Raw genomic sequence first — 144,179 nt, forward strand, 5'->3', positions numbered from 1 at the left:
TCCTTGTCAGCCCACGTAATTTGATATATATATATATTTTTGCGCAAAATGCCTATATCGGCCTTTCATACATTTCTCACCGAGATAGTGAGAAGATAAAGCCTTCAGAAAATCAGGCTTGGTCTCCAGTTAAGGAATCTTGCTCGTCATCGTTATACAGCCAGTATGTTAAAGTTGTTTGTTGCTTTGCTGGCATTCGTTTGTGCTGTGGTGGGTGAGTGAAGATTTTCTGGTATCTTAACTGTGTTAAACTATGGAGTTAAAATCACTTGGCTAAAATGTGTAATGTGTAATGTTTCGTGCATGTCGTCAGCAAACTCTCTGCTGGAACGGCGAAATTATGGCTCTGTTTTCATATATTTTATCTGGGCATACACACTGCTGATGTGACATGAATTTTACATACATGATATGACCTGAGAATGTGGTGGGGCCACATGTAATGTTTGTTTTTCAGCCGTTGAATGGTGACACTCGGCCCCAGTCATTCTCTATCCTGGGGTTACGCATATTGTTGAAGTGTGAGACTATTTATTACTTAGTGTTTTATCCGTTAGACAAGTTGCCGCTGGCATTTTGCCATGTATCGTAGAAAACTTTGACACAAAACAAGCGTTAGTTTGATTGGAACCAGCTACCTCATTGACCAACGCTTAAGGAACATTCACCAAAAAAAAAAAAAAAAAAAAAAGAACAGCACTATCCTCGGTCACGTCTTAGTCGTATATTGAAATCAGATTTTTGCCATACCGAAGACACCAAACTCGACGCTCCATTCAGTCGCCTACTTGATCCTATTCATCCTATGTTGATTGACATGCGACGGCGTGCCAAAACTACCACGGTACTGAAATCCTAGGTATGACTTGATTCGGTATTGAACCCCGGATCTACGGTTTACTAATCAAACCAGTGTAGGTATACACGTACACATTCTTCTGTTATTGATTTCAGGTGATCAGTGCACCACATATCACCACCCTAAGTACGGCAGTGTTGGGAAATGCATGCAGAAATCATGCTGTGCCTATGGTACCTACATATCAAACCTATGTCCCGGCGACAGCAACGTCAAATGTTGTTTTTCCCACAGCACGTGTGGGGAGGGGTCGGTAGGTATGTATCCTTAAGGAAGCCAAGAATTATCATACAACAGTGATTTACCTTAAACTTTAATCCTTTTTTTTCTCATTCACGTATAACAGAATTTCTAAGATGTACCGAGACACATGCCGAGACATTTGTACATTTCTGTGTTGAAATCACTAAATATCTGGGTTAAACCACGGAAATGTTGGCCCCTTTTCAGGTACAGGAGGTTCTGGCTGTAGCGGAAGTCGTCATTACAGTGCACGAGGGACGGCTTATTATCCCGATCCCAGTCCTTTAGAAGGGGGATACAATGATAGACATGGTGTTAAGCTGAGGACGCTCCAGGTAAGGAACTCTCCCAATTTCGTTGACACTTTATTCATAGTTCTTAAATACTGTTTGAATATGCCGGTACTCCTTATTCATTGCAAGTCATTCGCTTGGCATGTTTACCGATTTAATAGATTTAAAAGAGCCTAGCAATAATAATAATAATAATAATAATAATAATACATGCCTATGATGACTGCACGTTGCAATCATTGTACTTTTTCGACCTGATTTTCCAGGATTTTCTCGAGGGCTCTGCTAGCTACGTCAGCGTGGCAATGGATCAATACCTGAACTTACCCTACGGTACTATCCTCTGCATTCCGGAACTGGATCGCAAATATGGCAAGCACATCATTTTTAAGGTACCTCTTCCTGTACATGTAGATTGCAAACGGTAGATCCCGAGTTTAAATCCAAAATCGAGTCATACTTAAGACTTTAACATTGGTAATCATGGCACTGCATGTATCTTGCTTAGGGCTCAGGAAAATGAATTAGGCAAAGTTTTGGTCGGCCCAGTGTTAGTAGACTGTAACTTGCTCGGGCATCGTGTTTGGTGTCTTCTGCATGACTTTTTAGTGACACAGCACTATACGTGTGTTGTGTCACTGGATATGTGAAAGACTACAGCATACTTGTATACAAAAGAATAAATAAAAGCAGCGACGATTGGTGAGTCCTGATCAGACTTTACTGATATGATCCAAAAAGTGTTCGAAGCGACGTTACATGATTTTCAGGACCATGCACATTGAGTTGACTTTCAGTAACGAGGAAGAGGATTATTGATCTTTCTGTTTGCTTGAGTTTATCTAACGACAGGTGGAGGTTTATGGTAATCGATAATTTGGACATGACATAGCAGATTTAAACTGTTTCACTTCACCGATGAACACACTTTATAAAGGTAAACGACCGTTGAAAATAACTTTTACTGAATAGACATTTGTCACATTTAAATCCTCTTATAATAATTTTATGATAATTAATCGTGAAACAAACTTTGACTGAATAAAGACTGCTGGCATTCGTATCCATCACGACTGAACTTGCTATACATCTCTGACGCGCTAGAATACAGAGTGAGCGTGAGAGAAAGCGTCTGTACAATGCCCGAAGTGGCAAGGTCAACCATCACGGAAGCAAAAGCAAACGATGGCTGTGAGTTAATGCGGAGATACGTTCGCGCGAGAAATAATTTGCATATTTGCGTTTGCTTTACTCAGTTGCGATAATCTTGAAACTTCAGGTATACATAGAAGACAAAGATTGGTTATTTCAATTAGTGTACTATTTCTAAACTAGGCAAGTTACCTTTTGTTCCCTGAGTAATTCTGCTACTTTCGTTGAATATATTTATCCAGGTTGTGGACACCGGAAGTGCTTTTAACCACAAAGGTTACAGTCGAATTGACATCTGTGTTCGAGATCAGCAGCATTCCTATGACGCGGCCATCAACAATCATATCACGCTCGTCTTCAAGTAAATAAACATCACCTGGCGATACCAAGAATTCGTTAAAGAAATCGTCTTTTGCTCTTTTAAATAGAATTTAGACAGTCTATTTTTCCGTCCTGAGCTCAGTTCGACAAAGACCATCCAGGCGAAATAGATTGCTGTAAGGCCATTCACTCATGTTGGTTTCCTCTGCAGTCGTACGTGAGGAGGTTTGTCAGCAATTTGTCTATTGTTGTGGGTTTTCCGTGGGGCGTACCCGGTTTCTTCAAACCATATTGCTAGCCACCATAAATATCCTGTATCTATGGGTCGAAACAGACATTCGTACACCAGCCGTCAACCAATAAGGACCTTCCATGTCAATAATCACAAAACCAATTCCTGAAACGACGTTTATCACAAACCACCAATGAACTAAGAAAGTACATAAAGTACAAAATTAGGACGGAATCATGCAAAGACAAGCGGTCAACACTTTTGAATGATGTTAGAAAGGCGCAAGGTTTTTCCTAGGCGCAATGAGTGAATGAGTATTCAAATAGTATACCATGCTAGTATAAGAGATGTCGATAGTAAAATATGTGTCTTAGTTGCCATTTGATTGCAACAGTTCCTGTATCCGACGTAGCGATCTAGTTCAACACGATGAATATACATTCTCTGGCCAGGGACGCTTGACACTGTGTCCACATTTATCAACTTATGTCGTTGATTGAAATCATCATATCACAAGGGATTTAGCAAATGGTACAAGGCGAGATATGTAATGTACAGTCATGTATTGGTGTTCAAGTAAGGATATTTTACAAGGTCAAAACTGAAACCATCTCTCTTGTTTTGACTTTGTACAGATATAGGTCCAGATAAGATGTACAATTTGGAGAGTCTGAGGTTTCCTTTAAATACGGCGAAGGTAAATATATATCTCTACAACCTTTGCGGGGTCCTCCGTGGCTGAAGGGTTCATCACGCCAGCCCGCCGCAATGACCCAGGTGCCCCTCACCAGCTCATGCTGGCTTCTTCTTCGGCCGTAGGTTTCCACCGGGCTTTGCTCTGCTTCCTCCCACCATAATACTAGCCGCCGCCCCATAAGTGACATATCCTTGAGTGCGGCGTAAAACACCAATCGAATAAATAAATAAATAAATAGATTCACAGCTTTCGCTATATATGGATTGTTTAGAGCTAGCAGATAATCAAAATACCGTTTTCGGAATGAGAAAGTACGGGCCTGATGAGGATTACTCCTTGATAGTTACTGCATATACTGCGTCGTTATCTGTATGAAAACTGATCATGAACGATATCTTTTTATCTACGTTAATGTCGTTTGGACCCATGAAAGTGATGATGTAGTACGCATAATTTGTATTCTACAACATGAAAAGAGAATTTCTCGAGTTTAGACAAGAACCGGATTTAACTTTGTGGTAGTGAGTTTTTTTGGAATAAAAAATTCGAGCTCAAATTCCAGTAACTTCGACATGCCACAAGAAATCCATGTTGCCTTCTGTACTCTGTAAGTGACTGGCCCATGTTGAGGTATAGAATGCCAAAAGCTTTACCCACCAACCATCAGGCAGAGAAACAGTGGCACAGTCAGTACAATTTTAGAGCAACTTGTAGCAAGTGATATCCAAGACTCATTGGCAATATGGCAGACAACTGGTTCAGAAGATATGCACCGGTAAGGTACGATTAGCCTTGACGTTGTTTCCATCAACAAAATGCTGAAAAGAACGGAAAACCAAGGATCATGGGAAGTAACTGTAGAGTGACTGGATCGAAAATACGGATCGATATCCATCGGCGGAAACTCGTGAGGAGGTTAATTTCGACTTGATTGCTCAATGACGCGATCATGATATGGTGATTTGACCGGACAACGGCCTCTAGGCATTCATGAGTTCTCACCACAGAATGGTGCTGGCAGGTCATCTTCTCCCATGCATTACGGATGCGGTCAACGTGATCTTATCAGTTACGGCCCTTGTCTCTTGGATGAAAACTGTCTTCTTATCCAATAAGATGTACTAAATGACAAGGTAATCAAAGGCGTAGTATATCATCATCACATCACCCGTAATTCCAGGGTGCTGCCAGCGTGACAATCATACTACATCAGCATTACTAAGCACTAGATGTTCTGAAATTTAAATGAAAACTTTCTACTTTACCCGCATCAATATACTATATTGTCTGGCCTACCAAATGCGTTATACATCATTATCACCGTAAGCTTGTCAAAGGCGTTACTCAATATTATCATCTTAAGTCAATTGTCATCTTAATACAGAGAGTATTTCAGGTTGCGGTCAGAATGACTATTGACCATAGACATCCTTGGTGTGGATGCCTACTGTATATCTATACGGTGTAGTACATTGGCAAGCTTGTCAAAGGCGTTTCTCAATATTATCATTTTAAGCCATAATTCAGTGAGCGTGATTTATAAGCTGTCGGTAGTAGCTTGCAGTATTCATCTATTTCATGCGATGGCATACGATGGCAAGCTTATCAAATATAAAAGGACACCAGCATAGAGCGTGAAAGCAGAGCAGTGACAACAGTGTGAGGTAGCTGGCAAATAGTAACACGTGCTACGAGTGAAATCTGGGCTGTTGTCAGTTTGCGGCAGACAGGCTTTGCCCGGTTTCCTTCCACCGTAATGGTGGCCGCCGTCGTATAAGTGAAATATGACAGCGTAAAGCACCAATCAGACAAATAAATAAATTATCAATGACGATACACTGTACTGTTCATCTAGTCTATATAAATTCCTCGCTTGGCGTTCACCATGCGGGTTAGGCGTCTCAGTGAAGCAGTACTAGATGAAAGAGCGGTGGAAATCCGTCCTACCACAAGGAGGCACATTACATTACATGCACTCTAAGGGTTCCTTCGCCGTCAAATGACTGAAAAATTGTTAAGTACGATTTTATCTAAGTATATATACATATATGATACTACCTATGTTATTCAGTTTAATGGAATGTCCGGTTTTCTTCTCAAGTAGGGCTATTCCCTCAGTAATGACGATGCAAATGGAATAGAAAGCAAAACTAATGTTATTTCTGATCTCATTTCACACGTCTGGTAAGATTGTGTATACAGAAGAAAATTTCTGTAGAATATAAATGTAACAAAATTGTTGCTGAAACATTCATTGTGCACTCAGAGGCTGTACATACACAGCGCCAGGGCTTTCATATAAATGTTCAAGACATCATGGCGACACAAGACATGCCGTCAGTTTCTATCTATCAACAAAGTCAACATGAATGCAATAAAAGGATAATTTAACATGAATTGTATTGCTGACACAAATCCTGTTTACTCAGATACCTCTGGTGACTTAATTTACACAATTTCATAATTCAAAATGTAATTACTGATTGTTCTTCGGCCCTTGAACATATTTTCCTTCTCTCTCATTCATGTTGATTACCGTCTTTGTGTTCCCGATGATATTTCAGGTTTCCAGTTTTATAATTATTGGCATAAGATCTCATTTCTTAAGTGTAGGTCTCATTAGTTTGATATTCTTGAATAGCGAGGCTAATTTCGCAAATGCGTTTGAATATTTTATTTACAACTGAATCGACAAAGAAATACATAAAGCATATCGCATGAGGCCTTTGAAACAAAGGGCCTTAAGCTACTTGTACAGTTTACAGATACAATTATTATTGCTTTTTCTTTCGTTAAAGAAGCACAGGAGCTATGTCAATGAAGATGCAATAGTACTGCCAGTTAAATAACAACTGATCAGTCCTGTTTTTTTTTATAAGAACGCTTTAGCCTGAAAACATTTGATAACGATACCAAAGTATGTATTTAGTCGACTCGTTAAATATTTTTCTTTTTAAACAGTGATAATGTGTGAATTCTGAGCGAAAGGAAAATGCTGTTCTGACGCTGTAACGAGTCTGTGTGAGGTGGACTGAAATGTGATATGGTTGTGTAGATAAGATCTATACGTGGAAATGTCACGGTGTCGAACATGCGCTGACATTAGAAATCCGATTATTACTCAGTTACAAATTTAACACTGATGTATGTTAGATAGCGGTGGGAGTGAACATCAACAAAACAAGATCGCCTTCACCATGCGACTGTGCCTTATCCATTAACATTGTTTACACAAGTATGTACTACAAATACGACAAAAATGAATCTCCTAAGGGTAATAAAAATGTCAATCAGCTTTAATCTCTTCGAATCGGTTTTCTCATTAAAGGCCTGAATGTAACGCAGTCTGACAATATTTCTCGAAATTTCCTTATCCACACCGCGTGCGCGTGATGTCCAGATTTCGATATTTCATGGTGTACAGTGTACATTATAACCAGAGTTAAGAAAACCGAGGCCATCTGTCTTTTGATATCAGAGCTGTACATACATGTGTATGTCGCATTGCTGAGAGCTGGAAGGCAAACCCGAGTGAGGTAAATAAATAACACATAGTGAGGTTGATGTCACGCACACGTTACTAATTCTCGCAATCAGTTGTGGTTATGTTCAAGCAAATAACTATTGACTGTAGGAGGCTTGTTGGGCGGGATTACCGGAGAGTCTGGCTAATCAATGATATGGTTCAATAATCATCACCTAATTCTGCCGTGTTTTGCGGAGCTTCTATTGAGAAGACCTTGGGTGGAGCCCATGTACACGGTCCACTCTTCAGTCTACCAGCCCTGTTATTCCCCTGCGCATACAGGCCATCGATTTTTCCGGCCGTTGAAACACCTGTTACTCTACGCATCAACACATAGCGAAGTTGTGCGCACGCGCACTCAACAATGTTGCTTGCCATCAGCAGTTACACACAGCGTCCTCAGTCATTTGTTGACTGTGAGTTCCTGGGAGTTCTGTCAGTGTGAGAGGTCTGCCGTATAAACTACAGCCTATACAACTCCTTATCTTTCTGTTTTACTTCGGATAAAACTCTCGTGAACAACCCTTTTCAACCAACCTTTACACTCCGATCAGTTCTAATCTTGAAAGGTGCTATGGCAACCAAAGAGCCCGGGAAGAACTTTTTGCGTCAGTTTCGGGACAAAAGTACCCGTGATTTCAAGGAGCTAACAGCAGCCCAATTTATGGATGTTTGGAATCATTACGACGAAGACGGTAAGTGTTAGTAACACAACACAGCTGTAAATTTCTATTGTGATATCTCACTAAATCACAGCTGATTCTGTCGGTAACGCATACGCCTTCATGCGATGTTTAAACGGCTTTTGAAATACATGCACCTCGTTTAAATTCTAGCCTTCATGTTAAGGATATCATAATTAAAAGCAATCGCTGCAGCAAATGTCCTGTTCATTGGATGTAATAGTAATACAATGCGCCTGTATATTTGATAATGCTACGGATGTCGTTTAATGATGGTGACAGGCTAGTCGATGAAGCTCAGCGGGACGCTGTTCTGCATTTGGGCACAGGCAGCATAACGTTGTCTGAACAAAGCCTTTGTAAAGGCTGCCGGAGATTTGTACTGGGGAAGGTGGCGTATAGAGTCGCACCACACCAAATGTATACATATCTGACCACAATGCATAGAGACATTGATTTGCCGGCGGTCGTAGCTCAAGACTGGAACCGTTTAACTGGGATTGATCAGAGGAAGTTTCACGTAACTCGACTCTCCTTTGTGAGTCGAGTTTGTATTATTTGTGTCTCAGCGTCTGGCTCTTCTGTCAATGGTTAGCGGTTCTTTCTTTCGCTTAGGTATTGATTGGAGATCTTTGTATTTTTCGTATCAAGTAACCATTCCAGCATAAATGCATATCGTAACGTCCATTGTAGCATGTGGACCTGCAGTAACATCTTTTCCAGCATAAGCGTCTAAAGGTAACATCTATTTCAGCATGTGCGCATGGCGTAACTTCCATTGTAGCATATGAGCCTGCCGTAACGTCCATTACATCATAAGCGCCTGCGTAACGTACATTGCCGCATAAGCGCCTATCGATATGATACCTTACTTGGTAATCCTGAAGACAAGTAGTCTTTTATGAACGATAGCGAGCTAACGTTTGGCGCCGAGCGCCTGTTCCCACCAAAGTCCCACAAACTGGAAGGGCAAGGGGCATGGCGGGATGAGGGTGTTGGACTTGGAATAGGCCCCAGTTACTGTCGTGTTATATGGATATGAGACAGTAGCGAATACGATTTTCTAACATACATGTAGGTTACAGAAGACGCTTTGAATTTTTTTCAACAAATTCAATTTCAGAAAGTAATGCAAGACTGCATCTGCATGTATCACTTTGCCTGCATTTATTGTAATTTATTCTAGAACCGTGATGAAAAGAAATTTGAATACGTGTTCAATAATGGCATTCAGTCATGCCATAAAACTTTAATTGTTAGGAATGATAAATCTGGATGTAGAGTAGATGTGTAGCGTGTTATGCGCACAATTCTAAATTTAAATGAGGTAACCTCTGTATACATATGCGAGTGGGTTTCAAGTATAGTCTGTGCATGGGTACATACATGAACAGACGCGCATTTAGTCGCGGAAAGTTGCAAATAAGAATATGCTTAGAGTAGGGCAAAGCTGGTTGCCTTCGTATAAGTGAAATTTTCTGAAGTTCGGTGTTAATAAATCAAATAGATCTAGGCGTCGTAACTCACATTCGTAGACCAATCATCAACCAGTATTATCAACCAATAATTCTCCAAAACAGCGTAGACGCAACAAACCACCAGTTACATGAGTGCTTAAACTACGAAATTATGACGGATCTAGGTGTCAAAACAGATGTCTGTATACCTGCCGTCATCCAAAAAGGACGTTCTATGTCAAAATCACAAGGCCAATTCAACAAAACAAGTATGTAAAGTGCGAAGCTAAGGCAGATAAGTCAAACAAACAGAAGCAGTGAACAGTTTTTACGACGAAAGGAATTTTCTAGGCGAATATTTGGAATCAATATCCAAATTATGTACCACTGTGTCACGCATAGTGAAAAAATGAGTGATTTTTAAAGATATTTTTAATATAATCAGTATCCAAATCTTGTATGGCCTGCTGTTTTATAAGGTGTCGGTGAACAAAAATTTATGTCATGCTGCGTTTGTCATTGCGTTGTCATTTCAACAGTTTGTCATCTGTTGAAGACATCTGCTATGACAATTTTACGTAGATTTCATGCAAAATAATATAAAATACTTTGCTTTCGGGGCCTTGCTAATGAAATTAAAGACTAATAGTACAGAGAGCCAAGCCAGAGCTTTGACGACAGTGTGCTGGCTGGCCAGTATGCTTTATTTCAATTTTAAACTTATCGGGTTCGTGTTATCCAAAATATGTGTGCAAACCATGTTGAATATAGACAGCGAATCCAACCAAATGTTTTATTCAGACAGATACGTTCAATAAAAACCTCTACTGAAATCTATCCATAATATAACATAGTTTAACAAAAAGTTATATCATCGTGAATCCGGTTGGAAAGGATATCTAACGAAGAAAGAGAAATTCGCATCTTTTGAATCTAGACAATATTTCTAAACCATCTTTTCGTACTTCGACCTTTGCGTAGTCAGTAACATGGCATATGCTTATACCACGCGACATGCGTTGCTATAGAGGCATGTGAGTTTCTTAAGGTTTCAAAAGTTCGAAGAACATCAAATTCTCTTGTGTCTATAGAAACTTGGCCAACGTTTCCGGAAATCGAAGACTGCTCAGCCTTAATCAGCCAAAGTGGCACCAGTTCATTGACCCAATATGTAATGTTAGCTAACAGTTTCTTAATTACATTATATAATCTCTAACATGCAACACACAACATCCATTTATGACCTATCGCGGCTGTATTAGTTAATACAACTAATTAGTCTCAGCGGCACTGTGTAGAGATAGCAAATACAGTTCCTCGGTTACGTTTATACATTGCTTCTGGAAAGGTATGTTCTACGCGTACAACAATACATACAGACGCTCTCAGCACCTGCGCATCTGGAATGAAACATACTGCATAAAAATATTTCCAGGCTAATTAGGTGTGGCAATATGAAGCCTTTGATGAAGGCTATTATCCGAAATGTGGTAGTAGAGCTTTTATATTTTCTCGTTTTTCAATCTTTCAGTTCATTTACCTCACACATATTGAGGATATTTAGCTTTTTCTGTGTTGTCACGTACCTCATATACAAGACAGTCTCGATCTGAGCTAGGCGGTAAATGTATTATGCTGTAGTGCTTACATGTAGCTGGTTAGTTTCATCATTCATTATGATGAGGGGTAGAGAGGTTTGCCTGTCTACGGAGAGAATAACACCAGCTTCTGGTCCTTACGATTAGCATTTACTCAAACGTAAAGAAACCGCACCTTCAATGGGGAAATACGCGTACATGTAAAAATGTGACAATTATGCTTAAGCCATGGTACTAAGATGCATGTAATCTCCTGCAATACAGGCATTCACATGAACAATCAAAATAAAACTCTAACTAGAGTAAATTGACAAGAGACTGTATTTCATCCGTTGTGTGCCATTTATCACACATTCGTCGCTGCTCTAGCTTCACACTTTATGTTGTAAGTGTTTTATTACAGCTATGACGTAGAAAGTGTCCATATAGAGATATCTAATAAGTTGCTGTTCATATCACTGCTCTTTGCAATTTCACTGGTGCTAATTAAGTTGCTAATTTTTAAGGATTTACAGATAACAGTTAAAAAGGTAAATTAAGTAAACTGACAAGATATAATTGAAGACGTACAGCATAGAGAGCAAAACCAAATCAACGACGACAGTGTGACAGGTGGCCAATGGCCACATGCAATCGGTGAAACACGGTCTCTTTTCAGTTTACCTGTCAAGGTTTTATTCTAACTATGTAAACCCATGAATAGTAGCAATTTACATGCACCCCTCCCCCCCCCCCCCCCTCCCGCCAACTCCATGGCTTACGCAGATTTAGGTAAATTACAAAATACAAATTTAGGTTATTAGACGTTACATGTCTAGAATTACTCAAAATGCTGTGTTGTCATAACATTTAACATAGCATCACATTAAAACAATTACAAGAGGCCGGATTTCCCAGGTTACACATGACTGTTTACCAACTATCTCACGATGGTATAACCGCTGCTGTTTTTCTTTCCATTTCTTTTGGAACTGAATGTCACCACTCTGTTCTGCTGAAGGCATGATGTTAAGATGCATGTAAATTACTGTGCTATTTACTCACTTGCATAGGTTAACCTGTTGAAATAAAACCTGAGGTAAATGGGCGAGAGGCCGGTTTTGAACATTAAACGTAGTGACCATTTTCCAGCTACTATACTGCCGTCGCAACTCCAGTTTTACATTTCATGCGGTCGTTCTTCATCACTGCAATTTTTCACCTAGTTTTATTTGAGTCAGGTTGCCAGGATGCCTGTAAGTCACTACTATGTAAGCAACTAAATCCTCATCGGTTCACTGGCTACGCTTTGCACGTGTGACAGTTTCTTAGCTACGTCGTCGCTAATAAATTGCAATTAAAATCACTACAACTTCTTTTTCTGTCTTTTTACCAAATTGTGCTTAAGCCATGGTGCTAGGGGTCGTGTAAATTGCTACTGTTTTTTATGCATTTACATGAACAGTTAGAATAAAACTCTGGCTGAGCTAAACCGACAAGAGGTCGTATTTCACTGGGTAGGTGTCACCATTTGCCAGCTATCACACTGTCGTCGCGGCTTTGGCTTTAGTTTCTATGCTGTACGTCTTCATAGTCAGACGATGTGCATCGACAGACTGTTTAATCGATAAAATAGCGCGGCGTAATGACCCAGAAGCCTCTCGCCAATGCGGTTGCTGTGAATTCAAGTCCAGCTCATGCTGGCTTCCTCTGCTGCCGTGGGTGGGAAGGTCTTCAGCAACCTGCCGATGGTCGTGGGTTTCACCCGGCCTCTGCCCGGTTTCCTTCCACCGAAATGGTGGCCGCCGTCGTATAAGTGAAATACTCTTGAATACAGCGTAAAGCACAAATCAGACAAATAAATAAATTATCAATAACGATACACTATACTGTTCATCTAGTCTGTGTAACTTCCTCGCTTGGTGTGGCCGCCGTCGTATAAGTAAAATATTCTTGAGTACGGCGTAAAACACCAATCAAATAAATAAATAAATAATCGATAAAAGCTCACAGGGCAGGTTGCTCTGTGATATGGATTTCATGAATGGAATATCCACTGTTTGCAGGGCATCACTGAAAACTAATGACCGCTTCTCTCTTGTGTGTTACCGGCTTTATTTCCTATTTGTATAATTTCTTACATACCTTTGTCTTTGGGAGCTAGTGTTAAAAGTTGTTTTGGAAATGAATCTTGCAATTACCGGTTCGGAACTTATATCTTATATTTGGCAGGAATTTTCCTTGATGCGACGACTTCTTTTTTGTGATTCCAACTGAATATTTATATATCGTCATTTATAGCCTCAGGCAGATGATACTGGAATTCACGGTTCATTGACAATTCCATTCCGAGCTAGTCAGTAATACTTGTTTCCATCTTTGTTGAAATGATTGTTTATATTTCAGGTTGCTCCTACATTTGTCTTGTTCATTGGACATAAAATATACATTACACCTGGCAGTGATCAAAGAGGATGAAAATTCAGTGTTGATAAATGAGTTTCGGAAGAAATATACATGTATGCTTGCACGCAATCGATTCACTTCGCTCTACATGAATGCAGACAGAGGCAGGCTCTGTAGTTTCAAATCAGCTCACGAAAAGCTTCAGTAAAAATCTTCGAAAAGCTTACATATTGAAAGATCGGACCAAAGTGTCATACCCTGTGTTTTCATCGCTATCATAACTACATGAAGATTTGAGTTTTTGGCTGTTGGTTGTCTATTTCATTGATTTTTACACCTTACTCAGCAATATTTTATTTACAGGTTTAATGGGTTAAGGGAATGGAAGTGGGAGTAACATTGTACATATTGCGAGAGGCATATTATGAGTTAATATGGAAGGGATGCCCAGAATTTAATTGTGGCAAATGCCGCTTAACTTGAGACTGTAGGGTATGTATATGCATCGTGGTGAAAACGGTCGCCTTGTTGAATATGTGAACAATTTAATCAAAAGTTGATTACGACATGCATGACGCACGACTTGATGCTCATTAATTATTCTCCCTTTACGACATCTCATCCAGCATCATTAAAAACTGTTGACTGCTTTTCCTTTCATGAAACCACTCTGATTTCTTTGGTTTTATACTTTTTTAGTTCTGTGATGATTTGTGTTATAAACGTGGTTTTGGAACATGTCACATTGAGCATCATGTCAGTAAGTATGGACAGAATACCCTATTTTTTTTTAGCTTTAGGCTATACGCATCGCCTTGTATAAAATGGTCACCTTGGATGCACGCAGGGTTGCAATGAAAGCGCAACGGAGATACTGATCTTTGATTAACGACAGCTTACGAGCAAGGTACAAGACTGTTGCTCGTGAAATTTACACTTCCAGAATATTCCTTAGGCCACTCTACCTAGCATCATTTAAGGCTGTCAACTGTTTCTTTTTGCATAAATCCATCCTAATTTCTTACATTAAATATATTTTCTTAGTTCCTTGGTGGTTTGTGCTGAACGTACAATTGGATATTGGCGATGCGATTATTGGCCTAGCACTTCCTTTATGTTTGACAGTTGGCGTACGAATGTCTGTTACAACGTTATAAACAGAATTGAGTGCTCTCATGACGATCATTGTAAGCCGATCTTCCTCGCTGGCTCAGTGCACTGATGTGTCACTCTCCCTAAACCAAGCCTTAGAGTGACGACGTCATTAGTCATATTTTATCTGGTTTAATAATGTGCTAAGACTGAATTTCACTAGTTCAAATGCATTGTTTAAATGTCTTTGTGTGTAACGTTTTGAATAATTGTAGACCATTGGTATCAAATAAAGTGTTTGTGTTGCTCCTTTTAAGCATATACACGAACCACTAGAATAAATCCCTAACCCAGCTAAATTGGGAAGAGCTGTTATGGGTTTCATTCTACATGTTATAATCCTTTAGATTGTATTCCTGCATAAACAAGGATTCTGCAGATACAGGCCTGGTCCATATACATTGTTTTCATGTGATGCTTTATTAAGTGTTATGAAAACACAGCGTATTTCGAGTATTTCTATACTAGAGATCAAATAAATTGTAATTAACGCACTGCGTTCTGCTTAATCGCCTTGGCGGCAGGCGGTGTTTAAGTTGCTTCGTTTAGAATAAAACCGTCACTGAGATAATGAATAAATGCTTAGTTTGATTATTTGATCGAGTAAAGCTTCAGAATGTTTTGTATTTTGACTTCAAATCAGGATGTTTGTCAGGTACCCGGAGATGTTGTATACACCAGTTTCATCTACAGTCTTGCGCATAGTGTTTATAAATTTGTATATTTGTATATTTAAGCAGCCCCAAAAAAAAATAAATAAATAAACCGGGACAAAGAACGGAATGCCAAGCTAACGTCTTTCATCCGCTATGTCTCACTGGATTCCAATTATCACACTGTAATCGCTGTTTTATTTCACCTGGAGAAGTCATTCGTTTTTCAATACTCACATTTACATATGTGTTAGTGCCAGAACTACCAATGTGAACTGACAGCGAATAAATAATGAAATTCCCATGTGAGATGTGTTGAGAGTCCAAAGATCGGGGTTTGGTGACAACGGCATAAAGAAATACATCACCTGTTTCACGCTTTCTTCTTTTACTGCTCGCCTAATGTCCCAAAACACTTTTTGTCATGCGCTATAAACCTGCGTAAGCCTTTTAACCTTTTTGATACGTCGTAATGTTCCTGGCTAGTTGCCTTTCAGCAGTCGTAAAATGCAGACGTATGTGTTGGTTCCAAACGTATGTCCCAGCGCCTAGCTAATGGTGTGAGTAACAGTAAGCTATTAAGCCGTCTAATAATATTCTCTGTAAATCCTCTTTACTTGTGCTTATATAGCTCGCCTACTGATTAAAGTCCAATCGACCATTATCTATTAACGAACATCGTTACTCACCTTCTCTTTCTCACCTTGTAAAAACGTTGAACTGCCCACTTATACCAATGTATACATATGTATCATATTTGTTACTGTTGTTTAGGAAATGGGTACATCGAAGGTGTTGAACTGGAGCAATTCCTGGCAGAACTTATTACCAGCGCGTGTCCAGCTTCTTCTAGTCGAGAGGTAAGTTATACATCTCCTTCTTACTTAGCACTACGAGAACATATATTATTGTGGGCTCTTACAAAAATGACGTCCAATGAAAAAAAAGACGAATTCGCTGTTCAACGCTTTATTATAAGATGCTACAACAAGGCCGTTTTTTCTTCTGTGCCCTTCATTGTGTCATTTTCAGCATACACTTTAACAGAAACATAACGTTTTTTTAGCCGTATCAACAAGAAGCCCTCTATGCACCGAGGTCACGTGTAGCGTGAATACTTAATTTGGTATAATCATAAGAAAAACTTGAGAATGGGCACAAGAGGAAGGCGAACATTTGCATGTAAATCTTCCCCAGCTAATACCACGTTCGGTGCACGCACCTGTTATTAGACACTGAATTGAGATAACGGTAGATTTTTATTAACCCAGGTGTATTAATCTATTAACCAATCAATGATCACTTCACTTTTTCTTTTATATATGTTCTTCATCATAATCGGCCGCTGTCAAATTCCATTCTTCAAGGGTAAACCTCACACGAGTACACAACTGTTGTTAGAATGTTTTATAATAACATAAAATACCTCTCTATGGCCGTGTAAGTTGTAACTATTAAGCATTTACATGAACAGTATATATATATATATATATATATATATATATATATATATATATATATATATATATATATATATATATATATATACGTATTTTTATCCCCGTTTATAAGTAAATGAAACACGCTAGTTATCTACCCAGACGTCTTATGCTGTATTAAATTATATTTTATTCGTACTAAATTTTTAACAATCCTTTGTGTTAATTATTCATTTGATTGGTTTTTTACGCTGTACTCAAGAGTATTTCACTTGTACAACGGAGGCCTGCATTATGATGGGAGGAACCCGGGCAGAGCCCGGGTGAAACCCACGAACATCCGCAGGTTGTTGTAAGACCTTTCCAAGAAAGGTTGGAGAGGAAGCCAGCATGAGCTGGACGTGAACGCACAGCGACTGCGTTGGTGGGAGGCTCCTGGGTCATTACGCCGAGTGCTAACTCCCTCGGCCACGGAGGCCTCCAGCAGCCTTTGGAGGCCTCCAGCAGTCCTTGGAGAAATGAAGCCAATTCATAACCTGGAGTATTCCTCTGACTGACAAGCGTCATTATTTATCCTTATTGACTGATTTAACCCACTACTGTGTTCACTCGGACAGATTATACGCTCTACAGACATCTTTTATGTCTAACTTAATAAGTTCCACTGCCTTCTTGATATTAATCTAGCTACATGCATAAGGGAAGAATTCTCTGGCTGTCTTTCGATTTTGTCCATAGAGCTTATTCGGTCAAATTCACACTTGGTATATTACTGGGGACTGAGATCAGTGTTTTATTTGATTTGATTGGAGTTTTACGCCGTTCTCAGTAATATTTCACTTATACGACCTCGGCCAGGATTATAGTGGGAGGAAAATAGGGCGATACCCGCGGGAAACCCACGACCAGCTCAAGGTTGCTGTCAGATCTTCCCACGTAGGACGGTAGTGGAAGGAAGTGCAGTGTCGTGTATTGTGTATTGCTGATGCCAATTCAATGTCATAAATCTTTCGCTTTTACATTTATGAATACTTTCCCTGGCTGTAAAATGAATACTATACAACGTAAGGGCTTAACATGTGCATTGTGTGACAAATAATAAATATTTTCAACGGTCACTGCAGTGTAAGTTCTATATATGTGAAAATGGCTATGTTTTAGTGATGACGGTCCTCAATATGGTAGACCTAACCATCCGGCACTTGATTCTGGAAATTAAGAAGCACATAAACAATTAAATTGCGTTCCAAGTCTAGAATGAGGTTCAGGAATGACGGTTTGTCAAATAAGTTGAAAGCCTGTTGTATAGCCGAAAATGAGAAATAATAATCAATGTTGACGGTACATTTGCACCGAGATAGGGTCTGGTATAAAACTATGAATTTTGGCCACTCCGTCCATTACGCTTTACCGTCGCCCTTCAACGGGAATATTCACATTGCCATGTATTTATGCAGATGCGTCTGCCAATGCAGTCTTAATGCTAGTATTTATCTCCATTGTTTCTCCAATGAGTATACTGCGTTGTGATTTTATTTGATAAGCATCAACTGCTCGAATATATTAACGTTAACTTTCGGTATGCAATTGGTCTTGGAATACCTTCTAGACAATTGAGATTGAGAATACCCGGTTGCTCATGACTTCCAAACAAATACCCCCAACCCCCCCTAGGGTCTTAGCTGACCACAACAGACGGACACAGCCGGACGCGGGGAAATCATTAACTAAGGCTCAGTGAATATATACATAATGTTGAATCGGTACCGTTATTCTGATATCTTCGGTTAACCGCTGTAAACGCAAAATAACGTGGTTATCTGTGTCCCTGAAGCTTAAGGCTGTCTTGACTGACAAATCTGTCTGTAACCCCCATGCAGTTATTTAGACACTGGTATCAGTAACATATGTAACATGGGAATCATTTATATTTCTCTCGTCAGCGAACGGGACGGATATTATTACGAACCCGTCCTATTGTTTGTCATCCGTCCGTGACGCTTTGTTTTTTCTTTGCAATAACTGCTCTGATTGTTGCCCGATTTTAATAATAATGTTTGTGTACAGGTTTTGTCTGAAGAATCGTACACCACGTCCGTAAACCATACATTCAATAGGGTTTTGTTTCCATGTAAAACTGCTTCGAATATTGAAAAACTTCAATAAAATTTAGTGCGCCGTTTTTGGTCCTTTTTTGTGGTCCTTTAGATCAAGTTCGAAAACCAAGTTGATTAATGTTTTTTTGCATGCTAATGCAGATATAGTGTCGAATATAAACTCTCTCAGTCATATTTTTTTTTCTGATTTCGTTGGTATTTAGGTTCATATTCAAGAAAATATCACCTGTAAAAGTGAAGGAAGCAGGACTTAGCCCAGAAAAAACAAATATCAATCTAACAATACTAACATATCTTCCAATCAGCCCTTTTATAAATACTCATAAAATGATATAAGAAAATGCTATAGTATCCAAGGTAAATTTGTTTCTTCATCTGGGGCTTAAGACCCTTGTGCAGGTTTATTTCAGTTATACGGTTAATATCTAACGAATTTCATGTAAGACTACACGGTTTCCTTCCACCATAATGCTGGTCGCCGTCGTACAAGTGAAATATTCTTGAGTACGGCGTAAAACACTAATCAAATAAATAAATAAAAAATTCATGTAAGACTACATAATTGGCAACGTGATGGCTGCATGGGAAGGATATTGTTACGTACAGAAAAGAAGTTACAACAAGGTGATGCCTATGTTCTATGTTTAGAACATTAGCTGCGGAGTGGGGAAACTTTCCTTCGTGCAAAGCAGTTGTGAGGGTTACGGAGAGAAACAGTAACAAATGTGACATCCTGGAAATGAACCAAACTGTTTTCAGGTTGGCCTAACTAAAAACGATCAAGACGATCAAACAAATTCACCAAAAAATCCCCATACATTTTCAGAATCTATCCTACTCGATCTGGTTGTTTTAGTCACGTGATGGATGTGGCCATTGCAAAGGTCATTCAAAGGTGTTTAATTGCTTGATTCGTCTCCACCATATCATGGCACAGGTTCGGAAAATGGGATGATGTTTCATGAACAGGTGTGATTGCCATCGATCCGTTTTGGTTCGTTTTGTCTCAAAACAAGTTAGTTAATTACATTCACCACTCAGCTGACATCGATTTATGTTAGCGAAGTTTTCATGTGCGTATGAACAGCGGTAAACGTTCCTTCATGTAAATCCGACACATTTGTGGCTATTTGTCGGATGAAAGTTACCACACTCAGCGAGTACTCGAACACCCGTCTGGTCACCCCAAGAGCCTTAATCAGTTACGCTTCGATACTCGCCACATGGCTATATCTATTCTAACACACTCGTATTTCATTAAAATGTTATCAAATTGATTCATCTCCAAAACCACAGAGCAAGCCTTCTTCCCGACACACTCAGAGGAGGCAAACTTTCAGCTAATGAGAATGTTTCACTTGAGTATCGGAAATGCACTTATCAGGTGTATTTGACATGGACCTGATCCATTTGGACCGGATTTTTGAAGTTTTTTTTCGATTGATTTGATTTGTTTCGTTGGTATTTTACGCCGTGCTCAGAAATATTTCACTGATACGACGGCGGCCAGCATTATGGTGAGAGGAAACCGGGCAGAGTTCGGTAGGAAACCCACGATCATCCTCAGGTTGCTGTCAGACCTTCTCCCATATGGCCGTAGAGGAAGCCAGCATAGGCGGGACTTGAACTCACAGCGACAACATTGATGAGAGGCTCCTGGATCATCGCGCCCCACTGGCGTGTTAACCCCTTTGGTTATAGAGGCCCCTGTTTCGATGGAAATGTACTACAGTTACATGTATTACCGCAACCTATCCACGCTGCATTAGGAGGAGCTGCAATGGATAAGCCATCACGGGGGGAAGTCATGACAACATACCAATATCTATATAATGACACACTGAATGGTGCCTGTTCAACCTAGTAGTATATACTTCCCTAGGCTTCAAGAGCTTTGTTAGAATTTGAACTTGATGGTCTCAGTACTCTTTGGAACTAATTATTTTGATAAAATGAAAATAAAACACATCTGACACACTGCCTAGTAATAATTTTAGTAATACCAATGACGTCAGGTATTGAAGTGGGAATACATGCATGTGACGAAGATTAAACGGCCGGCCTTATAGAAGTCGTGTGCTGACTCAGAGAGAGGCCTACTGCATTACAGCATTAGACACATTGTATAACGAACAAGTCTGGTGACCGGTTTACAAACCCGCGGCGATGATCTGCATTCAGGGTTCAAAGGACTAATTTTAACTCTGATCTACAGTCTAAGATATTCCCGCTGAGGATTTTAATTCCACAAAAGGTCAGACCTATATCGGGTACACCGGGATTTCTTTACAAATGGATTTCATGCCATCACGATGCCGTGATTTGCTCATTGCCTGAAATATCGAATCTTAGACAGCTTTCTGACCCCAAAGCAATGGCTTCTGATATGTTTAAATCCCTTTTGAACCTTTTCTGCACATATTACATGGAAGCGATAAGCTCTTTGTTTATGACTTCCTGTGTGTGTGTAGCAGAAATGACAAAGGTTGCTTAATCTTGAAAAGGTCTTAAAGGCGGGAATGTCTCTAGTCACTCATAAAGAACGTGATGTGCACAAGACCATCAATTTTGCTTTTCTAAATCAGTTGTTTTAGAAATGATTAACGCCACTGAGCATGAGTAGACTGATGGATGACTTAAGTAGACACATTGTGCTGTCAACACTTTCTGAGATTATGCTGGCATAATCTCCCACTTCAAACAGCATGCTTTTATTTAGGAGAATATCTCACCTATCTTTCCAACTCACGAGATTCCCCCCAAAGCATGGTCGTTTTGTTTTTTAATTCTTTTGCCAGACACACACTCAGTCTTATTTTTTCATTTCGCCGTTTTAACGCGCATTGCATCATTGATGAATTGTGCATTTTGAGCCTATCAAATAATCGAATTTGTGATTTCCAGCTCAGCGCCTCCCAGAGGACTATAAGTAACCTTTTTAGTGTCATGGCCGCGTATGGTAAAATATAACGGATGACCATTGTGTTGAAGTCTACAGTGGTTTTTTGAGGCAGTTCTGAGTGGTAAAAAGGACAATGGATCTGGCAAAAAGGCGAAGGAGTGGACGAAACCGCCTTTTTTAAGAACTTCGTATGGTTGAAAGACAGATGACGGAGTCTGGGGAAAAAATCAGGCTGGTTTTAAAAGTCTGCTTTAGAGCCTGTGTTATTGAACAGGCCAGCATAACATGGCAGAAAGTTGACGGCACACAATATCTACTTGAACATTGCATTAGTCTCCTCTTGCTCACCTGCCTTAACCGTGCTACTAGAGGTAAACATCAAACACCTAAAACAGCTGATATTCGATGTCAGCAAGGTAGTGAGATTCCAGACAACTTTAGGTCATCTCAGAACACTGCTGAAATCCTGTGAGAACATACTGTGTAGCATTCTTTAATCAAGAACACGAATAAATTTATGGTATTTGCTTTGCTGTCTTGTCAGAAAGTGGAAAACTAACAATGTGATAAGACGGACAAATCCTAGCAAATCGTTTTGCTTCCTATGCCTCACCCAGTTACTCAGACTTAACTTCATCTTGAGATTCAATTTGATTTCTCTAAGAGCACGCGACGACTGCCGATAATCACCGAGGAATGCCTACTCGCTCAACGAAACATCAGTTGCGACAATCCCTGCGCGCGCTCACGTCATGAGACGTGCGTGTACCTGCTACTGAGGCGGGTCAATACGACAGTGAGGCTAACCAGATCTGCAAGTCGATAAATCCCACCTACGTAACGACGACTGCAAGACAAGAAAATCGATTAGCAAAGTAAGGACTAGCATAACTCCAGGAACACTGTGCATGTTTGACATTTCATCTCACTCATTTACCAGAGATTGTTTCTCTTTCAGATCATGTTCTCGTCTACTGTTGACTTTCGAGTAATGCACGTTGTGTACCCTTTGCTAGTGTTTGTGTACAACGCAAGCATATCTATCATCTATCTCGAAGGTGGACTGCTTGATATAACTGTCAATATTCATATAGATACGACCGATCGATATATCGGCATTCAATATTCATGCGGGTATGACTGATTGATATATCGGCATTCAATATTCATGCGGTTATGACTGATTGATATATCGGAATTCAATATTTATGCGGTTATGACTGATTGATATATCGGCATTTAATATTCATGCAGTTATGACTGATTGATACATGGGCATTCAATATTCATGCGGTTATGACTGATTGATATATCGGCATTTAATATCCATGCGGTTATGACTGATTGATATATCGGCATTCAATATTCATGCGGGTATGACTGATTGATATATGGGCATTCAATATTCATGCGGTTATGACTGATTGATATATCGGAATTCAATATTTATGCGGTTATGACTGATTGATATATCGGCATTTAATATTCATGCGGTTATGACTGATTGATATATCGGCATTTAATATCCATGCGGTTATGACTGATTGATATATCGGCATTTAATATCCATGCGGTTATGACTGATTGATATATCGGCATTCAATATCCATGCGGTTATGACTGATTGATATATCGGCATTCAATATTCATGCGGTTATGACTGATTGATATATAGGCATTTAATATTCATGCGGTTATGACTAATTGATATATCGGCATTCAATATTCATACTCTAACCACCATGCCCGCGGAGGCCTCTTCGTATAAGTGATGTAGTAATTTCCTACTCCCCAGTACACATCTGTACGAATATTTTAAATTATGTTGAATAGATATGAAAGCTGGAAATCAAACCACCTGCTTCACATTTGTCAAGTTCTGTAATTCGGCGATAGGGTTTATTTGTTAGAATTCATAGAGGTTCAGTGATTAATGAATATGTTTTACATGTGTAAATGTTTACCTTTTACAGTAAACACTTCTTATTTATAAAATGTATTTTTATTTGGAAATGAACTAAGGTATTTTTACTTGGAGCCCTTAACACTACGATAGTAATAGTCAGCAAAACATGAACCTGTTCAGTTAGGGGTATATCCCATTCTCCACCCAAATAGCGCTTACATTTGGCCATGCAAGATGTTTGTGTTTTTTTAATTTATGTATATTAAATCGATCACTACTTTCCTTAAGCAAATGGGCATATAGGCATCTTTTTGAATCAATTTTGCAGTAAAGGTTTACTTATGACCGGTAAAAGTTTAACATGATAAATGTTAATCTTAATTAAAAAAGTAAACGTTTATCTTTCGGTGAAGTGAAACTTAAGTGAAACTGAATCAGATGCAGTAAACATTAACTTGAAAATTTTAACAGTGCAAAAGTTACAATGATGTCACCAGTATCAGGTGATTTCGAACAAAGTGGGCTTTCCTTACAAAGTAAACGCGTCTCAGTGCTCTCACCGGAACCAGACTCTTATCGTCTAAACGCTTAGACAAGACTAATCGATCTCTCTTTCATCAGCTTTTAATTCCCATCGAGTGGTCTTGAGTAGAGTGGATGGTACACATCCTTAGCCTGGCCAGTAATGAGCCCGATGTTTGTGTTAAACGGCCGCTTTTATTGCTCGACCAGTAGAAGACTGTGACTGAAAATACTATTAGCAAACTATCACGGGGTGAGGATAGCATCAGAACAGTTGGACTGCTTCGGTTCGAGCTGTTAGCAGACCGGAAGTACCCAGAAGTGAATAGGACGTCATGTGAATGGTTGTCTGGTTCCGTTAGGTACGCCATGGAAAAATGTGTGGGTTATATCTGGAACCATACACAGGGGGCTATATTGAATATTATGGGTTTGACACGTACCTAGCATCTTAATCTGCATTTTCATTTCGTGGATTGTGGACACGCGTACGTTCCTAAGCTACTTCCGCTCTGGTCGCAAGACTGGAAACTGGGCTGCAGTAGCTGCACATTGTATTATTACCAGACGAAGGTGATGTGGCGTGACTTATAAGCCCTGTTCAACTGACTACGTATAATCCCTAAAATTGAACTGCCGGATGGATATCTCAGTTTTAGACGACACAACGGGCAACTAATATTTTTACAGTTGAACGGGCGACTGGTAGTGAATAATGTAAAATAATAGTGAATGATATTTACGTCGAGGTGTAACCGTTTCAATCTTCGTACATCATTTTTTTTCGTAACTTTTTTATATGTCGGCTGACATTGGCAAGGTCATATCTGAAGACAGTTACATGTACGAGAAACTGCTCCTTCAAAGTTTGCAAAATGGAATCCGGGGACCCAAGAACCAAAATTGAATTTCATGACATCGCTGTGCGAAATTCACTTATAAATGATTAGCGGTGATATTCGACCAGACTACATTACTATATTCTTTGTATGTCCTTCACAAAATATTTCTTTCTTAGTAGAATTTAGACTTTTCATTCGCCTGGTAATGTTTTTGCCGCTGTTGTATCAGGGCTGTAAGAGTTGTTTTATATTATCACCTTTTATATAATCCCTCCAACAATGCTCCCAAGTGGAGATTATTCACAAGTGATTATTTGAACCTAGCCTAGCCTGGAAATCTTTTTCTCTTGTGTAATTTATGTTTAAATCTTCTGTGTGGATATCTTTTCGCTAAAGGATCCAAGATAGGAAAAGGGTGTATAGACACTGGCATCTGCGTGTTGCGGCATTTTTCTGTGTTGATTTTAACTCTGCTGAACATAACAATTAACATTGTTTTTGTGTTCCCAATCTGACCATTACTGTAATAATGTAATGGCGTAATAACTACAACGTTAACCAACCATCAAACATAACAACTTGCTGTATTAAACTCATACATGGGCGGAGCAAACTCTGACAAGTTCGTTCTGGTTTTAGCCTTTTGCAATGTTTCATTACTTAAAAGACAGACTTGGGTCTTCCTTTATTTCCTCTGAAGCACGCAAAGAGCCCTGCAGATGAACGTGAACGTCGTACAACTCGTACAGCTTTATTTCAGGAGACTATTTAGGGCTTTGCTGGGTTTATCGACAGTTTTCGCGGAGGACTTTGAAATCCCCACGAATTTGCTTTTGACATTACTGAAAAATACTATTGCACAAAGATATTGATTTGTCTTCAAAAAGGCGATCATGGAAGAGCTCGTTGGCAATTAAAATTATCGCTGCAGCTAAACTGTTATTTCCTGAAAAGCGTCAGCTAGTGACGGGAGACAATCGACCGTCTCTGTGTGAGGCCGATTTATTAAAGTCTGTTGGTAAAAAAATTACTGGTTTACATGTAAATGCTATGAATTTTCCACTGAACTGTATGTGGCATCTAATCTTTCTCCAATATCCTCTCAGCCATCTTAATTTACGTCTCCTCCTTGTAAAACAGTAGTACAGGTACTTTAGTTAGAATGTCCCAAAACCTTCTACGTGTTAGCGTTTGAGTGTCAGTGTTTGACGCTACTTGTGATCCGCCACCTAAATCTGCCAGTCTGTCGCACCTATGTGAACATGACAACTTAAACGCTTTTCAACCAGTCAAACACTTTACTTCAGCAGCGGTTAGAGATCAGCAAATGAACGGTGGAAATTCTTTGCATTATGTACATAGCCCGCTGTTGTGAAAACATTTTCAAGAATACATGAGGATAAGTTCTCAGGTACTGGATGATCAAGTTATCCAGTGATATACACACACATATCTATTGATCATCCTATTGTGAGTTCATTTTGTTCAAAACACCCCAAAATGCCTGTCGGCTTTATGAACGACATTTTGTCAACAAAATATATTGTGTATTGGGCAGAATTCGAGTCCAGGTAAGGCTGGGAGCATTACCTTGGGCATGTATATGATGACCAAATATATCCCATATGATTGATCGGCCGCGGTGGGGTATCGTAATCGATAGATTCGAATTTGAATCCCGAGTTATGCCCGTAGAAAATTTAGCGTTGGTAATCTTCGCCATTGTGTGTACCATAAGCGGAACAGACTGGTTGGTTTCCTGAGAGTACAATATAACTGAGATGGACGTGGTATCTGGTGTCTTCTTCATGGCGTTGCAGTGAGGCACCAGGATAATTGGCAACGGGTTCGGCCTATTACATGGACACACGACCATGATATCCCACCCAAGTAATGTTAAAACGATGTTAAATCCTACTCAAGTTAGCAAGCATAAATATGTGAACGTTGAGCTTTCCTTTCTTGGCCGATTTAAAATATTTTTTACTAAAAATAAATTATAATATAATTATAATTATTAATTAAATTGTTATCAGGTTAAGTCCTTATACTAGTAAACGTTTCCTTTCAACAAGCGAACGACTCTTTCGTTCAGTGCAATTGTAGCATATATATTACTTTGAGAACAAATGTTAACAAACGTTACGCCTGACTGGTCACCAAGATGGACTAAAATTCGCAGTCACTTATTGGTGTTTCTGCATTACAAAGAAAAACCAAGCAAATCCAAGTCTGACATGAAAAAAAATGTGAGTTTAGTACACGGGTCTCTTACCGGAAAACCAGCAAGTTTTGTTTATTGAACGTGATTGTTGTTAACACAGCACTCAAAGTGTGTCGATATTGACGGTAAGATAAACATTACACTGTGTCCGCGTGTGTAACGCTATCGTACCGGGACGCCGATATCAGATAGTCCATTTCAACTAAAAAAAGCTGTACTTGTCAAATAAAGATCTGTGTAAATATGATCATTTTTGCTTTTTGGTTCTTATTCCAGTGGAAATAGAACATGTCACACACGCGTTCTTCTGACATTGAATTCCTGTGCGTTTCTTTTAGCTGCGGCGAACGTCTCCATGAGACGAAATCGTTGTTGTTGAACTTAATGTTTGGGACGTTCTTTTTGTTCTTGGTCGTAGGGTGCTTAATCCAATCACGCTAATGCGTGTAACGACATTTAGCAGTCAAACCATGGAACATAATTTTGGGAGTTACAAGGTTTGACAACGTCCAAACATTATTTCTGTCGTTTTTAGTTGAGCCCAGACGGTCAGATTATTCAGGTCTTTGCTGTGCGACATGCTCATGATCGAAAAGTAGGGTCAACTAAACATCGTGTAAGAGACTACACATTTGGAGAAAGGATGCTGATCTTTCATTTTTCACCTCTTCGTAAAGATTTCAAGTGAATATAAACAGCCTGTTGTTGATTTAACTGTGTGTTTTCCTCGTTGCATCATTTAACATCGATGCAATGTGTTACAACCATACTCTTTTGTCACTCGTCACTGACAGTGATCTAAGTGAAAATTTCTAAGCTAACATCCAAAGAAGTAAAGAAATATATCCGTTCACGGTACAGGTTTAATAAGCTGTTGAGAAACAGCCCGCACAACTAGCAAACAATAATGCTCCTTGGCATGCAATGAAAAACACCACCACTCATCATAGCAGATAACCTGTCTCTTGTCATGAGTGTCAGGCTTATGTGTACAAATGGATAAAAAAAAACAACAGTACAACAGAACAAGTACATTAGCAAAAAGCTTTTCTAACTCAGCGGAGAGTAACAAATGTTGTATGTGGTACAGAGTACAAGATAAAGGAAAATTTGATTTACCTTTGTTGTACGTGGTTTTTTCTCTGTTGTTTTTTTTCGAAGTACAGAATAAATTTTACTAGTGCAGTGGTTTATTCATAACTGCCATACGGTGTGAAGACTCGTGATGTCATCTTTGTCTTATTTGCCTGTAAAGAGGACACAGTGTTTCACCTACTCCAGCCTGCACCCCCTTTGGGCTCTCTGCAATACAAGGGAAAAGAGTGAAGCTGATTGGATAAAGGTTTTAGAAGAAAAAGAGATTCCTTTCTTTATAGTTAAATATGACTGCATGCAGCATTTATTATTATTCATAAGCAGCCTTACGAATAAATCTGTAGACGATATGACTTTTATCAGATTGATAAGGTAAAGTCTTACGCATGCGTATCGTGACATCGTGAAGATGCCTACCTATATCTGTTGACAGGTGCCTCAGTACACCGGAAGTCTGCGTACATGTAGTCTTTGCTAAAACAGGCTGTCTCAGTATATACTCGTCAGGTTTGCGACACAGTATGTTACGATTCGCACAAATTTATTTCCAGAACTCCTATGACAGATAAGAATCCTCCTTGCGTTGTGAAATCCATTATACAAGTCTAGTTATACGAATAGAAATGTGAATAGGCGTTGATCAAGTGGATCAAGCCATAGATCAGTCTGATACCTTCATTTGCCATCGCACTCAAAGACTCTCTCACAGTAAATTATCTCAAATAACACATTCGGTCCTAGCATTTTTTATCTTGCCTTTTCACTGAACATACTGACTATACGTTTAGGGAAGCCTTCGGTAGCCTGGTGGTTAGTGTTCGCCTCAAGTGAGGAGATCTGGGATTCAACTCGCTGTCACGTGATACCAAAGATGTACGTGAACAATGGCCCTTGTTGTTGCCTATCTTGATGCTCAACACTGATAGATCACAGCAAGGACACAGGACATGTTGACCCGGTGTCAGTATAATGTGAGTGTATGGGGTCATGTTTAGTGTCTTCGGCATGATAATTCAGTGCCGGCCGCGCTCTGCCAAAAGAAGATACTGTATATGGACACACACCTAATTACTCCTCGTTGCAATATGTCTTAAGTTATTAGGTACGACATAAACTCTCCTCTACTCCCCGCCAATCACGCATACGTAGGTTTACGTGGTACATATGTTATGCAACTGTGTCAATAGTTCAGACGTGGCGTTAAGCTGTATTTATTCATTTGACAGTTCACACGGGAATCCTTACTGCGTTTGAAAAAGTTTAATCTAATTTCAGACCTTATCTTGCCCCCCCCCCCCCCGAAATAATCCATTTATTTTGCATTCGTTAAGCCGAACAATGTTAAAGCCATTAACAAACATGGTCAAACCACCATTGACCAACAAGTCTAATAATTATGCCAAACCAACAAGCTTCCATCATTAGCTGTCTGGTTTCTTTTGGCCTTGTACTGTATAGAGGCTATTAACTTTTTTTATCCTGAACGGTAATCTCTTCAATGCTAATGCCTTAACTGGAAAGTCGCTAGCCAGAGCCAGATGATTGGGTCCCTTAATGTAATCTGTGTTGAAGCTCCTCTCGGCTACGAAGTTTAACATCGGTTTAAATTTAACGAGAGCTCTTTTACAGGGAATCCCTTTTATCCTGACAGAATAAGGTCGGATCGATACTGCCGACAGTGCAGTCCCGGAAGCCAAGCAAGAAGTCCTCGAGTCAAGGCGAGGTTGATTTGATTGAAAGCCTTTTTCTTTTTTTGGATTTTCCCCTTCTACCTTTTCTGAGTGTGTTTTAAATGCATTGCGCTTTGTGATGTGACCAAACTATTACCCTCAAGGTACAGACACTTGAACATCCGAAGTTGAAGGTTTCACCAACTGAAAGTCAGATCTTAATGAAAAAAGAAAATTGTTTTTGTTGCGAACATGCAGCAGGTTCAGTAATGAAGGTCGTCTTTTTCATTGAAAGGTCTATTTAAAGAACGACTTCTCAAGCTGGCTTGTGAGGCATGAACTAAATCTACTTTGTTTCAAACATGGCGATTAACTATTGGAAAGAAGACACTATATTGAGCTCTTTTAGTACATTTGTGGCAAAAGAAATTTATATGATTGATAGGTGTTTTACGCCGTACTCAAGAATATTTCACTCATACGATGGCGGCCAGTATTATGGTGGGCGGAAACTGAACGGCAAAAGTAAGGTTGCATCAATTGCACAAAGCCATTTACAGCACACAATAATGTATCTTTATATTTAAACAACAACTTGTGTTGTCGCCAAGCCCCGGAAAGCTGATTTACTGTATACTGTGACTTAACGGAACAATAGCACAATGAACAATCTTGGATTTGTTCAGTACAAAGGGGTAGGTCAAGTGTTGATCAGCCTTGTTTTAGTTCAGTCTTACTGAATGTTGTGTCATATCTGGTGTCCTCGGCATTTTAGATTTAGTGAGGCAACATGTCTTTTAAAACGCGATATGGCACGGTAATGTCTCCTTGTAACGGTCCTGTTCCTGGATGCTTCCTCACTGGAAAGCAATCTGAAAGCACAGTTGATAACGTTCTATTACTGGCTCACACCACACTTATAATACACGTCTAGAGATGAAAGAATCCGCTCACGAAAAGTAGAACGGTCCTCCAAGCTACTAGCAAGCAGGAAAAACCCTTCAAGAGCCGTTGGTGTAAAAATTTCGTTTTGTACCCTCATATTTGCATGCTGTAACATTCGTAATTAATTCTCTATTCAGTGATGGTATCTCCAAAACATAGCCTTTCCGTCTATTTAACACTAATATATAATAATCCCTTACACTGCCCATCATGATTAACAAAACAGATATAATTATGTGTTGCCTGAGTAAATAAACGGTGATGTATAGAAGCCCGTTCAAGGCCATTATCGTACCATCGTCCTACTGTTCCCATAAAGTCACTTGAACCCCTTAAGTTTACGGCCTATGGTACGCAACTAAAATGAATACAACAGATGTTACCCCTCTTGTCTGCGTAGTTGAGAGAAAAATTCGATGAAGAGAATTTAGCAGGTTTGCAGTATTGCATTTCGTTTCACTAAGTAACAGCTCAGGATGGGGTACTTTGTCTCGTAATGATTGTACATAGTAGGATATGTAGAATAATGGTTTATAGATTAATTCGTAAGACGAGTATAGGGTGCGCTTCTGGTGTGTGTGTGTGTGGGGGGGGGGGGGGGGGGGCGGTAGGGGGTCAATGCGCTTCAATTCGAGTTTTATTATTGTTGCTGTTGATTTATTGAATTTTCCAAATATAACGGCATGAATGTAAATGTACGAATAACATTACATGTATCTCTTGACTCGTATAGTTCAGTTTTGTATAGAGACATACTTACAAGCTTACGCACCAAGCCTTAAGTGACACAACTTCTGTTGTCGTAGCCTTAGTCCAAGTGAGTTTGCCAGGCCAGTCCGTTTGATGATTACTCCATGGTAGTCTGTTGTGAATCTTTTGTTACAGTCCGTTGTATTGAACTTGCTGCCTATATTCATTTATCTGTAAAATCACTCATAGTCATTACTAAAATTGCTTTTCGTCAGTAACAGGTAGGCCTAACACCACATGCTGTCTATATCGATGTACAATCAAAACTTGATTGGCACGGTTGGTGCTAAAACATGCAAAACATGCTTTAATGAACTGCTGATAAATAATGAGGACAGCACATGTCACGGTGACCTGACATGGCATTGCAAAACAATTCGCATCAAGCTTCCTATGGAAAGTTTTATCTGAAACGATCGACTTCCGAATTTACGCCTTTTCCAAGGTATCCGTGTGCGTTATAGAAACTCGATTTAATACCAAGGATTTTCAAAACCAATTTCCAGCATATCCATTATTTAACACCCTCTGAATAAAAAATATGTAAAAATGAATGTATGTGTAATTTCAACATTCCTGGAATGGAATCCGTATCGACTCAAAATTTCAGTTCTGTTTAATATTACTATTCACGTGAAAACCGAAATGTAACTTCCAACTGCTGAGAAGACGGTTCTGTTCATATCCGGTAAAAATAGGTGATTTATGATAAACTGTACAAACCTTGGACCTTGGGTTAAATGGATTATCTATCACCAGCTGGTTCTTCAATAATGCAATGATCTTCAATGATATCGACTGAAATATTATTAACATCCATCAACTTTACATGACTTATTGAGAGCTTTTAATGTTAGACGTATCGAATAGAAGGGAAACAAACCTCCTCAAAACTATCCGTTTTAATTCAAGAGAAGTGATAGATTTTCGAATAGCGGATTCGATCTTAATAGGCTTCGAGAGAAAATTGGTTGCAGACCCGTAGAGAATTTGCGCTGTGCCGTTTTCTGTGAAAATAAAACCTCCCGTGTACTTCTTTGTCTACACTCATCGAAGCCACCATTCTTATAAATCCTTAGGGCAAGATTTGATAAGTTTATTCATTCGTCAAAGTTTCATGTAAACAGGCCTACTTTTTCATCCTTCGGGGAACTACCAAGTCTGGAACCGGCCAGTGGACTAAAACGGGAAGTTATTTCCTGGAAGGTTCGAACCAATTGATGCTGGCGGCATAATTTAAAGACATTTCCAAAGCGACGTCTCTAATGAAGCGAAGTAAGGGGGGAGGCCTGTCATCGGGTGAATTGTTAAACTGGAGATTCTTGGGGAATCGATGAGTTGATGAACGGTAAAACTGCTGTTCCATTAACCCGCCGATAGATCAATCACGTGAGATCCAAGCCGTGAACCGTTCAAGGCCGCTTGAATGAAGTATTACCGTCAAACGTATATCCATGCTCGCTGTATTCTAGCAGCGTGCATCTTTCTTTGAAGAAACGCGAATGCGGACCTATTGTCGCGGAGCGCTTCGAAAATTGATGCGTATGTCAGTCTTTGTGCCTTGACTGACAAATCCGGTTATTTGTCCGTCTTTGAACTGCTGAACTCACATCGGTCTTCAGCTCCTCAGGAATCTTAACTCGGCTTTCAAGGTCTTTGATATTTTCACTAATATAAGGCACTGACGGGTTAGCTGTGACCAGCAAGGCCGCACGAAGGATCGGCCCAAACCATCTGGAACTGATCCAAGGTTTCCGATCATCTTGACGCTCACAAGATAAATCTTCTCGGCTAATCGCCTCCGAGAGAGGTATTAGACAAAAGCAAGAAATGATAGCGTTGAATACCTTAATCAAATGTCATACGTTGGCTTGCATAGAGCTTATTTATTATGGGGAGGGGCGCATTTTCACCCTAGTATGTGCCCTCTAACCAAAAATGCTCTGCAGGCAATTGCGACTTGTCGGGTAGTGACGCAACTACTATCCACGTTTGAAAGTCAATCCCTATTTTGTGGTCAAATGTCCATTTTACAATGCTATTTGTTTACTATTTTATTTGACTGGTGTTTTACGTCGTACTCAAGAATATTTCACTTATACGGCGACGGCCAGTATTATGGTGAAAGGAAACCGGGCAGAGGCAGGGGGGAACCCATGACCATCCGCAGGTTGGTAGCAGACCTCGTATAGTTAAGACAGGCGTCACTATAGTGTATGCCCAAGACTTAACTTTGCGAGCTCTTTTTTGACATAAAGAGACTACAGAAGATAGAGTAAATCCAGAGGAGGGACGACATTATGGTATTTGGCAAATGGTCACACTAACCGGTGAAATCCGGCCTGTCGTCAGCTAACCTCGATAAAGGTTTTATTCTAACTGTTCGTGTAACCATATAAATACCAGTAACTTACACATCCTCTAGCAAAATGTTTTAGTCAAAATTAGGCCACAGTGAAACACAATATTATATGGAATTAACATTAGCATATACTATACTATAGTAAGAGTGCTTGATATCTTTAAAAATGTTACACAGGCTCCACTGTACATAATTATCATAATATTTTATTGTAATATACAAGTAACTGATGAAATATCGATATCTTTCTCTTAGTGTTAAAGTTCAGTCATTCGCTTGTAATCTGTCTCATTTGTCTTAATAACACTCCCGAATGCTGGCATCTGGCTTTTGTGTACAGCAAGCTGGTGACAGTAAGCCATTACATCGCCAGTCGATATTTGCCTTCAACACAACCTTTCATCTTCTCGCCTATCTTTTCAGTCTTTAATGCCTTTAATCGGAGATACTGGGCCTTTTATAATGATTTATTTCATTCTCCTCGAATATTCCTTGCTTTTTTTTTTTCGTCAGTAGTGAAAGCCGTTCACTGCTTCTCTTTCCCTGAATCCGTCCTAAAACATTTTTGCATTTCTTTGTTTTGCAGTTAAACGTTGTTTTGGAACGTCAGTTATGGATGACTACTGTTAAACGAATTTCTGTTTCGATGCTCAGATATTTATCAGTTAATAGTGATAATGAATCCGGTATAATGCAATAGTTTGTGGTTACAGGGCCTTATATAGATTCAGTGTTTTAATATGATTGTGTATTAAATGTGACAACACAGCATTTTGAGTAATTCTGGACCAGTGATGTTTGATGAATTGCTATCAACATCACTGCGTCCCTGCCCCTAATTTTGCTTAAGCCAAAGTGCTGGTGATAGGTGGTGGTGGCCGGGGGTGGGGGGGTGGCTGTGGATGTAATTTGTTACTCCCGGGACATGGACTGGTAAGCCCTAAACCCTAACTGATGTAAATTCACAAGAGGCCGTACTTCACAAGTTATGAGGGATTATTTACCAACTCTCACACTGTCATCGCTGCTTTTGTTTTACTCTCTATATGCTGCAACTCTTTTATATTTTGATTCAAAACCAGTTTTGTCATTCTCACAAAGATGCCCAAACTACAGAGTTGCAGTATAATACTTAAAGGTAGGTCTGAGAGAAGATTCGTTATATGGACGTACATTCAAGGTCTCCTAGAGTATGTAAATGCAAGTTTATTAGGTTATAAAGCCATCGTAGTTTTCTAGAGTCATAACTGCTCCATTGGACATCTCTTGTGTCCAAAGCTAATGCCACTCTCTTTCCCTATTCGTCGACCTCGTCTGACCCGATCCGGTATAACCAGACCTTGATAATCCTCCAATCCATCTAGCCCAGGCTGACGGTACCAAGTCAGTGTCTCATAAATATGCCACTGTGCACAGATCCAGCTACTTAGTGCTGCATTCAGCAGCCGACTGATAAATCTATATGTTCTTCTATTCTCTGTACAGTGCTTGTAATGCGTGTAGCGGAGTAAGACCGGATTGGCCTCGATCCGTTCCTTTATTTCGACGCATTCCATAAACAGCTGTGCCCTAATTGTTAATGCTTTGTAACGGCTGTGGGGAAATCATATCACGGGATCCTTATAATTGGCCTCCATAAAACCCTACAGCACACTTGTGGACTAACACGGGTTAAAATATTTGATACACGTATGATATACGTGCGTATGTTCTGTACGATCTGGTAAACACGCTGCATTGTTTATATCCCGCGTACATCTGTCGGCAAATGCGCATTACTCACTTTGTACACATTGACTGTATCTGATGCAGACATAAATATTGTCATTGTGCACATCGTATGTTTGATATGCATACACATATAAGCATTGACTTGAACAATCCATTAAGTGAGAAAATATATCACTGGCTAATTAAAATGTGGGAAGTTGATAAGCATAAGTGATCGGCGTTTGTTTATACAGGTGTGCTGATGTTCACGATAGTTCTTTTTGCCATTAACCTATTAACTGTTCTTTCGTGATGAATATTTGATATATGCTTTTGTTCTGGCTGTTTTTGGCTTAAAAGGCAAAACGAACGTGCTCCTGTTTCAGGATTGCATGTTTGGGTAAGACTATCAGTAACCTGCAACTGTGCGCCATTTCATTGCGCTGTTAATGGTATTGCGTGCATACACACTCATGTGAATCGTTGTTAACATAAAAGCAAATACTTGTCAACATCAATACCTCGGTTTTGTTGCGCTTATTAAACTCCAGCTGTAATCAGGACTGATTGATGACAACTTTTTTTTTTACATAAATGTATACCTGTACATATTACATGTATAGCGAAAAGTGCAGAATTTCTTCCCCACCTGAGTACGGAGTGTAGCTTGGCTGATTTGGGATGGCATATTATATTATTCAGTCAATGACTGATTTATATGCCACATCGTCGTATACAACAACTTTTACTGTGCGTTTACCAAGCATACCTGTTCCCTATTTTCTATAATTTGTGCGATCGGACGGAACAAGGAAGAGCTGCATGTAATATGGGATGAATAATGACACGACGCTTGCCTTTCAATCGATGGGACATATCAGATGGCGTTCATCCCAGGCCTTAGACAGGAAATTTGCACATTACCTCGCTTTCACTGTTCCTGGGGTCTTAGTTGAATACACCCATGATGCCTGTTGTAACACACGTTAAACACCAAACAAATTAATAAAAACTAAATATAAATGCGGTATTACATGTACATGTAGCTTAGGCTTTATCCGCATGAGGGTTATATTTCATCCAGCTTTATGTCACTGCAATCTTCAGTTCAATAGGCGTTCAGCATGAAGAGGGCAGCGCAACGACTAGTTGACCCGTATCAGTATAATGGCTTGGGCGGGGCTGCTTACTTGCCTTCGGTAAGGCGTCTCAGTGAAGCAGCACTAGATAAAAGAGCGGTGGAAATCCGTCCTGCAACAAGGAGGTACATCACATACACCCTAAGGATTGTTGAGCACGACGTTAAACCCCAAACACTCACTCACTCACTCACTCAGTTTAATAGTTGTGCAACGGTATACTGGGTGTAAGGATATATGGGTTTTCCTTCAGCATAAAGGTTTAATGCAATGGGCCTTAGGTATATGCAAAGGAAAAAAATCAGCGAAAAAAGGGAAATTGATCTTTCATGGATTATGTCCATAAATACATACGATGTGTTGCATGTGTCATTCATTTTTTGTTGCTGTCACGTTTTCGTCCAATTTCATGTGGGCTTTGAAACTCCAGATCTAACATATTCTTGGAACCGGAATAGACAACAGAATACATCTGTCTCTAATCCCTAAGCTCTAACAGCACACAAAGGAGCCTTGCGGCCGATATAACTCGAGGAAAACGGCTAATATATACGCATCCCCGGGGGAAAACCTCATATCAATAATCTAGAAGCTAATAATTCACAAGCATTTTGATTGCGGCGACCTTAACTCTCAAAGGATGTAGTCCTCCGCAAGCTCAATTAGTCCGGCCAATATTTATCCGCGGGCTTTCTGTCGCGATATTTGCCACTGAACTATTACCACTGTAAACTCACATGGCTTTGAACAAAGCTGACTTACAGTACAGTCCGTGATAGACAGAACGACCGAAGAGCACGACATCACCTCAGCCCGACACGCAATTCCGGTGTACTGGCGGTGACAGATAACTGAGGCGTGTACACAGAGACTATAGCGATTGCAAAAGCAATTGCCCGCGAAGCCGTTTTCATAACCACCGCATTTACATCTAGAGCCAATTTACCCCCAAGGAAGTGACAATTTATTCAGAGCGGCATAAAAAAAATCGAGAATTTTTTAAATGTTGGCAAGCCATAGATGATTGCTTGAGAATGAACTGTAGTGTCGGAAAAGATATAACTTTTATAGATGTAATATACTCTGACGGATAAAAAGTTATAGGTCATGTGAGTTGATGCCAAAATTGTCTCGGAAGAAGAAATTAGCTTTGAGATTTTTTCAGTGGTTAGACAAAGCGAACATTTACACATTTTTTTTCATCAAATTTGACCGTATTGGGAACAGCTATTACAGAAAAACCAGCGGCCAATGAGAATCAAGGGGCTTGTTAAATATGCAAAATTCATGAACGAATCGGGTTGGTTTTCAAACTTAATCTGAGGGTCGACACATTTTTTATTAAATATCGGACAATATTTGAAGTAGTTATTCCAAGGAAACCAAAACGTAGGACTATGGATTGGAACCTTTCACTAGTGACGTGTGGCTATTTTTGTGGCTGCTCTGGTTTTGTTCTCCATGCTGTAGTCCTTCATATTGTAAACCTCCATAAACCGCGGTCTCACCTCTCTGCATTATTTTCATTTTTGTGTTTTTACATCACAACATTTTGAGTCTAACTCTAGACCAGTAACACCTAGCAAATTGTTATTAATATCATTACGGTTTTATTTATTATTTATTTATCTGATTGGTGTTTTACGCCGTCCTCAAGAATGTTTCATTTATACGACGGCGACAAGCATTAAGGCAGGAGGAAATCGGGCAGAAACCCAGGACCATCAGCAGAGCCTCAGGTACGGCCTTTCAGTTTTGAAATCCAGTGACGTCTAATAGATTGATAATGATAATACGATATATTGTACCTAATTGTGCTTCAGTTATGTTGAGGATAAGTGTAGTATAAGGCTGCAATTTTAGCATTTACATGAGCAGTTAGAATAAAACCCAGCTGTGCCAAACTGACATGAGGCAGGATATCTGTGGTTATGTTTGACCGGCCTTACACAAGTTACGGGTCAGCTTTCGCACGTATGACATTCAATGAGCGCTAGCACGCAAGCGTCGTCGACCGCTTGTTGTCACCAAGATCCCATAAACAAAGAAAGCGACGGAATATACACTCGTTGGTCAGTAGGCGAAATAAGCGTGAATGCTTAATGGTACAAGGCCTGACCTCCTACCTCTGTCATTGTCCATATGCATGCACCATTCTTCGTAATGGCTTCAGTAGGGGTAATTCTGGGCCCTGTAAAGCCCAGTCCACCGAAGATCCATATGCCAATCATTGTCTTTAAGACGTGGTGATCCTCTGGATGACGACCCTCTGTCACGAACGCCCTCCATAGCACTGCTTTATTCTCCATGAAATATTGATGACGGCCTACAGTAAAAGGGTTTCATGACCAGCAAACCACCAACACTCACGCGAGGATGCCTTGCCTCTACAAGCTAGTGTTTTATATCATAGTGTTCCTAAACAGAATTAGCGTACTCTTTCATAAATATGTTGTTTTGCTCATCAGTTGAAGTCCAGAAAGCATGCCTAACAGAATTTGGTTTCCCTTGTTTGCTATCAGTGGTGGACTTCACATTCTATGATTTCCAAAGAAGGATCGTCAGATAACTGGAAATCTCGCGGTGCAGGATTTCATGGTATTTGAACGCGATGGTTGTTTTCAGTTTTGTAACATATGTCTTATTTGATAATTCATCTGGTATTTGGTTGCAAAACAGATTAAATGATTTGAACAGTGAGACCATGAACTGGAAGAGCAGCATTAAGTTGTTCTCTTTGACTTGCAAATCAAATTTAAGCTAAACGCCATATGGCTGCGCAGCGTTATTAATTTGATTCCATTGGTTATAGTCAGACTGATCATGTCTGGTAGATGAATGGGTATATGGGCTGGCAGGTGGATGGATGTGAGTGGTTAGTTTGTCTTCAGGAACCATCAGTACGTAATGACCTTTCTTCGTCTGATTTCATTTCCCCAAAGCCCTTCAATGGCGGAGTAATTTTATGGTCTCATGCTGGAGTTGTCTTTCCGTGACAAACGAGCTTATCAACCTCAGTCCAGATTCTGGGTGTGGCATCGGCATGGTGTCTTTAGGAGCAGCTGCGCTGCTCAAAGCGCAGCGGAGATACTTACATTTGTATTCGACCTGGAAATTATTGTCAGCAGTGATTTGTACGTCTAGTCTACATTATTAATTGTCTTCTCTGCATTACTGAAAACTGAGTGCTGTACGAATGTCGGACTTGAGTGAGTGAGTGAGTGCTTGGGGTTTGAAGTCGTACTTAACAATTTTTCAATCATGATGACGATGTCGGACTTAACGCTCAGATTGTTAATGTTTTATTTGTCAACATTGCTACTGCTATCTAACATATGAGTAAAAATGTTCGTGGTGCATTGATATATTAAAATGAGACTGTGCTGTTGTAAGGCGAATATATTTCTTACTCGTGTTCTGTACAGTGAAAAGCACCAACCAAACTGGTTATGTGAACAAACACAAAATAGGAGGAAAACAGATTTACGTGTTGATCCACAAATTACTTAATATCTAAAATTCCATAGACTGTTACTTATTTAGGCTTCCTTTGGATGGAATCATTGAAGAAACGAGTTTCAATATGTCCGACAAATAGGAAACATAACTACTTTTCATTGTCTTTTAGCGTGTTTCAAACTCATCTTTCTAAAACAAAGTATTAAGTGTTGTCATTTTCTTTCGAATCGAATTTTTATCGAAATTCAGCATTTTGGAGCGGCAGTAAATGTTGGAAATACATGTATATTGTATTTACATTTCTCCAAGGACCTGGACTGTAGACTGCAATGATGGATAATATACGAGTAGAATGTCATAACTCTGAAACGAAAGCCCGCAAGGATTCAAAGAGTTGCGTTTTATCTCTCAAAACGACACCAAACAAAACGGCCTGTGACAGAATTCCTGAGAGACGTATTCTGGACATTTGAGTTGTGTTGGCTGTACGCTTGAAGTGCTGACCTCGTTCGTGTAAGAAAGCTGTGCGGTATTATGGGATATTGAGCCTCGTGGTTGTATATTCATGCGAGCATGCTGGGTGTGGGCCATTAATCGATAACACGGGACTGAGTATATACATGTACAGCAATTAAACTGCCTGTCTCTAGACAAAAAGCCACAGTAAAATTATACCTATATATCGCTTGGCGGCGTGCGGAAATGCAAGATCACGGTCAACAGTTCTACAACGGTTCTTGAATTGCTTTGGTCTGGTGCACAAAGAGCAAACACAACTGACCGACATCAAACGCCATTTACCCCTGTTTTATAGCGTTGATAACCCCTGATTAATTGGTCTTCGAACTCCTCGCATAAGCGGCTGATGTTATTCCCACGAACAATCTTCGTGTCCATTGGCACGTTTTTGTTCAGACTCGTTCGTTGCCGAAACGGGTGCCGCGTGACCTTGAGTTGTTGATAAGCAATTAGCCCTAAGGAAAATTCCGTTCATGTTTAGCTGGCTTGGAGAGTCAAGTATGTTCCGAGAATGTCAAACAGACATATCTCAATGACTCAGTTTAGAATTCCCGTGGAAAAATCATCCTATGACCTAAGCTGAAATTGGAACATCTGCTGATAGTAGAAATGGTAATTAGAAAATTTATGTATGTTTTTAACACTGCTTACGCCCTTTTGGTTCACGTCCACTTATTTGCATTTTGAGACTTTAATAAACAACATGCTTTGTACATATTTGTTATTGTGCTGTGATCAGACTCGCTTTAGCACAGTAGACAATAATAATAATTCTGTATCCACGCCTTGCTAGCTCAGTTGCTTAAAGCGCTGACCTCAGTTGGTTAGCGCGCTAGCGTAGCGTAATGACTCAGGAGCCTCTCACCAATGCGGTCGCTGTGAGTTCAAGTCCAGCTCCATGCTGGCTTCCTCTCCGGCCGTACGTGGGAAGGTCTGACAGCAACCTGCGGATGGTCGTGGGTTTCCCCGCTCTACCCGGTTTTGTCCCACCATAATGCTGGCCGCCGTCGTATAAGTGAAATATTCCTGAGTACGGCGTAAATCACCAATCAAATAAATAAATAGATAAATAAATAAATAAAGCGCTGGCTTCTTTCAGGCCCTTTAGCAATGAGGCTGGATCTTAGAATCCATGGCCCTTTTCTTTATTAGGCAACTTACGGGTTTAAATTGCAAGTGCTTAAAAAGCAGAACTCCAGACACGTAGCGTCTCATATTATGGTTGGTGCATTGCCCTGCACGAAAGAATCGGTGTAAAATTGTAAACATCATGGAGCACAATATTTCTTTTATTGTAGATGTCTTTGAATTTTTGAATTAAGCAATGACGTTTGATAAATATAGACCAAGCTGTTGTTGTATTGACTACTGCTTTTAGTTCCTGACTCTCGCGAATCTCCGATCATCACAGTTAAGCTGAAATATTACCGAAGTGGTGTTAAGCCATAGTAATTCATAAATTCCTAATCTCCAAAATAAATTTCCTTTGATTTTGACAAAATTCTGATGTCGGCTATACAATGATAGAGAAGCAATCACCATACACTTGTTTTAACAGTTGCTTCTCACATGTCATAAACAATAATACAGGTTGTAGAGAATAACTAAACATCATTAAATTTCTTGCGTAGTCAAAAATATTTATCTGATTCCGTTGTAAAATTAGAAGAGTACATTTAGTAGCAAAAAAGTCGGCTATGTCAAGTCAGTTTACAAGAAGTATTGGGCTCAAGACTTAGATATTAGCAGTACAGCTTTCTGAATCTGAGTACTTCATACCCGACAGTTCTCTTCATGCCTATATCTCGGGTAGACGATCTAGAGTTATAAATATAGATACACAGATACAACTCCCTGAACACTGTACTCCGCATGTTCGCATTAAAAGGGTTTGACACCGCGTGGAACTAAGGTGTCGTTTAGCTGATATATATTTTTCCCGCGATCAATTTGACATTGAATATTTTCGGCTCCGGAAATTGCCCTGTCTTTACATATGAAGCATCTGGCATTAAACGGGACCAGGTTAGCGTTACTGTGACGCGTTTTATCATGTATTGCCTACGGATGGGTATGGTTTTAATGATAGCTTGATTGGGTTGTGCTGCCGTATAGTCACTTACAACATTCCATCTGAGTGGCAGTTTGTGGTTTTGCCAGTACAGAACACAGTCCATCCCTTTACCAATATCTGTGTATGTGAACAGCAATTTGATAAAGAGTAAACACATTTTGATTCTAAACAAATATTACGAACATATGGAAATATGGACTAAATGATGGCGATTCAATGGTTTTGTACCTTACCTTGGTAGTCAGTGTGTTAGATTTAAATTCATATTTACATGTATATACATTTATACACAAGAACTAAAGTGCTATTTATTTTGTATGAGGTTAAGACTAATATTATTTATTTATTTGACTGGTGTTTTACGGCGTACTCAAGAATATTTCACATATACGACGGAAGTCAGCATTGTGGTGGCAGGAAACCGGACAGAGCCCAGGGAAACCCACGACCATCTGCATGTTGCTGGCAGATCTTCCCACGTACGGCCGGAGAGGAAGCCAGCATAAGCTGAACTTATACTCACAGCAACCGCACTGGTGAGAGGCTCCCGGGTCATCGCGCCGTACTGGCCACGGAGGTCCTCGAGACTAATATTAAGATGTAATCCTAGCTTAAGTTTAATACACTTTTCCTCAATTGCTCCCAGTTCTTTATTGGAAAATACAACACATGATAGCAGTTCTTTGTAAAACCTAAGTTTAAAAGCCTTGGTCGAGTGTTTAAATTTCTGTTTAAGCGTTTGTAACCCTGAATAAATCTGCTGATGGACTAAGCATCCCCGAGGCCTGTTCCCTGCTGGTGGACTAAGCATCCCCGAGACATGGTGGACTAAACATCCCCGAGGCCTGGTCCCTGCTGGTGGGTTGAGCATCCCCGAGGACTGGTCCCTGCTGATGAACTAAGCATTCCGGAGGCCTGGTCCCTGCATGTGATCTAGGCATCCCCGAAGCCTGGTTCCTGCTGATGCACTAAATATTCCCGAGGCCTAGTCCCTGCTGGTGAACTAAGTGTCCGCAAGGCCTGGCCTCTGCTGAGGGACTAAGCATCCTTGAAGCCTAGTCCCTGCTGATAAACTAAGCATCCTTAAGGCCTGGCCCCTGCGGATGAACTAAGCATTCCCGAGGCCTGGTCCCTACTGGTGAACTAAGCATCCCCGAAGCCTGGTTCCTGCTGAGGGACTAAGCATCCCCGAGGCCTGGTCCTTGCTGGTGAACTAAGCATCCCCGAGGCCTGGTTGCTGCTGATGGACTTAATATCCCCGAGACCTGGTCCCTGTTGATGGGCTAAGCATCCCCGAGGCTTGGTCCCTGCTGAAGGACTAAGCATCCCCAAGGCCTGGTCCCTGCTGGTGAACTAAGCATTCCCAAGGCCTGGTCCCTGCTGATGAACTAAGCATCCTTGAGGCCTGGTCCCTGCTGAAGGACTAAGCATCCCCAAGGCCTGGTCCCTGCTGGTGAACTAAGCATCCTTGAAGCCTGGTCCCTGCTGATGAACTAAGCATCCTTGAAGCCTGGTCCCTGCTGATGAACTAAGCATCCTTGAAGCCTGGTCCCTGCTGATGACTAAGCATCCTTGAAGCCTGGTCCCTGCTGATGAACTAAGCATCCTTGAGGCCTGGTCCCTGCTGATGAACTAAGCATCTCAGAGGCCTGGTCCCTACTGGTGAACTAAGCATCCCCGAGGCCTGATTCCTGCTGAGGAACTAAGCATCCTTGAGGATGCTCAATCCCTTAGCCTGATGGATAGCATCTCCGAGCCCTGGTTCTTGCCGATTGACTAAGCATCCCAGAGGCCTGGTCTCTGCTGGTGAACTAGGCATACCCGAGGCCTGGTCCCTACTGGTGGACTAAGCATCCCAGAGACCTGGTCCCTGCTGGTGGAGTAAGCATCCCCAAGGCCTGGTCCTGTCGATGGACTAAGCATTCCCAATGCCTGGTCCCTGCTGATAGACTAAGCATCCCGAGGCCTGGTCCCTGCTGGTGAGCTAAGCATCCCCGAGGTCTGGTCCCTGATTATGGACTAAGCACCCCCCGAGCCCTGGTCCATTCCGATGGACTAAGCATCCCAGGGGCCTGGTCCGTGCCGAAGCACTAAGCTTCCCCGAATCCTGGCCTCTGCTGGTGAACTAAGCATCCCCAAGGCCTGGTCCCTGCTGAAGGACTAAGCATCACAGAGGCCTGGTCCCTGCCGCTGGACTAAGCATCCCAGAGGCCTGGTTCCTGCCGAAACACTAAGCATCCCCGAACCCTGGTCTCTGCTGGTGAACTAAGCATCCCCGAGGCCTGGCCCCTGCTGGTGGACTAAGCATCCCAGAGGCCTGGTCCCTGCCGAAGCACTAAGCATCCCCGAACCCTGGTCTCTGCTGGTGGACTAAACATCACAGAGGCCTGGTTCCTGCCGATGAACTGAGCATCCCAGAGGCCTGTCCCTGCTGAAGGACTAAGCATCACAGAGGCCTGGTTTCTGCCGATGAACTGAGCATCCCAGAGGCCTGTCCCTGCTGGAGGACTAAGCATCTCCAAGCCCTGGTCTCTGCTGATGGACTAAGCATCCCCAAGGCCTGGTCCCTGCTGATGGACTAAGCATCCCCGAGGCCTGGTCGCTTGACATTATTTTAATATGATTGTGTAGTAAATGTGATGGCAACGCACCAGTAGTTTGAGTAATTCTAGACAAGTGGCACGTAACAAATTGCAACTAATAACATTGCATTTTTACCTAATTATGATTAAAGCCATTTTGCTACTTTGCTGCTTTTTAATCATAAAGAACGCTCGTTGTAACAATGTTAGTTTTCGTTAATGGAAGATGAAATTTTGACGCATTTGTCTTACGACAACAAAGATGAGATGGTGAAAATTTTAATTTACCCCGCTTAAAAAAAGCTCCAAAATCATATTTCTAATTGTTGACTTTAGTCGAAACTAGATTTCTAGAATCGGCCCCTGATCTACCTTTCAACTTGTGTTACATCTGTGTGAAATTCTGTCAAAATTACAGATCACCTTGAGTATGTCATAGAATTATATATATCACACGCGTAGACCATAAAGGCGTTTTCCAAGACAATAATCTTATGGCCCTTTCCAAAAGCACATTCACCTTTTAGACCAGTTGCGAATCTATAATTTATGAAAATAGCAAAAACACAAGAAAGAATACCTGTCAGATAATGGCCATTTGGAGTAAATCATACGTTGTTGACACACTGTTCTTCTTTTTTTTATTGACTCTGTCTGAAGTGAGGTATGCATCACAACCGAAGACAAGAAATTGGTTGTACAATATGGCGTTCCTAAATTTCCCTCATAATTATATGTAGCTCTTCTAGTCTGTGATAATAGGCAGGTATTTAGATACCCATAATGACCGGTTATGTGTGTTCAAAGCCAACAGAACTGGAAACCCACTCGATGGAAACCCTGCTTTCTGAAGCGAACTTTTCCGTCAGTCGTCACGAGCTTACCAGTCATCCTAATATCGATGGAGAAATTCCCTGAGAAGAAAGATTCCTCCTGTGACAAGGGGGGACTTTTAGAGCTAAGCTAATACCGTTTATTTTGGAATAGCTTGACAGAATTGATCCCTTAGGAGCCGAAGTCTGCAATTATCTCAACTACTGGCAAAGGACAAAACCTGAGATTCGGCATGATATAGATTGAGCTCTTCGACCAGCCGACTATTAAACAGATCAGTCTTGCATTTCCTCCTGATCACTTTCAGAAGGGCGCATATTTATTATTTGAACGACCTTTCTTTCCTTGCCACCACCTGTAGATAACGACTTAGACCACGGTCGTTCTCACAAGCCTCAGCATAATTCAGTTTGATGAATCACATTCGACTGACTTAAGCATATCAGAAATGGTAGATAATGATTTAAGCTCCATCACCGTAATAGTCGAGGTCAATGGACAATTTATTGGTCGGTAAATTTCCGATCAAGCTCAGTGACGCTTAGAGAGTCACTACTTAAGTACTTGTAAATTCATCATCCACTGGATCTTCGCTTGTATAGAAGGTAGGATACAAACAGAACTGCTTTGATTTCTCACACATACTGTTGCCCTGCAGTTCTGTATTTATGTTGCTGTTCTTCTTGTTCCTCGGATAGGGCTCTGTTTGTTCTTGATCGTTGATTACATTTTCGAAAAGCGCTTGCGTTGGAGCTTGTGGCCTGACGTCGGCCGATTTTTCTTGTTTTATAAAATTAAGAATAAAGTTCGCTTTGAAGTCTTAGTTGGTACGTGTGTACCTGAGTGCACACTACCATTGAGTTATGTGGAGGGTAGTTCACATTCAACATTAAATGGCACTTTGTTAATATTTAACTATTCGACTAAAGGTCTAACGCCCTACTGTTATCATAGAATATTTCGCTTAGCTTATAGTATTTTATAGCCAAACACCACGAGCTATAAATTTTGGTCGCATCCATAACTGTAGTAACTTACCCTTCGCTTTGAATGATATATTGATTTGTCATAATGTAATTGTACTTAAGATTCGGGAACGACGAGCGTATCATTTGGCCGTCAAAACCCTTCGACAGCCGGCTCAACCTGATAGCACTGCATTATTAAGGAGCCTGTCACATCTGGCCTGAATATAGGAGTAGCCTGAGATAACCAACTTCACCTTCGTGGGTGAATACGTAATTATCCGCCATGTGAATACATTTAAGACTATTTGTATTCAAAGTAAGGTTTTATTTGATTTGTTTTTGTGATTGGTATTTTACGCCGTACTCAAGAATATTACTTTTCTACGACCGTGGCCAGCATAATAGTGGAAGGAAACCGAGGGAAAATCATGACCGTCCGCAGGTTGTTGACAGACCTTCCCGCGTACGGCCGGAGGGCTGGACCTGAACTCAGCACCTTGCTGGCGTGCTAACCTTCTCGGCCACGGAGGCCCCACTGATGAATATGGCAATTAAACCATTAAACCTGCAATCAAGTGTTTACATTGATAGTCCACAATAATATTAACAAAAACAAACCACTGAGTGTAAATCTACACACAGCCACATATTGCTTTGGACAACAACAGAACATAAAAGAACATGTCAACAGTACATCGAATGGATTGTCAAATCATGAAATACATAACCACGTCAATAAGCAGCCATTTTTCTTTTAATCCAACAATTTGTCATGGACAAGCAGGTGACAGGACAATGTAGAAAGGCCCTTTTTATCTTATGATGGAATGGGGCCAACATTGGGCTTGACGCCTACAGGCTTTCCAAGCCTCAGCATTCCACGATAAAAAGGAATGGACAGAAAATATTTTTCCACATTGACATTTATCTTTCAATAAAGCAACGCAAAATTGACGCGGAACTTGTTGCGATAATGCGTAGTTTTAGTTGCATTACGCTAATTTTCTCCTGGGTATTCATAACGACGTATATTTAAGTTAATGGCACCATTTAGAAAAAGTCATACAGCTGAAAGCCATAATCAATACTGCGACCAGTCCATGTCTATGTGGTGTGTTAAGTGTTCCGGACAGCACTGAGAGGTGTGATTCATGTTTCAGGCACTATCAGAGCTCGACGTCATTCAACATCATTTTGTACATGCGGGAATTGGAATGGGTGCTAAAATGAAACATGAAAAATCGTTGTGTCTCATAGACGTTGCACAATAGCATTACGGGTGGATGAAGACTGTCAACGACACCAATAAAGGCCAAAATTCATCGTCATGTACATTAACGATTCGTTAATAATGTTATTTTTCGGTATTACACATAAATTAATAATGTACAATTTGAAAGCTGACAGTGCAGGCCTCCGTGTTTTATTCTCTATGTAGCTAACAACGAGAATTATAAAGTTTTAAACCCGACAACACGGGTCTCCGAGTTTTACTCTCTGGTTAGCTGACAACGACAATGATATCATTTTAAACCCGTTGTAAAGTATGATCTGGACACGGTATCACGTGAACAAAACATTTACATTAGAAAAGACTACCGCACAGAGAGCGTGATATATAGTTGTCACGTGAACTGTGAAATGCCCTCTATCCCTCTAATTTACCTCCATTAGGGTTTTAATCTAAATAACCATACAAATGCTTACACAGTAGCAGCTTACACTCCCTTGCCACAAAGCCTTAAGAAGAACTAGGTAAAAAAAAACATGTTAAATGCAATTTTTATTTAGAGTTTACTGGTCTAGAATTACTTAAAATGCCGTGTTGTCATCAGATTTAATAAGCATTTGTATGAACTATATTTTTGTGATAACGGACTGCATGTTTTAATTAAGATTACTTAACTCAAATTAGATGTTGGTAATATGAAACCAGATGTTAAGGTAACCGGTTTTGCCCTCCAATGTGTTTAAGATTAGCATTGCCTTATTGCGCTCTGTAACGAGATTTTTTTCTCCGCTCAGGTATTGTCCGCAGTAGGATTCAGCGAGCTCAAAGCTGCGGTAATGGAGGCATTTGATTGCAACAAAGATGGCAGAATCGAAATTGGAGAGGTAGGCAAAGCTTTTCTTCCAGTAAGCCCTGTAACCATGGTAACTGGAATTATTCCTTTGCTAATTGAGTCGATGTGGTAATATTGTATGCTAAGTAGACCGCGCTTCTCGTGTAGATACGAGAACGTATAGAAAAAAACAGTCATTTGGTGGAATTACGTTCATGGTCTGTTCAACCTGTACAATATTAATTAATTAAAAACCTCATAACATTAATTCTATTTACATGGTTGTTGTTTAACGCAATCTGCAAGGAATGAGTTTATGGACGGATGAAACCAACAACCTTAGGTACCTGGGTGACCGTCATAACCACGTGTTACGCTCACAACTGCACGCCATACTTATGCATGTATATAGCCAATATTAACATTTCTATACATCAACAGATGTTAAACATATTACAGATGATACATACAGCACAGGATACCAATATGCAACATGTCAGTCAATGTTAAACGACATAAACTTATTAACCCATCGATCAAGGTTCTAGTTGCTACAGGTTCTTGCCTTTCATATGTTGAGGCTCGTGTGGTTGTTTGCACGTGGGATAGTTTGTCAGTGGCTTTTCAGATATCGGTACATGTAGATTTCACCCAACACCCTGGTTTCCTCCACCCATAAAACTCATCGCCGTCGTGTAAGTGAAGAAGTCTACAGGATGACGTTCAAAAAGAATAAATCAAATCAACCAATTCATCGACCAAAACCGCCTATTAAAGAATAAAGTGAGAAAATCTATGGTTCGCCGAAGCCAGTGTGTACTTCTGATGAGATTGCATTTGTATGAACAGTTGCAGACTAGAAAATATAAATAAAGGGTTATTCTTCATTTATTTACTTATTATCTATGTATTTATTTATACGTTGCTTAAGGTCATTTTCAGGAATTGTTCACTTATACAATGGCTTTTAGTTTTATAGGTAGATGGAACTCTACCCAGCGTCCGACGTAAGCTCCGACCTGCATATGCCACCTTATGTCAAAAATTTTTGAAAATTGATTTCCGATATACACACCAATGAATGTCTTTCCTACAAAGCCAAAAGTTACCCACCATTTTGTTTAAGTTGTTATTGCGACATTGGTGGCGATACGACGTATGTCGTAGATGGGAAAACTAATCTAAAACTAAGTTGCCAAAGGTCTTTTGTTTAATCAAGCAAACTTCTACCAAATTCTACCAAAAAAGAAAAAAAAAGAAAAAAAATTGGCCATCATGTAAGTGAAATTTTACATTTTTGAGTATGGCGTTAAAGTATAATCAGACTGATGGATATCAAATTATTACAAACTTTCTATGGTTTTTATTCACAGCTTGCCGAAATTTTGCCAATGGAGGAAAACTTTCTTTTGTTGTTTCGTCGGGATAATCCCTTGGATTCTAGTGTCGAATTCATGAAGGTACGTCTACATTGTTGGATTTCACCAAAAAAAAAGAAGACATGACACATATGAGGAGGTGGTGGCAGCGCTGAAACAAAATGTCGCGTATGCTACCATTGTCACCTTACCGAAGAACAACATTCACAGTTTTCCATTTCACTGTACTGTATTCTTAGTATCTGTATTAACAGAATGGTTTGTCTGGATAATACGAATTGTTGTCTAACTAATGTAATAGTGCAACACCAAACATGAATAGTTTAGCTGAATAATACAGTATTTTATCTGAAGAATAGAATATTTCGTCTGAATAATATAGTAATTTGTCAGAAATTCTTGAATTAATGGAATGTCCTGATTAATTAGAGAAACGTGGATATATTGAATGAATAATGAAAAAGTTTGTCTGCATAATAAAATTGTTTGTCTGAATGTTGAAAAATATTTAAATGTTTTTGGTCAAACATCAGTATGTTCTGCCGTCAAACATAATTTTTCGGCCTAATAATTGCAAGATCAATTTCCAATGCAACGTTGAGCGCAAACCACTGAAGGCGGAAATTATTGTGTACCATGCTAGTTCATAAGTCATCGTTAATCAAAATATATATCTCTGTTGTGCAAGTTGAATATATAGTCTCTAACCCCGGTTTACTTATCTACAAAAGAACTGTTGCCATTGTCAAATTTAAGAAAATTAAAGTTAAGACGTCTGATGGAATAGCACACTAGTTTTTCCAGTTATAACTTGTGACGTTGATTGAAATCTTCACACATTTTACAAACTCTAAGAAATTGTTCCATGTGGCGAGAAATATATGCCATATACCGGATCATTCGCTATATCAGTGTCCAAGCAAGGATAATTTACTTTTCCGGCTGCGGTATTTGAGAAATCTGGTCCAAATAGGTATCATGTTCTACTGCTGCCTGGCAAACTTCCTGGTCAAAGTTACCTGACAAACTCTCTGGCCTAAAGCCGCACGTACCTGACAAACCTACTGATCTAAAGCAACCTTCCATACTTTCTGGTCTAGGGCTGGAGTCTATCCAAAGGAGCCAGTTGAAGGCTAACTCAGAAATTTAAGACGTAGTTTGCATTGGTGTATTTGTATGATCAATGCTAGATCCTTGCCAACTCTAGCCATTTATACATGAGATGAAACAATTGCTTAGTGGTCTATTCATGTGTAGCATATATGCATATCGGAGCTGAGAGGAATGAATAAAAAAAAATCTGCATTTCTGTCGTAGATATGGAGAGAGTTTGACTCCGACAACAGTGGCTACATTGAAGCGGACGAGTTAAAGGTAAGGTTAACAAAATTTGAATAATCGTCATTCTCTCAGATTTGTGGTTACTCGAGAACTTAGGCAACAATCAACCTCAGCTCCGAGCAACAGTTGATGTTAAGGAGATGAGTGGCAAAATGACCGGGACTACGAAACCTAGAACAACAATAATAACACCAGTCATTTATGCCGCTCAAATAGTTATTCGCTCTTTTTTCCCAAAGTGCAACCATGCCTTGAAGCCAACATGTAAAATATCAGTTTAGTGGGCTTAATAAAGCGCATATTTAACAAATGACGTTGTGGAGATAACCTTCATATATATATATCGCATTCATTATCATGTGACCAAACAGACTAAATGAACTCGCGTGGTCTAGTCTTTGACACAGCTTGACCACACTTTGACATTTATTTTGGCATACAGTACTAGTGAGAACCGTTCAGTTTATGTCCAATACATACGGTATGTATTGTGCAAAAAGAAACAAAGACAAAGCCTTCGCTCAGAAAGCAATCTAAAGAAAGGCAATTTGGATGGTTCTGAGGACCACAGTCTCACGTGCTTACACTTGCACGTCATTCCCTGTGTAGGATTATACTCTGTTGATATAATTAAAGACGCATAGCATGGAGACAAAAACCATAGCAGCGATGACAGTGTGATAGCTGGCAAATGGTCACATGTAACCGATGAAACACGGTTACTCTTGTTAGTTTACGTCTGCTGGGGTTTTATTCTAACTGTTCGTGTAAATGCATAAATGTTAGCAAATTACACGCCCTATAACACCATGGCTGAAGCAGAATTAGGTAAAAAATTGCAGTGAGGTTAACTGCAATTTGTTAGACGTCAGTGGACTAGATTTACTCAAAACGCTGCGTTATCCTCACATTTAACAAAACATTGTAGGCTGTAAAAATGGCTACAGTTTATTCCTGCGACGACAATGGTTAAATATAATAAAATTTAATTAGCTTACTACACTTACATTTAAACTTTGATTGTTACAATGAATTTCTTACATGTACAGCCGTCAATCTTATATTCCTTGAAGCATGTGATGATGATCAAAAGGTTCAACCAAAATAGCTCGTAAGAATTTACACTTTGTGGGTCCCATCAAGAATTGAACTCGGATCTCTACAGCCGAAGCCCAGCATTCTATCAGCTGGACTATAAAGGATAAATTTCCTCTAGCTTCTGTTGGTATAAGCCGTGAAAATTTCCACCTTCTTATCAGCTGTCTGAGCCACTAGTATTCTAATTTCTTTTCTTTTTTTTTACTGGTCTGTACCACCTTTCTTGGATGTCTAGTGTTTGCTACTGTCCGAATATAAGACACGCTCTGGTCACGTCTTGCACGTCAAATCCTCATTGAATAGCTCAGCATCAGTCCGCAGCCATCAATGGGAGCTCGTAATGAATAAAACAAGAGTCAGACTGGGAGAACAACACCTTTCCCATTGATCGTAGCGAGCTGGTTTGAGGAAGCGGAACTAACGTCCGCTAAGGACTTTGGGTGATTACGCCTCGCGATTTCCTTTATTAAATCGGAAAGTGTAAATCACTCTCCGTAGCACACTTGGAATATTATTAACGTTTTATTTACTGACGGTACACTTGGTTCTGGCATATGCATTATGACAAAGCGAAATACGAGAGCCTGTGGATCTCACCGAACTACAAGCGTCGTTTTAATAAAAGACAAATGGCTCTGTGATTTTCGTTTTATTACTGGGATTAGACATGGCATTTAGTGGGGTGATCTCGGCCACTGGTGATTTATAGCAGATCGGTCTGTTTAAAGAGGGGAGGATTACTGGGTGTTAGCACTCAATAATATTAATCGCTACGTTACTCGGTCTTTTTATATGGTGATTTATTTATTTAAGATACATAATTTGGCTATAATGTCACTCAGTAATGTTCATCATTTCGTCACTCGGTGTCATATTATGATTTATTTATATTTTTATTTATTTATTTATTTATTTATTTATTTTAAGACACAGAGCTTGGGCTTAATGGTTTAAGAAGATACACAAGTTACGTTTTAATTCCTGCTCCCTTATGTTGTAGTAGCATCGTCAATAGAGATGGACGCTTTATTTGTGAGATTCGCCCGTCTAGTAAATTATTGATCTAGTCGTACAACAGGTAATTTGCTGAGAGCAGACGATGTGACTATCCATCTTGGGGGGCTGTTATGGCTGGAATAGGGTGGACTTGGAACTGTGAAAGGTGTTTTATGTCTGTATAAACCAGGATCCTGCTGGTGGGCTGAGCATCCCCGAGGCCTGGTCACTGTGCACTGTTTCATCTAGTATTTGTTAAGTGTGGTGACAACATAGCAATTCTGGACTAACGACGTGTAATAAATTGCAGATAACATCAGTGCAATATTTTACTTATTTCTGCTTAAACCATAGTGCCATTGGTCATCCCAGTTCCTACCATTTCATCATTTACATGAACAGTTAGAATGAAACTCTAGCTGGGGTAAAATGGCCAAAAGGCGTGTTTCGCTGGTTGCGTGTGAGTATTTACCAGTGGGTCGTTCCTCCCGTTTCACCATCCATGCTGTTGCCTTTTCATTTATACCCTCATATTTGCGAAGGCACACATTCACAAACCAGTCAGACACCTTCCTCATTTCTACCTGCGTTATGTAGTGCGAAAACATTGATTTCAGCAATCGGTATTTCTTCCAGAGAATCGATTCTAGACATTGTCCCACGGAAATAACCAAGCTTCTACACCCCTGGGCTCATTCTTGTAATTTATTCGTTAAGAGAACATTATCCATTATTGGAGTACAATTATTGTATTGTGATATCCGCTTCTCAATGAAACTCAGAAGATAATACCGAGCAATGTTCAGTATTGTCTTTTGAAGGAAAATTTTCATGTTTTATATCGGTACAGTTAAGACATAGAGAGAAAAAAACAGAGCAGGGATGACAGTGTGATAGCTGGCAAATCACCACTCGTAACCGATGAAATACGGCATCGTGTCATTTACCTCAAGGTTTTACTCTAACTGTTCATGTAAATGTCCTATTAGTAGCTAATTACATGCCTCTTAATTTCATGCTTTAAGCAGAATTAGGTAAAAAGCGGCACTGATGGTAATTGGAATTTTTTAGACGTCATTGGTCTATAGAAAGAAATATGTATTGTCATCACATTTAACATGCAATAAAATTAATACAATGTAAAGGGATCAGGCCTCAGTGAGGCTTAGTCCACCAGCAGAATCCTGGTTTATGCAGGAATACAATATAATTAAGACGCTCATAAAAAAGAGAAAACAGCGTAGAGAACAGAAAACATGTATGGACGATAACGTGATAGCTGGCAATACACAGCCGATGAAATACGGTCCCTTGTCTATCTCATAGCACAGAAATCTCGCCCCTAGCTTGATTTCGTCTTATATAAACTTCGCTCTCCATCACTCCTTATAGCAGAAGTTTATAAAAATATAGGCTAGAGTCCAGGACGCTCTTCAGCTTGAAGGGCCATTTTACATCCGTTTATATCGGTCTTTTCGGGCATTTCTACTTACGCTTTCATCAAATTCAATGAAAGTCGTTCAATACCTGTTAAAGACAACATGGTAACAAATGGACAACCAAAGAGACAAACACAGAGAGATTGACAGACAATCAAAGCTTGTGAAAAAGGACTAAATATTGACAAAGAGAATTCACAGATTGATGGCTAAATTGCTTTTGAGTACATGTGCTGACTTCCTGTCAAACGGGAATATTGAAAAATCCATGGCCAAAACACACAAACCTTACAGACAGGGCAGTTGTCAGAGATACTTAAATTAACTCAGAACGTCAAGATAGAGAGTTAAATCCGCTTCGTCGGAAAATACAAAAGAAAAACACAAACGAAATCCCGTTCATTATAGCTAATTAGAATTGCACTAAATACGTTGTACACATATTTTAACAGTAAGATGCCTTCATAAAAGGTAATCTGAGAAGAACTAGGTAAAGGTCATCGACCGCGTTGTGCTAGTCATACTCCTTACAGTGCATGCGTTGCTCACCACCTTTCGCTTTACATCACCGCCACCAATATACAAGCTTGACCTTTGGAGCCCGTAAGACGCACGTAAGGCTTGTTTACACTTAGCCTCATCACCTGTGTCCTCCCGCGGAACTATTTAATCAGCATTCATCAATAAAAAAGTTTCAGGTTTTAGTTAGAATCATGTGGTACATACCTTAAATAAAGAGAACACATGTGAATAAAGTACTATTAGAGACAAAGGTTGAGACGGATTGATTTTGTTTTCTGACATCACTTCCTGCCTCATCACCGTGACCCCGTGACCGCGGCGTTGTTCAAGATTTCTGTACAAAACTTGCTATTGTCGGCAGTGATGTGAAGCGAAGGGTAGAGAGTGACACATGGAGGCGACGATGAGAGGCGTATATACCTCACTGTGTGTGATTGGGTGCTCTGCAGTTTTATATACGTGCGTGGCACAGGGAATTTCCAACACACCACAGAAATGAATAAACTACTGGCACCGCTAGTCGCAGTTTGTAATTTAAGATCTAGATATTCCTCTGTATGAGCATACATAATACATATTGTAGAATATTGAGATGTAAATATTTATTTATTCGTACTCAGAAATATTTCACTTATACGTCACCGGACAGAATTATGGTGGGGAATACCTATGACCATCCACATGATGCTGAGAGACTGACATGTAAATATGATTAAACACCTGTAGAGTTTAGGCCACAGTTGTTCAAATCGTTGTTTAAATGCACAGTGCATAACCACCCAGTCGATGTGTCGACTACGTCTATCTACTGATCTTTAGTCTGTGAATCACAGGACTGGTCCGAGCTGGTTGACCTGCCTTTGACATTGGACATACGTGCACCAAAACAGATCAGTATCTTTGTCCTCAATCACTGTGAGGGTTGCTTACATATGACGCAAGAAGACGTCTCACTGCAAGTCAAACAGCGGAGAATGTTTATCATGTAAATGACATACCCCTGAGAATAAAGCGTAATACACAACAGATAAATAAATTTCGCAATCATTTTGTCTTTGTATTTCCATAAATTGAACAGCAAATGCTTTTGTTTTTATGAATCTGGAATTATTGCCTTACTCTACTGTGATGTGGAAGAACTTCCACAGTCTCAGTTCGACACACCGTAATTATGCCATTACGAAAATCGGATAGAAGTTTATACCCTATCTTGTTTTTAAATATTTTACATCAGATAAGTCGAAGTTTTAATATGTGAAATAAAAAATCCAAATTGCGAGAGTAGACGAGTCTTCCACCGAGCACGACATAAAGAACGTGACACTTTTCATGAATAGAATTAGCATTGAAATCGGTCTCAGTTTGATGTCTTGTCCCAAGAGACATCGGCATGGTTCACATTTGTAACATCTATGTGGAACGTGTATTTGTGGCTATGCTCTGCAGACGATTTTAGAAAGCCTGCTTGGAATAATTTATAATTCTCATATATTGCGTATTTTATGCATCCAGATTTAAGATAGTAACAGATTTTATCGTATGTCAAGTGTTCCAAAATTTAACTTTGAAGACTTAAAGAAATAAAAATTCCTATAAATAAACCAGTCTTCAATAAAGCTTGAGGACGTGAATCTGTGCTTGGTGGATTTCGGTTCGCCAGAATATATATTGTGTATTTGATTCCATAGATTGGCCATGCTTTCGTGTCTAAAATATTTATTTATTTTACATGAATTATTTTTGGTGTTGAATATCATTACTAAAGAAATTTCTCATGATTTATAAAGTAATGTTGAAATAGACCGATAGAGCAGCTTGCAGGTTACTTGATAATTACATTCACTGTCATGACATGCTGTAGTTTCGAGATAGGAAAGCCCGGACGCCTAACTATCAATGATGTTAAGAGCAAATAAAATTATACCGCTTTGTGGATAAGTAAAGCACGTAATGTATCGATGCATCCATAAATTCTAACCGATCGGCTGAATTTATCCCATGACCTCTAATTACAGGGAAACCATTATACTCTAGATGACCACCTGAAAATGAGATGAACTGAGTATCAAGAAGGGCTCTGAAATTTTATATGTGTCCATAAATGTCATCGTGGGTAATTTACGGCTTTGTCCTGCACTTTTATCATTCCAGGTGCTTAGACCATTTCGTAAGGTATTACGCTTCCTGTGAATTTTGCGTATATATTAGTATATCGTTTATATTTATTCAAAGATTACAGCATTCTGTTCATCATGCAGGGCATAGATGTCATTATCAGGTCAGACTTTGGCGTCCTGTTCTACATCGCGGTGGTAAAAAAGAAGACATACACACTCGGGAAATGGCGGATTTTTTGCCTCGGTCCGACAGATACCTTCCGCTGCTTAAGAGTCTTTGCGCATTTTAATGGCGGTTCGATGAAGATAAATGCTGCTGACGTGTGTTATGTGATGCCAGCACCTCTCAGAGACAATCTGTGTCCGATTGATGACTTCAATGACCTACATTTTATCGAGCGCGAGGATTTATGACCGGATGTATATGTCGTTGCACAGTAATGCTGTCATTGTCAGTGTCAGCATTGAAAGCTTATTTCATCAACGGACATGCGCTTATCGCTTCATTACCCCCATTCACTGTTAAAGTATTCGTTAGCCTTCTCAGATCTTTGACCATGGCAGGATCATCTCAAATCCCGATAGATCCTCAATAAGACTGCTGAAGCCTGAATGTCTGATGTGCCTTTGGTCTGATTTTTATTGCCTTCACATTTTTTGGCATAAAAACTCAGTGTTGATGAGGTTGAGAAAGAGGGGATGTAACGACACGCGTTACATTGTCAGAGCATGATATTGAATGCTAGACTAGTGTTTTAAATAGCAAATAATAACAAGTTAATAAGAAATGTGTTTATTAGAAGTGGACAAAGGTTGAGGAATTAAGGCTGGCATCACGGCTTAAGCCTATTTATGCATTTACATGCATATTTGGAATAAAACGTCAACTCAGATAAATTGACAATAGTCCGTATTTTTTGCCAGCTATGGCACTGTCGTATCTGCTCTGGTCTCACTCTCTATGCTTGTACGTCTTTAATTATATTGTATTGATGAAGGTGTTGCATATAAATCTTTCTACGAAGGTGACTGATAGATTTGTTAAACCTCTACATCTATATGGTCATTGGCATTTCGGTTATATGTGGTAGTTGCAAAAACAGTAAACAGGGGATTTATCCTCGTCATCTGGGGGAATCTACCCGATTCTGACTGGAATTAACCTAAGAAACATGTGGGCACTGGTAAGTTGGCAAAAATTCCATTCATCAAATCAGTTCTGATCGAGACTGGGAAAAAACCTTCATTCACTTTCTTTAGCCAGACTGTAAAAAGTTCTCTTGAGACGTTTGACTAGCTGGTGTAAAGATCACAATAAAAACCAACTCGTAATAAAAGTTATTGCTGTGGAAAAAAAATAAATGGCAACTAAAGCAACAAACAAAAAATAGGCCTGGTGACCCCAAAAATATGAATTGTTTCTTTAGTGTTTGGTCATACATTTCAAAAAAGCTTCTCAGGAGGGAATATTATTCCTTTCGAAGGAAACGGGTAGCCTAATGAGGTGTTCGTGGTAGGAATTGTGCAAGGCGTTATATTATCCAGACCACCTCGTCTAGTCTTATCAGCGGTTTTGTCTGCGGTATTCCGCGTGTGTTCTTGATCAATAATGCACCGGGGAAACTAGCAACAGTTAATTTGTTTTCAGACCCAGAGCGCGTTCTGATCCAGACGTCGTTAGGTGGTGTTACAACGAAACAAAATAGCATTGTCTGTACGGCTGCAGGAAGTAATTTATCACCCGCAGACGTTCGGTATTTTACAGAAGGCTCGCCATTACCACCCACATCTGTCGCCTGAATGGCAGGCGAAGCAATCTCTTTTTCCTCACAAGATGCCACTTCTGTCAATGGTCGAGATCTTTGTCAACACTCCAGAGAGAAAGCAGTAAAGAGGCCACCCGGAGCTCTCCACTAGACTTCGTGTTTTCAGAATCACCAGAATCTTCTGCTTCAGAAATGTAAAATTAGATGACCCCAGTCAGCATAAGCCTTTGGAGCTTACAGAGAAAACTGAATCTATGTTTAATGTAGTAAAAGAAAACAATAACTGTTTTTATTCCGAGTGAACAGGAAAAACATTTATTATGCAACAGTGATTAAAAGAAAAGTAGCATTTAAAAGGTCAACCGAAAGGAGAAGGTAGTGTCATCACGTTCTGGGACAAAAGGGGGCTGTTAAGTTGATTGTAAATCAGTAAGATCGCAGTCCCTGCCCCACATGTACCTCCAACTAACGCCCACCCAGCACAGAGGGATAAAAATCTGCGATGGTCGTAGCTCACAATTGAAACTTTCAATCGGCTGTATGCTGCTGCGTATATCCACAATCTGCTCCAAAAAGAATGTTCCACATAGGTACAAATACATTTACGCACCCTGAGTGAGGGCATGATTTTCGCCTCAGTTTATTGCAACATATGCAATTTACTTACAAAAACATGTTAAGAAAAATGATTTATGCGCTATTGCTTTTCAATGGAGATACAGAAGTGATTCTAATTGGCTGGTGTGAGAGAAAGACAGGCCCAGGCTATGCCTAACCTAAGCTGAATTTTAGGCATGGTACATCCAATGCAGTTTGTTTAGCACAAGAAAACCTATCTTTACTATCAGCCAGTCAGAATCAATTTTGTATCCATTTAATCATAATGATGTAGAACTCTTTTAAAAATAAGGGCAAGAAAAGTTTCTGACGAGTACATTGTCCATTTGTGCACATTACTTTCATATACGAGTCAAACTTAGCATACCATCTCCTTTATAACTTAATAAACTTACGACCACCTCACATTACAGTGCAATGAACGGTTTACAATCGATTGTAGCTGCGATCCATTTGTATAAGTGATATCTTATCCTGATCACAAAGCCAGTGTGCAAAGACGATAGAAGTCTGTGTTATTTTGCGAGTTCCTTAGACAGTTTACAATCACTTTACATTTCATTCGTGCATTATAAACGAAGATGACTTTTGGAGATAGGTCTCAGTCACCAGCTCTTGCTGTTCCAGCAAAGAAGACCTCCGTGTCTCCGTGGCAGCACAGTGACCCATCAGGCTCTCACCAATACGATGAGTGTGAGTTCAAGTCCAAATTATGCTGACTTCCTCTCCGGTCGTACGTGGGAAGGTCTGGCACAAACAGCGGATAGTTGTGTGTTTCCCTCAGGCACCGCCCGGTTTCCTCCGACCATAATGCTGGCTGCCGACATATAAATGAAATATTCTTGAGTACCGCCTAAAAATCCAGTCAAACAAAGAAAAATAAACCGTTCAACCGTTCGCCTCACCGCAAATTTATGTATTTCTGGCCTTATTCAATGTTGCGCTCATTCGGGAGAGGGAGCGTGGGAACATGCCTTGACTTCTGAATGGGCTGCCTTTTCATGGCTTACACGCGCTGGGCGGTAAGACAGTTATGGTAGGGTTACTTTTGGCCTTGGAATCAGCTGGAAAGGTTAATTTCCACTTGTGTGCCATCTTGCGTCAACCAAATGCCTTAGAATTTGTGAGTCGCAGGAAAATGCACTCGCCTGACAAGTAGTTGTCGTAGTTGCTAATGAGATTATCTAATTGGCGTCTAATCCCAAAATTTAAGCTGTTGTACTATTTATGTGGAGATGACTGGGATTTTCGGGCTATATATACTCAATCTTATTATACTGAACATGTAAAATCGTGATATTGTGTTTGCATCCTTTTACGAATTAACATGTATAATTCTTTCAGACTAATGGTGCTGAATTCTGCTTAAACAATCACCTTGCGCGTGAAATGCAGGACTTATCAGGCTGAAGCATTTGGCAGGTTTTGATACTTTTTGGCTTGTCGCTCGATCAGCAAAAGGAAAGTAGCCAAGTGCTGTGAGATCATGACACTGATAATGAGTGGAAAATCATGTCTTTGGCATGACGCAGCACAATAATTACTTGTATGTAGACATTGATTTACGTCAAGGTGACAACGTCCTGCTATGGTACAATTGATAGTACGTGTTGTCTTAACACAGGCGAAAGCGAGCGAACAAAAGGTACAATGGTCAACCTTACAGAAAACACTGGAGATTGTAAAGCTGCCAAAATATTTGATTCCTGACAGTGTCAGACTTCATTCTAACCTACTCGTGTGGGCTAACAACTTAGAAAAGTTGTTCTCGCAATTCTTCATGTGGCAATGGTCAAGATTTATGTTACTAGTGAGATTGTCGTCTTCATTTTCTTATCTGAACTGCACTGTTGGCAATTGTGTCTGCCATACTGTCTCATTCAGTGAACCGTGTAGACCTTTTCACAAGTGCATCAATCCAAATAAAGGGGAGGCTACGTGTTTCTTTACTACTACTAAGACATCTTATAGTTCCGCCTGATTGAGCTTGTACAAATGTAGAGAACATCGTGATTTAAACTGACACACCTGTCTTGGAAGATTGATGTACAATAAAAGCTGTATACAGGCTTCAGTCTTTTCCCTAACATTTGTTTCATGTTTACCCATATACTTAGCCTTCACTTGCTATGACCTTGTTACATGACCTGCTGCCATTTTTCTTGATGAAATCGGTTAACTGCTTGTTCTCGACGCAGCCTTTGGCCATTGGGTTAGTAGGCTCGATCTCAACCCAGCTTAGTTCAACGACTGAGGTAGATTTGTCAGGTACGCTCAAAAAGCAAATGTTTACAGTAAGAAAATCAATCGTTAACTTTAAGAAAAGACTGTTGTTTGAATGGCGCTATGATGTGTTCTGTTATTATAACACAATATCGTGTTATATTCAACGTTATATCCGCTTAGTCTAATAGAATCTTTATGTTGATTCTTCCCGGCTCTTCTCGGTTTCTTACCACCATAATGCTGGCCTCCGTCGTATATTTGAAATATTCTTCAGTGCGTTGTAAAGCACCAATGAAATAAATAAATCAATAAATAAATCAATAAATAAATCAATAAATAAATAATTCTTTATGTAGAATTAATAGTTGTTGTAATAACAGAATACACTCTAGCATCACTTTTTAGTTACATAATTTGGTACACTTTTAAAGTGTAGATGTTATATGTAAAGGGCACACTAATGTGCCTGTGAAGTGAAATATTCTTGAGTACGGCATAAAACACCAATCAAATAAATAAATAAATAATGTGCCTGCGCAGATTGGTTATATTTAGTGTGTACAGGTAGTACCATCTTGTATAGTTTGCACACAACTGATTTTAGTGAGTACAAGGCCAAAGGCAAATGCATACACACGCTCCACACACTAAGGTTTGCTCCATCCAAAAATCACATCGATGCCACATTGGTGTAAATATTTTGGCTCCAGCGTTAATTACCACTCACGTAAATGAATATTTTTTTGGTGTCAAGGCTTTCGTTCGATGTATTATAAGGTCCTGCATTTTCGTGGCTATCAGGGCTTTCAAAAACTTCTTTTTGCAAATGTGGTCGCCTTTTCGAATTTGGCCTTCACGTCAGGTGGCGCCTCTCTACATGTTTGTTGCAAGCAGGTTGACATCATTATACGGACGCTTGTAGACGGTAGTGCACATAGGGCGAATATTGAGGCTATTTTATTTATATATTTGGCTGGTGTTTGGCGCCGTACTCAGGAATATTTCACTCTTACGACAGCGGCGAGCCTTGCGATGGCAGGAGACTGGGCAAAGCCCGGAGGATAGAGGATATTCATGTACACACCCAATGAATGTGGATATCACAAAAAAGTGTTACAGTGTACGGACGTGGGAACACACAGCTTGGATATTTTTTATGAAGCTTTTAAAGGAAATGATAATACACACATCTGTAAGGAGAATATTACACACAAATTTGTAGCCCGAGACATCGGTCTAAGGATAGCATATGTATACTGAAACGCGGGGACCGCTGTCCACCCTTAGCCCCAGAGTTATGTAGACGCGATTCCGGTATAATGCTTACAAAGAGCTACTCTCTCGCTCAATTCTGATAAATGCGCGCAAGATTCGTCCTGAATACACATTAAGCACGGCAAGTCTGAAAGCTAAAATATTTATGCACATTTTGCCACAATTGTTACTTGACTTTACATCACCATTCTCCTGTAAATCTTAGCCAAAGTCTAAAATAGGCTCGTATTTAGCAGGTCGCCGTGCGCTGCCATGTTTTTAAAATCTGGGTGATCGAGGCCCACATGCGCATCAGCGGTTGGCCTTTCCGTGACATTTAGAATGGAACGGTTGCCGAAGACTCCATCTCTCCCCTCCAACTTCCATCTTTTTTGTTCTTACTGCAAACTTAATTTGGCATTTCGCACAAATTGTGGGGTGTGTGATTCCTCTCCAAAGCTTTCAGACAATTGCAAATTCGTGTCTCCGCAATAACATGGCTCTCTGTCTGTCATAACTGACAATCAGCTGATCAAAACATAGACACGTCGTGAAAGGTCAACCACGCATGCACGGGAAGCAACAGCCCGATATATTATTTATTTATTTATTTGGTCGGTGTTTTACGCCGTACTCAAGAATATTTCACTTATACGACGGCGGCCAGCATTATGGTGGGAGAAACCTGGCATAGCCCGGGGGAAACCCACGACCATCCACAGGTTGACAGACCTTGCCACGTACGGCCGAAGAGGCAGCGAGTACACGATTTATTAGGTCACGATGTCGACACAAGATGTAAATGTAAATGAGTTTTGTCCGTTAAATGCATGTATTGGTTCATTTTGCATGGATTTTTGTGGCGTGGAGTTTCTACGCGCTAAGCTGTTTTTAACCACCACTATTTTAACTTGGAAGACTCATCGGCTGTGATCTACGCCAAACCCCACATTAAAAAATCACAGCCGAGATCCTTGGCTAATAAATTAGAAGAAAGAGATGGTATAAGTGTTCAGAATTGCGTGGCGCATAACTTTACATGGGATGTTACACATTACTTTGCAGACAAGTATACGCATACGTTGTACAAACGAGATTGAACTTAACTTTAGTGGTGGCTGTGAGTTGGTCCGGCAGCTCATGCTGGCTTAATCTTCGGCCGTACGTGGGAAGGTCTGCCAGCAACCTGCGGATGGTCGTGTATTTGCCCCGGGCTCTGCCCGGTTTCCTCCCACCATTATGCTGGCTGCCATCGTATAAGTGAAATGTTCATGAGTAAGGAGTAAAACAACAATCAAATAAATAAATAAATAAAGTTTAATGGTTTACAGACTAACGCACTGACAATCAAACATCCGTAATAACATTTCCCAATTATTTTTCTCACAACGAATGCACGCACTATTGGTACCACAAGCACGACTACGTCCACAACACTAGGGTATGAGTTCCTAAACCTTTTCACATTTCTCAAGGATCGATATTTCTCGCCAAATTGTGAATCAAGCTATGAACAGGGCCGGCGTGTACATATCGAGAAACTATTAACTGTGGAAAAAATAACCTTCTTTGAAATCGTGTCTTTATTGATATTCAGCTAATTTTAAAGAACCACTGTCTGCAATCTGTCGCCGGTTTCATTGAACCGCGCCAGCAGTATAATCGAAAAAATGCTCAGATGTAAAGTCTGCAACGTGTGATATCGCTATTGAGAACGTAATAACGGGTTCCTTGTTGTTGTTGCGCACATTCAATTAATTCTCTCCTCCAATAGAAGAGCGTTTCCTTGGATATTTGCCAATAGAAATTCTAACTTTCTTTGCCTGATTATGTCAACAGTCGAGATTTCGGCTGACTGGGAGAAAATAGTGCTCCATGCATTGGAGAAAGGGTATATCACCAAAGAGTTCACAGCACGGTCTTGTGTCACTGTGAAAACTAAACAAAATTTTGTCTTTGAATCGCCACAGTTCTGTTAAGGTGATAGGGCGTGATAGCGTTTGGCAGAATAATATAAACGTAATTGTTGAACGCGCGAGGGTCCATTTCACATTTGTCTGAAAGGTACACTTAATACTTCATCACAATGCTTAATTTGTGATATGGAAATGTGAAATTACAGTGTCTGCCCATTAAATCATGTGTACACAAATGAATTTTCTGTGTTCCTGAAAAAAAGCGTTAAAAATCTGGAACATTCTGACATTCCGCCAAACTGGTATTGTAGAATTTTCGTCTCGTGTGTGAATCCTTTGTGATGTTGTTTTATAATTAAGTTGGCATCGTGCAGAGGCATTAATGCTAAGTGTTTGACCAATAAAAGCTCCCTAATCGTGTTACACGAAGCTCACTGTACAAATCAAAACCGAAAGTACGACATTTGCCACAGCGTGTCCTCAATTACACAACAACTACCTGTAAAAAGTAAAAGGTACATGTATATGTTCCTATATTAATACTTTACTCACAATGAAACAAGCCCAATTCTGCAACATCTACGACCACACCCCCAATATCGACGTCATCTTACTCTCCGGACTACCTTTAAGCAAGGGTCACATGCTAAAAGATAGGATGTCATAAAACTGATTAATTCAATATTAAAATATAAGATGTCAAAACATTTGGCAGGCCAATCAACCAAACAGCAGATCCAGCAAGTCATAGCGATCCTTATCGGAGAAAGGAATGCTATTACAGACTCATTTATCTTGTGCCTGCTACATACCTAAGATTACAGTTCTAACTCTGCAGCCTTTTTACCAGACATTTTTCTTAAAACACGTGTCTCACGTCTCCAAGACGAGATTAATAATTCCATAGATCGATATATCAAAGACGGGAATATTTGGACCAAAATTTCCATATTTTGGTCGGGAATATATCGCCCTTGTAAATAAATATGGACAGCGCGTCTAGAATGTCTGGCATTCTGCGTCGTAATTGTGCCTAAATCCGCTTAACCCGAGGTTAGCGACTGTGTATTCATCGTGTTGAATTTAATCGCCACGTTGGACATTGAACAGTTGAAATCAGAATGCAAATGAGACGCATATGTTATTATCGACAGCTGATATTCTAGTATGGTGCACGATTTGAATACTGATTTCACTCAGTCACCTGTAACATACCTTTCGTCTTTCCAATATCGTCGAAAACTGTTGAATGTTTCTCTTTGCATGATTCCGTCCTATTTTCGTACTTTATATACTTTTAAGCGTCGTTTTGGCAATTAGACTTGCGATTATTGACCCGGAACGTCCTTATTGGTTGACGTCTGGTATACGAATGTCTGTGTCTCACAGAACCATAGTTTTACCATGCACCGTTATCCCTGTTGACAGCTTTGCTGCTAAGGGCCTTACGCTGGTATTTTTATGCATATACGAGAACTGTCGGAATTTCGATGAAACCTTGGCTGAGTTTAATAGACCAGATTTTAACGGTAATAGCTGTCACCATCTGTGTGACCATGACACTGTTGTCGCCTCTCTGCTTTTACTATTTTTTCCTGTAATCTTATAGAATGTGTCGATGTATTCGACGTCAACTTTGATTTCGGAAAGTTTACCTTTCACATGGTATTTAGTTTATTTACCGTTATTCCTTTCCCTTATCTGTTGGCAGAGTTTCTTGCGCCATCTGTTGAAGCAAGCTAAGCGGGATGCGGATATCACAGAAGAACAACTCATCGTGTACGCGGATACAATGGTAACTACATGCTTACATCTCTCATTTATTATTGTAATAATCACCGTAATATTGCTGTCATTGTCAACATTATCATCATCATTACCGCTGCCGATGATTTTCACCTCTCTTAATTCATAAGCGAACAACAAAGATATTATGCCGTTGTAAACTGGCTTTAATGTATATCTGTATAATAAAGACTCGTGGTTGCATTTAGACTCTCTTGAGCGCCACGCTTTCGTTGTTTTTGGGAAACTTAAGCGCTCAACAGCATATTGTTCCTTTCGTTGAAGACGACTTCACCAATAAGGCGTGTAAGTACTTCATAAGCGGGAAAGTTTGTCACTAGATCGTTGGTTTTCCTCTGGCACCTCGGTTACGCCACCCAGAAAGTGACTACTATGGTATAAGAGGAAAATTCTTGAGTATGATGTCGACTAATTAAAGAAACACACTGATGAATATGTACATGTAGACCTGCATTTTGTGGGTTTTGTGACGAATTCAATTAATCCCAAACGCCAAAATGTTTTACTTTTTAGGAAAACTGCACATTATTTAGACTATATTCCCCTCCAGGATTCCATAAGTTTAATACCCGTGTATCTGAAACTGTAGTTCGGACGCAGAGATAGTTCTGATGCAGAGATAACTGAGCCCTGTAACTTGATTGTATTAAATGTAACAACACGGAGCACGTAATGTGCGGACGTGCATATTGTTGTCTCTCTTATGGCTATCATTATTATTATTATTATGGCAGTAGTCATAATCACTACCAACGCCTTCATCATCCGTGTCATTAGTTTTTTTTTTATCTATCAATGTGATTGCAACATCAAACGCGATGCATAAGCATGGGACATATATGAAACGGAAAAAGATAATCAAATTGATCAGGAAAGATATTCATTAGTCCTTATTCAGCGTTTTAACTCAGAAACAAAATCCACGTGACGTGTACATGTATCCAACGATACAAATCTGAAACAAAAATGAGCTGCACATTGAAGGTCAACAGTGCTAAAATTTTCCTCTTTGTGGTAACATTTCGAAAAAGACAATGGAAAGTGGTTTGAACCTGGTATATTTTAATAAAAATTTTAATTATTTATTTACTTGATTGTTGTTTAGGGTTATACTGAACTTTGCAGTTTACGATGGCGATAAATCACTGAGAAATTATTCACCAACTTAGTGGAAGACACGTGGTCGTCGACGAACGTTAAAATGCGCAAACGGTCTCTCGAGTGTCGTCAACCTCTTGCCGCCACCAAGGCTCGAAAGAAGAGTATTAATTACGATTTTAAAGTTCGTACATAGATATACTTCACCTAACACAAACTCTCGGCGCCAAACGTGACTTTTTTTGCAAAATGACAGAACTAACATGTTTTATGTTGTAACAAGCAAATCTCACCCAAACACGTCTAAATCGTGATCTCACGTCACACGCATTTCGCGTCTAAAGCTGGCCCAAGTTCCTTCTATGGGCTTCTGAGCATAACGCTAAAATTCATCTTGACCATCATCATCTTTATACCAGCACACCATTCACCAACACGTTCAGTGGCACGTGTGCCGTGTGTTGTGAAAGCCATCGTCACTTCACTTCGCTGCCTTGTTAACAAATGAATTTGGATCAATACAACATCTGCATCTGGAGATAGAAATCTTCAAGCATCAGTCAGGTATATCCACATACATACACGAATGTGGCTCTTCACACTAGACCCATCCAGGCTTTTCTCACTGAATAAACACTATTACCTTTCGACATGTCCGAATGTGCGGAGGTAGATGACCTGAAAGTTCGTCCATGACCTAGTTTCGCATTTACCTGATTCTGAGCGTTCTGTTGATCTTAGAAAGGTGTGTTGGGATTTGTTTTTAAGGTATGACGACGCCCTGGTCAAAAATTCCAACATTCATCACTGATTGTAATACTTTGTTACATTTATGTGTATCTAGAAATGCACCTGTTTGGAGGGGATTTTAGATCTTTTACCATCGTTTTCAGTGCACAGTTTGAATGACATATTGATCCGCTGAATTCTAAATGCTCTCTCTCTCTTTCTCTCCGCTCTGATGTTCACAGTTACAGCTGTTCGATCGAAATCGAGATGGGAAGCTGCAGTTGAGTGAGATGGCGAAGTAAGTTCCCCTGATTTAGGTCGATTACCATCGTTCCATTCAACAGAAACAAGGACCATGGCTCTCTTTTGTTGACACAAAGTGTAAACCTCATTTCCTAGCACTCAGACATTCCGATAAAAAACATTTCTATTGTATGATCATTCCAGTCATTGTTAGCTAGCTGGACTGAACTTGGAAATTCCGACTAGCAAGATGCTGGTAACTAGGAAGTGCCAATAGCCTGTTTCTGGATGGCACAAGTGCAATTTACTATCTATCAAACATTAAAACAAAAATCATTTAAGTTTTGTCATACTTACCAAATGATATCTGGACTGTTTTTGCAAATCTTGAAGAATTCATTAATTAAGTAACCACAAAATATACTATATGATCTTCATATGAAAGTCTGTGAAAATAAATTTGCAAATATGTCCATAAAGTAGATTTTTCATTAAGATGTATCATGGTGGGATTTTTCAACCACCTCTTGGCATAATGGATATCCAAAACTGTCATGCAGGATTATGCTCAAAAAGGATGTGAAGTATTTCTAAGAAATTTATTTCAATATTAATTTGTTGTTTTATATTATAACACATGAGCTAAATCTGAATTCTGAAAAGAGTAACTAATACATTTAAAAACATTAAATTTTTGAATAAAATTTTCGTTTTGCAAATTTGTTATCAGAAAAGTTCAAATTCCAATTTTTCAGATGTCACGCTGTATATAAGCTCTCTGCTTTCATTCACAGGCTGCTTCCCGTCAGAGAGAATTTCTTATGTAGGCCAATTTTCAAGGTAATACTTAGCTTATGGGTTGCATTGATTCTAAACCTACTGTTTCTGTAATGGTTTCTGATTATCCAGATACTGGTGACTGTGCTGTACAAGGGCAATGAAAACACAAACCTTGCAACCTGCACAGGAGGGAGAAGAAAAGAAAATTAAGATCGTCATGGTTATCTCGATGCATTGCCTCTTATTAGGATTAATGATTGGTTCTTTTTGGCTTCTCACGCGAATATCCGCATTTATTATTTATCCACGTTTTATTTTTAGGGAAGGAACAGAATTACCAAGGATGACATTGTTCGAGTATTTAAATTGTACGACAGGGTGAGTATCCATGCACAGCGTGTGTGTCAGTAGTTTTTGCGGAATGACTGCCGTCATATTGCTGTCTATAATCACATAAATTGAACTAAATGACCATGGAAAGAAAAAAAATCTACAAAAAAGCCAAAAACAGAATGCGTTTTCCAGGCAAAAGGCAATACTGCTGCAAGCTTGAGAATGTGTTGCTCTCTTGCATTGGCCAGAATACATGCGGAATAAAAAACAAGCGCAAATTCACAATGGCTTCGACTTCCCACAAAAATCTATTAAAGTCTTGCATTCAGACCCACTTGCGAAGTGAATATCTCATGTTGATAGATAGGAACCGAACCGAACAATCTACAGACCTACCGTAAAACCGATAGACACGGAGAGCTACCTAGAGCTACCTATCGGACTTGAAAATGCAGCTGTATATGCATCCCTATGGTTTTATATAAAAAAAATCAGATATTATATTTTATATAGACATTTGTCTTACATAATGTAATTGAACTGGTTCTGTAAATATTTTATGCAAAATTGTCGCTTTTGTTACAGGATGGTAACGGTAGTATTGAAAATGAAGAACTACATGGCTTTCTAAAGGATCTCATGGAGCTGATACACGAAGTAAGTGATTGCCAAGAAATGTGGAATAGTGAAAGTCGACTGATTAATTGATGCCGTATATTTTGATGAATTTGATAAGCTGAAGGAAGCCGTCGGCATACTGCCACAAGCGTGTATTACTAGATGATACGAGATTTGGGTGCCTCTTATTGCGTAGCGAGGTACACAGAGCATCGATGTAAACAATTAGAATAACCTAAGGGATGGAAAGACAGCGAACATCGTAAACTTTAGTGCGGTCTCCTGCATGTTCGAATCTAGTACTCCCCAACTTGAAAACGCCAGGGGTAGATATGTTATCAGTTTGATTTATTCCCTGGCAGAATCATAAAGCTAATATCCTGGTCGTTTTTATAGAAAATATCTTCTACAGCTAAGTGGAATCACCATCTATTTACATTTTTTTCTATCTTTGATCCTAAGGTACAATGCAACATGTTGAGACCAGTTATTTCCTCGTGCATAATATTGTTAATGAATAATATCAGTCTCTGGCTTTTGGCTAATTGCAATCCTGGCCTTGGAGAAGGGTAGTTTTGGATTCACCTGCTCTGATTGTTCGTGTATCGTGGGTGGCAAAAATCCATCGACAACATTCGGGTGACTGTTTGTGCAGTGTAACGTGCGGTTGAGAGCAATTTTGTCTTCCTCCAATATGGTGTGCATATCGCACGTGGTAAAGTACGCCAGTAACTCACCAAAGGTCAGTGTCTTACCACGAGCACCCATGTATCCATCAGCGATAAATTCGAACGCCATCATTGGATATTTGGCTGTTCATCGAGTTGCTTGGGTTTCTCATTAACAATATCTGTGTGAAATTCGGGAAAACCATATGTCAACAATGTATAGGTATTGCGATGCGTACCAATTATGATCCTCTTTTAGCTGACCTATACTTGTTCTCGTATGAACACGACTGCATGCAGAAACTATTAAGGAGCAATCCTCACAAGGTCCGATCTTTCTCATTCACTAAATGGTATATTTCTGATCTGCTAGCTTTAAACAATCCACATATAGCATCCTTGTAAGGAGGTGGAAGATATATATCCACCTTCGCTGGATTTAAAGTAAACCACCGATTCTCCACATGGTGCAGCTTATCTGGACCCATATTTGTGTAAAGATCAGAACGGTTTCCCCTCTCGAAGACTGTACGACAAAGAAGGATAGTTTCAATCTTGACAGCAATATACCGAAGGGTCCTGCATATGGCGTGTGCATATGGCGTATGCATATCTCGCTTTGTAGCATTTGTGACATCCCATGTGTTGTATGACGATTTCAATCAACATCACAAGTTATTGCTACAAAAACTTGGGTGTCAAGGTTATTCCATCAAACATCTTCACGTTTCTTCAGTTTTACAATGAGTATAACTCCCTTTATAAGTAAATATGGACAGAGCGTCCAGAATCTCTCGTATTCTGCTTCGTGATTGTGTCTAATTCTGCTTAACCCGGGGCCAGGGGGGTATATTCATCGTGCCGAACTAGATCGCCCCTTTGTATACATGAACAGTTCAAATCAAAGCACATCTCAGATACATGTTTTATTATCGATAGGTTTACATCCTAGCATGGTACACGGTTTAAAGAGTCATTACACTCTGTCGCATAGAACATATCTTGCGTCTTTCCAACATCATTGAAAGCTGTGGACTATTTCTTTTTGTATAATACCGTCCTATTTTCCCACTTTATATACTTTCTTGGTTCTTTGGTAGTGTGTGTTTAACGTCGTTGTGGGAACTGGCCTTGCAATTATTGATCCGGAACGTCTATCCTGGTATATCCTGGATATTCGGCTGGCAGACGAATATCTGTTTTGACGTATAGAATCGTATAAGTTAAAACATTCGTGAGAATGACGTTAACCAGTAATCAAATAAATAAATAATAAATAGATAATTAAATAAATAACTCTAAAAATAGACGAATAAACAAATAAATGTGCTGATTGCGCTTCTGTGTTTTTCACAGGATTACGACGCGCAGGACTTGGAAGAGTGCAAAAGCACGCTGCTGAAAAACTGTGACAGGAACAAAGACGGCAAGATTAATTTTGACGAACTGACCCTTGTGCTGATGGCCATGAACAACATGTCTTGTCCCGAGGAGGGGTCGGAACCCGCCCCGGGGGAGGAGGAAGACCAGGAATGAGTCACGTGACATGAAAATGCCCTGACTAACTGCTCATTTGTATGTATATTCAGGGACGCCATATTACTTTGGAGATTGGTGTGTTGATAACAGTGACGTCCGTGGAGGAAAATGGTGACATTGCTTACAGTGATTTCATCCGCTCAAGGTGCAGGCGTATCGTAGTTGGGATAGTTGTCGTACTCCCTTGGGTGCAGGACCGTCGTAATCTTGTCAACACATCACTTCTGTGGTGGATGTAACAAACTGGACATTGGGACGAAAACCTCATGTAAACTCGTAACAAGATCTCGCCTTTTGTTGAAATTATGTTTAGCTTTTTCATATTTTAGAGGGTAGCTTTTCGTACTCGATCGATACTTTTTGATCTCTCTACTGGTACTTAGAATCGGGACTTTAAACTTCGGTGAGCCAATCAGCATATCAATAACGGTATTTCATTCCAAAACATGATAGTAATATCGCCGTTATTGCTTGCGGGTGTTTATTAACTTATCAGATATCTGCAATATTCAAAACCGCCACAGGTCCGCGACAGAGAAAACACCAGGAAGTCAAGTAAAATCTTCAAATTAAGGTGAAGCCTAACAGTGCATGGAGGGGAAATAGTCTAATCCAATGTATCTATATAAATACATAAAGATGTGTTTTTAACAGATAACTGGCAGGACCAGAAGTCGAATAGTAACCATATGCTCTTTCGAAAAGTCGACTAGAGTGCACGAGTTCATAACGTCGCAGATTTGTCTTTGCTAGCGTCCAGTCGAGTTCGCAAACGATACGACATCTAATGAAAATAGCGCACCATATAATTTGAATTCGACATATTTCACCAAGAGAGAACGTGATTTAGGTAATCGCCTACATACATGTAATTAGACACTATAGGTTAGGGTATAGCATACAGGATCGCTCGTACAAATGCACTCGTCTAAATGTCAGCAAACGGAAAAGGCGCCATTTTGGAAACAATGTATTCTTGTGCCATTATTGTTTCCCAGTGTAAGATATTGTGTGTGTGTGTGTGTGTGTGTGTGTGTGTGTGTGTGTGTGTGTGTGTGTGTGCAAAGCATGACGCTGCGGGCGCATCTCAGCTTAAGATACTGTGAGTTCAAAACATCACGCACACAGCACATCTTACTGTAACATGTTGTGAGGGCGCTAAACATGATGTACACAGCACCTCTTACTGTAACATGTGAGTGCGGTTAACATGACGCACACAGCACATCTTACTGTAAGATGTTGTGAGGGCGCTAAACATGACGCAAACAGCACATCTTACTGTAACATGTAAGTGCGGTAAACATGATGTACACAGCAACTCTTACTGTAAGACGTTGTGAGGGCGTTAAACATGACGCACACAGCACATCTTACTGTAACATTTTGTGAGTGCGGTAAAGATGTTGTACACAGCACATCTTACTCTCACATTCAGATCATCTTTCTGTAAAATGTTGTGTGTGTGCTAAACATAGCACACACAGATCATCTCACTGTAAGAAGTTGTGAGTGTGCAAAACATAACTCTTATCTGAACGCTTCTGACGTTAGATGTTGTAACTGTGCTAAACCTGACGCACCCGGCGTATCTGACTGTAAGGCGTCGTTTCTTCTCAGTGTGCTTAACGTGAAACACGCCTAGTATCTCACTGTAAGGTGTTCTGGGTGTGCTAAGCATGACACACACGGATTATCTCAGTGTAAGGTGTTTTAAGTGTGCTAAACATGACACACACAGACTATCTCAATGTAAGATGATTTGAGTGTGCTAAACATGACGCACACGGCGTATCTCAATGTAAGGTGTTCACCGAGTGTACTAAACGTAACACACATAATGTTTCTCAGTGTAAGATAGTGCGAGTGTGCTAAACATGACGCATATGGCGTATATCTCACCTTTAATGAGACGAGTGTCCGCTAGTGGAAGGCAAGTTTACTCTAGAATAGTCAGTGGTGGCAAATACCCATTGCTTACGACGTGTGACCTTTATTCGTTTTATTTTTCCCCCTTTTTATGAGTAATGCAAACAAATTTTTGCTTCGACATTTTAAGAGAATTGTTTTGTGTGAGAGCTGTGCGTTATGTTGCACAAGTGATATAATGCTATGATCGTTCTGCCTTTTAGGTAGTGTATCCAAAGTGTCTTTGTTAAGGCATTCCAAGTCTGTGAATTAGTGTATGTGATACTTGTTTGTGCATTCAGGTAATGTGTTAAGGTACACGATCCATCTATCAACCACCATCCGGGAAAGTTCACGCTTATTCTTTTGCTTTCTGTTTTGATGTTTTCTGTTTAATCGTAGTTGAATGTAATTTTCATTCATTTATTAGTAGATACATATATACACATATATAATATTTCTGAAATTCGGTTTTAGCCTTTGTCCTGAAATACCGATTCTCCATTTGTCGACGGCTTGTTTTTAAACGTCAGGAATTAAAGATTGAAAGAACATCAAGTTTGATGGATGTTGATGGGCATGGAGGTTACGTATGACTCAACAATGTTACATACTGTAGTGTGACTGCGCATGTACGTTACACTCTTCATTTTTCTCATAGTACTTATCGTCATTATCATACTTTTCTTTCTTCTAAGCTCAAATCTCAAGGAATGTGACGTAAACACGTGTAGATGTCCTCACACGCCACCCCCTGTCCACCTGCCCCAACCCTTCCTACAATATTCATCACTTAAATTAGTTGTTTTCGCGACACAATCACGTGCACGTGTAAAAACGTTTAAAATGAACGTCTTCCGATTTTAGGGTGATAACATTCTACCCTATGAAGTGGTTTGAGAAGAGATTTTCAATCAGTTTACTGGAAACTAGCTTTTAATCTTACTAGATGGTGATTAGGGATTCAATCACGATAGGCACGCGATACTCTATATAGTCATACATGTAGTTTTCAAGCAAAAATTAACTTATCACTTACCAATTTACAACTTTTGCATTTTTCTAACTATAGTTCTCCACAGAAGAATACATTTTAGCTTTTTCTGATATTGTACATTTAGTATTAAATTACAAGATCTTTATACGAACTTTAAGTTACAAGAAACTAAAGGTACTGAGATTAGCGTTGACTTGGCTTACCTACACGACAGACTGAAACACCATTACTGGACATACATTGTAAAAGCTGCCAGGTGTTCCTTATGCTTGTTTAACAAACAGTAGGTTGTGTTTAACGCAAAATATATCGGTTAGGTGTGACTGTTATATTTTTGCCTGATTTCTAGATTAGTATAATTATCGGTTTATGTAAAACATGTTGGTTACGAGTCACTGTTACGTTTGGGTATAAACCATTAAGCTTTCTGTTCAATTGTGCCCTTTTTATATTTTAACCTGGTTGAACACTGGCCTTACAATGTTATTATTTTGCACTTGCTATTTGTTATTATTGTTCAAGGTTTTAAATCTCTATGATATCCCTAAATACAGAAACATATCGGGAAATGCAATTACCTGTGGTTACGTGTGTTTCTCAGCTCAAATATATTTAATTATTTATTTTGATTACACAAGAATATTTATCTTCTACGACGGCAACCAGCACAAACGTGGGAAGAAATATGACAGAGCTCGGCGGAAACCCCAATCAACTGCAGCGTGCTGGCAGACCTTCCCAAATCCGGCCAGCAACTCTGTTCGATTTCCTTCCACCATAATGCTGACATAATAAATAAATAAATAAATAAACAATCCGACCAGAGAGAAAGCCAGCTGGAGCTGGACTTGAACGCGCAGAGCCCGTATTAGTGAGAGGCTCCTCGGTCTTTGCCCCGCGCTAGCACGCTAACCACTCGGCCACGGAGAGCCCCAGCTCACCTATAAATAATGAATGAAAATTCCTAACATTTGAACAATTACAGTTGCCCATCTTTTGGAGTTTTTTATTGAATGATTGATTCATTGACTTATTGATTGATCTAAACATTTAAGTCTGCGTGCATGTCGGCCTGCACATCAATAATTATAGTTTCTTATTTGACGTTAAAATCTACAAGAAATGATTTTTGTTTGATAGTTTGCTTGGGAATTACCGCTACTTAAAACAGTAATTCAATCGTGGGAAGAAGGTGTCTTTTTTGGTGTCAGGTCGTATAATGTAAGCCATTGACGGCATTTTGTAATGCTGCCTCACTGGTATGACATTCGGGATATACATTGTGAAGCCCAGCTAGAAGGGTATCAATTCGGGCACAAAGCAAATCCCCTTGCTGATGTTTGTTGACTGACTAGAAAAAGGATCGGGTAACAGGAGCTTAAATCGGGTAACAGGTGCTTAAATCGGGTAGCATGATCTTAAATCAGGTAACGGGTTCTTAAATCGGGTTATCAGGTACTTAAATCAGTTAATTCTAATCGAAAGTTACTATACGAATTCACACTGATGAAAACGTGAATCTTTTGAACATGTAAAAAACTGACACGTGTTTCAGTCAGCCAGCCTGCCACAAGGAGCTAGAATTGGCCGTTGTAAAGAGTATGCGTGTGACCAAGCTCCACATACTGAATGGTCAGACAGCAGTACAGTACCTGGCAATTCGAACGTCCTATAGTATATATTTATTTATTCTGTTGGGGGTCTTGCGCCGTACTCAAGAATGTATCATTTATACGACGGCGACCATCATTGGGGTGGGAAGGAATGTTCCAGGCTAATGAATTAAATCAACATCAAAATCGTCTGCAGCAACCTTCGGATAGTCGTGGGTTTCCCTCGGGCTGTGGCCGGTTTCCTCCCACCATGATGCTGGCCGCCGTCGTATAACTGAAACATTCTCGAGTGCGGCGTAAAACACCAATCAGATAAATAAATAAATAAATAAACAAATAAACAAAGACACATGTCTCCGGCCGTACGTGGGAACGTCTGCCAGCAACATGCGGATGGTCATGGGTTTCCCCCGGACTCTGGCCGGTTTCCATCCACCTTAAGGCTGGCCACCGTCGTATAAGTGAAACATTCTTGAGTACTGCGTAAAACACTAATCATATAAATACATAAATAATAAATAAGCCAAGACACATGTATCAGGAAGGCTGCCATTAGCTCAGCTAGTTCGCCAGCAGAAGGCTGACAGATACTTGGCCTCTAACGTTTTTCTACATGTCAGGCTTGGGATGAACCAAGATTATATCCTTTAAGGTCTAATAGGTAGACAAGAGATTGAACCCCAAGTCACGCGCTCAGGAGGCGGACAAGCCTGTATCCGGTTTTTTCCTGTGGAGCGGGGAAATCAGGAATTCTCCAGTATTAAGGGACAAAACTCTGGAAAACATCTGCTCCCACGAATACCTCCCCTTTAACGGATAATACTAACAAAAAATTCTGTCCATCTACAACATGTTGTAAAGGTGCAAAAAAAAAAATACTTCTTCTACCAGCAAAGTGGCAGAAATCATTTTAATACTTTTTTTTAAATGAAGTGACATAGGCCAGAGGAAATATTAAAAAAAGATCACTTTTATTTTACTCTCTGGAACTTGACTTCTTTCAGTGGCATTTAGAAGTTGAGCTGGGTAACACAACAAATATATGGACCACAACTTCTATTTATTTAGTAAGTGACGTTTCGGTATAGGTATTAATACCGTTATCAAATTGTTGCTTTAAGATGCAGTGTGTCTAAATCGGCCCAAGTCTGTATATGCATCATGGTCCAGCTCATGCTGGCTTCCTCTCCGGCCGTACGTGGGAAGGTCTGTCAGCAACCAGCGGATGGTCGTGGGTTTTCCCCGGGCTCTGTCCGGTTTCCTCCCACCATAATGTTGGTCGTTGTCGTGTAAATGAAATATTCTTGAGTACGGCGTAAAACAACACTGAAATAAACAAATACATATATGCATCATGTTGAATATACTGACAGTTGCAGTCAAGGTGCATCTTATGCATATTTTTTACTAACGACTCCTTAAAAGCTAATTAAATATACATATCCAGAACTATCCTTGTGTTCTTCCGACACCATAGAAAACCGTTGTCTACTTTTCTTAACATGGCTCCGTCCTAAATTTCTTACTTAATATACTTTTTTAGTTCGACTTTAGTTTCTTTGGAATGTTGGTTTTGAAAACTGGTCTAGCGATTATTGACTGGGAACATCTGTAATAGTTAACGACGTGTACACGATTGGCTGAGATTCGCAATATTCGTCCAATACAAGGAATCTGATTATGAGACAAGGGAAAAATAAGGTGCTAAAATAATAAGAAACCACTATGAATATGGCGATCCCATCTAACGGCGTTCTTAAGTTGGTTTTACTCAGTCAGGGCCGAAATGACAAAAGTATCCACTTGCTTATAGGTATGATTTACATCATAAATCCAGAATTTAAGCTCAGTCACCGCAATCCACACACAATCTTATGACACACGAGGCGCGGGTTCAAACCCGGCCATGTAAAGGGAATCTACAGGGTGCCCCTCTCTCCCTGTTTGTGGAGTCTTGATGACAATTATAGCAGTTTAGCATTGTTCAAGACCATTTTGCTTCAACCACTATGGTGTACACGTCTGTTTGTCACACGTTGGAAAGTTGGCCTGTAACTTGTTAAAGGTCGGTGGTTTACCTCGAATACTTCGGTTTCCTCCACCGATGTGAGCAATCCTTGTATGTAGGGTTTAGCAACAATGAATTAAATAAATAAGTAAACCACAAGCAATAAATGTTTCAGCGGGCTCTGTGGGGTTTCCTCCAACCATAATTCTGCCTGCCGCCGTCTAAGTGAAATATTCTTCAGTACGGCGTTAAACACCAATGAAATAAATAAATGAAATGAACAATAAATGTTCTTACATTCCTATATTTTGCACTTTTGAAAGAAACGCAAAAGAGATGATTCATAAAAAAAACTTGCTTTACATTTCTCCCTGAAGGCTTCCAATAGAGGCTAATCCATCAGCCTGTGCACAGTTGTTTATTACAGAAGGATTCTGAACAGCACTCCGTGCACAGAATGTCATCTGAGCTTGAGATCGCTGGTTTCATGTAATACACCATGTCAGTTGTATTCTCACAGGCCTGTTCCAAGACAAAGGAAAAAGAGTGACACGTAGCTCTAAATAGTGAAACCCCACTGATCTGTGTAGGCATATACAAAAATGGGCTGTTTCTTTGGGCATTATAAAAGTATATGTAAACATGCTATATTCTGCGTTGTCTGAATGACCTGACTGGGACAACCTCTCTAATCGTAGCTAACTTTACACTCTAGTAATGTCCATTTTCCACAGTAAAACCGCGTAAAATTTTTCGTCGGTGATTAAATCAGAAAGCATATGACTTTGGATTTTATTTAAAATGTTTAGGTGCTCCCTATGGTACAGAGCTTAGATAGCACCTTGGCGGAAACCATGAACTAAACTAACGCCTAATTATAAGAAATAAATCAATGGTGATAACTATGAACGCCACTTCGGCAATAATACAACCACGTGCATAGTGGTGATACAAGCTGGGAAAACGGAATGTCCGTGTCTGGGATAGTTGTTGGACCAGCCATTCTGACAGTGGGTTATCGCCCATGGACCTGAGATCTCCAATGATCTAACGTATATTAATGGACTGGGTCGAAATACTCAAGACTGACAGCACTGGAAGATCGAAAACTGAGGAAACATGAAAGATCAAATGAATTTTGATTTGATTTGATTGGCGTTTTACGCCATACTCAAGAATATTTCACTTATACGACGGCGGCCAGCATTATGGTGGGTGGAAACCGGGCATGGCCCGGAGGAAACTCACGACCATCCGCAGGTTGCTGGCAGACCAAGATCAAGTGAAACATTACGGTCTGCAGACGGCTTTCATATTATATGTACAAAGAATTGTTATTTAACAAACTGATTCTGATTTTATAACTGGAAACTTTAAGGCCTGTCTTCGACAAACACAACATAATACATTCTTTTTTATTTATTATTGATTTGTCTATGCCTTGTATATGCGTGGCCGAGTGTTAGCGCGCCAGCTCAACACAAAGATTCAGAAGCCTCTCGTCAATGAGTACAGCTGATGCTGGTTTACTTTGGACGGTTTGCCAGCAAGCTGCGGATGGTTGTGAGTTTCTCCCGGGTTTTACCTGGTTTTCTCTAGACAATAATGCTGGCCACCGTCGTATAAGTGAAAGATTCTTGAGCAAGGCGTGAAACTCAAACATTAAATAAAAATATTACACAGGATTATTATTTCAAGAAAGGATTCTGACTGTATTACTGGTTATTTAAGATCCCGTTTTCGACAAACACCAAACAATATGTTCTTTTTAAAATGATCATTGAGTCTCCCTTTCCTTTTAGTTGTATATGAAAAAGGAACACAAATATGCATAATAAATCTCACCTTTTCGGCGGCACAGCCTAGGTAAAATCTGATATTCTTCTCATCTGTCTTAACACGAGCTGAATAGCACACCTGTAATTGTTCTTGTTATTAAATTCACCCAAAACAGCTCAAATATTTTAAGACAAAAAAGTGACCATGTATATATGCCTGACAAAAAATGTCTGTCTAAAACTATAAAAACTAAGCAGCACATCAGAGCTTGTAATTTCGAGTTAACATTCTTTCCGGGGCCTCCGTGGTTCAGTTGGTTAGCGCACTATCGCATCGTAATAACCCAGGGGCCTCTCAACAATGCGATCACTGTGAATTCAAGTCCAGGCCGTACTTCCTCTCAGGCCGTACGTGGGAAGGTCTACCAGCAACCTGCGGATGGTCGTGGGCTTCCCCCGGGCTCTGCCCGGTTTCCACCCACCATAATACTGGCCGCCGTCGTATAAGTGAAATATTCTAGAGTACGGCCTAAAACACCAACCAGAAAGCAGAAGTTAACATTCTTTCCAGTAAGGTCGTAGTTTTCTTCGGGCTCTGCCCGGTTTCATCGGGCTCTTCCCGGTTTCATCGGGCTCTTCCCGGTTTCATCCCACGATAATGCTGACCGCCATCGTATAACAAATATTCTAGATTCTAAAATATCCAAGAAAAAATAAATAAATTGAACAGAAGCTGAAGAACATTTCTCATCAGACAGACGATATTAGACCCTATCGTTAGACGATTCATTCAGCAATTCATTTATGTGCTTGAAACATCCGTTGTCTTCTCTTTCCATAAATCTGTATTAGTTTCATGCTATATATACAATGTTATCTCAGACTTGGCAATTATTGACCAGGACAGTTTTGGTTGGCAGATGGTATACGACTGTCATATTTCAACGGCATGTAATTTTTGCAAGATTCTTGATGTCTTTAGATTTCCAATTCACTTGCCATAAAAAGCTGCACAAATTGCGCTCTCAGCCAAATACCGGGTTACGTTCCCAAATGTCCATTCCAAGTAAAACCAGAGATTTCTCTTCGGACATGTTGTCAGTTTACCTCTGTTAGGATTTTTCCAACTTTTCATGTAATAGTAAAATAGTGGTAAGAACACATGAAACTATGGCGCATAGTTACGTAAGGCTCTATACGGATCTTCATATTTCCAGCGCTTTTTCGAAAGCACAGCGCGGGATTCACTAGTCATAAGGGGCTGCACAAAGATGAAACTTTCGGTTAATCTTTGGGTGACGATCTGCAGAGTGTTCCTAAATAGTCCCTTCAAAGCAGAGTTTAAAGGACAAGAAGTTAAGTGTAATGTCTGTCTTATTAGGAGGTCCCAATCTTAAACTTACGTGGCCTGGTGAACAGGACAGGACTTCCTGGGTCTGGCTTGGATCCCTCAGACCACTTCCGGTTAGACATTGTAACTGTTGTAGATCTGAATAATGGACAATTCAAAGTTTAGGCAACATTGCAATGAACATCTATATGGTTACAGCACGGTAAAGGAACCAAATATTTATTATTTATTAACCAATAAGACTTGCAGGAGGAAATGGAGCAATCAGTCTACATTTTACAAAACTGTTAAAGTTTAAGAGAGTCAGGCTTTATGGGTGTAAAAACTTACCAAAGGTTTTACAGTGGTGAATATTGCACAACGGTACGTGTAGTGCGGCAGCCAGCACCTAATAAGGTGTCAAGACTCACCAAACGTTTACTTTAGACAGGTGAATGTTGCAAAGAGGCCTATATGTAGTATAGCAGTCACCTGGTTTAATGTGTTGAGACTCACGAAACGTTTAATTTGGACCGGCAGACATGTAGTGTTGCAGTAAGGTATCATTAAAATGTTAAGACTCACCAAACGTTTTACACAGGTGACTGTTGCAATAAGGTGTAGTGCAGCACCGTTCACATTCGCCATGGATTCCTGACGGTTTTAACTCTCTCAAAACATCACACACCTGTTCAAAGACAGCACATATGTTTATGTTTGACGTGATATTTAACTTTTTCGGAAAAAAAGGATTATCATTCGTTGTTCCGCGACGTCACAGATTAAAATTTATTGTTCAGTGGCCGGTCTTACAAAGCTGACACAAAGCTATGTCAAGCACCTTTACCATGGTGACAAGCCTCTTCACTATATTTTACTATGTAAGTCACTCCTGGTACATAATACAATTTCTTCTCAAGACCCCTGGGCCCAGTTTCACGAAGATGTCGTACATGTACAATATTCGCACCTATAGGACAATGGTACAGTATCAACAGTGACGTACAAAATATCGTACAGCAGATGTTCGATGAAAAATGTCGTACGTCGCTGTGTGAAACTCGGCCTTGATCGGGTGTCGCAGACTATATCGGTTAGTCATCAACTTACAAATGGTTTCTGTTTATTTCTGTTTGTTCTCACATCTAAGTGCTTTGCAGATAAAACTCTTAGAGATGCAATACATTGGACAACCCTACATAGATGTAAATGACTGAAAATATATACATGTGTTGCCATATACTAAACTGATCATATGCACATATTGTGTAAATTACAATGTAGATATATGCTAACGCTGGACACCAACTTTCTGTATTTAAAGGATGTCTTGTGCAAAAAGAACTCGACGAAATGTGTCAGCTCACAATTCTTTGTACAATGTACGTCTTTTTCGTGCTTTGATAAACACCAAACATCCACACGCCTACCAGCGATCCATGACTTAAGCACGTTGGTATGAGAATCGGTGTATACTTGTTGGAGGCCACCATGGACGAGTACTAAGCGTGCAAACACAGAACAATAACTCAGGAGCCTCTCACCAAATCTCATGCTGGTTTTCTATCCGGTTGAATGTGGGATGGCCTTAGAGCAATCTGCGGATTGCTGTGAAAACTTTGCACGTCCGCTTTCCTTCGACAACAACAATGGCCGCCGTAATATAAGTGGAACAATCTTGAGTACGGCGTAAATCACCAATCAAATCGGTAAAGAGAGTAAATAAGTAAAACACGTATATAGTTTTCAAAACAACATGAAAACAAACTATGCCTTTTTGATTTTTTTTTTTTTTTTTTTTTTTTTTGATTGGTGTTTTACGCCGTACTCAAGAATATTTCACTTATACGACGGCGGCCAGCATTATGGTGGGTGGAAACCGGGCAGAGCCCGGCGGAAACCCACGACCATCCGCAGGTTGCTGGCAGACCTTCCCACGTACGGCCGTAGAGGAAGCCAGCATGAGCTGGTCTTGAACTCACAGCGACCGCATTGGTGAGAGGCTTCTGGGTCACTACGCTGCGCTAGCGCGCTAACCGACTGAGCCACGGAGGCCCCTGCCTTTTTGACAGTCCAGGCAATACGAATATTTACTGAAATTGTGTACATATCGTAATGATAAAAACTGTCAATATTACCTTTTCATGTTTACAACCAAGACTGTAGAAAATATTGTCACCGACAATTATCTCTTTCGTGACACATTCCTGTAAAAAAGAAAGCATTTGCATTGCCATGGTCAACAATCGTACTCTTTACAGTGCATGCGCCTCTCCCTACATTCGCTTTACACCGCTGCAGGAAGTGATGTCAGCAAACACAAAAACTCTCTCTAAAACTTTGTTTCTAGTATTACTGTGTACACGCGTATTCTCTTCGTCAAAAGTGCGACCGGCCCCGATAGCACATTTGGTAGAGCGTCCGGGTCGAAAGCGGTAGATCCAGGGTCAATACTGGGTCGGGCCACACCTAAGACCTTAAAATGCTTGGCGTTAAGGGGATAGTGTGACCGGTATGAGTATAATGACAGGTGGGGCAGCTTACTTGCCTTCGGTAAGGCGTTTCAGTGAAGCAGCACTAGATAAAAGAGCGGAAAAATGGAAACCTGTCCTGCATCAAGCAGGCGTATTACATACACTCTAAGGACTTCGTCGTCGTCAAATGACTGAAAAGTTGTTAAGTACGACGTTAAACCCCAAGCACTCATTCACTCTAAAGTGTGTACAGCATGACTCTTACAAACACGTGAAATAATTTAATTGATGAATATTGACAAAACAGTTTGGCACGAGGACACCAGTGATGAGACTAAGTCTTCGTCCATCACACTGGCTCCAAAGGCCAAGCCGGTCTAGTGAGAGAGGATTGTGGTGGGTAATATATACCGGTATTAGTCCGGTATTACATATATTATAAAAACAAAACAATAAAAGTATAGGAAATATTGTAAAAGTATCAGTCGAACTGAAGTTCCATCTTAAACAGTTCTCATGACAAAATAAAGGAGACGGAGGCATCGCTGGTTCAGATAGCTAAAACGCTGGTTAGGTGCAGGTATCGAACCGTGGTCTTTCGTATATTGTAATTTTTACGAATACTGTAAAATGATGCCAAAATCAGACAAATGAACGTGAGAACTTATTTACAAATATGGTCTTTTTTATACATTTTAGACTTTTTCAGAGTAAAACGGCATTTGAAAATATTTTCGTCTGGTGGGAATTCCGGACTACCTCGTCGTATATATCGTCATTATATAATAATTTTCTAAATAAGGATGTGATGCATGTAAAATGAATTTATTGGAATGACAATTTGTTGTTCTATTTCTTTTATCCAAACACATGCATTTAATCTGAAATACGATACTATTTCTGAATATGTTAAAAATATAGTTATGATCAAAATCCAGGATGAACACATTTGTTAGCCAAAAAGATCAAATTGTTGTGCAAATATATTTATAAATATATGTTAGATACTGATGCATAATATTATTACAATATATACCAAGAGGTGGTTCCAAATACCCACCATACAAAAAATATTTTCAAGAGTCTTTTTCTCTTCAAAGAAGTATCGAGAAAAAATATGTGACCACTGTTACAACTAACTTTTCGCATTCTTTCATTTACGTAATTTTTATGCTTTTTTTAGCATTTAAGAAGGACCATACCTCATACATGGAGCATACTGTCGTCCGTTCACATTCTTCCGGCGTTACAACCTCTGGGCATGCAAAACACTTTAGTCCTGCATAAAATAAGAGGTAATGAAGCAATTATAAACTTTGTCTGCAGTCGGTTCAATTCTACAAACAATTAATACTAAACAATGTCACGATTGATAATATTGTGACGTCATGGCCTGATGACAACACAGCACTTTGATTAATCCTAGACCAGTGACGTTAATAAATTTCAATTAACGTCACGGGGCGGAGCGAAGCCTTTCAGACGACTGATTGGCTATTTCATGCAAAGCCACGCCCTCTCTACTGTCACTGGTCTGTCAGTGTGTCATCCCAACAGCCGTTGTTATGTCACATGGTCGGTGACCTGTCAATCAATGTCTGCTCACTCGGCGCACGGTTTCTCCCCTACCGTCTTCATATGAAGACGTTTTCTTCATCAATAAGTACTTTGGAATTAAATCCTGTGATTGGCTGAAAACACCATCGATAGCCAATCTGTCGTCTAAATAACAGTTAGAATACAACCCTGACTGAGATAAATTAATCAGAGGGTATATTTCACCGGTTACGTGTGACCATTTGCCAGCTATCACACTGTGTTCTCTGCACCGGTATTACCCTCTTGGCTCTAGTCTTTTATGTTATAAGCGCTATGAAGATTCTCCCAACCAAAGGACCACTGACTGTTTAGGAGAGTTCATTAGGACTTGAATTGATCAATGAGGTGTTGAATCCACCATCGGTTGGTTCGGCTACTGTTTTACATCAGCGCTTTGCCAAGCAGACAACTTTCAACAGAGTTTGGTTAGAGCGCAGAGAAAACCACCCAAGCCAAAGTAGCGCATGTCACGCAAATTGTGCTTAGTGTAATCTCAAAACTAATAGTACTAGTGAATCCGAGCTTAGAGTAATGTACAGGCACGTGCGTGTAGTAAATGGTGATCGTGTTTAATATGGAAGACAACCAGAAACCGTCCTAAACATATGCTACATGTCACACCTGGTGATGTCACGGTAACCCAGCTAAACCAACCGTTGCCATGGTTAGATCAGGACATTTAGTGTTTGTCAATGGTCCTGTTAGTGAATAAACCGGCGTGCTTTAAATGGCAATAAGCCGATAAGCGACCAAATCCTACCGATAATCTCTGACTTCCAGTTTCCGTTGTTAATAGGCCAGTCCTGTCCAATTACCAGAATAACGGCTGCAAAGAAACTAGAGAATACTGAAATAAAAAAAGTTTTATGAACGCAAATGCAGGATTAATGGAATTATATCAAAAACGAAAACAAACAAAAAAATTTAAAAAAAAACAAACAAATTAGAAAAAAACACACACACGGGGACCTCCGTGACTTAGTTGGTTAGCGCTCTTGCGCAGACCCAGGACCCTCTCACTAATGCGGTCGCCCATGCTGGCCTCCTTTTCCGGCGGCAACCTGCATTTCTCCAAGGACTGCTGGAGGCCTCCAAAGACTGATGGAGGCCGAGGTGGCCGAGGTGGTCAGCACGCCTGGGCGGTGTAATGATCCAGGAGCCTCCCACCATCGCGGTCACTGTGGGTTCACGTCCAGCTCATGCTAGCTTCTTCTCCAGCCTTTCTTGGGAAGGTCTGACAGCAACCTGTGGATTCTCGTGGGTTTCCCTCGGGCTCTGCCCGGTTTCCACCTACCATAATGCTGGCCGCCAGCATAAGTCAAATATTCTTGAGTACGGCATAAAGCACCAATCAAATAAATCAATAAATAAATTCTTAATTTCCACATCGTTGTATTTCAACTGCAGTTTTGAGCTTAGTTAGCTGTGTATAGGTATGAAACCACTATAAGACATTATTCAGAAGCTGATCAACACAAAAGCCTATGCAATAACTGGTTCTGAAGACGTAGAAGAAATGAGTGCCGGTTCTGCATGCAGCAAATACCGCTAGCCCCAAACGTCACCGGAAATGACCGGTCCAAATGGTCAGCATATGTCCACATGCTCCATGCTGACATATGTGCCCCAGAGTGACAATTGTCTCCATTCACTAAGAATGCCACTTTTGTCTTTCCACGCCGTGAGCAAACGATAAGAAACGACACTGCATACACTCAGATAAGATAAAGCTAATGTATGCTGTGAAAAGAAGTAGGTCCTTTTGAACAAACAGGCGTGCTGGCGCACACGTATGTACAGGGGCTAAAGACATGGTTTCGGAAAACAGAACTGTTCTCTCTATATGTACAAACATTTGCTGTTATCGACCAAAAGTGGTAGGTAGTGCAGAGCAGTACACCGTAACATATATTGGTGACAGAAAAGAAACGGAATAACTGAGGCTTTTAACACCTTACCTATGGAAACGTACGCGTTCATTGCAACAAGCGACTCCTGTCCGCTCCTTATCTAGATATCATTTCTAGGCTATAGCTCACTTGATGCAAGGCATATCTCATCTGATATGGACGTCGACTGCTTGTTGGTTAATAAACAAAGTATTTCTATCATATGCTTAAGGACATGCGTTAGTTTTGTTAAAAACTTTTAATACTAATGAAGCTTGAAATAATGTTTGTTCGGACTAGATACATTTCTGTCATTGTTACATACTGCAAAAGTATTTCTATCATATATTTAAGGACATGCGTGAGTTTTGTTAAAAACTTTTAATACTAATGAAGCTTGAAATAATGTTCGGACTAGATACATTTCTGTCATTGTTACATACTGCACGCAGTTATTGTTATTTTTTAGCCATTGTTATATCGATTTGATATTGTTGTGTAAAACTATACTTCAGCTATTGGTGCATGTATGTGCTGCATTTATTGTTACAGAATGTATTTATTATTTTATATAACCATACTTCAGTTATTGCTATATACTGCCGTGTTTCGTCGTATACTGTAGCTATTGTTACATGCAGCTGTACCACAGCTACCGTTATATACTGCAGCTATTGTTAAGTGATTCCTCCCTTTGCCCTTCTCACAAAATCTCTCACTTCAGTATTCCCCCACTCCCGCCTAATCATTGTTGTTTTTTTTTATATCTGATTAAATTTGCATAGAATTTTTATGCATTATAACACGCCGAATAATATCTGAAGGAATGTATATGGTAACGCGGGTATTGTGAAGAGGGCAGGATAACAAACATTTGGGAGTTTTGTCCCCTACCTGTCAGCTGGAAAAGAAACGGTCATTATTTTGTCGAAAATGGAATAAACTATCTAAAACTTCAACTTTACCTGTATCTTGGCATGATGAATCTAATATTAACCAGTAAAAGAACCAGGAAAATTGTCCAAATTCAAAACAAGAAAACCGAATACTTATAATTAGTCCCCTCCCCCCAAAAAAACCTAGAAACTCCTGATTGGTTAAAATTAATAACATGGTGGCGCTTTTGATTATCTCAATGCGCCATTTTGCTTAGCCTGCCTCTAAATTGCGATATCTCGATTCTGCAACATCACAAAAAGGAAAAGTTATGGTTTTTAAAAACTTCAAGTGGAATATATACATTTTTCCAAGTGTTGCATTTTCCTTTAAATGTAGATGTGGGAAAATAATGGAGTTTTAGCACAACAGATTGTTAGTTAGCAAAGTATGGTTTACAAAACTGGTATTAATCAATGTAGACCTTGTTGTGACTTAACAATGCTTGTTAATAGTTATTGAACACCGATTCCCTGCCCTGGTCAGAGTGATGTCCTAATTAGCCCAACCACTTTGTTATGGAGTACAGCCATACAATCAGTTTTCAGACTATAATTACGAGAAGGGGCATATCATAAGAAAAACGACAAGCAAATACACATTACCTCTCAAGAGTCAACAGATCCTATAGAATATCTCATTGAATTTTGTTTGTGTTCTGTAATAAGCTTATTCTTTTTTTCTTCTCTGGTAAAATGCTTACCTAATTACGCGACACGGTGGTTGAAGACCATTGGGTTAGCATACATGCACTAAGTTCAGTGGGGGCATGCGCGTGAACAGAAGCTGTCGGAGTTCTCATACCCTAGCGCTGAAGAACAAAATGTGGAACTCGTCTGATTTTCGAGTGCTTATGTTAGTAAGCTTGGTATATTTCCTGCCTTGGGTGTCTGGGGTAGGTTACTACTGGGATTCTAATGACAGGACCTGGAATGAGAGTCGTGACTATTGCGAGACAATCGGCCGACAGCTTGTTTCTCTTCACACCCAGGCAGAGTACGAGTCTGTCGTGAGTTTGCTTCGAGATCAAGGGTAAATGCATTTTCATGCATTGCGCCGTATAATATGCAGCATTGGGACATTAATTTACTTAACAGGATAAAAGGCTTTTTTTTAAGAGTAAGAAACCTAAAAAGGTCTATGAATTTCTACTGTGAACTTGCCACTCGACGAACGGTAAATGCGCTCTTAGGCTTGTTACGGACAGTAGTATGACATTCACTCACTTCATAATGCTTGCTTCACGCAAAAGTTCATTGTGACCATGGCAACTCTTGCCGGGAGTTTGCTGATAAACGAAAGGTAAATGCGCTTTCGGGGGTCAGTTGCTTGAGTTAATTTATTTTATTTCATTTGATTATTTTATTTATTTGTTCGTGTTTTACGGCGTACTCAATAACATTTGACTTATGCGAAGGTAGCCAGTTGCTTGATATGCAACGGAATAAAGTTTTTCTACAAAATAAGATCAAAAGCAGAATTTAATATGTACTGTTGCTACATGAACAAGGTAGGCCAATATATCAAACCATGCGGATGGTCGTCGCTTTTCCTCGAGGCTCTGTCCCATTTCTTCCCGCCATTAAGCTGGCCGCGGTGGTATAAGAGAGATTTTCTTCAGTAGAACAGCAAGGAAATAAATAAATAAATGAGGAGAAGAAACCTGGATGCTCGATGATCTTGGATACTTTAGCTCCATACAACACCACTAATTGGAGTTATGCATTGGAGGATACCGTTTATATCGAAATGGTGGAAGTGTTAAACTAAAATAAACTAAACGACTTAACACGATTCAATTTAGATGAGTCTTTTTAGGATAACCAGAGTGATGTTTTTAACGCGTGTAACAACAAAATACGATTTTAAAATATTCTATACCATGTAACTGTGGCACAAAGAGTCCTTTGGTTGCAGGTCAGGAGAGAACGCATGGATAGGTCTTCGGCTACCAGAGGATAAAGCCACGGAGGCGTATTATAGGTGGTCAGACGGGAGTCCGCTAGAATGGACCATGTGGGACAGGGACGACCCTGATGCCATGGATTACAAGAAATGTGTCGTGCTGAGAATGGACCGTGAGGTATACGATACCAGAGAATGCGATCTCACGTATGGCTGTCTTTGTCAAGGTAATATCACGAAAGAAATACTTCTACTGATGGGCGAAGAAACCACTAGGTGTGGTCTTTATACATTGCTTTTTAGGGCCTGAATATTATATGATGACAACAGTGACTTATAATTCTAGATCAGTGGTCTGTAATAAATTGTTAACACGACTTACTCTTCTATCTGATTTAGCTTAATTCATAGTGTTACAGGGTGTATAACTTGCTACCGCTTTCGCATTTCCATTAACGCTTGGAATTCAACTTCTAAGCGAAGTATATTAGCAAGCTTTCTAAATAGAAATGTGTTTAAAAGCAAAACACTTATCTCTAGTGTGTAGAACACAGAAAGTTTTGATTCATTCGCAGCGCGCTCAGAAGAAGGAATCGTTGAAATTAACCCTGATGACCTCAAGTGGTCGAAGGCGGTCGTGTGACCTATGGGGTGGTCGACGTGTAATTCATTAGGGACAACGTGCTTTCTTAGTTCTGTTGTGGTTTGTGTTGGGCGCTGTTTTGGAAATTGGTTTTGTGAATGTTGTCTAGGAACCTCCATTGTGGCTGACGGCTGGTCGGTTTCTACGCCTAGATTCCATTTATGTGATATACACCTGTAATTCACACCAAGGGAAATGTGACAGGTACTTGCAAAAAAGAAAAACAAAAAAAAAAAAACAGTGGATCATACTCATTGCGCATGTGTCGTTCTGTACGCTCGTATTTCATCATCCTACCTCTAGAAAAACTTGACCTTTGAAGACTGTGCGTGGCACGTAGGCTCGTTTAGCTTCTCCACTTGTGTCTTCGTACTGATCTATGAAATCATCATTCATCAATAACACTGTTTCAGGTGTTGGTTAAAATCATGTTGCACAAGCTTTGAACAAAGAGAATACATGCGTGTAAAGTATTATTAGAAACAAAAGCTGAGACAGAGTATTTTGTGTTTTGTGACATGAATTCCTGCCTCATCACCGTGATCCCAGTGACCTTGGTGTTGTTCAAGATTACTGTAATCATTTTGCTAATGGTGGCAGTGATTCTAAGAGAACGTAGAGAGTGGCGCATGCTCCGCAAGGAGTATAGCAGTCTATAAGTGAAATATTCTACAGTAACGTGTTTACCCCCAATTGAACAACAAATAATAAAAGTATACCCATGTCACTTCCTTCCAGATATCGCCACGGGTAGTCCGTCTCACCAAAGGGCTGCATTTTTCAACAAGATTACCGATGCGGGTACTTCTAGCAGATCTGTCTATGACGAGTTGCCAGAGCCATCTCTGCTAAAGTGCGCCATACAATGTCTATCTGCGGATGTGTGTCGCGATTTTACATATGGCGGAGGAATCTGTTCTCTTTACACACCTATGACGCAACCTTGTCAGCTGTGCAGTGTTGAGGGGTGTGTTACATACAGACGCGAAATAAAATAAAGCAACACTGCCTGTAAAACCTGCTGGAACTAGAAAAATGACAACTACCAGTTTGTCAGAGGCCAGTTATGCATATGCGAGTTTGTTCTATGTATCAATCGATTTCAGCAGTTAAAACGTGTAGTATGTCATACCACCAAACATTCTGATTATTGTACTCTAGTTGAAGATAATATTACCATCATGACAAAACATGTCATTTTGATGACCTCGGTGCCATACAAGTGAAAGATTTTTGCGTACAGCGTATAACACCAATCAAATACATAATTAAGTCAAAAGATTTGAAATTTCCGCCAGTCGTTGACTTGATTTATTTATTTCATTTTTCACACGATACTGGTGAATCTTTATAGCATAGTGGCTAGTTTTATGGGCGCAAGAGGTTTCTCGCGTTTTAGAAAGAGATATGTAATTTATATTGGTTGAAGTCATTACTATAATGGCTCCAAGACTGGTGAGAGGTGACCGGAGGGGGGGGGGATTCCTCACAAAAGCCTGGAATGACCCTTCACCTCTTGCGCCCTACCGATTGAAAAACGAGCATTCTAACAATTTGACCACTATCTGCTCGTGGGAAGATCTGCCAGCAACCTGTGGATGAGTGTGGTTTCGCGTGGGCTTCCCGGTTTTCTTCCACCATATTGCTGGCTGCTGTCGTATGAGTGAAATATTCTTCAGTACGGCGTAAACACCAATTAAATAAATGAATCTAGCAGAAGGTGACAACACGAAATGACCCGATTTCTTGAAAATGTATATATACTATCCAAAAAAAGAAACGCATAGGTGTTTTGTTTTATTTTAAAATAAAATAAAAACATTTTGTCGTCATTTCATGAGCAAAATGTGTTTTAATATTGTTAATAGTCACAGTTAGCACACATTTTATTCCTCAAAGCATTTCTTGGTTGAAAATGTTGAGTTTGGAGGCCGTTTTTGGAAGAAGTATAAAATACAGCACCACACTGCATCACGTGCAGTCTTACACGCCGAACTTACGCATGGAAAGCATGCAGTGTGTGACTATAAAACCGCAACTTCGGGCCGGAAATCGGCGTCTTTCAAGTGGTGTTTTCAAGCTGATTCAACATGCCACGTCTTGACACTGTCACAAGAAATATTGCCATTGGAAGACTTCAAGCTGGAGAGTCCCAATCGTCCATTTCTAGTCGTCTACACGTCAGTCAGAGCACGATTTCGCGGCTTGCTGCCCGCTACGACAATACTGGGACAACAAATGACCGTCGCGGCGTTCGGTCGACCACGTGTCACTACAGCAGCCCAAGATCGCTACATAAGGGTCCTCCATTTGCGTGACCGTTGTGCTACAGCTGAAAGCACAGCAGCCAGCATACCGGGACTGAGGAGGATATCAGGTCAGACAGTGCGGAACAGGCTGAGGGAACATGGACTGAGAGCCAGGACTGTTGGGATCGTGCTGCGTCCTCACCATCGCGCCAATCGCCTCCGATGGTGTAACAACGTGACTGCATGGAATCTACGCAACTGGCGATGCATTTGGTTCAGTGATGAGTCCAGATTCCTATTGCAGAGACGTGATGGTAGAAACCGGGTTTACAGACGTGCTCACGAACGTTATGCCCCTAACTGCGTACGCCAAGTGGACAGATTTGGTGGAGGGAGTGTGGCGATGTGGGCAGCAATATCGTATACTGGTCGTACAAATCTTGTCCACGTTCAGGGAAATCTTACGGCCGTACGCTACCGAGACACCATCCTGCAGCCACACCTCTTACCTGTCATTGACGTTCAGCGGGAGTTGTTCCAGCAGGACAACGCCAGACCGCACACGGCACGTGTCACAAGGGACTTCCTCGCCGAAAAAATGTAAATGTGCTACCCTGGCCGCCCTGTTCCCCGGATCTTAACCCAATTGAGCATCTGTGGGATGAACTTGATCGACATATACGCCAACGTCAACCTCAACCCCAAACGCTTCAAGAGCAAGTTGCATGTTTGCAGGAGGAGTGGCAGAACATTCCCAGGCCTCTATCCAGCGTCTCATCCAGTCCATGACAAGGCGTGTCAGAACTGTTATTCGTGCCCGTGGTGGTTACAACAGATACTGACATTCCACTCAAGTGGGAGACTGATTGTGAGTGTCTTACCTCAAGTTGATGGCCTTGTTGTCTAGATATGGACCCTTCCTTAATCTGTGTAAAAAATATTTGCAGAATAGCAATTCTTATTTAGTTATGCATAATTGAAAAGACTACATCACCTCCGCAAAAATCCGGGTTATGCGTTTCTTTTTTTGGATAGTATATTTTATACTTAGACGTCAGATCAAGACAAGCACTCCACTACACTACAGAGCCAGAGTCTTGCTCCTTGAATAAGACGCTTGAATAAGTGCAATATATATATATATATATATATATATATATATATATATATATATATATATATACATATATATATATATATATATATATATATATATATATATATATATATATATATATATATATTTCCAGAAGGCACATTCTGTTTGCAATGACACTAAACTTATAACGCCGAAGTCTCGAGAACTCACGACTGAATGACATCACAGGCTGTAACATACACAGAGGGAAAGATGTAGGTCAGAGACTAAAAAAACAACAACAATATATATATATATATATATATATATATTATATATATATATATATATATATATATATATATATATATATATATATATATATATATATATAGATACAATGTTTACAGACGGAGTTCATAACACTGTTGACTGCTTCTCTCTTACATATACCAACTCTACTTACACTATTTATATATTTTTCTACCTCTAGAAACTGGCGTTGTAGGCTGCTTTGGAAAGTGGCCTTCAGTTCAACTTGAAGTGGTGTATGAATATTGGACTGAACGCTTAAATTCGAGCCTCTTTGTCATAAATAATGGAATCTTACCAATGTCTTGAACAGTTGGTAATCTTTAACTTCCTGTCTTGGTGCTTAGAGAGCTTGGATGATATTAATGGTGAGAAAACCATACAGAAGCCCTCGGCTTTGAAAACTGTCATAAGACACCGTATTTATTCTGTCTTCAAGTTTCACATAAAGTATAAAATGCTTAAAAAACAGAGCGTCACAATAATGGAGAGCATAAAGAGTATTGTAATACAGGAATTTGAACAATATAGAGGTAAATCCGCGTGTTTTTCCCTGTAATTCGTGAGAAATACAACACTGTTAAGAGTCTCCTGGGTCAGTGTTCACCCCTAGCCGCCATTTCACAGTGCCCCCACAAAGCATTTGTCAAAAACAAGGTGAAATCTGATCTCAAGGCTTACACACTGTCTCCATTGCTTACCGGGGGACTTTTATCCTCTGTACCCACCGGTTTGCAAGCGGATCAGAGGTGACATGTACCGGGTGTTCAAGAGACGTACTTGAATTCCTTTTAAAAATTGCCTGTTTCACTGATCGGGATATGAAATCGGATCTTTATGTCCGTAATGCAGCTCTCCGTCATCTGAGCTGTTGGGTATTTCTGGCTTGCTACCCTAGTATAAGCACTACAAAACTGGTCCCGTCACATCCTTCTATGGAAGCCGGGTAAGGCTATGATCATACCATCGTACTGTCTGTGCTCGATAGTGACACTTTTCAACAAGAACAACATCCGAGCATTCGAGTATTATGCCTCTTTGTTCAAAATATTTAAAACAACTAAAGATAATCATATTTCCATTGTCAGTATAGCGGATTCAATTTTACGAGCCACTGGATTTATTTTTTCAAACAAATCTGTTATTTGCAATAATTAGAATGAGTTGTTTCGTGTATCTGTACACAATTATTTCATTTAATTCGGTACACAGTACATTGCTTGGGATTGTTTTTTGTCCGGTGGTAGTTGCTAAAAAAATGCTCTATTGAGAAATACATTTTCCTTGAGTTCTTCAATAGATCAAGCTCTGCTGGTAAAAAGTGCTTGAAGGCTATATAAATACAGAAATTTGCAGCATTCTTTCAGGTTAACGTTAGTTAACTAATTTGGTACCTTTAAACTCTGTTCGAAAAACTTACTAAATTGGTTCACGCGAACATAAACGATAATACGAGGTAAATGTACGTGGTAAACCTATGTTGTTTGTCACGGCACCATGTGTAATGGATAACATGTTAAGAGCTTCATATAAGACCACATGAATATTGCTGATATATTAGTGAAATACATCCAGTGACATAAATACGTCTTACAAACCTATACATTTGCGTCGCGTATGTATTATCACAAGTCCTTTATCTAAAGTATGCAACTTCCATATATGTAGTCTCCATGGCACCGTACACTTTTCTTTCATCTCTAACACATTATGTGACGTATCTGCGCAGCCATGTATTTTTTTTCTCTGTTGCAAACGTTGTAGAATACTTCTGGTATTACTTAAGGTCAGTTTTAATATTTAGAAAATTTCGTCCGACATTAGTTGCTAAACCAGGGATTTCATGCAACGAATAACCCTTGCCAAACAACGAAACCACTGTGTAAGTCCGCCTTTGGTTTCGGTGTCCAAGTTAGATGATATTCGCGGTCTTTTTGTCACCCCAGTCACTTCATGACCGACAAAAGACAGTCACAACTTGGTGATCATCTCATCTTTTATTGGAGTGAGTGAGTGTTTGGGGCTTAACGTCGTACTTAACAATTTTTCAGTCATATGACGACGATCTTTTATTGGACAAAGTGTAATTATTCAGTAAGCCAGCAGGTAACGTAAATCTGTAATGTCAAGTAGGCCTATGGAAAAGGGTCTAATGTGCGATAGGGTAACATGCCATCGATTTCTACCCAGGTTTTTTTACTAGTAAATATAGGTTCTGCAACAAGCGCCGTAGGCTAAAAAACAGATACTTAGAAGATTGTTTTTGATAGAACCAGGGTGTGGACAAGTGTGACTATCGATCTTTTATCTTATATATAATCATAATCATGCTAAACACAAAACTTTGTTTTGAAAGCATGGCGTGTTTTGATAGGGAAACATGGCCTGTAGTAAGCCATTGATTTCTAAATGTGTCTCAAGCACTGGCTAATAAAGTCAGGAAAAAATGAAGTAAACCATTCATCTGAGATAAATCAATTGATGAAGCAAACAATTTGTCATCAGCTAGGCCGAATCTTTTTTCACCTCCCCTACCCCCTTAATGTAGTATATAATGGTTTTAAAAGCGTTTTGATAACCAATGGTTTTATAAGACAGGACGTTCATTTTCTGTAAACATCGCAACTCGTCGGAGGTGAGCCGAAGACAAGCACTTAGAAAAGGGACACGCACTATAAATAATGTGTACATCAGTGGTCTTTTCCCGGAAATGCTTAAATGTGCATGCACACGCAGATGTGTGTTTTAGTTGCACAGCTAAGCTGGAACATTAGACACGAGTAAATTTGCCCCATGTCATAAGTGGAGTGGAACTTACCATTCATTCAACAAAGACAAACATGTTCGTATTGTAAAGCTTATGAGCTTCCTCTGAAAACAGATAAACACTCCATGTACGCCATATATTAAATTATATATATTAACATATATTTATGTACATTAAGTTATACTCCGCCTGGCTGCATAATGACAGAAAATCTGAAGATATATTTTGTATCTTAAACAACTCCACGCGTTTCCATCGCACCAACGTTCAGTATGTTCACATATTCCAATGCCCGGAGACTTCTGTTTGTGACATTTTACCTCGTTTGTGTGATATATTATGCTAGCGGTTCAACATTCTTCTGGGAACCTGACGAACTAACTTGGGATAAATGCCGCAATCGATGTAAAGGTCTGCATGGTGACATGGCCTCGCTTCACACGAAGGAAGAGTACAACGAGGCTATCAGTTTTCTGGAAAGCAAAAGGTAAAAACGTAACATTTAAATACCACACTGATTTTGAATTGAAGAGATTCTATTTATATATTTGATTTATCCCTTTTTCTAAACAGCGAACAGGTAAATATGTAACACTGGAATGAACGATTAGTTATAATTGAAGGGCTTCCTCTCTTAGGCTAACCATTTCTCAGCAAAACATAGTAAATCGGGTACATAACGAAACTGTGACTATCAAAATACCCATAACAGACTACGTATAACTTTCAAGGGAATGGTTCTCCATTGGCTCAGTCGACCTTATTGACAACTTAGTTAAAGTGTTTATCACGATCAATGAATGAATGAATGTTTGACGTCGGTTTAACCTCGTACTTAACAAGTTTTCAGTCATACGACATCAAGGGGTCATTATGTGTGTGCACGTATACTATGTCTTCTCGTGTCAGGGCGAGTCCATGGCGCCAAAGTGCTGCTGAAGTATCATGCCAAAGACACTTGGCATGACACCCCATACAGTCACATATTGACACCAGGAGAACCAGTCCCGTTTCTAACCTCTAAATTTTTAGAGCCAAGCAAAACAACAACAAGTACCATTTTTCAAGCCCGATCCCGGATCAATCCTTGATCGAGTCACACCTAAGACTTTAAAAGAGGAAGTTGTAACTACCTCGCTTGGCGTTCAGCACGAAGGGGATAGTGCAACGACTGGTTGACCCGTATCAGTATAATGGCTGGGGCGGGGCGGCTTACTTGCCTTCGGTAAGTCGTCTCTGTGAATCAGCACTAAATAAAAGAGTGGTGGAAATCCGTCCTGCAACAAGGAGGCACATTACACGTACATGCACCTTAAGGATTCCTTCGTCGTCATATGACTGAAAAATTGTTGAGCACGACGTTAAACCCCAGGCACTCACTCACTCACTCAAACCTTTGGTATGACCCGACCAGGGTTTGATCCCGGGTCTCCCGGCTTCGAGGCGGACGGTGTAACTATTAAGCCACCGAAGCGGTCTTTCATGATGAAATGCGGAGCTTTACGTTGCACATGCAACGATCGCAAGGGGGATATCTGTCGTCAACAGAACTGTGTTGGAGTCACAACTGTTATTCACTTGCTCTTGGCTGACATTGAGTTATAAAGTTTCCTCTTGCATTCCAAAAAATGTATTCGATGAATGAAATCAGTTAATGCCACCGTCACCTTAGGCTGTACTTCAATCAGGATATTTATTAGAAGAAGCTTATCCGTAAACAATTGAAATATTGACACATACTTAACAAGATATAATTCAGTCATGGCATTCATGACAACAATCCACTGTTTGATGAAAGCGATTCCGACGGAGGCTATAATCACATCAGGTTTATACGTTTATCACATCTCCCGAACTGGTGTATCGTCGTAAATGATTTGATATGATTGTTCTATAAGGTCATATTCAAGAACTTTCTCACTTTTCCATGGCTGTCAGAATCACGGGTGTAGAAAATTGGATACTCCGAGATAAACCACCTGGTCTTTGGCAATTTACTAACTAACATTTGCACAAGGGACGCACAGGCAAGGGAAGACAAGTCATCGTCAATGACGATTCGACTGCCTAAGCGGTCTCAAGAGCGTCGTCGACACTTTATTGTCACTAATGCAAGGCGCATTAACTTTCTTAACAGGATAAAAGGCTTTTTTTTAAGACTAAGAAACCTAAAAAGGTCTATGAATTTCTATTGTGAACTTGCCACTCAACGAACGGTAAATGTTACTTGTTACGGAAAGTAGTATGACATTCACTCACTTCATAATGCTTGCTTCACGCAAAAGTTCATTGTGACCATGGCAACTCTTGCCGGGAGTTTGCTGATAAACGAAAGGTAAATGCGCTTTCGGGGGTCAGTTGCTTGGGTTAATTTATTTTATTTCATTTGATTATTTTATTTATTTGTTCGTGTTTTACGCCGTACTCAATAACATTTGACTTATGCGAAGGTAGCCAGTTGCTTGATATGCAACGGAATAAAGTTTTTCTACAAAATAAGATCAAAAGCAGAGTTTAATATGTACTGTTGCTACATGAACAAGGTAGGCCAATATATCAAACCATGCGGATGGTCGTCGCTTTTCCTCGAGGCTCTGTCCCATTTCTTCCCGCCATTAAGCTGGCCGCGGTGGTATAAGAGAGATTTTCTTCAGTAGAACTGCAATAATAAATAAATAAATGAGGAGAAGAAACCTGAATGCTCGATGATCTTGGATACTTCAGCTCCATACAACACCACTAATTGGAGTTATGCGTTGGAGGATACCGTTTATATCGAAATGGTGGAAGTGTTAAACTAAAATAAACTAAACGACTTAACACGATTCAATTTAGATGAGTCTTTTTAGGATAACAAGAGTGATGTTTTTAACGCGTGTAACAACAAAATACGATTTTAAAATATTCTATACCATGTAACTGTGGCACAAAGAGTCCTTTGGTTGCAGGTCAGGAAAGAAGGCATGGATAGGTCTTCGGCTACCAGAGGATAAAGCCACGGAGGCGTATTATAGGTGGTCAGACGGGAGTCCGCTAGAATGGACCATGTGGGACAGGGACGACCCTGATGCCATGGATTACAAGAAATGTGTCGTGCTGAGAATGGACCGTGAGGTATACGATACCAGAGAATGCGATCTCACGTATGGCTGTCTTTGTCAAGGTAATATCACGAAAGAAATACTTCTACTGATGGGCGAAGAAACCACGAGGTGTGGTCTTTATACATTGCTTTTTAGGGCCTGAATATTATATGATGACAACAGAGACTTATAATTCTAGATCAGTGGTCTGTAATAAATTGCTAACACGACTTACTCTTCTATCTGATTTAGCTTAATTCATAGTGTTACAGGGTGTATAACTTGCTACCGCTTTCGCATTTCCATTAACGCTTGGAATTCAACTTCTAAGCGAAGTATATTAGCAAGCTTTCTAAATAGAAATGTGTTTAAAAGCAAAACACTTATCTCTAGTGTGTAGAACACAGAAAGTTTTGATTCATTCGCAGCGCGCTCAGAAGAAGGAATCGTTGAAATTAACCCTGATGACCTCAAGTGGTCGAAGGCGGTCGTGTGACCTATGGGGTGGTCGACGTGTAATTCATTAGGGACAACGTGCTTTCTTAGTTCTGTTGTGGTTTGTGTTGGGCGCTGTTTTGGAAATTGGTTTTGTGAATGTTGTCTAGGAACCTCCATTGTGGCTGACGGCTGGTGTGCGAATGTCTGTTTCTACGCCTAGATTCCATTTATGTGATATACACCTGTAATTCACACCAAGGGAAATGTGACTTGCAAAAAAGAAAAACAAAAAAAAAAACAGTGGATCATACTCCTTATTGCGCATGTGTCGTTCTGTACGCTCGTATTTCATCATCCTACCTCTAGAAAAACTTGACTTTTGAAGACTGTGCGTGGCACGTAGGCTCGTTTAGCTTCTCCACTTGTGTCTTCGTACTGATCTATCAAATCATCATTCATCAATAGCACTGTTTCAGGTGTTGGTTAAAATCATGTTGCACAAGCTTTGAACAAAGAGAATACATGCGTGTAAAGTATTATTAGAAACAAAAGCTGAGACAGAGTATTTTGTGTTTTGTGACATGAATTCCTGCCTCATCACCGTGATCCCAGTGACCTTGGTGTTGTTCAAGATTACTGTAATCATTTTGCTAATGGTGGCAGTGATTCTAAGAGAACGTAGAGAGTGGCGCATGCTCCGCAAGGAGTATAGCAGTCTATAAGTGAAATATTCTACAGTAACGTGTTTACCCCCAATTGAACAACAAATAATAAAAGTATACCCATGTCACTTCCTTCCAGATATCGCCCGGGTAGTCCATCACACCAAAGGGCTGCATTTTTCAACAAGATTACCGATGCGGGTACTTCTAGCAGATCTGTCTATGACGAGTTGCCAGAGCCATCTCTGCTAAAGTGCGCCATACAATGTCTATCTGCGGATGTGTGTCGCGATTTTACATATGGCGGAGGAATCTGTTCTCTTTACACACCTATGACGCAACCTTGTCAGCTGTGCAGTGTTGAGGGGTGTGTTACATACAGACGCGAAATAAAATAAAGCAACACTGCCTGTAAAACCTGCTGGAACTAGAAAAATGACAACTACCAGTTTGTCAGAGGCCAGTTATGCATATGCGAGTTTGTTCTATGTATCAATCGATTTCAGCAGTTAAAACGTGTAGTATGTCATACCACCAAACATTCTGATTATTGTACTCTAGTTGAAGATAATATTACCATCATGACAAAACATGTCATTTTGATGACCTCGGTGCCATACAAGTGAAAGATTTTTGCGTACAGCGTATAACACCAATCAAATACATAATTAAGTCAAAAGATTTGAAATTTCCGCCAGTCGTTGACTTGATTTATTTATTTCATTTTTCACACGATACTGGTGAATCTTTATAGCATAGTGGCTAGTTTTATGGGCGCAAGAGGTTTCTCGCGTTTTAGAAAGAGATATGTAATTTATATTGGTTGAAGTCATTACTATAATGGCTCCACGACTGGTGAGAGCTGACCGGAGGGGGTGGGTGGGGGGGATTCCTCACAAAAGCCTGGAATGACCCTTCACCTCTTGCGCCCTACCGATTGAAAAACGAGCATTCTAACAATTTGACCACTATCTGCTCGTGGGAAGATCTGCCAGCAACCTGTGGATGAGTGTGGTTTCCCGTGGGCTTCCCGGTTTTCTTCCACCATATTGCTGGCTGCTGTCGTATGAGTGGAATATTCTTCAGTACGGCGTAAACACCTCTTAAATAAATGAATCTAGCAGAAGGTGACAACACGAAATGACCCGATTTCTTGAAAATGTATATATACTATCCAAAAAAAGAAACGCATAGGTGTTTTGTTTTATTTTAAAATGAAATAAAAACATTTTGTCGTCATTTCATGAGCAAAATGTGTTTTAATATTGTTAATAGTCACAGTTAGCACACATTTTATTCCTCAAAGCATTTCTTGGTTGAAAATGTTGAGTTTGGAGGCCGTTTTTGGAAGAAGTATAAAATACAGCACCACACTGCATCACGTGCAGTCTTACACGCCGAACTTACGCATGGAAAGCATGCAGTGTGTGACTATAAAACCGCAACTTCGGGCCGGAAATCGGCGTCTTTCAAGTGGTGTTTTCAAGCTGATTCAACATGCCACGTCTTGACACTGTCACAAGAAATATTGCCATTGGAAGACTTCAAGCTGGAGAGTCCCAATCGTCCATTTCTAGTCGTCTACACGTCAGTCAGAGCACGATTTCACGGCTTGCTGCCCGCTACGACAATACTGGGACAACAAATGACCGTCGCGGCGTTCGGTCGACCACGTGTCACTACAGCAGCCCAAGATCGCTACATAAGGGTCCTCCATTTGCGTGACCGTTGTGCTACAGCTGAAAGCACAGCAGCCAGCATACCGGGACTGAGGAGGATATCAGGTCAGACAGTGCGGAACAGGCTGAGGGAACATGGACTGAGAGCCAGGACTGTTGGGATCGTGCTGCGTCCTCACCATCGCGCCAATCGCCTCCGATGGTGTAACAACGTGACTGCATGGAATCTACGCAACTGGCGACGCATTTGGTTCAGTGATGAGTCCAGATTCCTATTGCAGAGACGTGATGGTAGAAACCGGGTTTACAGACGTGCTCACGAACGTTATGCCCCTAACTGCGTACGCCAAGTGGACAGATTTGGTGGAGGGAGTGTGATGATGTGGGCAGCAATATCGTATACTGGTCGTACAAATCTTGTCCACGTTCAGGGAAATCTTACGGCCGTACGCTACCGAGACACCATCCTGCAGCCACACCTCTTACCTGTCATTGACGTTCAGCGGGAGTTGTTCCAGCAGGACAACGCCAGACCGCACACGGCACGTGTCACAAGGGACTTCCTCGCCGAAAAAATGTAAATGTGCTACCCTGGCCGCCCTGTTCCCCGGATCTTAACCCAATTGAGCATCTGTGGGATGAACTTGATCGACATCTACGCCAACGTCAACCTCAACCCCAAACGCTTCAAGAGCAAGTTGCATGTTTGCAGGAGGAGTGGCAGAACATTCCCAGGCCTCTATCCAGCGTCTCATCCAGTCCATGACAAGGCGTGTCAGAACTGTTATTCGTGCCCGTGGTGGTTACAACAGATAGGGGCCTACTGACATTCCACTCAAGTGGGAGACTCATTGTGAGTGTCTTACCTCAAGTTGATGGCCTTGTTGTCTAGATATGGACCCTTCCTTAATCTGTGTAAAAAATATTTGCAGAATAGCAATTCTTATTTAGTTATGCATAATTGAAAAGACTGCATCACCTCCGCAAAAATCCGGGTTATGCGTTTCATTTTTTGGATAGTATATTTTATACTTAGACGTCAGATCAAGACAAGCACTCCACTACACTACAGAGCCAGAGTCTTGCTCCTTGAATAAGACGCTTGAATAAGTGCAATATATATATATATATATTTATATATATATATATATATATATATATATATATATATATATATATATATATATATATATATATTTCCAGAAGGAACATTCTGTTTGCAATGACACTAAACTTATAACGCCGAAGTCTCGAGAACTCACGACTGAATCACATCACAGGCTGTAACATACACAGAGGGAAAGATGTAGGTCAGAGACTAAAAAAAACAACAACAATATATATATATATATATATATATATATATATATATATATATATATATATATATATATATATATATACAATGTTTACAGACGGAGTTCATAACACTGTTGACTGCTTCTCTCTTACATATACCAACTCTACTTACACTATTTATATATTTTTCTACCTCTAGAAACTGGCGTTGTAGGCTGCTTTGGAAAGTGGTCTTCAGTTCAACTTGAAGTGGTGTATGAATATTGGACTGAACGCTTAAATTCGAGCCTCTTTGTCATAAATAATGGAATCTTACCAATGTCTTGAACAGTTGGTAATCTTTAACTTGCTGTCTTGGTGCTTAGAGAGCTTGGATGATATTAATGGTGAGAAAACCATACAGAAGCCCTCGGCTTTGAAAACTGTCATAAGACACCGTATTGACTCTGTCTTCAAGTTTCACATAAAGTATGAAATGCTTAAAAACAGAGCGTCACAATAATGGAGAGCATAAAGAGTATTGTAATACAGGAATTTGAACAATATAGAGGTAAATCCGCGTGTTTTTCCCTGTAATTCGTGAGAAATACAACACTGTTAAGAGTCTCCTGGGTCAGTGTTCACCCCTAGCCGCCATTTCACAGTGGCCCCCACAAAGCATTTGTCAAAAACAAGGTGAAATCTGATCTCAAGGCTTACACACTGTCTCCATTGCTTACCGGGGGACTTTTATCCTCTGTACCCACCGGTCTGCAAGCGCATCAGAGGTGACATGTACCGGGTGTTCAAGAGACGTACTTGAATTCCTTTTAAAAATTGCCTGTTTCACTGATCGGGATATGAAATCGGATCTTCATATCCGTAATGCAGCTCTCCATCATCTGAGCTGTTGGGTATTTCTGGCTTGCTACCCTAGTATAAGCACTACAAAACTGGTCCCGTCACATCCTTCTATGGAAGCAGGGTAAGGCTATGATCCAACCATCGTACTGTCTTTGCTCGATAGTGACACTTTTCAACAAGAACAACATCCGAGCATTCGAGTATTATGCCCTTTGTTCAAAATATTTAAAACAACTAAAGATAATCATATTTCCATTGTCAGTATAGCGGATTCAATTTTACGAGCCACTGGATTTATTTTTTCAAACAAATCTGTTATTTGCAATAATTAGAATGAGTTGTTTCGTGAATCTGTACACAATTATTTCATTTAATACACCGTACACAGTACATTGCTTGGGATTGTTTTTTGCCCAGTGGTAGTTGCTAAAAAAATTGCTCTATTGAGAAATACCATTTTCCTTGAGTTCTTCAATAGATCAAGCTCTGCTGGTAAAAAGTGCTTGAAGGCTATATAAATACAGAAATTTGCAGCATTGTTTCAGGTTAACGTTAGTTAACTAATTTGGTACCTTTAAACTCTGTTCGAAAAACTTACTAAATTGGTTCACGCGAACATAAACGATAATACGAGGTAAATGTACGTGGTAAACCTATGTTGTTTGTCACGGCACCATGTGTAATGGATAACATGTTAAGAGCTTCATATAAGACCACATGAATATTGCTGATATATTAGTGAAATACATCCAGTGACATAAATACGTCTTACAAACCTATACATTTGCGTCGCGTATGTATTATCACAAGTCCTTTATCTAAAGTATGCAACTTCCATATATGTAGTCTCCATGGCACCGTACACTTTTCTTTCATCTCTAACACATTATGTGACGTATCTGCGCAGCCATGTATTTTTCTCTCTGTTGTAAACGTTGTAGAATACTTCTGGTATTACTTAAGGTCAATTTTAATATGTAGAAAATTTCGTCCGACATTAGTTGCTAAACCAGGGATTTCATGCAACGAATAACCCTTGCCAAACAACGAAACCACTGTGTAAGTCCGCCTTTGGTTTCGGTGTCCAAGTTAGATGATATTCGCGGTGTTTTTGTCACCCCAGTCACTTCATGACCGACAAAAGACGGCCACAACTTGGTGATCATCTCATCTTTTATTGGAGTGAGTGAGTGCTTGGGGCTTAACGTCGTACTTAACAATTTTTCAGTCATATGACGACGATCTTTTATTGGACAAAGTGTAATTATTCAGTAAGTCAGCAGGTAACGTAAATCTGTAATGTCAAGTAGGCCTATGGAAAAGGGTCTAATGTGCGATAGGGTAACATGCCATCGATTTCTACCCAGGTTTTTTTACCAGTAAATATAGGTTCTACAACAAGCGCCGTAGGCTAAAAAACAGATACTTAGAAGATTGTTTTTTAAAGAACCAGGGTGTGGACAAGTGTGACTATCGATCTTTTATCTTATATATAATCATAATCATGCTAAACACAAAACTTTGTTTTGAAAACATGGCGTGTTTTGATAGGGAAACATGGCCTGTAGTAAGCCATTGATTTCTAAATGTGTCTCAAGCACTGGCTAATAAAGTAAGGAAAAAATGAAGTAAACCATTCATCTGAGATAAATCAATTGATGAAGCAAACAATTTGTCATCAGCTAGGCCGAATCTTTTTTCACCTCCCCTACCCCCTTAATGTAGTATATAATGGTTTTAAAAGCGTTTTGATAACCAATGGTTTTATAAGACAGGACGTTCATTTTCTGTAAACATCGCAACTCGTCGGAGGTGAGCCGAAGACAAGCACTTAGAAAAGGGACACGCTCTATAAATAATGTGTACATCAGTGGTCTTTTCCCGGAAATGCTTAAATGTGCATGCACACGCAGATGTGTGTTTTAGTTGCACAACTAAGCTGGAACATTAGACACGAGTAAATTTGCCCCATGTCATAAGTGGAGTGGAACTTACCATTCATTCAACAAAGACAAACATTTTCGTATTGTAAAGCTTACGAGCTTCCTCTGAAAACAGATAAACACTCCATGTACGCCATATATTAAATTATATATATTAACATATATTTATGTACATTAAGTTATACGCCGCCTGGCTGCATAATGACAGAAAATCTGAAGATATAGTTTGTATCTTAAACAACTCCACGCGTTTCCATCGCACCAACGTTCAGTATGTTCACATATTCCAATGCCCAGAGACTTCTGTTTCTGACGTTTTACCTCGTTTGTGTGATATATTATGCTAGCGGTTCAACATTCTTCTGGGAGCCTGACGAACTAACCTGGGTTGAATGCCGCAATCTATGTAAAGGTCTGCATGGTGACATAGTCTCGCTTCACACGAAGGAAGAGTACAACGACGCTATCAGTTTTCTGAAAAGCAAAAGGTAAAAACGTAACATTTAAATACCACACTGATTTTGAATTGAAGAGATTCTATTTATATATTTGATTTAACCCTTTTTCTAAACAGCGAACAGGTAAATATGTAACACTGGAATGAACGATTAGCTATAATTGAAGGGCTTCCTCTCTTAGGCTAACCATTTCTCAGCAAAACATAGTAAATCGGGTACATAACGAAACTGTGACTATCAAAATACCCATAACAGACTACGTATAACTTTCAAGGGAATGGTTCTCCATTGGCTCAGTCGACCTTATTGACAACTTAGTTAAAGAGTTTATCACGATCAATGAATGAATGAATGTTTGACGTCGGTTTAACCTGGTACTTAACAAGTTTTCAGTCATACGACATCAAGGGGTAATTATGTGTGTGCACGTATACTATGTCTTCTCGTGTCAGGGCGAGTCCATGGCGCCAAAGTGCTGCTGAAGTATCATGCCAAAGACACTTGGCATGACACCCCACCCAGTCACATATTGACACCAGGAGAACCAGTCCCGTTTCTAACCTCTAAATTTTTAGAGCCAGGCAAAACAACAACAAGTACCATTTTTCAAGCCCGATCCCGGATCAATCCTTGATCGAGTCACACCTAAGACTTTAAAAGAGGAAGTTGTAACTACCTCGCTTGGCGTTCAGCATGAAGGGGATAGTGCAACGACTGGTTGACCCGTATCAGTATAATGGCTGGGGCGGGGCGGCTTACTTGCCTTCGGTAAGTCGTCTCAGTGAAGCAGCACTAAATAAAAGAGTGGTGGAAATCCGTCCTCAACAAGGAGGCACATTACACGTACATGCACCTTAAGGATTCCTTCGTCGTCATATGACTGAAAAATTGTTGAGCACGACGTGAAACCCCAAGCACTCACTCACTCACTCAAACCTTTGGTATGACCCGACCAGGGTTTGATCCCGGGTCTCCCGGCTTCGAGGCGGACGGTGTAACTATTAAGCCACCGAAGCAGTCTTTCATGATGAAATGCGAAGCTTTACGTTGCACATGCAACGATTGCAAGGGGGATATCTGTCGTCAACAGAACTGTGTTGGAGTCACAACCGTTATTCACTTGCTCTTGGCTCACATTGAGTTATAAAGTTTCCTCTTGCATTCCAAAGAATGTATTCGATGAATGAAATCAGTTAATGCCACCGCCACCTTAGGCTGTACTTCAAACAGGATATTTATTAGAAGAAGCTTATCCGTAAACAATTGAAATACTGACACATACTTAACAAGATATAATTCAGTCATGGCATTCATGACAACAATCCACTGTTTGATGAAAGCGATTCCGGCGGAGGCTAGAATCACATCAGGTTTATACGTTTATCACATCTCCCGAACTGGTGTATCGTCGTAAATGATTTGATATGATTGTTCTATAAGGTCATATTCAAGAACTTTCTCACTTTTCCATGGCTGTCAGTATCACGGGTGTAGAAAATTGGATACTCCGAGATAAACCACCTGGTCTTTGGCAATTTACTAACTAACATTTGCACAAGGGACGCACAGACAAGGGAAGACAAGTCATCGTCAATGATGATTCGACTGCCTAAGCGGTCTCAAGAGCGTCGTCGACACTTTATTGTCATTAATGCAAGGCGCAAAGAGCTCGGAGAACAACTTAAAATACCCTGTACAAATCCGGTTTTTGGTAACCTCTTCATGAATACATCATGATAATACGTAGCAGAAACATGTGGTGGATAAAATAAAGATCCAGTATACAGAAATATAAAGGCAAAACAGAAGGAATTATATCCACACTAGTGCCTAGGTATATTTGAATTTCAATGTAATTTTAAAATCATATTTACTGATTGCTGTAATTCTGCTACCTGTCCTTCGTCGTCGCAATCGTTCTTCGACAGTCTAAATATAATGGGCCAATATGAGTTTACAATGAAAGTTTAACCAGGTAAGGTTTTCTGTTTCAAAATACATATGACATTAACAAAAGACATTATTTGTTTCAAGCTCAGGGTTTCCTTCAAAACTATATTTATTCTACCATATGACTGAGACGTTTTGTCAGAACGTCTCACCTAATCCTGTATGAGTATCAGGACGCTCGCTAAACAGGTACTGTTTTTACGAGACAAGCTACAATACTGCAAGATTGCATGTTAAAACGGAACTACAAAGGAAAATGTGTGTTTATGAAGTTGGTATTTAACCATTCAACGATTTCCTTTCACTTTCATCCCTTCTTCCAAGAGAACTCTTTTATGACCTTCAGACTTCAGCACAAATATCTTTTGTCCAAGAATTTTGTTATGAACGGTCGTTGTGTTTTAGGCCCATTAACATGGTTTGGATTGGCCTGAGCCTCCCTGAGGACAAAGACACAGAGAAAGATTTCAGATGGGTGGATGGATCTTCACTTCTGTGGGCCTCGTGGGATGACGGCGATCCTAATCATATGAAAAACAAGAAATGTGTATCAATCGATATGGACGGAAACCAAAAGTACGACACGGAACGTTGCGATGAGAAATATTATTGTCTTTGTGAAGGTAATGAAAATCAGTATATTTTATGTTTTGAGCATTACGTAGGGAACTTCGTCAGTGACTTCCAAAATGTTAAGGATTTACACGCGCACTCTGATTTCCTCCACCCATGAAACGGGCCGCCATCGTGGAAGTAAAACTGTTTTGGGTCTGTGACAACACCGAATTAGAAAAACTGAATAATTTTTGCACCGTCGCTTCTTTCGTTAGTATACTACAGATGACAGGTTCTTGACCAGTCAAGAGACTGCTACACGTGTGACTATTTGCCAATTATCACGCCGTCACTGTCTTTTGTATCTACTGAGTATCTAACTGAGTGATAATCAAATTGACAGGTGAGTCAGCTGAACTAATGGCGATGTCTACTTCGCCTGTTCAAAAGGCCTCGTTAGTAAGAGGTCATCCAGTTGTGGCCAAAGCAACGCTTTAGGCCAAAGAGCTCGCAAGACACACCCCTCCCCCCCCCCCCCCCCCCCCACACACACACCAGTCTTAATGTAATAAAAAATAAAAGTAAATTCTTTTCAGGTACAAATGGGAACACTAACCAACGGCACCAAGTGTGGCATTTTGAGAAAATTACCGGCGTTGCCTCCGATACGAGAGTGCCGTTTACAGTCTTGTCCAAGAGGTCACGGCTGGAATGTGCCAGCTATTGCATGCGGATTGAGAGTTGTCACGTTTTTGCGTATGCTGATGACGTGTGCTCTCTTTTCACTCCTAACCCAGACCGTGTTCGTCTATGCTTAACAGGTAACTGCGACACCTACGTGCAGAAGGTTTACTGGAAAAAATAACGGGCTTTCTTCGATAGGAAATTGCTATTTAGTGTCTTCCTCATGAAGTCACGGCTGGAATGTGCCAACTATTGCATGCAGATTTGGAAATGTCACGTTTTTAGGTATGTTGATGACTTGTGCTCTCTTTTTATTCCTACCCCAGTCTGTGTTCGTCTGTGCTGAATAGAAGCAACTGCCGAAGGTTTACTAGATGATGAACGGTATGTGTAAAAGATGTACGGCCAAAAATCAGTCCTTGGGATAGCTGAAGGAAGAGGGTCCCTTTTCTTAGTTGTGCTCACATGCTGGCGTTCAGAATATCATTACACGGCCCACAAGATTCAACCCCGTACTAGGGTCAATTGAACCATACTCTGTGATATGATTTGTAAAAGACAGTAGAAATCTCAACCTAAGAATCAAACATATATCAACAGTTCAATAGTGAGAATTCGACGACTTCGGTGCGACTTTCTGTTCATTTTGAAGAGACGCTATCATTGTGAAACGAGTCTCAAATACACACCTTTTCAGTGCGTTTTCTCTTACATGTTACCAACTCTGCTTACTATTTGTATATTTCTCCATACATGTTCTTGAAAGTGGAGCTTTAGGTCGTTTTGGAAGTTGGTCTTGAGTTTAGCAACTTGGAGTGGTATACGAATATCGGATTTAACAATTAGTTTCGAGTGTCTTTGCATAAACAATGGAAAATAATGTCTTGAACAATTGGTAATCTTAATTTCCTGTCTTGATACTTAGAGAGATGGTATAATAGTAAGTGTGATGTGTAAATAAAACCAAAAAGGAGCTCTCGGCTGTGAAAAAGTATTTGTCGTAGGACACCGTATTGTCTATATCTTCATTCAAATCACGCATAAATTATGAAATGTTTAACAACACAAAACATGGAGATCATAAAAAGTATTAATTCAAGAGATCACACATATGAGTTCCATTGTTATAAATTCATGATTTCCTTTACAGGAACTTGAACAAAACACAATTCTATAAGAATCGGTGTGTTCTTCCCGGTTATTTCTGAGAAATGTAAAACCCCCCTTGGCTTGTCACTCTGCCAGAAAGACATGTTTATTCCTTTGGAACTATAGCGAAATCGAAGTCAATCGAATCGAAGTCTGTATTCCATATTTACCGTTTTGTTTCTTTCCTCAACATATTCTGATCAATTCATAAAACAATTGCACAATATGGAACCCGATAAATACAACAAACAACAGTTTAAATGTAGAACAAATGTATTTTATGTGACAGTTTAACCATTATAAGCAATCATATATTCTGCAACGTTGTTCCTGCTAAAAAATTAGTCTATCCATTCACTTTACATGAAATATAAATATTATTTGGTGAGCTTTAATCCAGCGTCTTCTACAAGTGGAAATAGTGACACATAAAGTCGCCTGTGCAAAACATTTGTTATTCTACTTATTTGATTGAAGTACTCAAGAATAGTTCACTTATTCGGTGGAAGTCAGAATTATTATGGGATGAAACCGGCCAGAGCCCGGGGGAAACCCATTGCCATCCGTTAGTTGTTGCCAGCTCTTCCCACCTAGGACCGGGGAGGACGCCTTGGTAAGAGGCTCCTGGGTCAGTGTTCTGCGCTAGCATACTAACCACGTGGCCACGGTGGCCCCTAAAAAACATTTGTCGAAACACGGTCAAATGAGATAAGCACGGTTGATCAGTGTCCACATCTAAATCGTACGTCAAGGGAGAATGTGTATTACGACATCTTGTTAATACATGTGTCATCAAACCCCAAACATGGCGGACACATGAATGATTGACTGGATTGGGGAAAGTGTAGTAATTCGGTAAGCCAACACATAACGTACATCTGTAATATCAAGTAGGAATAGAGAGCTTGGAAAAGGATCTAGGTGCGATAAGGTATCATGCCAATGATTTCTATCCAGGCTCTGTACTAGTTGATCACAGTTTCAAGAAAAGGGCTTAATAATTTCTTACATACCTTTGTCTTTGGGAGCTAGTGTTAAACGTTGTTTTGGACATGGATCTTGCGATTATCGACTTGGAACGCCCTTTACGGACTACCAAATGGTATACGAATGTCGGGCATGACGCATATATTTGAATCAAAAATAGATACATGTACTTAGTAGAATGATTTTGAAAGAAGCGTGATTATCGACCTTTTAGCTGATATAAAATCATGTGTGGTATAGTATCAGTAGTTCATGCTAATCATAAAACTTTCTTCTGAAAGCATGGCATGCTTTGTGGGTAAACATGGCGTGCATATGAATATTACACGATTGATTTCCAGATGTGTCTCAAGAACTGGCTAAAAAGTAAGGAAAAAAACCTAACATTTCAAACGTTTCACCTGAGATGGATCACTTGATGTATAACAATTAGTCGTCAGCTAAGCCTACTCTTTCTTCATCCCCTTAATGGAGTATGTAATGGTTTAAAATCGTTTTGATACCAATGGATTTATTAGAGAGTACATTCATTCTCTGTAAACATCGTTGCAATTCGTCGGAGCTGAGTCGAAGACAAGCACTTAGAAAAGGGGCACGCACTATAAATAATGCGTGCATCACTGGTCTTTTCCCGGAAACACTTTAAATGTGCATGCACACGCAGACGTGTGTTTTCAGTTGCACAACTAAGCTCGAACATTAACACGAATAAATTTGCCCCATGTTGTAAGTGCAGTGAAATGTAGCATTCCATCGACAAAGACAAACACGTTAATATCGTAAACCTTAATAGCATACGCAAAAAAAAACAACGAGGAACACTACATGTACGCGATGTACGTTTACATTAAGCTACTTGGCGACTAGTTGCTAAAAGCTGAAGATATATTTCGCATGTGTAACAGCTCCAGGCGCTTCCACCGCGCCAACGTCCATTATGTTTACATATCCCCAAAACTTAATGCCCTTTGTCCCAACTATGTATAAAAACTATTAACTAAAGTAAAACTTAAGATTAATTGAAGATAAACACGTTGCCATTTTCAGTACAGCAAATTTTACCAGGTACTGGTTTTATTTATTGGAAGTTTGTTATTAGCAATAATCAGAAAATACCTAATAAAGCTTCCAAATGAGTTGATTTATGTATCTGCATAAAATTATTTACTTAAAGCGGTACACAGAACATTGGTGGGTATTTTTTTGTCTGTGGTATTTGTTCAGAGAAATTACATTGCTGAGAAATATCATTTTCCTTGAGTCTGTCAATAAATCAAAAAATAGACATTTTCAGCATTCTTCTAGGCTAACGCAAGTTAACTGATTGTTTACATTTAAACTTTGAACTCGTGGATTTGGTTTAAGCAAACAGAAACGGTAAAACGGTGGTAAACCTGTGTAGTTTGCCACGGCACCAGTGTAATGATAACATCTTAAGAACTTCATATAAGACCACATCGATGTGGGAGGTATATTACTGAAATATATAGTTTTACAAGCCTACACATATGCGTCCTGTATTAACAAATTAAGGAGAATTTTAATATTTAGAAATTTTTTCAAATTTTATTTGCTAAAACGGCGATTTCATAAAACGAATGAATCTTGCCAAACAGCGAAACCACCATGTAAGTCAGTTACCGCCTTTGGTTTCTGTGTTCAAACTACACGCAGATGATCAACCAGTCTCAGCTTCAGTCGATAAGTGTAACATACATAAATACCATGTTCTCAGGTTTCCCACAAATCGCTATCTTTAAAACAACAAAGATTAACAGAATACGCGGGGGTTTTTTCCAGTTATTTTACGCCGTGGTTGTCAGTTTCTTTACGATGAATTCGTGTCGTTAATCGCGAAGGAAGAGCACGACGAGGATGTCGGTTTTCTAACATAAAAATGTAACATTGGAATGCACCAATTGTTTAATGTTGAAGGACTTCCACTCATGGGCAAACTACTTCCCACCGAACACAGTAAATCTGGTCCAAGTCTGATCGATCGCTGTTCTCTTGTATATAATACATGAGGAATACATTACGAGACTGTGACTTCCCACAGTACCCACAACAGACTACGTATGACTCAGTTGTCGCGAGACAGGCTCTCCATTAGTTCACTCGACCTTATTGACAACTTAATTAGGATTTTTTTCACGATGAAAGGCGAAGCTCTTCATTGCACTTGCAACGATCGGAAGAGGGATCTCTATCGTTATTAGGCGATTGAAATAAAGGAAATTATTCTTTGGATTTTTGGCAAAATGTTTGGATTACGAAGTGTGTTGAAGCCACATCTGTTATTGACTTCCTCTTGGTTGACATTGATTGATAATATGTCCTATTGTCGCCCTTAGGCTATACATTAAAAAGAACATTTATTACAAAAAGGCTACCCGTAATAAATACTGACATTTACTTCACAACATATAATTCATTCATGGCATTCATGATAACAATCCACTGTTTGATGAAAGCAATTCCGGCGGAGGCTAAAATCACATCAGGTTTATACGTTTATCACATCTCCGGAACTGGTGTATCGTCGTATTTGATTTGATTTCACTGGTCTATAAGGCCATATTCAGGAACTTTTTCACTTTTCCATGGCTGTTTGCATTATGGGTGTAGAAACGGGAATACTCCGAGATAAACCACCCAGTCTTTGGCAATTTACTAACGGACATTTCCGTAAGTGACGTACAGATATGCACACCATAGTGTGTAGCCTATTTATTTCTTTCTCTTTCCATTTTAGTGTTTTTGTTTGTTAAATGTGATGACAACACAGCATTCTGAGTAAGTCCGCTGATGTGTAATAAGTTGCAATTTATATCACCGCATTTTTTTTACCTAATTCTGCTTACGCCATGGTGCTATCTAATTCTGCTTACTCCATGGTGCTGCCTAATTCTGCTTATGGCATGGCGCTACCTAATTCTGCTTACGCCTTGGTGCTACCTAATTCTGCTTACGCCTTGGTGCTATCTAATTCTGCTTACGCCATGGCGCCAAGACGTGTAAATTGTTACTACTGAATCATTTGCGCGATGAGTCAGAATAACAGCCTAACTCGCGAGGTCGTACGTCAGGCATTACATTTGGCGACTTGCGAACTATCAAACTATTATATCTACTACATGTTTTTCATGGTAATTAAATTGCCAGATGACGGAAAACCAGCGTGCATGGGGGAGCCGTACATGCAACTTCTTACTTAATGAGTCTACTGAACTATAGGCGATGCCTACTTCGTTACTCAGAGGTCACTCAGTTGTGGCGTAAGCAACGCTTTAGGCCGAAGAGCTCGGACCGCCCCTAGTCTAAAAGTATGAAATCAAAAATATGCAGAGCATGAAAAGGTATGAGTCAAGAAATCACACATATGAATTGCAATGTACCAAATTCATGATTTTTTTACAAGAACTTGAATGACATTCAGATAAACAAGAAACTATTTTTTCATGTAATTCGTGGTATACATAATGTTCAATTATTAGGGATATAATGAATGAATGCTTGGGGTTTAATGTCGTACTTTATAATTTTTCAGTCATATGACGACGAGGAGCCAATAGGTGTGTGTACATATACTGTGTCGTCTTGTGACAGGCGAGTCCATGCCGCCAAAATGATGCCGCCAGTGTAGTATTATGCCAAAGACTCAAGATATGACACCCCTCCCAGTCACACTGTAATGAAACCGCGCCAACCAGTCCTGTTTCCTTGCTCTAACCTCTCAGTGCTGACGCCATGCGATGTAGCAACAAATACAATTTTTTTGGTATTATCCGACCCGGATTTGATCCCGAGTCTTCCCTACTTCGAATTTGGGATAGAAGAATTCCCTTAGCTTTTCATAATGGCAGAATGGCGTGTTATTCCTGTATAAGTATAGCGAAATCGAAGCCATGTCTGTATAGGATATTTGCGGCTGTTTCTTTGCTCAACATACTGATGGATTTACATAAAAGAAATGTATAATATGAAAAGATATGATCATGATCCAAGGCTAAATTTTATTGTTGGTCCATGTGAAAAAACAATGTACCAGTCAAGACACTTGAATTTTCCTTGACTTTAGTAGTTCATTGCTTTTAGCCATTTACCAGACGAGGACAAGATGATATGAAGCGATTTTTTGAAAACTATATTTTGAGATCTAGCCGTTGAAATTAGACAACTACAGTAGACAGAAAAGTGGTTGACCTGGAAATAATTCACAGCCTACGAGTTCGAAACTGAAATGAAAAGTCGTATCTTAACCATCGACTGTCTTTCCCGCATGACTAAACACTATTGATTGCTTCTCTCTTACAAGTTACCAGATATATGAACTGAACAGGTGTTTTACGGTATTTTGGAATGGGCCTTTTCCAAATGTCGGATATGAAACTTAAATTGGAATTGGAATATACACCGTATTGTCTGTGCCTCCTTTCAAGTCTCGCGGCCTAAAGCATAAAGTGTTTAACAACAAAGCCTCAAAAACATGAAGAACATAAAAAGTTTTCAAGGGATTATATGTATGAGTAGCATATGCGATAAATCAATGGTTGTGTTTCGACATGAACTTGAACAATATACAGATAAACACGAATTTGTGGGATTTTTTTCTGTATTTCGTGAGAAATATAATACCTAAACACTACGGACAGAAAGAGCCCTCTTAACTTTTTGTCCTACCAGAACGGCTAAAGCGAAAACGAAGTCATGTCCGTTTTGGATATTTGTCGTTTTGCTTCTTTGTGCAATATACTCTAACAAATTTAAATACAATATATGAAATACAAACATAATATGAAACCCCGATAAAAACAGCACACATTAGTTTGTTTACTCATGTAAAACAAATATATTTCATGAAACATTTTGGCAATCAATCATTGTATATTTTGTAACAGTAGATTAGTCTATATATCAAATAGGAAATATAAAAATCCAAGGGAGACTATTCGAAATATTTGCCCCACATCCGAAAGGACTACGCTTTTCAACTAAATGTGTACAGCGCCTGTTTCACACGCTTTATCAGTATCCCCATATGAAAGAGAATTAAATCAAACGTCAAACGTCAAAACCATACATAATGGACACATAAATGAATGACTGAATTTTATTGGAGGAAGTGAATGCAACATATTAAACCTACATTTATAATAGCTTGATCGAGTGTAGTAAGAAATATTAGCAAGAAAAGGCTGTGGATATAAAAGCAGATACTTAGTAGACTGAAACCAGTAAACACAGGACGAGAGGTACCAATCTGTATATGGTGATATGAAACGGAATTTTCGAGATGTCGAATGCACCCATCATCAGATATAATACACACAAGAGTCTCATGGGCACACCTTTAATATTTATAACCCAGGACCCTCTCAACAATGCAGTCGCTGTTAGTTCAAATCAAGCTCATGCTGTCTTCCTCTCTTGCAGGAAGGTGGAAGCTGTTGCAGCAAAATAATAAAACGCCTTCTTAACTTTCTACATTCTGTTATGTTCCAACTGGAGTTTCAAACTTCATGTTCGACCTTGCCCAGGGGATTGTCCATTTAATTCTGTTAAATTCAGATTTAAATTCATGAATGAAGTAATGTTCTTTGATTTCTCTAGTTTGAGCTTTATTCACCGATAATTTAAAGACGAGGGTATTATATGGAACTTGTGAATGATATATATATATATATAGCTGTTTGTGTTAATCACAAGGCTTTGTTTTGCTAGCAAGGCATCCTTTGTTAGGAAAGCATGGTGTGTATCACCGAATTGATTTCCAGAAATGTGTCTCAAGCACTGGTTAACAAAGTAAGAAAAACAATAAAGTTTTGAACCTTTCAGCTGAGATGAATTACATGGCATAAAGGAAACAATATCGCCAGCTGAGCCTACTGTTTCTTCACCTCACTTTATGGCATAAATGAGGGCTCTGGAATTGTTTCGATAATCAATTGTTTTATTGTAGAGTGGGTTCAATTTCAGCAAACATCGTTGCACTATACGGTAGATGAAACGAAGACAAGCGCTTTGAAAAAGACACGCACATTAAATAATGCGTACGTCAGTCAGCTTTTGCCGGAAACGGTTAAATGAGCATGTCCATACGCAGACGTGTGCTTTTAACTGCACGAGTAAGTCCGGACATTAGAGAATGAATCTCATGAGTGCAGTGGAATATACCCATTAATGGAAGACGAAAAATCTGCTAATATTGTAAAGATTACGAAGTCCCGTACAAAATCTATGAACATTCTTAGTAAAAGAAAAAAAGGTTGACAGAAATCTGAAGATATATTTTATGTTTGTAACAGCTCCAGGCGCTTTCACCGCATCAAAGTCCAGTATGTTCGTATGTTCCAACCTCCGAGGACTTCTGTTTGTGATATTTTACCTAGTTTGTATTCTACCGTGGACCAAGTGTTTAACATACTTCTGGGAACCTGACGAGCTAACATGGGAGGAATGCCGCAATCGGTGTAAGGGCCTGCGTGGTGAAATCGTGTCGCTTCACACGAAGGAAGACTACAACGAGGCTATCAGTTTTTTGACAAGCAAAAGGTAAACATCGTAACGTTTAAATATCAGACATTACGTTTAAGCACTTGCATTTATTAATTTGATTTCTGCTTTTTGCACTATACTCAAGAATTCTTAAGTGCTTTCAGGGGTATCTGTGACTCAATTGGTTAGCGCGCCAGTGACACCTATGGATACAGCCACGATATAACTCGCCTTATATTCCTTTACATTGAAAAATGGTGTTTCAGGAATATATATTTTTAGAAATGTAATTCTGATGTGTGAGTAACGTCAGATCATTTGCAAAAGACGTGTGCAGTGACGAAAACTGGTTCCATCGGTTGACTGACGGCCAAATATAAACGCAGAAACCAAAAATGCTATGTGAAAATTACATTTCACGAAACATCACCGCAAAGGTTATTTATCTGTATACTGATTGATTTGTTTCCCTCAAATCAAGTGGCCCAATTTCAAATGACCACGCCCAGTGAGTTTACTCGCAGGTTGAGGTATTCATGTTGAGTGACATGAAGGATGACAATGTTGTGGTCAGTCAGCCTGGGTTCCAGCTGAAGAGAGTTCCGGGATGACGAAGACATTCTTGTCCACCAGATTCCCTCCACTTGTCGCCGATCGAAGAATGTAACAAATGTTTTTATTTATTTGACTGGTGTTTTACGCAATACTCAATAGCATTTTACTTATACGACAGCGGCCAACAATATGGTGTGAGGAACCCGGGCAGAGCCCGGGGGATGTAACAAATGTAAGAACACTTTCGGACGTTCGGGATCAGTGTATGCGACAACATGTTCCGTTTCCAGAACTTTGTTGACCGACCACGCTGTTTTCACGCTGCAACAGCTCCTGGATTATTGCCCTAAACTGTAACAATCTGGTGGAAATTGAAGCCGCAATTGATTATTAATACTTACCCTAAATGTTAAGATAACACGTTATCAAAATTGCTCCGTGCCTTCAAATTTTTGTTGAGTGTACATTGTGTGACTCAAATAAAGGCTTTAAACGCTTTACAAGGCCTATAATTTATTATCTGTAACAAGAAAAAAGACCTTATTGTAACATACACTCCGTCTGAGACATTTGTTGAATAGTTTGACAGATAGGGTACTACGGAATCCTTGGTATAGCTGGCAGATGTGATCGCGTCAGAACATCGCCTAGCCAAAACACCTGCCACCAAAACTTCGTTGGAGTAGGACTTTAAATCAACAATGAGTAATATAATTCGGGGCTCTGAGCCCAATTGCTTTCTACAGCCTTCCTCAGTTTTTATTCACGGTTAGGTCGTGTTAAGTTAAAAAAATCTAACACTGGAATTGACGTTTAGATATACTTGAAACGCTTCCATTATTACAGAATAATGGACTATTTCCTTGACTTATATGGCGATTCGGGTTGCTCTTGTGTAATATATTAGGAGTACATTCCCAGACATTACTTACATTATTAGGGATACAGTATTTGTCTCAAATACCCACCATTCAAAAATATTTTAAATACCTCTTTCTAAGATTTTATCACGCTGAACTCTAAATGGCATATACAACGATCGCAGTGATCGCAAGAGAATCTTCCCCGTCAAAAGGCTATTAAAGCAAAGAGAATAATACTTTTGTTTTGTGACAAAACGAGTGAATTGTGAACTATGTATTAGTCACATCTGTTATTTCAGTTTCTCTTGGTTGACATGGACTGAATAAATGTCCTTTTGTATTCCAAAAAATTTATTCGATGCGTGAAATCAGTTAAAGGATATTTATTGGAATTAACAATTGAAATATTGATATTTATTTGACAAGAGATAAGTCATTCATGACATTCACGAGAAATATCCACTGTTGCATGAAATCGATTCCGGCGGAAGCCATTATCATATCATGTTTCTTTTTTTTTTTTTTTTTTTTTGTTGGTGTTTTACGCCGTACTCAAGAATATTTCACTTATACGACGGCGGTCAGCATTATGGTGGGTGGAAACCGGGCAGAGCCCGGGGGAAACCCACGACCATCCGCAGGTTGCTGGCAGACCTTCTCACGTACGGCCGCCAGCATGAGCTGGACTTGAACTCACAGCGACCGCATTGGTGAGAGACTCCTGGGTCATTACGCTGCGCTAGCGCTTTAACCGACTGAGCCACGGAGGCCCCCATATCATGTTAATTTGTATTAAATTAACAACTGGTGTGTGGTCGTGAATGATTTGATAAGATTTGATTGCTGTTTATCAACATGCTGAAGAAGTTTTTACTTTTTCCATGGCTGTCAGTATTATGGGTGTAGAAAACCGGATACTCCGAGATGAACCACCTGGCCTTTGACATTTTACTAACGAACATTTCCACTAGTCATACACAGATATTATGTACACCGTTTTGGTTGAAGAAATGTGACGTTTAACGGCAGTTAGAGTGCACAAATGGCCAAAAGATCGTCGTCCATAGTTTATCGTCACCAAAGCCCGCAAGCAATGAGGGCAGAATAATCTACAAACACTTAAAACATCATCATAAATAATACTTGATGTTTGATGTGTGAAGTGACGTGATGTGGAGCGATAAGATTGTAGTTTATAGTTCTGGATGGGTATTTGTGTCTATCAGACTATCGTCTAGAAAAGCTTCTGATATTGACAGGTACTATTTCCGGACGATGAATGAATTTATGGGCATCGATGATGTTTTGGTGACCCATGTCATTAGAGTTGTTATGTTAGTATACCTTTTATTCAGTAATTTTTTGTTTCAAATGAAAAACTAAGTATTATTAAATTGGTCTCAACGGTCTTCATGTTTTAGAGTCACTAAGATGGTTTGGATTGGCTTGAGTCTCCCTGCAGACCGGCATACAAAGGCTTATTTCAGATGGGTGGACTGGTCTTCACTTCAGTGGGCCAGGTGGGATGTAGGCGATCCTAATCACATGGCCAGAAAGAAATGTGTCTCAGTCAGGATGGGCAGAAACGAAAAATACGACACAAAACACTGCGACAACAAATACGGTTGTCTTTGTGAAGGTAACATTGAGATCAACGTATTGTTTCAACGTATCAACGTTATGTTTGATAACAGCGGAAATTAAAGATCAATGTTAATCTGTGCTTTTGAATTCTAACGGGATGAGTAAATTTTCAGAACATAGATTTTACTGACAGTTAGTGAATCGAAAGCGCATTTTAATTCATTTTCCGAGACGAAACGGGTTGTGGCGCAGAGGTTAAGATGCTTACCTTAATTTCTAAAGGGATTCAATCCTGGCCTCGAACAGGAAATTTCTAAATTCTTTCATCCTCATTTTAACAGTTCATTGAGAGGCCTTGGTGGTAATAAATGGTTGAAGGATGTGGGATCGCTTGCGTAGTTTAACAAAGTTAAAGACCACTTACAAGTTCATGAGAAACTATTGACCATTGACTATTCTGGCAAATGCACAATGCTTTCCCCCAAGGTTCTACTCAGACCCATAACCGCTCATCGATTTCGTTACTTATTTCTCTACTGTTCTGTGTTTTTGATGATGGTCAGTTTTATGTCAAAGAGCTTTCAAACCCACTAGTGCTAATGTAATCAAAACCGCAAAATAAAAACATTTCCTTTCTTTCAGGTATAAATGGGGTCATAAACAGACAGCCCCAGGTTTCGGGTTTTGAGAAGATTACCAGCGGTGCCTTCGATACGAGAGTGCCATTTAATGTCCTGACTATGAGGTCACGCCTGACATGCGCCAGCTATTGCATGCGGATTGGAAAATGTCACGTTTTTACGTATGCCGATAACGTGTGTTCTCTTTTTACTCCAACCACAGACCGTTTTCGTCTATGCTTCACAGAAAACTGCGACACTTACATGCGGAAGGTTCATTAAATAATGAACGATTTGTTTAAAGGATTTACTGCAAAAGATCAATCCTTTGGATATCCAAAGGGGTGATTCACTTTCTCCAGTTGTGCTAGCATTCAGTATTGCATCACGGTCCACAAGATCCAACCATCTTTCTGTCTGAAGTGAATCATTCTCTGTGATTAAACATGGCAGCAAAAGTGTGAACTTACGACCTTCCAAAAATATATCAAGGGTCTAATGGTAAAGGCCGAGCGTACAGACTTCCCATCATCGAGTTTGGGACCTCGTAAAACCGAGGCTGGCAAGCAAAGCACAAATACACACCCTAAAATAACATTCTAATAGCCAAACTGACATCAGCTCCCACGAAAGTTTAATACAAGAAGAAATGACCGATGTGTGAGCCACATGTTGCGACGTATGCATTTCAGTCGTGGACCTCACCATGATGAAGTACAACATCCCTAACAACAACAACACAATACTTCGACAGGGGCTGCTTGGCAAAGCTAAAAAAAAAGCCCAAAACAAGAGCTGAAGCAGTGGCTCAGATTAATTTTAGAAACACACGAGGCAACCATCGTTCCACCTGATCCATTGTTTTACCTGATCCATAGTGTTATCTCGTGGTAGACAGTAACTTTTCCACGAATCTGATCATTCCGCCACGCATGATAAAGACGAGGGAACCAGAAGGATGTACATTTACTTGTTATCTGTATTGAAATGTGCCTTTCATTCGGTAATATCCCGTGTTGCTCACGCACCTGACCGTAAATATGATAAAAACAATGTAGCTAATATGTAATACATGTAGCCAATGAAGACAATGGTGGTAATGAGTGGTTATCCTTAAGAGATGAGAACAGTGTACAAACGAACGGTACCATTGGAAGCAATGTTGATTACGATAATAATGATCATAATGACGATGTTGAAGATGGGGATGTTCCTGTCCAGATGTCTGATGTCCGGCAATCCATGATTTTCTTGTGTCTGTATGTGTGTTTTTGTCATGATTCACTTGTACATTGTAACAGATGACGCCATCTTCATGGGCTACAGGGATGGCCCATGGAGATCAATAAATATGATCGGTCAATATCAATGAATATTAGCTGAGTATCGATCAGCATCGTGCAAATTTAGAATAAACCAGCCAAGGGGTATCTTTTATTTCTGAAGAGTGCGACTCAAGCTGCTTATACTTTCACTTGGGAGGGCTATGTGTTTGAATCATTCACCTGGAAAAAATGGTCAGAAATACCTATACGGTTAAATGAGAGATAAATAACTTGAGGTTTATATTATCCCATCCGCTGTGGTTTAAATACTGATACACAGCACGTAAACGCCAAATAGCAGTCCAAATTATCACAAGACCCTGGACTACAATACGACAAGCATGTCTTTCCGGTGATGCAACATTATAAACTCGATAGTCAAGAGTTGGCACCGTCTTGTTATGCCCAGAATATGTCTAAAAATCCAGTGTATACATTTACAAACGTTACTGCAGCTTTCATTTAGCGCATGATATTATATTTATGATATTAAGGAGAAATTTATATGGATGGAAAAAGTAAAATTAAGTTAAACTGACGAGAGGCCAGTTTTCATCGGGAAATGAAACTATTTTCAGCAGTAACACCGTCGTCCCTGCAGTTTTTCTCTCCGTGGTGTGGTCTGTTCATTTATTTAAGAGCCTATTTATAATGCATATATATGACCTGTTGGCCATGTTGCTGGGTTAGGAATATTTATGTATGTGACCACTTGGCCACGATGCTGGGTTAGAAATATATATGTATGTGACCAGTTGGCCATGTTGCTGGGTTAGGAATATATATGTATGTGACCAGTTGGCCATGTTGCTGGGTTAGGAATATATATGTGTATGACCAGTTGGCCATATTGCTGGGTTAGGAATATATATGTATGTGACCAGTTGGCCATGTTGCTGGGTTAGGAATATATATGTGTATGACCAGTTGGCCATGTTGCTGGGTTAGGAATATATATGTGTATGACCAGTTGGCCATATTGCAGGGTTAGGAATATATATGTTTGTGACCAGTTGGCCATGTTGCTGGGTTAGGAAGATATATGTGTATGACCAGTTGGTTGTGTTGCTGGGTTAGGAATATGTATGTATGTGACCAGTTGGCCATATTGCTGGGTGAGGAATATATATGTGTGTGACCAGTCTTTCGTGTTGCTGGGTTAGGAATATCGGGTGGGCATAAAAAATGGACCGTACTTTCACACAATATCTTCGAAACCCTCTTACGTCAGCTTCTAAAAATCTACTCACTCAAAAGCCATTATGTCCTAAGTATACAGACCAGATTTGAATTTCACCCTTTAAGATTTCTGTTCATGGGACCAACATCAAAACAGAGTCAAAAACACATGTTCCGGACATTTCAAAATGATGTTCTACCTTGTTTTACTTGAAAAGGCGATCAATTCCTTCTCCGCCGCAGTGAAAACCATTTTGATTCAGCAAAACTCGTGCCTATCTGGCAAAAGAGTTTCCCTGACACTAGAGCCAGACAATTTTTCCAGCCAACATTTGATTGACGCGTGTCAAACAGGTGCAACGCGCGCTCTACTCATGACACCAGACAGGTGATGCAATGTGTGTCACCGGAACGTGCGTTTTTGAGGCTATGTTTTCATTTTAACCCTGTGTACAGACTACTCAAGCTATGACTTAGAAAAGTGGTCATTATATTGACAAAATCATGCCATTGGAATGTCTAAAGTTTGAAAGGGGTTGGGGAAAGGATAATGGAGCTATGCAGCATGAAAGTACGGCCCATTTTTATGCCAACCCGATATATATGTATGTGATCAGCTGGCCATGTTGCTGGGTTAGGAATATATATGTATGTGACCAGTTGGCTGTGTTGTTGGGTTAGGAATATATACGTATGTGAGTGATTATCGGCCCCGGTGAATTTCACGTTGCATTGGAAGTGAACCACCTGTACCACCAGTAGCTTAACAAACTTGCACTCACAAGTGGGAGGTGCTGTTATATCCTTTTCTTATAATAAGCTCCGGAATGATAAGCGCAGATACCTTGGAATTGGTGCCTGTTAAGCTCATTTTAATTAGCTTAACAGCTTTTAATGTCAGCTGTAGAACGAATTTTCGGGATTTATGAGAATCCAGACATTATGGAATAAACACGAAGTTGTGAGGCATCCCAGTGGTCACTATCCGCTTTATCAGGCCTCATACAACTGGTGTCAGAAGTGGGACAGTAGACGCCGCCACATTCTGTGATTACTAGTATTCCAACACAATGGTGGACATTCAAGTTGATTGCTCGAAGATCGAATTTCATCAGCTTTGGCTGCAAAACAGCAACTGTCCAGAGTGTGTTTTCCGGTTCGGATCACGATATGTCTGTATGGTGAGATGGATGACCCTTACTACCGGGTTGAACGCGCTTCCACCACACAGATGGACACTCGCAAGGTGAGATCTGGCAGCATGCCCCAGAGGCCGTCAGAGAGTTGTATTTGTATCCTTGGTACAACATTTGAATGTTGATTTGTCACATTATCAAAGCTATAGAGAATTCTATAACGAGATTCAACACACATCACAACCGGCTCACTAGCATAGTACATGATTTGGATTCGGATTTCATTCATTGGTATCGCCGTAAAATGATTGAAAAGTTGCTAAACCGTAAAACCCCAAGCATACATGCATTCCTTTGCCGAGAACATCCCTTGCGTGTTTTTTTTAGCATCGGTGAAAACAGCTGACTATTTCTGTTAGCATGAATTCGTCTTAACTGGATGGTTTTCATTGCGACGAAAACACTTACTTGTCAGGAATGCCCGCTCACTTCCCGGGCTCGATGTCTTGGCTCATTTTGTCTTGTCAATTTTGCTCACCTGCATGGCCGCCCAGGTGTCTCTAAGTCATGTAATTGGGTCCTCTACGGCGGCCTTCGTTGTGAGTTGGCACATCGGTTCGGTGAGCGGGAATGTTCGCATAACCCCCACGCCAAAGCATTACTTTTGAGACTTTCGATCACGTCCAGGTAGACCTGTTGTTAGACAGGTTCGTGATCGTGTTCAAGTTGTACATGTACTTAAATAATAATCCAGGTAACCGATGAGTGATCGAACACTGAATAAGGGATATTTTCAGACGATACAGTCTTCTTAGCAAACGGTTCGATTACCGGATTATGGCGGATACAGTAGGCAGCCAGGCAATCAGTAAAGCCCCATGAAAGTAGCGCTGAACACACGAGCCATTTGAAGCCCTGGCGCTGCCTCTTGAAAGCTCTGTAACATATTGGATTAGTAACAAATTGCAGATACCTTCGATTTGGTGCTTCTTTGAAGGGTTTAGGACTGTTGGGTACATGATTCATTCCTAGTCATGGTAACAACACACAGACCCAGAGAGAACCGGTGCTAGCTGATTGGAAATATCATTAAAATATTCTCACAGCGCTGTATGTGAACAAACGCAGTCCACATATGTAAGAAAATTTTATATTTATGAAGGAGTTAATCGCATTATCTTCGTTCGCAACCATCGTTCTGATTAATAGGAATTTTACGTCTTTGTGCAAATTTACATACTTACTGATGTGTACTGGTGCTGTAGATAAATTTTACTCTTTGGAATGAGTTTGTCCCTTGTTTCTACTGGACTGACCGCGGTCTTGGGCGTGGAAGTCACCATTTAGTGGAAGCCTGGCTTGAGGATTTGGACAGAGGATCGCGAACATTGCGAGTCGCTGAGAAGCGTGACAGTTCACACTCAGGAAGATAACCAAACTGCCATCGATTACACCCCCTCAGCAAAGGGTTATTTATTTATTTATTTATTTATTTCATTGGTGTTTTACGCCGTACTCAAAAATATTTCACTTATACGACGACGGCAGCATTAAGGTGAGTGGAAAACTTTAAAATGAAATTAATGCCTGGAATATCAACTGTCTAGAAGGCATCATTGAAAACTGATGACCGCTTCTCTCTTGTAGGTTACGGGCTTTATTTCCTATTTGCACAATTTCTTACAAACCTTTGTCCTTGGGAGCTAGTGTTAAACGTTGTTTTGGAAATGGATCTTGCGATTATCGACTTGGAACGCCCTTTACGAACTATGAGTGGTATAGGAATGTCGGACATGACGCTTATATTGATTGACTTTAACAAACCCCCTCACTGATGTCATTACAGGTTATACCAAGACCTTACATTCACAGTTTTGTGAACGAATATCAGGACACACTCGTTTTTAAAATGATCCTTTTGTCCTTACTATAAAAAAGGAATATAAATAGGGATGGCGAGATACTGACATTAATAAAATAAATTCCAGAGAAATGTTTTCTGTTCACTAACCTGTGAAACGCGACATTTACAAACCAGACTGATGGTCTCTCTTCAGTAACCCGTGCAACACGACATTTACACACCAGAGCAATGTTCTTTGTTCACTAATCTGTACAACACGACATATACACACCAGAGCAATGTTCTTTGTTCACTAGTCTGTACAACACGACATTTACACACCAGAGCAATGGTCTTTGTTCACTATCCTGTACAACACTCCAGAACAATGTACCACTATACATAATTAGTGAGACAGTGCATATATGCGCTGATACTGATAGTAAGGCTGTTCATATTTGATCGTGCTACAAGATTGTTCATACTGGCAGAAATGTTAGGACTATTCGCCTGAGCGGTGATCAAACGGTTGTTTATATAATTGGTGATACTAAGACCATAAGGCTGGTCATAATAGGGCTATTTATATTTGGTCAGACGGCTTCGGTGATCTAATGGTTACACCGTCCGTCTCGAAATTAGGAGTCCCGGATCACATCCGGGTCGGGTCACACCAAAGACTTTAAAAATAGTGCCTCGTTTGGCGCTCAGCATTTGAGGCTAGGTGCAGTGTGAGGCTAAATAAACATATAGGATATCTCTGTCGTGCTTTTCGTTCGGTGTGATCAAGGGCATTTAAGGAGGCCATTTATACATATACTTAAAGTACACGTACTGACGGCAGGTCTGCTTACAAGTTCACGTGAGCCTATTTGTTGTGTGGAGTCGGTCGAATTACAGAACATCCTGCTTTGTGTGAATGGTGATTCGAGAGTTGTGGTCATAAGAGAGTTGTTTGTATGAGTACTGACGTAAGTTTACCAGCAGGGGAAGTATTTCAGCAGAAAGTCTCGAGATTTAATTTCGTGTTTATTGACGTTCGTTTTGTATTGAAGCGGCGTGATGTTTATGATTAAATCATGATTAAAATGATTAACAAGAAACTAGAATAATGAAAATGACGCCCTGTGGGCACATTTCAAAGTGTGGGGCGAGAAAACGACTGTGAAGACTTAAACAGAGTAAAATAAGCACTCAGTGATGACTGTTAACATCAAAGTGCTCTACAGCAATACACCAGGAAGGACATCATTGGTATTTACGGAGTGTTCCCCCAAACAAATGTAGAACTTTTGCACATTTTGTTATAACAACCAAAACAAATGATACAGGTATTACCCTGAGACTTGGCGCCCTGACTAAAAGTCTAACCCACAAGGCGTGTCTGCAAATCCAGAAGTGCTAAAGTGGAGGCAATGATACGTCAAAAAGTAGTGAAGGGTTCAAGAATAGTAATACTTGAGGACTTTACTCGACAAAATCACTCACTTTTTAAATCTAATGTTGAAAACTCTCAAGTAGTGTCGGCTTGGTCCCGTTATGTTAAAATTTATGTGAAAACTTATGACGATAAATAAATATGATGACAACTAAGGATTTCAACAAACAAACCTTTAACTTAGAAAACCAATTTTGCTAGTAACATGACTAGTAAAATTTAAATCCCAATACGGGTCAGCTATACTTGAGCCAACTAGGGAGGAACACAATAACAACGTTTATATTCTGAAAGCTTGTTAAATTTCCTTTCATTCTTTTCCTCATTTTATGTGTTTATTATATTTATCCATACATTAGAACGCATTACTTACATTAAATTACATTACTTACATTAAATTACATTACTTACATTAAATTACATTACTTACATTAAAACACTGCGGATGGTCGTGGGCTTGCCCTGGGCTCTGCCCGGTTTCCTCCTACAATAATGCTGACCACCGTCGTATAAGTGAAATACTCTTGAGCACGGCGTAAAACACCAATCATATAAATAAATAAAGAAATAAGTACATAAAGACCGTATGCGTCTTGAACCTGTGCATTACTTCAAATGATTTAAATCCCATTTAAACATATATCAGCACCAGTGGACGAGATAGCGCACTGGAGTGAAGCTATTTCTCCTGAATGGATTTATTTTTCTCAGTAGTCTTTTACTGGTGAAACCCAGCTACAAATACTCGATGTAATGATAGAGGCATAACTCTCTATCTTACACCAAACATTTCAAGGGAGTATCCCAAGGAGCGATTCCGGCTACTGTGACTGTCTTTTGATAGATGTTAAATTCGACAAGTCTGTATATCTGATATGTATTATAAAAATTTATCACCTGGTAAAGATGTGAATAATCTTAACCATCATGCATGTATGTTACGCTGCAGAAAAATGCCAGAACCGTTACCATGGCAATCTTAACATACATGTCGACCTTATTTAAAACTGATACTCATGTCCCGTCAAAAGAAGTAAGTATCTCCTCTCTGAAATCCTTTTGACAGACATCTCGGATGTCTCGTTTTCCGATTATTAATCTTATTAAATCAGGGCACACTAGATAACAGAGCAAATACTACAGCACCTGAAATAAAGCTTGTCGGAGGAGCTAGATACAAATACTCTGAGACTTTCTTCTAAACTCATCCAATGTCACACGTGCTGTGTACAGTTTTCGCCGAATGTTATTCTCCATCTATATCAAGTGTTGCTGCTATTCCATCCAATCCACAAAAAGTTCATAAAACGGTGGGTAACACATGGTCTACTTTCAGTTACGACTGTACCGACTGAAACTTATAATATCATTTTCCGAATTCGGGTCTGCGAAAAAAGTACAAATTCTTTATTTTATTAAATTTTATAATTTTGCAAGAAGTTTTCAAAGTTACCGTTGCGTTTTAACATGCATGACAATGATATAACCGATATTGCTAGGATAGTGGATATCGCTATTGAATACTTTAACTCGGTAGTTAATAAACTGGACTCAGAAACCCCACCAGTTAACGAACACCTGAACCACTACTTAGTACGTGAAGTTTCACCTTCCCTCACCAAGTGACATAAATAAATGTTGTTATCTCTGACCTCTCGTTTTCTGCTTCTGCTGCGATTGATGGTACTACAATGTCAACAGTTAAACTGGTCTCCAATCACAATTCTACCCCACATAGCTGCGTTTTACCATTTTATCTTTCGCCTCAAACACAACCTGGCAATGCTAATTTGGTAAAAAAAATGATCAGCCTATAGCTGTATTTTCTTGTTTCAGGAAAGTACTTGACAAAATAGCTTCACATGCAGTATATAGTAATGTAGATACTAATAGCATTGCAGAGGAAGGCTTATTTCCCTTTCGTGCTTGTTTTAATTAAAGTTTTCTTTTTAAAGTTGTTTACATACACTTTGTTATTTAAGTAATGAAATTAGAAATGTTGTATTATTAAGGCTAGTGTAATGGCTTGAACTTCCGACGCTCAAATATCCTAGATCAATTTGTCTAACAATTTTTAAAACCTGTGGTCATTGAGATGCACATTTGAGACAAGATATAGAGGGTGGGCATAGCTTGCATAAGTGTTGCTTCTGAACGTGCCTTCGCATAGGTTACCAAATTTCCTTGGGGCGGCGTACCTGATAAGGTATAGCCTCAAACTCCCATTTATCACACAGCAGAATGACATCCGGCCTTCCTTTAATGGCTAAATGTTAGCAGAGTTGATAGAGAGAAATGCCATGGTTCTCTTTTTTATGTTTTATTGCCGTATGTTTGGGTTTATTTACATGTACCTTTGTTCTTCTTAATTCAATAAACTGCAATTGTGTTTTAATACCTTAGGTTTGAGTCTATTTCGTGGGGAAGCGTCAGGCTGGCATTTTGGCTGATACGCGTTGCTGGGAGCTCTAACTTACGAAACTGGATAGGCCAAGGAAGACAACTCAGTTGCACCCCGCTACACTATCATTTGTGAGTACTAGTATGGTTTCAAAGTAAACCAATCTACGCCCCAGGCTGCTTGTTCATAATATGATAAACTAATGTCCACTAAAGAGTGCAAGTTGTACAGTGTCGTCACATTTTTCTATCTCTCCAAGGGACTGAACAATGTAAATCACATCACATTTTGCGTAAACTTGAATATTTAGATTTAGAGCTACAGGGCATGGAGAGTAAATTTTGAGTAGCGATGACAACTTGTCACACGTTATCATTGAAATATATGCTCTCTCGTAAGTTTACCTCGCTTAGGATTTCATTCTAATTGTTCATGCGTATGTAGATACTTAACGTGTAGCATATTAACGTGTGGAATTACACATTATGCTATGTTACCATCACATGTAATAAACATTAACATGAAAACAATGCCAAGGGACCCAGCCTCTTGGATGCTTAGTCCACCAGCAAAATCCTGCTTTATGCAATATCATAACTTTTTTGACATATTCAACCTGCAATTTACAACTCTTGATTATTTGCCCATCTGAATCACTCGTAGCACACAATTATTTTTATCAAAACGAACATTTATCGTAATGAGCTACACAGTAAATGAATCTGTTAACCATCACTGTAATACCAGAACAACGCGATTAAACTATATAATAGATCTACATCTACATGCATGTACAGAATTATCCTACTGTACTTCTCGTTAAACGCAAAGAAATCATTAGAATGAGGTGTATGTAATTTGAAAGATCACTAAACAATGCCCAGGAAAATAGTTCGATTTAAACATCAGATTGTATGTCGGTCTGTAGTGACCCAGGAAGTACCAGCGACATCACATCTATATTTTTTTTCCTTCCAAGGCTCATTCGACGAATGCGTTCACATATCTAAATGTTGGCCTATATGAACTATGCAGTCTAGTGGCAACACTTCATGTGATGTCTCTGGTTCCAGTCTGATCAGATAAGGTCACCGTACAGGCTTTCAACGTCTCTGCAGCCGCCTAGGCCCCGAAAGCTGGGGACCACTAGACGGCTGTAGAGACGTTGAAAGCGATTTCTGGCGTCTAAAACTCTTGGGACTACATTAAAATATATGAAGTTCTGAATTATTGATGCACCTATCAGTGCCCTGTGGTGCAGAAAAATGCAATTGTTGGGGTGAAATATGCGCATCAAACTTTAACTAGGTTGCGAAAATTGAACCTCGAGTAGTACATCTGTCGGCAATGTACATTCATTACTGAGGTAGGCCTACCATATTTTTTCACCTAGTGCCAAATAAATTTTCGAAATTCGGGGCTAAAACGATCATACATATCGGGAAATGATGCCGTCATCTATATTTAAAGTCCCAAAGAGTATACTTTTGCAGATAATCTACTCACTTTAACGATATTAAATCTTTGGACCGTCAGCAGACTGTACAGATGGCGCTGTTTTGTGATAGCACAGATGGCGCTGTTTTGATATAACAGCCTGTGTATAAATACCGTTCAGTAACCGTTTGATTCAATTACAGCTGTAAACCCTACTGGAAAAAGTACTCAGACTCCAATTTGGTTAATCCATTGTTCGTTTCACTCAAACTTAATTATTTCTAAGATAAAAATTCGAAATGTCGATTCTAAACTATTTCTCTCTAAAATGACGTTCAGAAATTCGTCAGAATCCGTCTCCTCCGGCAGAGGCTGTCGCAGAAAACCCTTAATGCGGTGACAAGGCGCCTTCGACATCTGGGTACCAAATAACCCTACAGCGTACTCGCACGACACGTGTGTCATCTACTCCCAATCAACCCAGACAGCTTGATTTTCCGTTCCGTGAGTTTAGAAAAAAAACTATCGTCAAACAAAAGTTTCAAACGGAATGGCTTGATAAATACACCTGGTTGAATTATCAAGAAAATACCGACTTAGCTTTCTGTTTTGTACACCAAAACGCAACTTTTACGTCAAGGCCATCCTCCAGCAGTACGGCTGAGTCCACATTCATATCTAAAGGTTTCAGCAACTGGAAAGAAGCACATAGCGTATTTAGAGAACACAAACCTAGCAAGTGTCATAAAGAAGCCGCTGAACGCCTCATTACCTTACCAGCAACTACTAAAGATATTGGCAAATCCCTCAGTCAAGCGCATGCTGAAGAAAAGGCGGAAAATAGATGCATTATATATAAAATATTTGAAAATATACGTGGAAGTGATGACCCGTCTCTTCTAGAGTGGTTACAAAAGAAATCAAAATATATGTATCGCATGGCATTCATAGTGAAATGATTCGATGCTAAAATCTATACATCGCTCCGAGTTTTACTGTATAATGGTAGATGAGTTAGCTGACGTTTCTAATCATGAACAAGTCGTACTTGTTTTTAGGTGGGTAGCAGAGGATTTTATTATCAAGATTTCCTTAGGGTTTACAAAGTAGATGACATCACTGCTGAAACTTTGGTAAAAGTAATTGTGAACGTTCTTTGTAGAATGGATGTATCAATAAAAAAAAATGCAGAGGGCAATGTTATGAAGGCGCGAGCAATATGAGTGGGAGAAAATCCAACATGGCTGTCAGGTTACAGGAGTTGGATCCGAAAGAGTTGTTCACACACTGCTATGGCCACTCATTAAATCTTGCGTGCAACGACGCCATCAGAGAGGTAAAAGCTACTAAAGACGCTTTGGAAGTTATGCACGAAATTTGTAAATTGATCAAATACTCATCCAGGCGTGAGGTATTGTTTGATAACCTGAAAACTAATATTCAACCCGATACACAAGGCCTACTTTGTCCTACGCGCTGGACTGTTCCTGCAAATTCACTGGGGAGCATTCTTGATACCTATGAGGTTTTATTTAATCTGTGGGAAGAGGCACTACATTGTGCGACAGACACTGCAGAGAAAGCTAGGATTATTGGAGTGCAGTCCCAAATGAGAACATTTGATCCTTTCTGGGGAATATCACTCTCACACCTCATTCTTAAGCACTCAGATAATCTTAGTAGAACATTACAAAGTCCAAATTTTTCAGCAGTAGTATGTCAAGAAATTGCTTCTTTGACTGTTAAAACCCGTCAGAAAAGATTCTGCCTGTTTTACGAGAAGATTCTCCAAAACGCAAAATCATTTGACGCAGAAGCCCCCGTGTTACCGCGCAAACGCAAAACGCCATCACGATACGAAGTTGGCGAAGGGACAGGGTATTTTCCTCAGACGCCACGAGAGGTCCACAGGCGGCAGTACTTTTAATTAATCATTAATGCTATTCAAGACAGGTTTCATCAGCCGGTACAGAAATCTTCAGGATCTGTTTCTGAATGCCTGCAATAATAAAGATTCAGCCAGCCGAGGCAGCATTCTACCCATCAGATTTTGATAAAGAGAGTCTAAGTACTCAGATAGATACACTTTCTGTAAAATTTGCTGAACGGGAAGACTCGTCTGTTGATCTGAAGTCTCTGATTTTCCCATTTTTCTGATATGTCACACCATGAAAGGGCCTTTTCTGCGAGGTTTGCATGGTACTTCGTCTGATCCTTTTTATGCCAGCCACAAATGCAACAAGCGAAAGGTCTTGCTCTCCTCTCCCTAGGCTAAAAACTTACCTGCGGTCCACCGTGACACAGTCTAGGTTAAATGATTTCATGGTCTTGCACGTCCATAAGGATTATACAGACAACATTGATATCAAACTGCAGTCAATCAGTTCGTTGAACTCTCAGACTATAGGCAATCAATCTTTGGAAAGTATTGATAACCTAAATCGATCAGCAAGCAATTATACCAGCGTGATAATTTCAACTAATTGTGTGACACCCATGTGTCCACTCCATGCAAACCTGTGTCAGAAAAGAGCCAGTTTCTGGCGGGTGAATACCAGCCCTTACTTGTCTGGTTCTCCGACTCGTTCTGTCTTTTCAATATACTACATTACTATTATATAGCTGGTTTCACGGGCAGCAGCCTGCTTCAAAATATAGTAGGCCTGCAACAACGTCGTAACCTTAAATAGGCGGGGGAAGTTATTAACCTGATACGCATTTGGATTTAAAAAAAAACACAGTCTTTATTTATCTATAGGTGCTGGATAAATTGTCTTCACTCCTGCTCTGCTTCTTTTTCTTTTTCAATATTTTTTTAGAACGGTATTTATTTACTTATATTTTTTATAATGCTCGTATAGGTCAATTATTCTTGAGTACGGCATAAAACTCCAATCAAATATAAATATATATATATTTGATTGGAGTTTTATGCCGTACTCAAGAATAATTGACCTATACGAGCATTATGGCGGGAGGTAACAGGGCAATGCCCGGGAGAAACCTTCGACCATTCGCTAGCAGACCTCCCAGTCTATGACCAGAGGAAGAGACTCTAATAAGCGCTCTTTCCAAAACTTAAGATTATCTTCATTTTTCATTGTTGTTGCACACACGTCTTTTTGTTTATTATTAAAATAAAAATACTGTAAGACTCCCAATAAATTTCTCAATCGCCTATTTAATGGTATAATCCTTCACTCTACGAGCGTTTACGGACGCTCCCGAGTACTGCCGACACCAACGGAAAAATCAGTTAGCGAAGTTTGGGTTGAAGTAGACGAAGTTAGTGAATGGAAGAGTATGTCTAAGTTGATTGCAAATCACAAAGATCACGATTGTAGCCTTAGCTAACAATCGACACCCTCTCGCACGACGGAATCATAATAAGCTATGATTGTTGCAACTTACAATCAGAAATTACAATTGGATCGACCCTGCTGTAAATATTTAATGATAAAATATCCCCCATAATTACATGTAAGGTTGAGGTCAAATACTTGCCATAGGCAGATTGATTGTTAATATTTGTCGACCCTGTTTGCAAAAATGTACAATTTAACTGTCGCAGATAATGTTACGGGAATATTTTCACGTGTTGTTTTTGTCACCTGCTGAACCACTAGATCTCTTTTGACAATGAAGGCAAGAAAAAGTTATTGACTGGTACATTTTCCATTTCCGCAGACCAGCTAATCAAAACTGGCGTGCGATCGAGATCGTATCTCCGGAAAGTTACAATCGCCTTACAATTTCTTTGTGCTATCGGCATAACTTAAATTTAGAATATATTTTTTATTACGATGTAAAACACAAATCAATTAAATTTAGAATCCGTTGTAAACTCGATTATAGCTGCGATCTGGATTTCTGAAAGGTCGGCTTCGAACGCTGAAGCAAATATCAGGCCTACGTGTCAGAGTATGACAGTGTTGATTGGTAGACAACAAGCAATATATGTCTACTTGTAACTTGAAAAGATTAAATTTATTGCATATAACCGGTAAATCACTGTAAGGACTACAGGTAAGCAGAATCTACCTCAGGATTATGCGATGAAACCATCTAAATCATTTCGTATGACTCGGGATAAAACAGTTTCATTAGAGTAAAACTTCATGAGGTTTACGGGACATTATGCATTTTTTGTAATAAATTCATGCCGTATAGCATTTGCCGCCTTTTGTATTTGTAACCCGGAAGATAGCGAAATGATAAACTTTGATTGTGTAAATAATTATGCACTTAATACTTTCACCGTGAGATTCGGGTTATCGGGTTATGGATGAAGTTATCCCATTTTGTCGAGTGCATTTGCAGACCATTCTTCAACGGCATTAAATCAATAATGTACTAGTAAATCTGGGTTTAAAGGAGAAACGTTGCCGTGTCAGTTAATGGATGATCAGTCTAAAAAATCAAGACTTCCTGAACTTTAGCAACATATGACGACACAAAATAGAAGTGCAGTTTTCCATTCGGAGCTCGATCGAAGCGAAAATGCTATTGGATATCGACATCTGACTCGTGTTTAATTTGTTGTCATGGAAACAACGCATAGTCGCGAGCGCTATGCACTGTGTTGAGTAGAAATACAATGGTCGCAGAACATTAAATCATGTTTGATGGTATTTCATAAACAAACGAGGTTCACTTACCCAGGTTTAAAACGGTCCATAAAGTTGTACTATCGTTCTGATCATGAATTTTCTGCGAGAAGCTTTCGAGCCCCTTCACGTTTAGTTCTGAAGATTTGTGAATATTTGATCTACTTGTTGAATTTTTTTCCGTCTGGGATGTATTTATCTTCTGTGTCTCCTGGACTGACCGCTGTCTTGGGCATTGCCTTTTACCTTCAGTGTACTCTGGCAGTTACATTCTACTGGGAGCCTGACTTGAGGACCTGGGCGGAGAGTCGAGTACATTGCGAGTCGCTGGGACGTCAACTTGCGACAATTCACACTCAGGAAGACTACCAAGCTGCTATCAGCTACCTCGTCAACAAAGGGTAATCCTTACTGATAATTAAACTATTACATGTAGGACCTGTTTTCAGTTTGTGTATACCAGACAATTTCAAAACTAACGGCTTATTTATTTCATTTTTTTTTATTCACTTATTTATTCATTTATGTACTGCATGCTGTTTAATGTTATAAGGGCCGTTTCCACCAAGTACGATAATCACAGCAATTCCCGCAACGGTTCCCGCTCCGACACCCACAGTGGATCACTTCTAATACAAATAAGTGCAACCGTCTTCACTAAAATTGCCTCGGGTATCGCACTGCAAATAACCGCAGCATTTTCCGCATTCAGTCACTCCCACGACTGATTTCACTGCGTTTCCCGTTGTGCCTTTTTATTAGCTGGTAGAAATGGTCAAGTATTGAGCCTGGGTACATATGCATTATTTATTGGATATGTCTAGAAACATTAAAAAGTCAAAGATTACAAAGAGAGAACAGTTTTAGAAGTTGGAAAAATCCAGTGCTTTTTGATAAGGCGATTCAGAATTACAAAAGAATCTTCCATGTCGATTATTGAAGTAGCTAGTAAAAATTTGCTTTTCCCGCCCTGTGATTTCCGGTCAGAACCGCATGTGGTGGGAACATTTCACCATGTGTTAAACACTGCGGGAGCCACGCCGGGAAACGCAGCGGTTCTGGTGGAACGGTCTTATAGTCAAGAATGTTTCACCTATACGATGTTTTACAGGTGGAGACAACTAATGTGATATTCCTGTGCGCCAAATCACCATTTGAAAATAATCATACAGACTGTCATGGTAACCACGTGTCAGTAATGTTACTGTCAAAATGTTGAGAGGATCTTATCTTAGGTAACCCAAGTTTACAGGGTAAACCACCAAGTTTTATCGAGTTACTGCATACTACATAAGGTGCCATATTGGTGGAAAGGTAGTGTTCTTCAGAGAGCTTCATGTAATACCAAAAGAGCGTGCAATATCGACTCGAAAAAATGAGGAAATCCAAATATTATGTTTAAGATTCTCTATTTACTTCAAAACCATATTTATTATACTAGAATTTTGCGCTGTATGGACCAAAAGTTTTTCAGGACATTCGGCCGAATGATTGGAAGGGTAAATGGGAGGCCACTGGTTTCGAACACGCGACCAAGCAGATTGTCCAGAACTTTGCGGCCGTGATTGTAAAACTCATAACACTCTATAAGACAGTGAATAGCCATAAGTTAATTTCTTGCTTTACGCCATTAAGTACATGCGAGGGGCCGCTTCCACTAGCTCCGGTTTTCATGACACGTGGTATTTCTGGTAACCATTGCAGGATTTGGGACAATGGCAGAACAAAAACCAAAAAGAAAAATTCAGCTGCTTTAGTAATTGTTCCGAGAACAGACTAAGACAAATCTTGAAGCATGCCTCTTATATGAAAAGGCCTCCATGACAAACGTCTGACGAATATGGATTGATTTATTTATGCGCAAATCTTACGTCTTTGTAGATTTCCTTCATTTCTCGCTACATTTAAATGTAACTATGCAAATCAGGTCTGTGTTAACCGTGGTCTAGGCTGCTGGACTGTATAGCACAAAAGCAAATGTTCCAATCGCATAAATGTTCCTGTCGATCTAAGGAGTTGACTGTTCACTCCCAAATTCTCCGGGGTTGGAACGCAGTACAACAAGAATACTATTTAAAATAAAGCGCCCCCTGTGCTCTTTTTGTAAATACACATTCGTATCAGCTGAGATGAGAACGCTGCACTCGGTTTGCTCGCTTAATATGTTTCCAGTAGTCAAAGGCTATGTGTATAATGTTGAGGAATCGTCGAATCGGTGATTTCCACTAAATCTGGATTTCATTAGGAAACAGAGCAACCGTGAGGTTAGTGCAAGAAGCACAGTTCTTTTGTGGGAGAACAGCGTAAGTCTTGATGTGGATTCAAAATATGCTGGTGTGGAGTAATACCCTGAACAACCCTGTACGCCATTTTTATATTCTCGTGTCGCTCTCCATGAAGGGGCAGTCTACCTTGATTTGTTGTATTTTCTTAGTAATAGGTATCTGTGATACAATCTGTGCGTCGAGACAGACATTCGCATATCTGCCGTCACTCAGTATGGACGTTCCAGGTCAGTAATCGCAATTCCCAAAAGGACGTTTAACACAAATCATCAGAGAACTAAGAAAGTATATAAAGTACGAATCATGCAGAAAGAAGCATTTAAGCGTTTCAGTGATGTTGGAAAGGCGCAAGGTATGTTCTAGGCGAATGAGTGAAAGCAGTGTCGAAGACCGTTCATGTACAGTAGACAGACAGCATTCTGCTCACTCTCGGCCAGCGTTTTATTCTGTATATAGTATTCGTGTGTTTTATTATTGTCTACATCCAATATAGTCTGAGTTTTATTGTCTCATAACAGAGAAGTAAATCGTCACTCACTGATACCGAATTTCCCTTTCATGATTAGACAGCAACTTTTGGGTCACGGATTATATGGCGATAGGAATCATTATGTGTCTATGGGGTATATTTCTCTGGTAATTGAGATAACACTTTTAGCAACGTATTGCATGACCCAAGAGCCTCCCACCAATGCGGAGGCTGTGATTCAAGTCCAGCTCATACTGGCTTCCGCTCGCAACCTGCAGATACGTGTAGTCCCGCGTGGTATAAGTGGAATGTCATTTAGGACGGCGTAAAACACCAATCAAATAAATACTAGGGCTTACATTAATGTAGCTAATATATTGGGTGTACTGTGGTGTTAGCATACCGGTAAAAACACATACTAATTACATTTCTGTTCTTTCAAAACATTGCTTAAAATGAACAACAGACATGGGAAAGTCTTTCAGCAACCTGCGGATGGTCGTGGGTTTCCTGCGTAGTTTCCTGCCACCTTAATGCTGGACGCTGTCTCAGAAGTGAAATAGTCTTTAGTACGGCGTTAAACATCAATCAAATAAATAAGTAAGTAAATTTACGGGCATATATTGAGGTAAATAAACCTCTATCTACGGTATTGTTTATTTGCTACATGTAACCGTGCAGTAATTTGTATATACATGTACCTTTACTGATGTATACTAATTGCTTTATTTATTTATTTGCTTGTTTGGGGTTTTACGCTGTACTCAAGAATATTTCACTTATACATTGGTGGGAGGAAACCGAGTAGAACCCAGCGGAAACCGTCGATCATGCGTAGGTTGTTGGCAGACCCTCCCACGTACG

At 39.8% G+C, this 144,179-nt stretch overlaps 2 protein-coding genes across 2 annotated transcripts; both read left to right on the forward strand.

The window, feature by feature from the left end:
• The first annotated feature begins 137 nt into the window (after window positions 1-137).
• Window positions 138-2,928, forward strand: LOC135465385 (uncharacterized). Its single transcript, XM_064742606.1, has 5 exons — window positions 138-214; window positions 955-1,116; window positions 1,310-1,437; window positions 1,662-1,787; window positions 2,790-2,928. The coding sequence occupies exons 1-5, from the start codon at window positions 166-168 to the stop codon at window positions 2,910-2,912; spliced, it is 588 nt and encodes a 195-aa protein (XP_064598676.1). The 5' UTR covers window positions 138-165; the 3' UTR covers window positions 2,913-2,928.
• A 4,886-nt stretch (window positions 2,929-7,814) lies between these two features.
• On the forward strand, window positions 7,815-74,806 carry LOC135465794 (calbindin-32-like). Its single transcript, XM_064743139.1, has 11 exons — window positions 7,815-8,018; window positions 16,026-16,111; window positions 49,336-49,425; window positions 50,747-50,833; window positions 52,070-52,126; window positions 67,757-67,840; window positions 69,921-69,976; window positions 70,716-70,761; window positions 71,023-71,079; window positions 71,620-71,691; window positions 73,677-74,806. The coding sequence occupies exons 1-11, from the start codon at window positions 7,898-7,900 to the stop codon at window positions 73,854-73,856; spliced, it is 936 nt and encodes a 311-aa protein (XP_064599209.1). The 5' UTR covers window positions 7,815-7,897; the 3' UTR covers window positions 73,857-74,806.
• The last annotated feature ends 69,373 nt before the right edge of the window (window positions 74,807-144,179 follow it).

This window comes from Liolophura sinensis, chromosome 5 (assembly GCF_032854445.1).
Source record: "Liolophura sinensis isolate JHLJ2023 chromosome 5, CUHK_Ljap_v2, whole genome shotgun sequence".
Classification (NCBI taxonomy): domain Eukaryota; kingdom Metazoa; phylum Mollusca; class Polyplacophora; order Chitonida; family Chitonidae; genus Liolophura; species Liolophura sinensis.

Bases quoted from the DNA above. Each gene is read 5' to 3' on its own strand.
- LOC135465385 (XM_064742606.1), top strand. From the start codon at position 166: ATGTTAAAGTTGTTTGTTGCTTTGCTGGCATTCGTTTGTGCTGTGGTG. The intron at 1,438-1,661 runs GTAAGGAACTCT...CTGATTTTCCAG, and splicing joins TTAAGCTGAGGACGCTCCAG to GATTTTCTCGAGGGCTCTGC. The intron at 1,788-2,789 runs GTACCTCTTCCT...ATATTTATCCAG, and splicing joins GCAAGCACATCATTTTTAAG to GTTGTGGACACCGGAAGTGC.
- LOC135465794 (XM_064743139.1), top strand. From the start codon at position 7,898: ATGGCAACCAAAGAGCCCGGGAAGAACTTTTTGCGTCAGTTTCGGGAC. The intron at 71,080-71,619 runs GTGAGTATCCAT...CTTTTGTTACAG, and splicing joins TATTTAAATTGTACGACAGG to GATGGTAACGGTAGTATTGA. The intron at 71,692-73,676 runs GTAAGTGATTGC...TGTTTTTCACAG, and splicing joins TCATGGAGCTGATACACGAA to GATTACGACGCGCAGGACTT.